The following is a 144179-nucleotide window of genomic DNA, read 5'->3' on the forward strand; positions in this document are numbered from 1 at the left end:
AACTTCTCAAAGGATTTGAACTTCCACTTTGAGTAGTAGTTGTATTAGGCTTCTAAATCCCAAACTATTTCTCCCAAGCGTAGGACTACAGAAATTTAAGATGCAATAAATGTACAGTAGTCATTTGTTTCCCAAAGTTTTCTTCATCTAGTATATGCATATGTATTTGAAGTATCAAAGCACCACTTTCTGATTTAGGCTATAATTGCAACGTACATATAGAGTAGAAGGTAAAATGTAAATTGTCTTGTCTCACTGAAAGCATAAAAGTGCCAATAAGTTGTCATGCCTCATAAGTTAATTTTCCAAATAATTGGTACTGAAGCTCAGTGTTTCTAAATAATATTCTAGTTAATTCATATCTATGTGAAATGTCTATATGATAATGAATTTTATTGAATCTGTTTAAATTGAATTTTCTAAGCATTATTTTCTTTTACATTTTGTTAAATTTCCACTTCACTGTCCTAATATTGATTAAATCAATTAATATTTAATATGTTTTTAGAGTGGCATACAATATAAAACTATGTTACTTATAAGGAATGACTTTCTAGTTGTCAAAAATTATGATGCAGACAATCCTTCAGGGCTCAACTATTTTTCCATAAGAAATTTCACAGAAGATTTCTTATGGAATCTTTTTTGCTGTGGACAACACTAACACATCTCATTCTCAAGTTTGCTCCCTTCATTCTTTCTTTTAGCCACAGTTTATTACACACTATCTGAGATATGAAGATATTCTTCCAGTGGAGGAGACATGACATGACTGTTTTTGCAAATCATAAGTGATAGAACCTTTAAGATGACTTTGGTAGCCTTAAACACTGGGAATTTACCATGGAATACTACAGGCTCTCATACCCAAGAGGCAGACAAGCTGACAGATGCCAATTTGTCCACACTAGGTTCCATGCAGCCTTCTGGAATGGAAGAAAGTAGAGATGAGATTATAACTAGCTAAAAATGTGTTCTAGTTTGTGTCATCAACATTAGATAATACATCTTTTTTTATTAAACTTTCCCCCCACTAATCAAATATAATGATAAGACCATGTAGATAAATCTCCCTGTGTGTACAGCTCATAAATGTGACTCCAAAAAGCTAGAGATCCAAGCCACTGAGAAGATAAGGTCTCCAGCAAACTCTGTGGGAACAATTAAGATGCAAAGTGGTAAAGTCCTCTTTTTACTTTGAAAAGAAATTAACAAAAATAGTAACAATTTACGACAGTTCATCTGCTCTTGAGAAGCCTTCATAATAGATAAAAAATGTACATATTTTCCCCCAAAATTAGAGGATGTGGGGTTAGAATTTGTAAGTAAATATGTTGCCACATTCAAATAGCACATATCGTTCTTAAAGAAACCTGAGAAATGATTTAGCCCAAGTCAAATAAGAGATCTCCTTAGGAAACACAGTGTCATACCCTCTCTCCTATAGCATGCTTTAAAATGCTCACCTTAATGACCCGTATTAGTTATCACCCGTGTCCATGATTTAATTCTAAAATGAAACATTCAAGTGACATTCATCTCAATTAAATTTATTTCTACCGGAATTAGGTAGAACTTTGAGTAAAACTAGTAGTAGTAATAGCAATGCTGATAGTAACAATAAAGGCCAGGAAAAAAGCTACTGTTTGTTAAGTGTCTTGTATTATATGCCAGACATCACAATAAGCAGCTTGTGATATGAGGTAGTGTAACTCAAACATTAATCCTGAGAAGAAAAGCTTTCTTATTTGTAATTCCCATTATTCTCATTGTAGAGGTAAGGAAACAGAGGTTCAGTCACACGGCTACTAGAACAAAGAAAGCATCTTTGCTCATCTCTTTCAAACCACAAATTCTCTAATAAGGCTCAGAAGCCTATGTGTACTCCAGGCTTCATTTCACAAAGAAAACTTGGGAACTCCTTCAGCAGGTAGTTGCTATTCATTTTTATGCATAATTAAGAAATTATATGCTGCTGATAACTCCAGTAAAGTGATGCCTAACCTCTCACATTCTTCCTTGATTGCGATGCAAAGGATTTGAAAAGAGATATTTTAGAATAATTACCTGTCAGTAATCTTCTCCACACAACATAAATCACATTTGATTCCCCATTAAGACAGACCAAAAGAATGAGAGGTTTCACTCCTGAAAGCTTCCTGCTGCAATCAGTTTAATTCTATGTTTCCATTCCATTGGCCTTCTGAATTTAAACATGGAACATGGAACAAATTCTACATAGGGGATAATAATATCCCCAATCATGGGTCTTGCTCCACTGGTGAAAAAGTGCTTAACTTTAGCTTTCCAAGTAGAGTACCATCCCATTCATAAGTGTCGCTTTTCAAGAAAGACTTACTAAGAAAATAGGGGTGGACATTTTATTACTGCAGGACAATTGTTTACCTTGGGTCACTTCAAAGCTCAAACCTTCATGATCACAGCCTGTCACATAAAATAATTCATACGGAAGAACAAAGAGACAAATGTCAAGACACCATAGTAAATCGATGTCATTTTGTAATACAAATCAGCAATACTCTTGATCTGTGGTGTATATCATGTTTAATTTATAAATGTAGTAACCTTTTAAGATGATCAATATATCAATGATTTTTATGTGACATGTGCTAGGATTTAGCTTTCTATCTTTTCCTTTATTGAAGTAATACTATAGTCTTATTCAGATATAATCTTGATCTGGGAGATCTTTGTTTTGCAGTGTAACCACAGATCTACTGACATCTTCATCAAGTATCATGGCCCCTTATCCCCAGATTTGATTTCCATTTCTCTTTTCCCACTATGACAGAGCATCTATCCTGCTGAGCAGGGAATGTGTATCTCCATGCATCATTCAAATAGATATCTGCTCCTCAAATCTATGACCAAGACCACTTTTATTTTTCAATCTCACTATTGACGCTCTTTCTCCATCTCTGCAGTGCCCTTCCCTTCCTTGTGCTCACAAGAAAGTATCATGTACATGAACATAGGAATTTAAGTCACATTATTACTTCACCTAGGAGCATCTTAAGTCATTTTCTTTTTTTTTTCTTTTTAGCTTGGTGATAACACAAGTGGTTTGGTGGTAACACAAATGTTTCGTTTGTAATCTACCTTATACTATGCAAATGCTTTTCTGTTTGTTGCATGCACTTTTATACTTGCACGTTACATTTCATAAAGTCCATAAAGCATACAGAAAAGTACTTGCAAAAATCTAAGGAATAATTAGCAATTAAACAGTTATGTACCTACTACACAAATCAAGAAATAAAATGTCATTTCAAAAGCCTCTTGTGTGCCCCTTGCCAGTTCTCTCCTTTTCATTAAAGGTAAAATATACCCTGATTTTTGTGATAATCGCTTTATTGAAGCCTTATCTTTCCCTATAGAAAGAAGGTTCTTGCCCCATATTAAGTAATTTTCAGCACTCAAATCAAGTAAGGGAAGTTGTTTAGAATCAAGCTCACTTCACCAGATATTTATGATATATTGGGTATGTGCCAGACATTAAACTAGGAGATGGAGAAATATAATATAAGACATTGTTTTATCCCTCCCCCAAGAAACTCATAAGATGTTGGAAGGCTTTACTGGAACTAATGAAAGCATAAGAGCAATTAATTTGGTCAGCCATAACTATAATAACCCAAGGGAGTTGGAATTAGAGAGAAAAAAAAAAGGCAAGATTTCTCATTGCTTTGTTTGTCCAAAACAACACATGGGCTGGCTACTATTTCACTGAGAGAAAAGTATGGTCAAGTCTTTCTCTAGACTATGAAGTGTGTGGAGCAAAATGGGAACTGCCTCATATATGAATCTGAGAAGTGAGCATGTTCTCTCTCTCTCTCTGGCACCATGAACAAGGTGTTTCAAGCTCATTTCTGAGGCAAGGTTCATGATGCATCAGGGAAGAAAATTTTAGAAGCAAACTGCTTTCTTAATCTTCTAAGGGCTTAACAAGTATTCCATTCCTTACATTCCTTATCTGGTAAATAAAAATAATGGACTTGAGAAAATTCTCTGAGATGACGTTTGTGGGGGATTTGGCAAAATGTTTAGAACTTGGGAGAGCTTAACATGTGCTAGCTCAGCCTTTTATAGTTGTGAGTCCCATTATCTAGGCTATATATTTATTGAATAAAGAAAAAGAAGAATTGAGTGAGACTAAAGAGGATAATTACTGGGTTGATGACAGGACATTGCCCTAAAAAAGACCAGCACTCTGGCTTTTCTACATTGCTATTTGTTGAAAGAAAGAACAATTATAATATCATCTAATTCATGATAAATATTTTGCCCGCAAATTGAAGAGTGAGAAATGATGACTCGTAAATTATTATTTCAGTAGAACACAGTAAGTTTTCTCATGACCCTGCTATCTTTTTTCTCTAGAGTCTGGCTATTGATTCTCACACCGGTCCCCATACACAGAGTGTAAGGACAGACTGAAGAAAGAAGACCCATCCAGATTGGTAGGTGTCCGATCTAATAAGCAAGGGAAACTTACCTACAAGGCTTGTGTTAGGTGACTGCAAGATAAGTAGATCTTTGTCCCTGCCCACAAGAATCTTAAGATTTATATAGAGGCCTTAATGGGGCTCAATCATGTATACCGTCCTGATGGTCTCAATGCATCACTTTCTCAGGGCTGCATTCCTGAAAATGGCTTCAGCTGGGAATGGTAGGGAAAATGTACATTCCAAGGGCTGTGGATGGGGTGAGGAGTCTTCTAGTGCCTGGGTCCAGCTCAAGGGTCAACCAATGGTCATGTCCTCTCAATGACCATCTCCAACACTGGCTCAAATATTCTCCCAAACTTTAGCAGCCCAATTACTGTCCCACATGTTTGGCATTGGGTAATTCCATTTTTTGTACTCTAGTACTATATTGATATTTATCTTCTTTACTGATGTTATTTCTATTTTTTTTTATATTTAAAAAGTTTAAATTTTTTCACATTGATATTAAAATAGTATAATGGATAAAAATTAAGATTTGGGGCTGGACAAATCTGGGTTCATATCCTGTATTCTTTACTTTCTGTGTGATGTGTGCAAATTTCTTATTTTCTGTAAACCTCAACTGTAAAAGGGGCATAATAATATAGCCTCATAGCTTTATTGGGAGGGTTAAATATAAGAATCTTGGTAGTAAATTTATAATAAATAATGACTACTATTGTTTTCTCCCCAATTTGATTCTAAGGATCTTTCCTGTGTAAACATATGACATTCTTTTTCATATCACCATTAAAGCTGAAGGAAGAGTTTACTAATAGAATCCACTCAATAGATGTTTGCTGCTTGATTGCTATGGACCCAATGCCACGATGTGTACCAATTCTGTTCTCAGCCCCAGTGGACTGCTGTTTTCTAATCTGAAACTTCCTAATTCAGAGAGTCAGCTACAAGTATGGTGTAATACTATACAGATGAGTGAAGTGGGCAAGGAGACTTAGAGACTGCGCTTATGTGTTTCAGTGATTAGGAAGCAACACCATGCTGCTCATTAAATAAACATAACTGTTGAGAAAACAGCTGTCCCTGACTTTGACAAAATGATGAATGGAACTCATTTCCTATAGGAAAATGCCCTAACAAAAGGCAAAGCCTAATCTTAATATTGTTTAGCTGACTGAGTTCTTTGTGTCCTTAACAGTTCTGTCAATTTGTGCTTTTGTTAGGAAACTCTGAATTACAACAAATAGGGTTTGCAGAGCAGTGTCACTTTGGGGCAGGGCTTTGGCAATCATACAAGTCAAATCACTAAACTGACAAATAATCATGGGTTTGAGGTGCTTTAGAGTTTGTAATCCCATCACTTTGGAGTTAATGATTAGTAATGTTCACTGGCTAATCCACTGTAAATCTCAACTCATCATCTTTCCATTGGAATCTGATGGCTTTTGTTGAAATGGAAATTGGTCTTCTCATAGCATGGACTTACAAGGTGCACTTATCAAGAAGACCGGTGTTCTTCGGTAAATGATTCTAAACTTACTGGCCCCCACGCTTCCTCATTTCTAAGTGATTCCTTTGCAAAATGATGTAAATATTCTAATTTTATTACCGTTGCCTATATAACACTTGAAACCCCTAAGGATACCCAACTGTTATAACTGAAAGTACAGGGTCTTTGACTTTGAAATCAAAGGGACTTGAGTTTGGATCTGCTTCTGCCACATCTTGGTAATGTGGTCTTACAGAATGGAAGACCACAGAAGTCGCTAAGTCTCATTGGCAAGTATATATGATATATTTTGGAAAGAATTTCCCAGAACAATATTTGGAAAATATAATGATTGGAACATACTAAGTATCCAATAAATGTTATTCTTCCCTTAGTCTGGAATTAAGTTTGGATTAAATTTGTCAGCTCCATGAGAAAAATTAAGTTTATTGTATTCCAATCACTAACTTGTTTTAATACAGCTCCAGGCACCCAGTAGGCCCTCAAATGCTTGTTGAAAGACTGGGACACAGCTGAAAATTGTATTCTGAAAGATGAAATTTTCAAAGATATTAAATGTTGGCAGCACACTAAAATATGTGTGTATTTCTCCAAGAGAGGAAGAAACCATACACTTTTGTATGGTGAAATTCTGGTGTAAATATTTTTTAAGTCGCTTTAGTTTTTAGTTATGCTTTGTCTTTAAAACCTTTCCTATAATTCAAGACAATCTTAATTCTTCACACTGAAGGAAACTTCCACAAAAGAAGGAAGAATAAAATGTGAAACTCTAGAAAAGCCATCAGGGATATTAGAGAGCCCTAATGGCAAAAGGCAATGGTTACTATTGTCACTCAATTTGGGTGTAAAAAGAGAACTACCGACACATACAACACATGAACGTTATTATTTATTTAATATAGGTAACAGCATTTTAATATCCATTTTTAAAGAAATGGAAACAGGCTCAATGAGTTAAAAATACCCAGGTTATAAAAGAGAGTGGTGGACTCCTTACTCTAAATTCCTGTCATTTCCCCTTGGCAATGCTTTTATTTCTATTTGGTCAAAGACCAGTCCTGCCACCAGAGGAGGAGGCCTATAGTATTTTTTTGATAACAATTTTTCATTGTGTTGATTTATTTTTCTTAATGGTAAGTGGTATGTCTATATATTTCTTAATACAATTTTTGAATTTATGTACCCAGGCATAGGGAGTTTTATTTCATCAAAATCATTTATATTGTAACATTTCATTGCATTAACAGTTAGAAGAAATGACAATTTCATCTCCCTCTAACTCCTGGAATGAAAGCAGAGGGCTTTTCTCATTTTCTGTATCAAAGGATTTCAAGCTTTTCAGGTTAAAGACATAAATGAAGTGTGGTATCTTGGAAAAATATTAACATAACTTAAAATGAGAGATATTTCTCCTTGGAAAGGTTATCCTGATCTCAAAGTTTCTAAAGTAATTAAGAGCGCAAACCTGGTTTGGCCTCCATTGGTTGTCTGTGACTCCACTTTTTATCACTCTCTGTCTGGAAGATACATGAGGCAGGCAATGGGCATGTGGAATTCTTGACAAATTAACTCTTGGAAAGACTTAGACTGAAGTAGAAACTGCTATTCCATTGCACTGAAGTAAGGACAAATATAGCCGGTTTTTAAGTAACATCAAAACATATGGTAAAAGGAAAAAATGCATTAGCCTTGTTATTGGGCTTAATAGACCTAGAATTCAGGTCCTTTGCTAGAATTCACTTTTATTTTCTATTTGAACACCACATCCAATTAAAATGAAGTCTGTATTGATGCCACTTTCTATCCGGTCTTATAATTGGAAGCTCCAAATGTAATACCCCTTCAAATATCAAATCGTAAATAGCAATCTTATCTGTGAGACAGTATTTGCCATTGTCAATTAACCAATGGCAGAATTTCTTCTCAACTCTGATTACTCTGAGCATAATGAGTTGTCCTTCCAATTTTTATTGATTTCCTCCTTGCTTTATAGAAAACTATTGATTTCCATTTTCTTGTTCAGTTACTAGTTAATTTCATCCTTCACTTGATTTTACTCAAAAAGAAACTTTTTTTCTGATTGTAACACAACAAAATTCTAGGGAAAAAAAAAAGAATCAGTGCCACTTACATTTATAAATGTTTTGGTGAAAGTTCAGCAATCCTCTCTCTGAATTATCTATAGTGAATAATACAGTGAATCAGTAAACTTTTTATTCCCTGCCTCTTACCCCAGCCATTCTTGTCAAACACATACAGAAACCATCTGCGTTGCAATCAACAGAGAATTTAAGTTTTGGAAATAGAATTTGACTAATGATGAGAAAACCAAGTTTGCTACCATAAAATAAAACAAACATAAAGCAAACCCCTATACATACTTGCACAAACACACACATGCAATATATTTATTCTCCAGCGGGATGTATAAGTGGTATTAGTCCTTATTCCATGAGAATTTTTGCATGTGAAATGATGATTCAGGGTGAGAGAAGACCCACTGAGTAAGACATAGAACAATTTTAAAATTACTTTTGGCAATTTTAGTACAATGCTATAATGAGACTAGGGCATGTAGAGTCCCAGGATTTATTAGGGTTTCAAATATGAGGTTGTTTTTTTTTTTTCTTAAAGGGTAGCTATACATTTACTGAGACAGTGGGCAGAACCAGACATTCTTTAAACAATGCAATAAAGCTACTCTTCCCATCACTCTATTTGTATAAGATGAATAGAAGTCTATTTGTTGGAAGGAGCCCTGTCATCCATGGAGAAAAAGCAAGGCAGAAGTATAAATCAGAATGTTCCTTCTCAATGAGAAGGAAGCTGATCTTTCTACTATTTTGTAATGGGACCTACACAAGAAGGACCTGACATGACATAAAACTTGAATAGCCCTTACTGAAGCAAATGAGAGAAAATAATGGAAAGGCATCTAGAAAGTTGTGGAGTAGAATCACAGTTTTTTTTATACATACAATTAATAGTTATTGAGTTGCCTGGCACTGGTGATATAGCAGAAAGCAAGATAGGGTCAGGAAAAACTTGCTGAAGATGAGATTTCTGACTCCATAGGTGACAGAAGGCCTTCAAGAGAAGACCATGAGGGCCTAGCTGTGAGGGTGACCCAACAGGTAGATGAAGGCCTAGTAGAAGAAGCCCAAAGGCATGTAATGTGGCAACGTGTAAAGTTACAAGGCAGGAAACATGCACTGAGGACGATTCTTGTCATATAACAGAGCTAGTTGTGGTCCCAAAACAGTGTGCTCAACTTGGGATCTGTGCACCACCTGGGTCTGTAGGTAGACTTGAGAAGGTCCTTGAATTTGAATGGGAAAAGGCTTAGATTGAATCAGATGCTAATTTGTCATAGTATGGAAACAGACCAGTAGTTTCTAAATGTTTCTACATAACTATTATTATGTTTTAAAAAAAATCCCACTTCTTTGGTTGAAGTAAGTGTCATGGTTTCAGAGGGGTTCACTCTTGGTCTCCTCTTGAAAGTCCAGTTCTTCAAGGAGCATAGTTTGAAAACCTTTGGATAAGCACTTCTCCCATTCTTCTGCAGCGAACATTGCCCTGCTCACAAGCCTGTTAGTGGAAGTACCAAGAATATCTACAGGCTTTGGCCATGGAAGATGAGGTGATGCATATTAAAGAGATGAGCAGGTCATGCAAATTGGTGTCCTCCATGATGTATGTGGAGAGTTAAATGGCAATTCTACTTGTCCTTCCACAGAGTTTTTCTAATCATACTCATTTTGTCCAGGTACCTGGTAATGATCCAGAGCAGACAGATATTGGTCAAGTCCAGATTGGCCCAACATTTCTTGAATTAAGCCCTTGTTAACAAGTGTATGTGGCTTAGAAATGCACACACAAAATTGTATGTAATGTATGTTACCACAACTTAAAAAAAAAGAAAAAAGAAATATAGACACTATTGATTGAAGCCATAGCACAGTTTACTTCACTTGAGAAAATGATTTACTCACTATCCCATAAGACTATACAATTATTTATTGACGGGAAAATCATTTCCCAAGCTCACTGTACTGTGTGTGTTTGAGAAGAGGTAACCGAGGGAAAACAAAAAGTAAAGATGTGGGGCAGCTTTTACCAATTCCTGACTGTGATTTGCTTACTTAATTTACAATGATCTGAAATAATATTTTAGAATGGTTGTCTCTAAAGTATAGATTTTTAGTAATAAATCTCATCACTAAATATTTTCTTAGGTTTTCTTAAAAGTGTTCTGTTGTCAATTTGAGGTATTTAGAGTTATCTATATTTTAAAAATATGTCAGAAAAGTTGTAAGTTCTCTTCCTCTTTAACTTTTTTCAAATGAAGAATTATCACAATGTGTTTTTGGAAAGTGCACACAAAAAGCACAAATAGCAGATCATTCAAGAGGCTGTCATGAGCTTTGCAATGGTTAATGTAAAAAGGACATGGAATTTAGCCAAAATAAGGAAAAACTTTCTGATAAATTTATAAGAAGAAAGTAAAAAATAATAATTTTAATAAGTTTCCTATTACTAGAGAGATTTTGGCCTAAATTTTTTTAAATGCAAAAGCTATATTAGACTCTACAATGTAAATTATATTAAAGGCACCCGAAAGAAGGCATTAGTTTCCTTTTCAGCTTAAAAGATAATTAAAGAAAACTGTTGATCAAGCAAAGCTAAGATTATTAGACTTATTGCATGAAAGTAGAATAGCACATTCACAGATCTAGTAGTGTCTCAGTAGCAGGGGGGACAAAGGGAGGATATATATGGAGTTTTAGGGCTGGGCAGGTCAATTTTAAGTTGGATTTCAGAAGGTAGGGAAGTGGTTGAGACTGGGCAGAGGTTATGACATGATAGTTTTGTATTGTTGAACAAAGCTGGTAAGAATCTTGAAGAATGATTGATAAGCACACTATTAGTCATGATGTTTAAGTGACTTCAGTTGTTTACAGTCTTATCTTCCCATAAGGAGTATATCTGGAAGAAGTAGCTAAGTAATTTTGCTTGTTTTCAGTACTGTTTAACATAGAGAGAAAAAAATATCCCCAGTCTCCATATTATTTAATATAGAGACAGAAAATTATGGTCATTTCAGTTCTCATTTTTGACCCTGAAATTCTGTATTTCTTTTCTTTGGTACAGCAACATTTTCAGGAAAGTGGTAATAAAATCAATCTCATTTTGGACTTCTAAAATCATCTATTAGTTACTGATCAACAATTAATATACTGAACCAAAAGTTGTCTTCCTCACAATGCATTTGATTTTATGCATTGTATGGTTACTAAAGACATTTGTTTATTTAATAAACATTTTTGAGAGCACATTATATGTCAGTTTAACAGTTAAAAAATAACCAAAAGCAATTTCGTACCCATGTTACATAAAAGAAAATACGTCTATCGTAAGATCATAAAGTCTCTGGTACTTAGTTATCAAATGCCTTTCATAGAGTTGAGTGATGTTTTTTGGATTGTTGTGTTTTGTATATGTGTGTGTGCACGTGCACATGCACATGCAGATATGTGTTTAATATGAGACTGATTGGATAATTAAAAATCAGGGAGGTGATAGCTAGGTGTTTTGAGTTATCCTGACTCCTCTACACTCTGCTTAAAATTACAATCTTGACTCCTAGTTTCAGCTTCGATGTGTAAAAAGTCTAGAAGTCAGTACTGTCATTACAAGAAAAAGCCAAATAAACTAAATAGAAGACTTCTTGGATCCATCAGAGAATTCAAGTCTTAGGGCAAACAAACACACCAAAATCTGGAGAGACAGGCAAATTCAGAAAGCCACAGCTAAGATCTAATTACCTGAAGCAGAAGCTTCTGGAGCCACAAACTGGTAGGAACACTTAAATGTAAATTTTGAAGAACTATTGGAAGCTGAATGTGGACTAGTGTGGGAATAAAAACTTCCTGGAGGCTGTAATCTTAGGGTAGACTCTATACTTTCATGGGTTTTACCTCCAGAAAACCAACAAGGTTCTCATGGTAAACATTAAGGAAAGATGTTCTCATGGTTCTGGTGTGGGGCAAGGGAGAGAGTAATCCTTGTGAAACAGATCCAGAATGTTCTCTACAAGAAGGCCTACTCTACAGAAAAAAAGACTTTGCCACAGCTATACCCCAGCTAGGTATGAAACTTTCCAACCACTCCAGTCCCCTCCAGTCTTCCTTTCTCATCTAAGAGAATAAAAGAAAAGTTAAGAAAGAATTATAAAGCTCACAGTCCAGGGACAGAGGCCCACAGAAAGACTGAAGTTTAATCATAAATTATAGAATGCTTCCCCTCTGCTACACCTTACCACAATACCAACAGCACTCTAGTATAATAATGGTAGATTACTGCGCTGAACAATGAAGACTCTCTCTGAAGAGGCACACTTATGAAAGCTCAAAGTCAACGGGAGAGATTAAAACAAAATATCTATAGCAGACATTAAACAAAGTATAACTCCTAGACCAATTAACACAAAACTTCATACTATAGGTCTATTTAATTCAGTTCTCATTACCTGATATATCATGCTTTCAACAAAAATTTGTAAGGCATGCTAAATGCTATATATATATGTATGTATGTATATATGTGTTTGTTTGTTTGTTTACTTACTTACTTACTTACTTAAATTGGAAAGTCAGAGAGTAAGGAAGTGCTCCAACAAACAAACAAATATCCACAATGATGGGGTTGTGTCAAAGGGACAAAGGACTCAATTCAAAAAGCTCCCAATGGCCAGATCTGAAACAATTTGAGTAAAAAAATAAGTAAGGAAGTATTCAATTTTAATCCAAAGTATAAGATATATTAGTTCATATTGATATAAATAAATAGTTGAATAATAAACAAACAAATAAATAGGAGACAATAGGCAAACCTTCATGCAGAAGAATTCCAAATAATATATGCAGATACTTGTCTCTCAAGGAAGTAGAGATTAATTTTTTTTCTATGTGGCTGCACGTAGTGACTCCCTTCCAAGGAATGTAGTATAGAAAAATTAAGAGTAACTTTACCATGAAGAAACTGATAACACTGTCTTGGCCCAGTGTTTAAGGTTACCAGCAATGATGATGTCATGTTACATGCACATATTTTTGATATAATGTGATGAGAATGGCAAATTACTTCTGTGGTCTTCCTCCCAAACACCCATATTCCGGTTGAATCATGAGAAAAACATCAGACAAATCTTAATGGAGGAATTCTACAAATTATTTTACCAGTACTTCTCAAACCTACTAAGGTCATCAAAATCAAAGAAAGTCTGACAAATAATCACCAGCTAGAGGAGCCCAAGAAGACATGACAAATGAATATAAGTTGGTATCCCTGATAGGATTCTTGAACAAAAAGAAAGGACATTAAATAAGAATAAATAAATATTTAAAAATTAAAAAAACTTAGAAAATATGAATAAATTATGGACTTTACTTTATAATAATATCCTGATATTGGTTTGTTATTTATAACATATGTATCATACTAACGTAAGATGTTAATAATGGAGAAAACTGGCGTAGAAGACATGAGAAGTCTTTGTATTTTTTTTCTAATTTTTTTCTGTAAATCTGTAACTATTCTAAAATACAATGTGTGTAAAAACAAACAATCTGAATCTTTTAAATTAATATTTTAGGCAAGGATAGATTGTGTCACTGGGACAGATTGACATAGTAGTGAAGTAAAACATGGCTACTACTTGCAGGAAGGCTGAGCAAATTACCACGATGTCAAATTACTTGCATGGTTCTTTTAAAGACTAGTGACCTTCTGGGTAAGGCATAAGGATGGCGCCAACCTCTGGATACTCATATCTGCACACCTGTCCTTCAGCTCTAGAAAGATGTGGCCATGTGATTATAGAGCGAAACCTTGTGATTTTTCAATTCTGAATCATCAGTCAGGAGATGGATACGAACTTCTTATAACCTTGAAGCAGCACTATCTGGCTCGTTGACAGTGGCTGTCTATTAATACTGACACTTTCCTTGGAAAGTCCATTGTCTTGCTTCGGGCAATAGACTACCAGAAAGAGAAAGAGAGAAAAGTAAAAGGTAGCTTGAGATTTACAACCTTATTGTGATTATGAAATCACAAAAAGGAGCCAGGCTTGTCCACGCCAGCCACAGACAAGTATAGCTGTAACTGAAATTTACAGTATGCATAAAAAGAATCGTATCGGCTGACTGCTATAAATCGTGGCTACCCAGTTACCCAGCAAATTCCTAGTGGATCATCATGCCCACAAGTTTAAATGGTTGTTCTTAAGAAGTAAAGATAGGTGATAGGTTAGATACATAAACAAATAGTGAAATGATTTCATTTCTTGAATTTAGAATTGGCGAGATGAGAGAAATAACCCACAGAGGGGAAAGTATGCAGAAAACTTTCGTTGAAGTTCCTATTAGCTGCTACACTTTGAACAAGGCTGTGGGGATATGAGATACAAAAACACATCCTTGGCATCAAAGAGGCAACTTTCATGGAGAGAATCTGATGATATGTGACAGCACAATGAAATGACTCTACTGGGAGGTAAGCCTGGTACTGACTGAACCAAATAGGTATTATATGGTGTCTTAAGAAATTCAGGCTTTATGTTGAAGAAATGGGAGGTTATTGAAGAATTGTAAACTTTAGAGTTAATTCTTTTTAATTTTAGAAATATTACTATGGTTGCAGTGAGGAAATGAGTTATGAGGCTGTTGTAGTTATCCAGGTAACAGACAGATAAAACCTTCAACAGTTATAAAAGATAGAAAGGAGGGATCAGTGCAACATTGACGTCCTAGTATGTGGCCTGAAATAAGGATGGGAAAGTCAAAAATATTTCCCAGTAGTCTGGTATAGGCAGCAAGATGAATATTGGTGCATTCAGTAAGACAGAGAGTAATGGAGGATCAGCAGGAGTCCAGGTTGAACTCCCTGGCAACAGGCTCTGGGATGGAGTATTTCATGCAGAAGTTGTATTGGGAAGCGCTCTCAGGAGACAGACCTGTGGTGAAATGAGGCAGTAACTAGGTAGAGATAGAGTTTGATCCGGAATGTGATTGCAGCTGAGAGAGAGCTCTGAAGCTAGAATAAGCCCTTCAGAGTTGTTCCAAACACCGACAAGGGGACTAGGTCTCTATCTTTCCACAGCCCTCTGAAGTAGCATACCTTTGGGGGGGATGGGGGGAATGAGTTTCCTGCAGCTTGTGACAACTTCCGGCAAGAGATGTAGCTGCAGATATCTCCAGCAGAGGAGGGTCGCTGTATTGATCCTGAAGAAGGGCTCTGGGGAAGTATACAATATCCACCATTAGGCTGTTTTTAGTTTGTTTGTTTTGTTTTTTGTTTTGGTGAAACTAAGCAAGAAAGTCATTAATTTTTTTGAATAAAATATTTCTAGACTCCAAATTCAAAAAAAAAAGGACACTTTGTTTCTTTTTCTTTCTTTTCTTTCTTCCCTTTCTTCCTTTTTCTTCCTTTCTTCCTTTTCTTCCTTTTCTTCCTTTCTTCCTTTCTTCCTTTCTTCCTTTCTTCCTTTCTTCCTTTCTTCCTTTCTTTCTTTCTTTCTGCTGCTTTCTTTCTTTTCTTCTTTCTTTCTTTCTTTGCTTTCTTTCTTTCTTTCTTTCTTTCTTTCTTTCTTTCTTTCTTTCTTTCTTTCTTTCTTTCTTTCACCACAACAAGTAATCACTTAAACTAATTTGGAACTGATCCCAATTGATATCAATATCCAGGCAAATGCAATAAGCAACAGCCTCACTGGAATCACCACAGTTCCATATCTTGAGTTGGGGTCACCTATGAAATATCCAGATACAGATGTCCAGTGGGTAATTGAATACTTGCACAAATGAGCGTGAGCTTAGAGTAGAGATCTGAGTTGCAAATAGGTTGTTATAGTCATCAGTTCACAAACGGTAGCTGGTACAATAAGGCAGAGATGTTTCCTGGGAGAGTTTGGAAAGTGAGGAAGACAAAAGGTCTGGAAATCTAGGAAAACACCACCGCTTTGTAATATTTATCAAACTTTAATGTGTATACGAATCCCCTGGGGGTCTTTTAGAAATACAGATTCTGCGATTTAGTAGCTATGCTGTAGGGACCTAAGAGTCTACATTGATAGACTTCCTGGTGTAATAGATGTTACTAGTCCACAGATCGCACTGTGAGTAACAAGCACGAAAAGAAGACAAGAAGACCAAAATGATAAAGAAAGAAGACACACAGAGTTCAGGAGAGAAAAGGGTTATGGTGATATTCTGAAAGCTGAGGCAACTAAAGTTCAAGAAGGTAGGACCATTTGGCATATCTACATCTGCTCAAATCTAGGATAATTTCTGTGATAATGGAAAGGCCTCGGTTATTTAGAAGGTCCTGGCTAAACCACGTACTTTTTACCTTCTTAGAGTAATATAAAGACACGTGAGCTTTTATGACATGGATCTATTTATTATATTAGTTAGTAGAGGTTATGTTACTGAGAAAGAGAACACTGGGTGGAAGGTGAAGTGAGAGGGGGTGTAATTTATGCTGACAGTGGAGGAAGGCAGAAGAATGGCATCAGGGACAGATCAGAACTAGTTAGAGGGCTACAGAGGAGACTGTGAGAACCCAAGAGTAGGACGCCAGGGAGAAGGGAAAAATTCTGTGAGTGAAGAAAAGGACAAAGGAGATAGACATTGCCCATTTCACACTGTTACCAAAGGACAGTCCTAAACTCAGGAAGCACAAGAAAGAAATGCATTTACAAGGAATGAGTGGGTTAAGGAATGGGTAAGCATCTCAAATGCAAACATACTTTTAAAGGAGTGGGTGACTTAGTTTGGGTTCCCCCTAAAGCGTCGTGAGGGCAGGTATTTTATTTGCGAAGTGATGCTATGAAGCAAAAAGAGTAAGACAGTAAAACAGGAAAAAGCCAATATTAGTGCACATGATCAAGATCACGGCTGTTGGCCATAGGGGCTTCCTTTTACCAGGACTTCTGAGAAGCTTACAGATGCCTCTCAAAACATCCATTAATATATCCGCTAGCTCCTGTTGGTAGAGCATTATCCTCTGCAAGCATTAACCCCCTACACTTCTGGCCTGACCTATCTGTGGGTTCATTGGAGGCACTAAGCAAAAGGGCAAGGAGATATATATTCATGCTGGAGATTCGATGCTGCCTGTAGAAATGAGTTTGGATCCAAATGGAAATGGCCACTGTAGCTACAGCTAAAACCAGAGGTGCGGTGGGAGGTGTGATGCAGTATACCGAAGACATTGACTAAAAGGAAATAAAACTAGTGGATTTATAGACATTTTTTGAGGCAATGCACTTTGCAATTTTCAAGCGCAGGGTGCTAATAGAAAATAGTGGTTAACTGGGCTTGTCTAGTAGGAACCAAACAGTCTAGAAGTTACAATCAGCCTTTTATGTTCACAGAAATAGGTGCTCTGTAAATTCTTTCCTGGCGATTCTGTTTTTTCCAATTAATGGGCCAGCTAAACCTTTGTAAGCAGCAGTACAAGTGGTAAACTTCAATTTGGTCACTGCCAAAATCATCACAAATCCTGAATTTGTTGGATGTGAATTAATGAGCTTTTAGCAGAGCTTGGTTTTTGTCAGACATATTGATCCTGGAGTGAAACAGCCCATTAAAGGCCATAATTAAGATGCAGTTTCTGTTTGAAGATGAAGTGCCTGGGCAGAAGCAAATTGCAAGATGCTTGTTCCTGTGAGGTTGACAGGTGATCAGGGGATGAACGAAGGTGTAGCCAGACTTTCTCTTGTTTTCCTCCTGACAGGAAATGACAACAAAGTTTTAAGTGAAACAAAAAAAGTTTACACAATTATTTAGACCCTAAAAGCGAGAAGATTACAAATTACTGGTAGAAACAGTTTTTCTACCAAGCAAAAGGAAGCTGTCTTGTATTAAATATATCCTCCCCTTTGCTTGCCTTCTTTCTTGCTATAATAAGAGGGGATTTTTTAAAATTAGAACTCTTCTCTCTAGAGGATTACATTTGTTGGAAAGACTCACTTTAATAAATGTTTGGAGTATTAGCAAAAACCTCACAAGAAGGAGCTTAATAGAGGCCAGGTGAAGACTCTGTGGTGGCTTCAGGAGGAGAGCTGCTGGCTGTGGTCAGAGGGAACTTTGAAGAACAGTCATGGGGGGAAGGGTCTGGAGCAAATTATTGGTAAGTAGGTAGAAAGAAAACGTTGACACTGCTGCATTTTCTTTTCAGAAGATTCAAGAAATGTTCTATTTCTCTATAATATGTTAGGCCTGGGTGGAATTTTATTTTCCCTTTTTTGAGGAAGATGAGGTGGTGAGGACCGTGTGAGTTTGGCACAAGGTGAAGACAGCAAACAGACATTGCAGGACAATAGCCTGGCACCAGAATTTAGCACAAATGAGATCCTTTGAAGGATGAGTGGAAAAAAGAAAAGACACAAACCCACCTTTTACACAGGAGAGAAAGAAAGAAGGAGAAAGAAGGGCAGAGATTTAAGGAGCCAGATGTTATACAAGGTGCCTTGTTTGTCTAATCACATTGAGGCCTCATTAAAGTTCTGGGGGAAAGGGGTGTGGATTGGTTTTACTCCCACTTTAAAGATAAGAAAACTGAGTCTTAATTAAGTTAAATGACTTGACCAAACTGAGCTATAAAGTAGCAGGACCAAAATATGAACACTAGTTTGATGTCTAAGTGGCTCCCCACCCCAACTCTTAAAATTGCCCCGCAACAATGTTTTCTTGCATTTGAAAAAATTATGTGATTATGTACATGGGCTAAAATTTATAGGCAAGTTTAAAAAACAAATACAAAGCATCAAGCCTGATTGTATGACTATCTCATGGGTGTAGTTGTAGTGATTATTGTCAGCCACCAAATCTGACATGAATGAAAGGCCACATGGAATTTAGATGTATCAAGTGCAGAGTCATTATTGTTTACTGTGAATATCACCTAAGGACCGTGATTGATAATGCACAATAGACTGGAGCTCCCCTTAGAGCAGATAGCAGAGAGGATGTTTCTGAACCTCAGCTACAGGGATTCCCTGAGGGCAGCCCCAGTCAGGATAGACAGGGGTGAACATTAGTCCTTATCAACTTGTCTAGACACTAATGATAATATAATCATGGGAAAATTAAGCAGGAGTCAGTATGCTAAATTTTCAGGGAAATCAAGTTTTTAGGATGCTTCACTTCCTTTCGTTGGTGCTCTAGTAACTATCAACAACATCCATGCTGACTTTGAACCTGCACTGTTTTTCCTAGGAGTAATGTGGAAGTGTCTGGATGGCAGATACCTAGATCACTATAATGGATACTGATGCTGCTCCACCAAGATCCCCTTTCTTGGGCTGGCTCACCCATTCCCTGACTGCTACTAACAGCTCCCAGATGCCCTCTTCTCCTGAGAAATGGCCTGGGCAGAACAAGAGCAGCCTTGCCTGAGAAGTGACTGCTCTATGGAGCCAAGTTCCACCCTTGCTGCACTGGGGCAGCCTATAGACAATGACTAGCTAACAAGTGGTACAAAAGCCCAACCCCCTCATCTCGAGGAGAAATAGCTCTCGTGAAGTTCAGGCAGCTGAGCTGCCTGTGAGATCTGGCTGTAATCACCAGATAAGCCCACACCTTTTCCTGGCTTCCTCCCCTGCTCTGATCTGCTCCCCTCATTTCCTTTCTGGTTTCTCCTGAGAGCGCATCCTCCATAAATCAAATACATAGGAATCTGTCTCAGGTTCTTCCTCTTGGGAATCTGGCCTACAATAACCATCCTTCTTGATCCTGATGGAACGCCCTAACAGAACTATCATTCTCAGTGTCAGCTTACTTCCTGGTGTGATTCCAGGATCCAGGCAAAAAGAAGGGTCCCCTTGACTTCTAAAATATTTCTACAACATAGCTTGTTAGTGGTTGGAATTACTTAAAGAGAAACAAGCTTTTCATTCCAAAGTTAGATTTAAGCTTGAAAAGATAAAAATTTAAGAAAAGAGAGCATTTTAAAAGGAATACATTCCCATGAAATTATAAGTGTTTAGAAAGGAGAAAAGGGAAAAGTACATGAAAGAGCTGGGTTTACATGACATTTGACATGGCAGTTTTCATGTAGCCAAATTGAAACAGCAACTTCAATGTAGTTGTTTTGTAATATGGATCGTTTTGAGTTTGGTCTAAACAAAATCCTCACTTCATCACTGAATATTATTTTATTGTTAATATCTGGGCCTGGAGTGAGGAATAATGGTTAAAGAAGGTGTTCAATATGTACCTTTTTGCCGGATCGTTACCACCACATAAAAATATCCTGATATTTTTTCAACTAAAAAAGAGTATCCTAGATCCTAAAGTTATCACAAGAAAAAAAGAATTGGTAACTAGAGTGGTGATGGTTGTTAACTAAACTTAATGTGATCATTACACAATATATGAATATATCAAATTATTATGTTTTATATCTTAATACAACATTACTTGTCCATTATATCTCAATTAAAAAAATTTGCCCAGGGTCTCCACAAACTCAAGGTACTGCCCCAAACCCTAAGTACAGGAAAGCTGCCCACTGAATAAGAACACTTACATTGGACAGTTATACTAATAAAAAATAATTTCTAATTGAGTTTAGCTACTGGTATTTTCGAGTTTATCAAGCAATTAGCATTTCCCTATTATTCCATTTTTTGGTGTCACTGCTATTCATCTTTAAAAAACTTGACCCTACACATTTCCAAAAAGTTAAACAAACAAAATCCTCTCTTGATGCCCACTTCTCCCCGCAACTCTTCATCTTTTTCTTACTCACATGTCCAGAAAAATTCCCTGCATTGTTGTCTGTCCTTGGTAATCCAAAGTATGTTTTTCTGAATTCTCTTGACCACACTCCATTCAGGTTTTCCCCACACCGTCTTTTTTAAACCTGTGCTTGTCAGGATCACTGGTGACCTCTGTGTCACTAAAGTTAAACCCAGCGGTCAATCCTTACTTAAATTGTCAGCTAACCACTCTATTCCTTGCCATTTTCTCCATTTAATTCCCAGTATAACACTCTCACCTGGTTTTCTTCTCATCCTCCTGATTCTCCTTTCCCAATTCTTCCTTTCCTCCCCTACCCCTAAATATGATATAATATCTCAGAATTTAGTCCTTGGACCTGGTCTATTTTCTTTTCAGAGTCATTCCCTGAGTGATCTCTTCAAGATTCATGCTTTACACAGGATCTGTTGCAAAACAGTCCAGATTAATATCAGCAGCCTGCTCCTCTCTGACCCCACCCTTGATTTAGACATTAATATTCAAATTTCTATTTAACACCTCCCCTTGGACGCTAAACTTAGAATGCTTAAAAAGTGGTCTGTTATTCCCTTCCCTAAGCCCCACCCACAATTTTTTTCTTCTCAGTTACTGGCAACACTATACTTACAGTTATTCAGGCCAAAACCTTTTGTGTCAACCTAACTCCTCTTTGTCGGGCAGATTACATTCAATCCATCACCAAATCCTGAAGAATGTACCATTAAAACAGATATTCCAGTTCTGACCACTTTCTACTTCTCTTGCTGCCATCGCCTGATAAACCATTGCCATTTCTCATGTGTATTAGCTAATAATTAGTCTCTCCACTCACAGCGGTCATATTGATCTGTTTAAAATTTAAATCAGATTATGTCATAACTCTGCCCAAAACCATCCAAAGGTTTCCCATCTTACTCAGAATAAAGGAAAATCTTTGCTAAACATTTAAGACCTTTTATGAACTGTCCTATCCCATTATTTGTCTGACCTCATTCCCCTGCTAGCCATGTTAATTGTCTCTCTATTTCTTCAATGCATTGCAAATGTTCCCGCCCCACAGGCTTTGCACCTGTTCTTCCTTCTGCCTGACAAGCATCTTCTGTAGATATAACTATGGCTTGCTGCTTTTATCTTTTATCTTCTTTTTGAAAAGTTATATTCTTGATAAGGTAAAAAAAAAAATACTCCTGAGTAATCCTGATATACCATATCCCTACTCCTACTTTATTAATTATTCACAATACATTTAACATAATTGAACATATGTAATTATAACACTATGCTTTTAATTACTTAGCTGGTTTATTTTCTACTTCCCCTCTTTAGAATGTAAGTCCCACAAGAGTAGGAACATTGGACTATTGTTTTCAATGCTTATGCTAGCACCTAAAACATAGTAGGTGCTCAATTAATGGTTTGTGTATGAATAAATGATGCATAAATGTGCCTGAACTACATGGATGTCAAGGCAAGATGAAGAATCAAGTGGATTGAACAGCATTTAGAATACCAGAGGCATTGATCTGACAGTCATGTGTTCATTACACTTATTTCAGTAAACAGAACATCCTCTCATTCTCTAAAAATTTACCTGTATCTGCAATTCTAATTCTCTGATTTGACTTTTTAAATCATAAAGGTTATTGTACTTCAATTAATGGATCTGAATGCCCAAAATAAAATATTTAGTTTTTCATTTTTAATTGTGATAATTAGTACAATTAACAAATTTGATTGTTTCTTAAGGTTTCTCATTGTGCTTATCTTAAGTGATTGGGTATGTTTTTAATGGTGTTGTCAAATTTTTTGACATCAGTAGACCATTTAATGATTATTCAGAATTTATATGGACCATCAATTTTTAGCAAGTTAAAAAAAAGTCTTCATAATTTTAAATAGAAATGAAATCCATTTTGTATATAATATTAAATTTAATAATGACTATTTCATATTGTTGGAAGCAGCAAAATTGTTTACAAACTTTTTTTCAGTTTTTATATCTAGCCTTATGATAGATAACCTGAAGTGTAAATTGTTATTCATCCACTTGGTTCTCTTTTTTTACTATTACATTTACTTTAAACAAAATTAGAAAGCCCTAACCTACAATTACATGTCAGGAGGGATGGTGGCCCATGTTTGGCCTGACATATAATTCTGACAATTTAATTTAAACATGGACATGTTCAGCTTATGAGGAACATATGATGGTGGGTCTCAGTGAAGATTACTTTCAATGAAGAGTGCTTTTGGGTGCTGAACCAAAAGTCACATCAACCTTCAAAACCTGAAAGATTACATATTTTGTCTTGCAATTCCTCATTCTTATGCTGATTTAATTCAGGTCTAAAAAGTATTACTTATTGTTTATTTTTATTTTCTCTTACATTGTTTGGGCCATGAAATGTTTTTATAAAAAGTAAACAAACTTATGAAGTTGGGGGAAAAGAAAAATTTTCAACAATCAAGTCAAACTGGGATTGCATTTATCATAACAGCCTACTTCTGTAAAAGGACATCCAACAATACTAATGGATAAAGGAATTTTGTCTTGTTTTGGTAATGGTTTGTTCAGCTTCCTTTCTGTGCATTATACTTATCAATTTTATGGTCAGTTTTATAAACATTTTGTCAATAATAAGATTTATATTAGTTTTTCTATAAAGAGAAAAACTGAATTATGCATTTCTCATTCCCATCTCTTCTTTGACTTTGGAGATAAAATTTTCCATTTTGTCCTGATCCATTAGTTTGCATTTGTTTTGAAATGTCAATAAAACTTCCTTTATTTATTTAAAAATGAAATGAAAACATAGATGGCTTTATAACATATTTTCAAAAGTTTCGTAGCAGGCATATATGGAGATGGAAGCCTCACTAGTCCTATAAAATTTTAATTTCGACATTAACAATTCTGTTTCCCACTTGAACTTTCAATTTTCAGTTACATGTGAAATTATCAGTACATATATATTCACATTCTGCATTTACACTGAAGACCTGTTTACTCTTTATAATTTTATCTTTTGTTTTTAATAGCACTTTTGTCTTTAATGAAGTATTTCTGAGTTATCCATCCATTTTTACCAATTAGGAGTAAAAGAGTACTGGTGAGAATAAAAGATAATTTAACAAACAAAAGCAATACACAAACAAGTGATTTTATTGTTTGAATGTTGAAAACACCATTGCAAAGACAAACCACTCTTATGAATATGATATTAGTTAAGATGAACTGACCAACCCAGTTCTTTATGCACATGTAAAATCTTTGATAAAAATATTAAATACATAAAGAATTTCTGTAAAAATTAAAAATAATCTAACATTTTAAACTTGTAAACTGAATGAACCACATAATCACATTATTTTTTCTCGTGAACTCGCTAAACTTCCTGTGGACAATTTAACAGAACCATGTGGCCCACCTGGCATTCTATGACCATACTCTTGAGACACACTGCATTAAACAAACCTCCGTTTGCATATCCAACCTCACCAAGGTGCTGGATTGGCTTCTACTAAACCAGGCACTCATCCTTTAGAAGCTGAGAAGAATATTAACACTGGTGAGTTCAAGGTTTTCTTCTCCCACAAATACAATAAGTAGAAGAAAGCAGGAAAGCAATTAAATGTCATATCAATCATAATCATTCAACATCCCTATCCCATCACACTCCAGGGCAGAAGCAAGCAACCCAACCAAATATAGGTATGTATATGTATATAATACTCACATACATACACATATATGTATTCGGTTTGCTAGTATCTTATTTAGGATTTTTGTATCTGTGTTCATGAGAGATATTGGTCTGTACTTTTATTTTTTGTGTGTTATCTTTATCAGGTTTTGGTAACAGGGTAATATTGGCCTCATAAAATGAGTTGGGAAGTATTGCTTCCTCTTCGATTTTTTGCAAGAGTATGAGGATAATAGATATTAAATCTTTGAATGTTTGGTAGAATTCACTGGTGAAGCCATTTGGTCCTGGACTTTTACTTTTTGGTAGGTTTTTGATGACTGTTTCAATTTCCATACTGTTGATCAGTCTACTTAGATTTTCCTGTTCTTCTTGATTCAGTCTAAGAAGGTTATATTTTTCTAAATGCTGGTCCATTTCTTCTAGGTTACTAAACTTGGTATTATATACTTTTTCGTAGTATTGTATGATCCTTTGTATTTCTATGATGTCTGTCATAATCTCCCCTCTTTCATCCCTGATTTTATTTGTGTCCTTTCTCTTTTTTCTTTATTGAGTCTAGCTAGGAGTTTGTCAATTTTATTAACCTTCTCAAAGAACCAGCTCTTTGCTGCATTTATGTTTTCTATTGTTTTGTTGTTGTTGTTGTTGTTGTTGTTGTTTTGTTTTCAATTTCATTTATTTCTACTCTAATTTTGATTATTTCTTTCAATTCCTTTTTTTTTAGCCCAAATTCCAATTGTTTGATCTGAAATCGTTTTCCACTTGAAGGGGGCTGACTAGTGAACTCCACTGCCAGGAATTCTACTTAACCCCATCTGAGGATGCCTTTAAAGCAAACACAGCCAGTAAGACTGAGGCCCTCATAAGCCAATAACAGTAGGACCCAGTAATTTTATTGGCCTAGTTCATTGAGGTTTCTTAATGTCATATAAAATTAAGTTTCTTCAAGGGTATTAGGATATTTCTCAAGGATATTAGGCATCATTATGATAATGTATAAAATAAGAGAATAATTTCTAGTGCTTTTAGAACATACTATATCATCGCAAAGCCCTGATAATACAACTTATATTTTTGTTGTTAACATGTCTAAATAATTATATCCATCATTAGGATGAATGGATGGATAACTTTAAAGATTTAGTTCCCCAAAATTTAGGATAAAAAGTATTATGTAAGAATTTTGCTTTATCTTCTCTCTTTTCCTTTTTCTCTTTTCTGATAGAATAGAAATGGCCAACACAAATCATTACCCCTGCCTTGCAAAACTGAATTTATATATCACTCTTCTCCTTTCAATGAAAAGTACTTTTTACTCTTTATTAATTTGATTTTCTTTCTTGACCAGCAGAAACTTCCTCTTGAAGCCTATGGGAATCATATCTCATCCTGACCTTCGGTAAACCCAGTTATAAGTACATCTCAGGAGGCTTCAAATTTATGTCTCAGGTCTTCTCCCTTCTTACATTATTCTAAATAAAACTCTATAAGGGTTGTTGGAGGGAGTCACCAATAGCACTGTCATTTTAATGAGCCTTTTACTTTGTGTCTAACAGTTCTTCTTCCTCTGAATTAGAGAAACAAAGATGATATAATTCACTTTCTTAATAATAAAAAATAAATTAAGCTTCTGTAAAACACATTTGCATGTTCTCAGTCAAATTCACCATAAATCAACATAGGGCCTCTCCTCTTGTTTCTCCAATGTGGCTTTTCTTCATCTTTTACCTGAGGACATTGGAGTTTGTCATAAATAGGATCTGCAGGAAGTTCACACAGGCTTTCATTCCAAACACATCACAGTGGGCAAATAATGACTGTTTCATAAGAAAATGGCTTCATTAAAGGGCTTCATGCATCAAGAGAGCCAGCTTTTAAATTCCGGACCCCAAGCCTCCCAACCCTGCAGTCTGCTGGCCATGGAGCTGGGTGGGCTCCGCTGTCTGCCTCAAGCTGCTCCTCCCACAAAGCATAGGGCAGAGCTTCCCAAAAGCTGCAGGATCTGGATACTGGATGCTCCCCTGCTGGATCAAGGGCTCTGCTGAAGATGCCCATTCCTTGCCTTTTCTATAGAAAGAGCACTCATATACTGAGTCTTTATTTTGCAGTAGGCCATCCTAGGCTGCTGGACATATTATTTCACTACTTCCTCTCAATCAATAATAACGTCCCCTTTTTACTGGGCGGGGAAGGGGAGATGCTTAGAGTGGTGAAATAACTTGCCAAAAAGTACACCATAGAGACAGAATTTGAACTTATGTCTTTTGATACCAAATCCAGGGCTTTTTCCCCTATAACAGGTTGCTGCAGGTCAACAAAAATAACCAAACATGATGCATTCATTACTTTTAAAGATGTGTTTTACACTTATCATGTTTTCTATAGTAATAGACTATAATTAGATTGTCTCAATCTATTATCATTGGACTTAATTCCTTAAGATCTTGGATGCTCTGAGCACCTAAGAACACCTATTTAAAGGTAGTTCTTTTGGGAACAAGATATACTGTATATTATTAAAAGTGTTTGGTTCTAAGGGCATACTTAGTAAAATATGTTCCATGATAGCAGAAATTGGGTCTGTTTTATTCACCAAAACAACCCCAGTGCTCTAAAGAGTTCTTGGTATATAGTAGTTAGACACTTAATGTTTGTTGAATGAGTGAACAGTTACCAGAGATCAAGATCTCAAAGGATGAAATCAATTTTGGTTGAGTGTGCTGATAGCAAGGCACCATAAGCAACTTGTTTCTACTATTCAGTGTTGCCATTGGTAGATGTAAATGAACACTAAAGTGATGAAGAGAAGAAACTTCCTGCAGAAAACAGAACAGAACAGAAAGTAGTGTGATGGAAGGATACTTTAGAATTAGTGACAGATCCTATAAGGCCCTGCCTGGGCTATAGAAATTGGCAGGGCAAATGGAAGCCAAGGATCTGGGGTCAGTCATGAACCTGAGATTCTTGGCAGAACTTTAGTGAAATATTCACTCTTGACAGCATCCGTGACTTGTCTTCTTTGAGGGTCACTCAGATGGGTGCCGAATTTCAGGGGCAGGCTACCCGATGCCTCTGCACATGGTCTGTACTCTTGGTAGCATCTGCTTAAGGAAAGTGGCATATAGAAGATTGGCCTAGATGAGGAGTGGTCCGCACCAAAGTGCCTCAAATGCAGTACATGTGAGCTTGATCCAAACTGTCCAACCTGAATATATAAGCTCAAGTCACCTTCCTTTGACAAACACTTTTTGAGAATGATGGCTCAGCCTCCTAACTCACGTTTGCCAAGAAAACACTTAAGGTTTATGAAAGAAACAGGTCATTTCTGAGGTCCATTAGTCAAAGTAAAAATTACCAATTAAAGATAACTGAAAGATTACCCTTTAGATTGCTGCATGGTAGGCTAAAGGGACCCAAGATTGTCATGTAAGACACAAGTAGCATAACTATAGATGAGAAAAAGTCCAGATACATTAAAATCCTTCATCAAAGTCCCATTATGCAATAAATATCATAAGGATGGGGAGTCACATTGGTTAGTAGAACTCATTACTGGAACTCTAAATTATGCATTAAAGAACTACTATAGAATGCATAGGGACATTAAGTTGCCTGATGGAACCTGAATTTTCTATCTGGGCCTATGATGATATTTAAGGATATTCCTTTTATTGATGCTGTATGAGCATTATAAATGTATTGGTCAAAGGTCAAAGTGCTTATCTAATGATTTTCCTTCCTCCTTCTCCTCTTCCCCATTATTATTAATAATAATAGCATTATAAAAGTAATATATACATAAAATAAGAGTTAAATAGTACCAAAGGATATAAAATGAAAAATTAAAGACTCATCTTCCCCATCTCCTATTCTAATAAGATTTCACCCTTATTAGTTTCCTGTCTTTTTCTTTAATTATAAAGCATTAAAAAAGCTCAAAAATTCTACATTTAATTTATTCGGATTGATAAGGGAAAGCATGACATCCAGGAAATAGGAATAGAATGCCACATTTAAAAAATCATAAAGCAATGTAGAATCCTTGAAAATTAAAAATAAATTAGCAGAAATTAAAGAATTTATTCAAAGGATAGAAGAGAAAGTTCAAAATAATTCCAGAAGTTAGAACCAGAAGAAAAAGATAAAAACTGTTTTTTAAATGACAAAGAAATTAGAGAATTAATTCAGGAGATTCAGATATAATAGTTCCCAAAAAGAGAGAAAAAAGAAAACTGAAGAAATAAAAAATTTAAATAAATAATTCTTTACTTCAATAAATATAGTGACAATTTACCATATTCCCAACACTATTTCTAGATTTTGGAATACATCAGCAATCAATACAGATATATAAGAAAGAAAACTTCTTAAAGCTGACTGTTAGATGAGGCAGTTAGCCTCCAGTTGATCTTCAATGATTCCCATCTCCTGACATTCAAACCCCTATGTCACTTCTTTCAACATTTTACAAGAGCTGGTCTGTGTAGCCTATAGAATATGGCAAAGATATGATATGTGACTTCTGAGGCTAGATCAGGAAATACCTTGTGGCTTCTGATTTTTGCTTAGTTCCTATTCTTCTAATTTGAAGCATGTTTACTTCCCTCCCCCGTACCCGATTTGTGTACATTAGTATTTTTTATATCTAACTAATTTATTTAAAGGAACAGTCCTTGAATACATAATTTTGCACATTTTATATTTCTTAACGCATTAAGTTCTGTGCTTGTCTTTGCTTCCTCCTGATTTTTCAGTTTCGCTAGGTAGCATCCATCACATGATGGTTAAAAGCACAGACTTTGAAGTCAGGCATCCTGGAATCTAATATTGATTTTCTCACTAGTAATCATGTTGCTTCTTCAAAAGCATAAATATAAATAAATATTTATTTTAAATGTTCTGCAAAGCACATTAATTGCTTCTTTCTCCTGTAACAGTTCTTTTTATTTCAATTTTTTTTTCACTTTATTTCCAATTGACTATTTTATTTCTTTTATTGTGGGTTCATTTATTCATAGATGTCCTCTCGAAATTTTTCTCAGTTATACATGTTTCTGTGGATCCCTAGAAGTGCAGGTAATGGTCAGCCTATCAATCTGCAGTTTTTTAATCTATACAACTGAAGCTCCTAAATCCCCATTTAGTGGCAGATTTTCACCTCCAACAGAACTGAATCCTGTTCCTAGACAAGACTATCATTTGTTGAGATAAGCACATGGCACTCCTAATAGATGTACCATTTTCCATTCCCCCAGGTCTTCAAAGAACTGTTTACCTGGTTCATCACTATACCCTTGACCCCACACCCCTTATGCAGGAGGGAGAAAGAAAGCAAGGCTGAAGCCACAATGTATTTCCTGATCTAGCCTCAGAAGTCACATATCATATCTTTGCCATATTCTATGGGCTACACAGACCAACTCTTGTAAAATGTTGGAAGAGATGACATAGGGGTTTGAATGTCAGGAAATGGGACTCATTGAAAATCAATTGGAGGCTAACTGCCTCATCTAACAGTCCAGTTTTAAGAAGTTTTCTTTCTTATATATTTGTATTGATTGCTGTATAAGAAACTATTCCAAAACGTAATAGCTTAAAAGAACAACCATTTATTTCTTGTCATATATCTATAGGCAGAAAATTTGATGAGGCTCGGTTGGAATGGCTCATCTCTGCTCCATAAAGCGTTAGGTGGGCTACCGAGTTTAGATAATCCAAGATGATCCCACTCACATGTTTACAGGTTGGTGTTGCCTATTGACTATGCATTTCTTTATGTGGTCCCTCATGATTCAATAGTCTAGCTTAGGGTTCTTTACATGGCAAAGGCTATATTCCAGAAGAATGAAGGCAGAAGCTGCACTGAGGCTCTGAGACTCACCTCATGTCACTTCTACTACATCTTATTGGCCAAAATAAGTCACAAGGCCAGCCCAGATTCAACGAGTGGGGAAATGGACTTTACCTCTTAAGGTGATCATGATTTTCAGTCAGCCACATTCTTCAATACTACTGTTACTTTTCCAGCTGTATCTTATTTCCTCACCCTAGTCTTTGGTTTATTGGTTTTTTCTTGAAAGCAGTGGTGTCCAGCTTTGTTTACCCACTGGAATCACCTGGGCAAATTTTCAAACCCTGGTGTCTAGATTACACTCCAGAGAATGGGATAGACCTGGGCAAACGAGTTTTTTAAAAGTTCTCTTGGTGACGCCAATGGACAGTCAGAGTAGGAACTGCCTTAAAAGGGGACCAGCTCATCTTGAGCATTTTTAATGTTTCACAAACCAGAACCGAAGGGAAACACACTACTTATTGGTTTTGTTCACTTTTCCTCACAATTCACTAGCAGTGAATGTTATCAGTGAAAAAAAAAAAAAACAACTGACTAGCAAGACTTTCAGAGCAGAAAGCTTTACCAGCCATTTTCTGCACTGGTGATTGTCCATTGTTTTTACTCAATAGATCAATGAGGAAATACAATCACTAAACAATTTTGCCTTTGGGACTTCTTAAATATATATTTCTTCCTTGTAGAAATTTGACCATCTTGTGATTTTTCTAAGACAGTAATTCTACTCTTTAAACTGCAAAATAATTTAAATAATAAGAAGTGATCTTAACATATGAACCGAAGAATCAACTGTCTCCTCCTATTTCTTTATTTCCTGTCCAAGACAAGAATGATTGCCTTCACTTTCTTTGGTCATAGGAAGAAAATTCCCTTTTAGATGAATTCAAATATATCATTGGTTGGCTGTAATAGTGGGTCGAATTTTTCTTATGTTCCCCCAGAATTCAACCAGTCACTCACCTCAATTAATTCTATCACAAAACTACCCTAAATTTAGGCACACCATCCAGGCCAATATCCTTGACCTTAACCCAGTCTTTGGACTTTTACCACTGTTCATATCTGATGCTTTTACGAAGATTTTAAAAATAGAATCCAGTCTAAACAGATTCCCTTACCTGTTTTTCTTCTCCATTTTTCATTTATGTCACATATGCTAATGTTGTTCATGTTTATTTTCATTCTCAGATACACACATCTGTATCTTCATACGTTTCCTCCTGAGTCACAATGCCCTCAAGGTCATATCCACCAGGTGTGCATTTTTCTACTTTACCACCAACCACTGCTAGCAGAGCAGGAAGCCATAACTGTGAAACAAAGAGATAAAGCACATTTTTTAATGTAATTTGTATAAGTATTCTCATTCTTTTATGGCCACACATTTTAAATGTTAGAATTTAATCTCCAGAAAGATTCCATATGTTCTTTTTATTGGTGAATGAAAATTATATAATTTTCTGTATTTCCATATTCCCTCTGGGCACCAGGAAGTTTAGGGCTAACTTAATGCTTAAACATAATTAATATAAACAAGGTGACATCTGGATTTTGAGAAGGGAGTTTTCCACATAAGTCTCTTTCTGAGGCCTCAGTTTGGGGCCCAGTTATGAATACTCCTAGCTCTATGATAAGTCACAAACTTGACCATCTTCTTTGATCATCTGGATGAATAAAAGCCTTCTGTTTAGCACATTTTGTGTGTTTAATCATCAATTCCCCACTCACCACAACTAGTAGTGCCACAAACTTTATCCTGGGGACTTTAAAATATCTCACGAGGATCTGATAAAACTTTTAAGTGTTTCTTTTTAGGAAAACGTGGGCCATAGGAGTGAAGAAGCAGTAATAAGAAAGTAATAACCTATCTGAACACCTATTAAGTGTGAGGAGTTTTATATATACTATATGTCATTTTCCAAACACTTTAAGCATCTGGCACAGACATCCTGATGAAGTTTAGGCTCACAGAGGTTGTTAACCTATTGGCCCCAATCCCACAGCTAGGAACAGGCAAAAATAAGAGAGCTTGAACTCAGGTTGTCTGAAACAAGGCTTAGGTTCCTTCCTCTCTACCAAATCTCTTGTCACATTTTTTCACTTATAAACACACAACTTTTTATATGTTTTGATCATTAGACAATTAACTAGTTACTGTTTTGTAATTACTCTTTTATTTTCTTTTTAATTTTTTCAAGAAAGTATGCTTGTTATTCTCTAGTAGATTGTACACTGTGGAAGATATAAATTTCTAATAGATTTTTCTTTTATCTTTCATAGCACATACATACTACTGGTCAAATGATGAGTACACTATTCATAGTTATAGAATGAACAAAATTTTTTAAATGTTATTGAATATGAAACTTCCTCTCCAAAATTGTTAGACTTCCCACGTTGGTTCTGTTCAGAAAATATAAAACCTGTATTCAATCCTGACATATCTCTAAGTCATTCTGCCAACTGCAGAGTATTTCCACTAGTTTTAAGGAAGATTTCTTTCCCATACAACCGAGACATCAGGATGTGGTAAAATCATTCATCTGTGTTATTGTTCTCATCAATGAATTCTAAGGATATAGATTATACTAAGCATTTGAAATAAATCATATTAATGGAGGCAATTTGGAGCATATTTAGAAACATCATACTTTACTGCTGCCTTTCACCAGAGCCTGGCAAATGGGAGAAGGCTGGACTCTGTGCCTCCAAAGGTAACTCAAACTGGGTCATCTGTCTGATCTCATAGTCCACTGCCTTTATAAACCCCAAAGAAGCCTTGGGGTTCTGCAAGAGCCAGAAGTAGAATCGAACTGTGCTCCAGAAAAATGACAGAGGAAGTAAAATCTCTCGTTTTATTGCTTGTAACTATTTATAGCAGTGGGCAGGATGCGTCCTTACACCAAGAACATTGCTCATTCTGGACATGGAGTTCAAAGTGAGGAGAGCAAGAATGAACAGCTCTTTAGGATTCAGTGTCACTGGTTTGGCATATTTTGTTTTCATGAAATAGCGTCTACAACTTGATGAATGTTTCTCTCAGTGTCTTCGCATGTTCCCAACCATCTTGTTTTATTACTGAGGAGTGAGAGGAACTCTTTTTTTCTGGCAAATTTGAGGCTGAATTACTGCAAGACAACAGCCTTTCATCAGTATTTGAAGAAATAAACAACTGCTCCCCACAGTTGGCCTGTACTGTTCTCTGGCAATGCAAAAAATTTATGGCGGCTCAAGTGCCAGAGAGCTCCAAGGTCGCTCTCTTTTCAGCATAAAGGGAGTAGCACATTCACACAGCATCCTTGTGCTGATTAAACAGTCTGAGATGAACTAGGCACTGGGGTGAGAAATTGAGTTTTGTACATAAGGACATCTCTGTGATAGAAGAGAAGAACATCTACAGGAAAAATGGGTGGGTATAAACTGGCCTTATTTAATTTCTTGATTTGCTGTCAGACCCTCGCAAATATGATTATTGTCATCTAACTAAACAGCTCCCAAAAAAGTCAGTTCTTTTCTTCTAACAGAGAAAGTTGGTTGCCCTTGTTTTGCTTGAGATGTCACATGAATGCTAGAAATAGGGCAATTTCTATAATAGAAAATTTTATCACTTAGCTCCATTCTCAAACTGACCTGATCAAATCACATCGATTTGACCCTTTCTGAGCATAGGATACATATTCTGGGACATCATTTAATCACTACTTTTAAGGAAATTACAACCCGTAACGACTATTATTTTCCTAGGGCTGCTGTTACAAATTATCACAAAGTTGGTAGCTTAAAACAACAGAAATCTATTATCTCACAATTCTGGAGGCTAGAAGTTCAAAATCAAGATGTCAGGAGAGGCTCTAGGGGAGATCCATTACTTGCCTCTTCCAACTTCTGGTAGGTGTTGGCATTCCTGGATTTCTGGCCACCACACTCCAGGCTCTGCCTCTGTAGTCACATGGCCTCTTCTTCTTTGTGTGTCTCTTATATGATATTTTCATTGAATTTAGGGCCCAAGATTATTTCATCTTAAAATACTCAGTTTAATTACATCTGCAAAGATTTTTTTTTTTTTTTTCAAATAAGGTCACAGTCACAGTCACAGGTTCTTTGGTTTAGGACATGTGTATAACTGGTGATGTCACCGTTCAATCCACTACAATGATCAATGTGCTCATAAGATCAAGTGAAACAGGGCTGTAAATGTTCCTTAGATTCACAACTTTTCTGCTTATTTCTTTGGATGAGAGTTGAAGAGTAGATCAAAGTTGAAATGACACTCAGTAATGTAGATGCAAAGTGCAGGCAATGAACTTGCTTGAGGATATTTCTGCAGAACACATTACGGGCAAGAAAAATATATGAAGAGTGGAGTAGGAAAACTTTAAGGTAATTAATTCCCTTCAATTGCCTGAGAGGGGGAAAGCCTAGCACAGCAGGGAGATATTATCAAGAGGTAGATAAAAGGGTAGATGTTTCAGGATTGGATCATTCCGTTTACAAATGCATCAAAAATGACTTTTTCCTAGCTCTTGAGTTGAAAGCCTTTGATGATTAGAAATAGGCAATGCTCTTCTAATTTTTATATTTTCTGAAGAAAACTCTTTTCAAATCATTTTAAACTAGTTTAAATGTGATTGTAAAATGGGGTGAGCCTTTATGTCCTTAGTCTCTAAGTTTCAAGAGCACCCTCCCCAAGTACCACCAACTCTGCATTCTTGTGGCATCTGCCAGGTGAGAGAGAAGATATGAAAAGATAGGATTAGATGCCAAAGAAATGGTGAAAATGCTTTTCCTAATGGAATAAGACCATGCCTTGCATTATTCCTTTCTAAAATTTCTTCTAGGCCGTGCTGGCAGAATATAAAGTATCCTGTTCTTGGGACCATTAAACGCTTGGATTCAATGTGAGACACTCTCTGGGGAGCTGCTTTTAAAGTCTGAAATCATCATGGCCCTCATATTCTCTTGTTGCATGTATTGGATTATGTGTTTATCATTTGACCACATGGGAAGGGAACTTTATTTGTATTGCTCACTACTAAATTTCCCAGTATCCAGAACAGAGTTTGACACAAATTCACATTTGATAAGTGAATGATTGTCCCAGGTGTGTTGGACAGAAATCTGGGTCTATATATTGACACTTTTCAGATGTCATTGTTTAAATTAGAAGCTAAAGTAAAAGAAATAAATTGACTTTGTAAATTCTACTTTAAAAATAGTTTGAATATATATCCCCTTCATGATTCTCTTAGTCAATAAATATCTTCCACATAAAAGAGAAGAACTGGTGTGAAAAGACATCTTCTTTCCACTATTTTTACAGTGGATCTTCCTTTATGCTCTTGCTGCTGTTTTTGCATGCCAATACCAGATAATCAGATGGTTGTCCAAATCTACAAGTTGTAATAAACCAGGAGAAAGAACTTGGATGTGAAGTTGTGGTGGAAGTTCTGCCTTCCCTCTGCGGGTAGTGACAGTGCCAGGGATGTATTGGAGGGTGGAACACCAGCTGGAGGCATGACTCAAAAATGAGTGGGTGATATCCTGTTTCCGAAGGGTGTCTCATGCGATTCTTCTCTCTTAATGAGAAAAAATAGACTTCTTGTAAAAGAATTTAGTTTTGCTAAAATAAACATCAACTCTCATTCAATTATTAAATTGGTGGGATCCCATATCTAATGACACATCTCAAGTTAAAATACTTTGAGATAACTCAAAAATATTTAATAGGATGGCCATAGCTCAAGTGCCTCTACATTGTCAGGTCTCCCTGATGTAAGCAGAAAACTTATCTCAGGAGTTATGCCAAATATTATTCAATATTAAAATGTTAGACCAGGGCAAAGATATACAGATGTCTGTCTCTGCAGCTGACATTCCACCAAATCTTCTTGGTTACAGCCAGCTGGTCTTAGCGCATCTGTTATCCAAACTCTTTTCTAATTTCTGTCAAAGCAGCCCAGGCTGGACTGAAGTTAAAAGCCTAACATATTTACCGTTTAAATTCAGACAAAACCACCCCAGATTCTATTTCAGGAAGTCACTGCATGGCATGCAGGTCATACGGCTCCTTTAAAAATACATGAGGGAAGCTCTGCCTCTTCAGGCACCTACAGCAGTGGGATATCTGGTTGAGGTGGGGCAGAGGGCTACAAGGTGGAGTGGAAGAGTAGAAAGAGGGTACAGCATAATCTCATAGATAGATGGAATTATCTTGCTAAAGATGGTGAGACAGTGACTAGCTGCACAAAACAGAGAAGCCTAAGGGGCCCATGAAGTTATTTGGCACTTGTGAGAACTCAGAAGAAGTGGCTCTGAATAAAAGTACAGCCCTAATAAACTCTGTGGAATATTGGGCTCCAAGCAGGAGAATCAACCCAAAGAAGGGAAGAATGATTTACCAAACCCGTTCACAAAAGAAATGGGCTGTAAGCAGGTTGGAGTAGAGCCATGTCATTGGTAAATATTGATGAACAGTCAGTGGTTTATTACAGAGCACGAGCGGAGAGGGGGATGTGAGCAGCAGTTTAGTGAAGTAAAGATTGTGAGCCAAGGCCTATTCCATGAGCATTTTTGAGGTACTCCATAGTGCCCCCAATACTTGTGGAAAGAGGGGTAATATTCTGCCTCAATTTAATCAAAGATATACCAGTTAGCAAAATTTGGCTGTGTTTATTAATATGACATTATATGTGCTTATTTATAGTTTGGGGACATTCAGATTATTTATTAAATTCACTTAGCAGACATTATAAAATAATTTTTTCAACTTTGAACAGGTAAATACATATCAATCTCCTTAATGGAAACTGACCTAAATGTAAATATACAAACAAACAAACAAAAATGACCTAAAGAGTTTAAGGCAATGATGTTATTTGAAAAAAAAAAAAATGGCATACAAGATGAAAATAATGAGGAAAAATAAATTAAGCTTTTCTTAAACCTAATGAAATTTTGCTTCTCTATTCATCATTTTTAAATTTGCTTGTTTCAAAAAAGAGTTTTTAATTAACTGAATTTCAACTGAATTATTGTGTTATTAAAAATAAGCTTTACGGGTTTTAAGACCCAAATAAAATGTTATCAATATATATAGCTTGATATTATCCATCAATTTAGCTGCAAAAGAATTTTAACATTAATCATTGGAAAGTTTAGTCCTGGAGAAAATTAAACCCTTACTGCTCTGAATTTCTCATCACTGGACATTCTTAAAATATGTGTAATGATATATGTAATCCAAAATAAAGATCAAGAATTATACACCCCAATATAATGCCCTTGTTGTTTTGAAAAGTAAATAGCTAGAAAAATTAAATTGTGTTATGTTCCTAACTCTGTGGCTATACTAAAACTACTGACTGGTATACTTTAAATAGGTGAATTTTATGGCATGTAAATTATATTTCAATAAAGCTGTTTTTTTTAAAAAAAGTTGAAATCTTAATTTAAAACTTGACAATGTTACTAAACGACTATAAGACATATAGTCATTATTAAAAATTCAGTTATTTTGAATCACTGATCATTAACTTTTAAAAATAATATTAACTTAATGGAATGTTATATAATGTCAGAAGAACACTTAGAGAGGGGATCATCTTTATACTTGCTTTTTAATTTTTAGTGTGACCTCTAGTATTTGAGTTACTAGCTGTACGATGCTAAGTTAGTTTTTAAATTGTTTGATTAGAGGATATCAAAAGATAATATTTAATTAAATATTACCCCTAGAACCAAAGTATACACACCTCATATAAAGTCCTTTGCTTACGCATTGAGAATTTAAGGTATTTGGTATTTTTTTCACTGATTTAATTACTGTATAAATTGTTTCTATAGTGGTTTCATCCATCTATTTTAACATTTCTTATTTTGTGACTTTTTTAAGGAACAAATGAAAACCTCAAAAATATGAATATATGATTATGAACCTATCTACTAGGATGGGGTAGGAAGGGAGTGACACCACAAAGTGCTAACAAGAATATAAAGCAACTAAAATTCTCATTCATTGATAATGGGTGATGTAAAATAGTAGAGCCACTTTGGACAACAGTTTGGGAATTTCTTATAAAGTTAAAAATACATTTGCCATATTACCCAGCAACCCAAGTGAAGTGATAATCTAAGTTTATGTGCACACACACACACACACACACACAAATGCATACAAATGTTTATAGTATCTTCATTTGTAATTGTCCCAAACTAGAAACACAAGTGTCCCTCCACTGAAGAATGATTAAACACAATGTGGAACACCCATTCAGTATAAGACCAACTGTTCAATAAGAAAAAGGAATCTACTATTGATATACTTCCAAATAAGAAATAATCTAAAATCCGTTATGCTATGTGAAAGAAGTCAAATTCAAAAGGCCGTAATTTTATTAATATTACATTCTATAAAAGACAAAAATTACAGAAATAGAAAAAATTATCAGTGGTTTCCAGGGGCTGCAGGTGGGAACAAGAATTAACTATAAAGGGCATGAGGAAATTTGGAGAGTGTTGGTGTTATTCTGTATATTTATTGCGGTACTCAACTCTAGCATTTGTCAAACTCACAGAACTCTACACAGAAAATAGTGACTTCTACTCTATGTAAATTACACCTAGATTTTTTAAAATGAAAAATAGGACTATCAATGAAATATTGGCTATTTCTTTAAAATGATGTCTGAGTTAAGAAAGAACTCAAAACAAACAAAAACAAGTAACAACCTATCAGAAATTACATCTTTTATAAAATTTCTTAGGGGATACTTTCACACGGCAGACTGAGGACCGCAATGACAATGCCAAAGACATGCTAAGAGCACAGGGGACCCAGTGAAAGTCCTGCAGCCTTTTCTCATGTGGTTCTGGGAGACAGTCAAGCTTTAGTGCTCAGTGCTAGTGTTGTGTATGTCTATTACCTTCCTTCTTATGCATTTATATGGACCACACCATGAAAAATTGAAAAAAAATGCCACTCAAATCATTTCTGTGCTCTGGGGTTGAGATTAAAGACACTGTCCAGGGGACACCCTTTTTCTAAGCTCCTCCCCATTCCTAGGAGGGATCTTTAGGAGACATAGCTTCTAATTTGCCCTGGTGAACATGTTTGGAATTCTGCTTTCTAACATTGGCTCATGAACTCCCAGAAGAGGAGGAAGGGATCCATAACATAGAGAGATGCTGGACATTGCCCACCACTGGTACCATATTGATCAAACCAACAAAACGTGTACCTCTTGATTAAAAAAAAAAAAAAAGTGGAGGGTAAAGAGGTTGAGGACAGCAGAACATTGTTAAAATAATACTCAAGGTGGTGTCACTATTCTGGTTAAGGAAGTCAAGGAAATTCAAAGCTTCATTTGCATGTATGCCTCCTATCATTCATTTGCTTGGTGAGATACACACACACACACACACACACACACACACACACACTGTAGTATATATATTCTTTTGGAAGACATTTCGTAGACATAAGTATATACATACATTGAGGCTTGGGGATAACATTTTCTCATACCTTTTAGTGAGCATCTATCTGCTCTGCCTTCTGACATTGTAGTAAATCCTTTGTATTCATTCACTCTTTTTTTTCAACTTCCAGTATCATTTATTTTTTCCTAGAATCTGGATGCAATAAACTTTTTAATCTTTAGAGCAGCTGTTCTCAAAATGTAGTGCCAGAACCCTTGGAGGTTGTCTTTCACAGGATCCAGGAGGTCCTCACTTTTCCAACTACAAATCTATGTGAAACTGGGTTTTCTTTATATACTTCCACCAAAACAATGTATCACAACAGATTGAATGCAGAAGCAGGTAAGAGCATTTGGCTGTTTTATATTAAGCCAGACATTAAAACAATGACACTCTTCTCACTAAGTTTTTTGGAACAAATAGTTGTTGCTCTTAAGAAATATATATTATTTATGTTAGCATGCAATAGATGTGTTATAATTTTTAATAAAATAATAAATGTTTTATATGTCTTGGTTTCAATTTCTAATACGGTTATTATCAATAGCTATAACTCATATCTAACAGAGTAAAAGCTCTTTCGGGTTCCCAACAAATTTTTAAGTGTAAAAAAGACCCTGAGACCAAAAAAAAAAGAGAAAAAGAAAAAGAAAAAGGCGGAGGTGGGTGAGGGGGAGGGAAGAGATTAAGAATTGCCAATTCAGAACAATTCTACAAAATAGGTATAATTTAGCCCCATTTTCAGATGTCCAATATCTCACAAATATTAATTGACAGAGCTGCCGGAACCTCAAAACCATACTCTCTCTCCTATAACATTCTATGTCTATTCGGGGTCATTTGCAAATGGTACTTCTCTTCAAAAGAGCATTTATGCCTTTTAGATTCTCACCACAACAACCCGTTCATTTGGGTGTGGAGGGCAGGGAAATGGTAGGCATGAGAAAGTATTCCCAGACCATTCACTCCCACTCTTTCTCGATGTTTCCTCAGGACAATTAAGGATGTAGCTTCATTAATATGTTAGAGGAAGGCTCACAGAAAAGAACAGGATATAATGTCTGAGAAGCTGTGGACAGGTGAGTTCCTGTCCCTACCTAGAACCCTTTGCTTTCCTGATTCCCATAAAATTACTCTCTGCCTGATTCCTTATGGACAATTGTGTATCATTGTGAAAGAAGTACAACTTTGAAGTCAGCCGGCTTGGCTTTGAGTCTATTCTTCTGCCTCTTAGCAACCTTTCCCACTTGGAACAAGCTATATTTCCTCTGTGTGCCTTAATCTCTTCTTTTGTAAAAGAGGGTAATGATATCCACGTGACAGAAGAGTTGGGAGGATTTAAGAAGCTAATATAATTAAAATGCTTGCAGCAGAGTAGACAGGGAGGGAAAGCAGGCATCCTTGCTTCTCATTCCCCTTCATTTCTTCTTTTCTATATGTTCTTCTCTCTTCTCCATGGTGACCTAGATGACCCTGAGGTTTTGTGATTATCATTTTTGTATTTTCTTTTTTCTTTGAGGGTGAGGGGGAAGTTTATAGTTACTTCACAAGTGTTTTTATAGATGTCTCAGATGTGTCCTGTTTCTTTGATGTGTAAAGTATAAAATACTTCTCTATTATCCTATTTTCTATCAAGAGACCTCTTTAAAGTAGGAAGAACTTATCCTCATTTCATTATTGAAAGGCAGTGCCTGAGGCTGGCTGAATCTCAAGAGTAAACCACCCTCTCCTCTCCTTTGTTTTTCTTCCTCATTATCCCTCAGCCTGAAGCAGGATCAAGGTGAGGTAAGCAGTGCGTAATGTCAGGAACCTCTTGCCACTTCTATAGACTGTCTTGATGATATTCCTTTCTATCTCTTACCTATTTCCTTTGTACATGAACAGAAAATAAAATGGCAAAAAGCAGGTGTTTTATATTAGGCAGTCTTTTAAATTCTCTAGCCATACCAAATAAAATTTGAACCAAGTGAGATTTCTGATATTCAACCATTTTTGACCTACAAAAATGGTAATTTCAACCTAATAATCTTGAGGCACAAGATCTTTAATGTATTATGGAGAGACCAGCAACCTTAAGATAGCTGTCCATCCTAGTGAGGAAAAGTATAGATGAAATGGTCTCCAGGAAAATAATTTAGCGGAATATAAGACACAGGAGAAATATTGAAAGAACTGTGTGTATCCATCAATAGTACTAAGTACATAATAGCACTAATAGAGTAGACTGAGTCATCTCAATAACTGTTTTAAACAAAGTAAAAATGAAGAGAACTGACTTTCCTTGGGTCTGTCAATTTTTCCAAAAATCTTGGAGTCAAAAATGAGATATATAAAGAAGGACTTGTAAATTAGTGTGCCCATCTCTCTGTAAGGACTTCACGAAAATTAATGAGAATAGAGCCCCACTCCAGCTCATACATTTTCATTTTTATCAGGAATAAAAAGTGCTGATGGAAGCCTCATCGTTACTCCTTCAGCTTCCATGAGACATTAGCAGAATATTTCAGTTTTATCTTCCTTCCCACTTCGTGACTCAATAGCTACTTAATTCAAAAACATCATGCTTTAGGAGACTGAATCCACTTCAAAGGAAAGTAGAGTTCCTTGCTCTAGGAGAAAAACATAAAACTAGTGTTATGTTTATTATTAATGGAACTTCCATGGTAGAAGAGAGGATGAAATATTATAATTACATTTTTAAAGTTCTTTATTCTACCAAATAATTTATGAGGCACCACACAAAATCAAACCCTTCTCTAACCCTTACAATTTGAAAAGGGTTTCTGGAAATATGGTCACTTAAATATTAAATATTTATGTATATTACAACAGGGTTGCTTTACTCAATCAAGTTCCACTTTTTATGAAATTAAAAGTATAGAATTATTAAAATAATTCACTTCTTTTGGTAAGCTTAAGAAATAGGTAAGAATCAAGCCTGAGCTATAAAAGAAGTAGATAATTTTACTCCATGCAGGTAAATGTTGTTCATTTGGGTTTATAGAAACCTGGACTTGGCACTTGTCTTTTGGAACCTCAGTATTTCTAAGAGGAGATTTGTACTTATGAAACTGATAGCACGCCCAGGCCTCTTTGAATCAACCACTCATATCAAGGTTATTCCTATAGGTCATTATCAGAGTGGAGATGAGTAAATGTGAGTAGCCAAGAGAAATTAGTATATACCAATTAATCAAGGTATTCTTTTCTTTTGACAATCAGAAGTAGAGATCCCAAGAAAGCCTTTGCTAAGCCTGATTTCGATTATATTGTATGGCTCCTCTTCATCAATTAGAGGACCTCAGGAAGCATATACTTGTCTGTTACTGATAGGTCAACACCTGAACCCTCCAGCTCATGACTTTCTAAATGGCAATCCATCTCACAAAATAGCTAAGAGCTCCCACCAAGAGCAATCAAGACAAATGCCCAGGAAACAAAGAAACAGTGGCTCTAAAGGACCTCATTCTAGAGACTTTGAACATGAAGCTTATTTCAATAAAGGTAGGCGAGGTTTTGCTGCAGTAACAATAACCTCTAACATTCAAGGACTTAGCACAAAGTTATTTCTTACTAATCCTAAATAGGCCATGAGTCAGAACCACTGACATTTTAGGCTGCATTAGTCCTGTGGCCTCTCCATGCCAACTTTTGTTTCCACAGGACACAGGGAAAAGAGACAACTCAAGGGTCAAGCATCACCAATTAAGTGCTACAGCCTGGAAGTCACACACAGCATTTCCACTCACATTTTATTGGCCAGACAAGTCTCATGGGCATGCCTAACTCAAAGGGGAAAGAAAAGGAGATCGTCTCATGTGTCCAGACAGGGAGAAGAACTTAAAATATTGGTGAGCCATACTAATGACAAAGGCAATGTATGAATTGAATAAATAAAGACTTCACCTGCATTTAAAGTCTAGGATTGGAAATTACTAGAACAAATCCATCATCAGAGAAGAGAAGCTCAGAGGTGATTTACTTTGATAAATTTAAGCCCTTCTTTAATAAAACAATTTTTATGCTACTCCTCATGTAACTCCCGTATATGAAGTAGACTTGGGGATTCATTTGATTTGCTGATTCTGTTGAGGCCACATCCCTATGACTAGAAATCCTCTGGGAAGGGGCTGGGTATTCCTAGTCTCCTGGGATGAACACTATCTCTTAACCTCAATTATGGTACCTCACTCATTACACAAAAATAAAACACAGTTAAAAATTAGGCTTTTCTCCAAGGACATAACACACTGTTAATAGTTAACATGCTACTTTATTAAAAGCAATACAAGGTCTCTTCCCCAATTCTGCTCAAGTAAAGATCTGTCAAAATTGGCCTTGGAGCACTCAGCAAATTTTGTCACTCTCGTAATTTCTTTTTTTAGTGATACCTGAACATCCCATGTTACCTTAGTTCAAGGACAAGCAGCTAATAGGCATAAGTTGATCCAATTTATTTAAAATAAGCTGCATGAGTGACCCAAATGTGATGTCCTATTTATTGAAGGAGAAATTTGCTGCATTTTCCTGCTCATAGCACTGTACAGAAGAGAGCTGTTGTCGGCAGGCAGGGGACAGAACAGAAGACGGTAGAGTGAAAATGAGTTAATGCCATAGCCAATGATTCTGAAAAAGCCTCCTGGTCTGAAACTGATGACATGGGGTGAGATAAGTTGAAGGATTTTAGTACATTGTATAAGGGGGCAGTAAAAAAATGTCAGGTCAAAGCAATCAGTAGAATTTACTCAAACATCTGTAGCTTCTTAGGGCTTTTAATGAGAATTTCCATATTAACATTTGGTTTTACCAGGGTACTGCATAATTTTCTACTCAATTTACCCCTGACAGGTTACAGACATAACAGCATTTTTATCAAATTGACTTTCCATAATGTAGAAAGACAGGAAAGTTTTATGATATCCTTTGTAGAGTAAAGGAGAAAGGATGAGAGAGAGAATAACTTTAAAGCAAGGAAACGAAACCAGGCTCCTTTGAATATTTATCGTACTTTTTATTTTTTCATGAATTTTTAATATTCATCAAAAATACATTAACAGTTCTGTTTCACTTCAGCCCTGAGATCATTTACAAAATAGACAGTGATGTTCAGATCTAAACTATGAGTCTCTACCTCAGCAACAGAAATTAGTTAGGCTTAAGAAATAAATCCATTAGCTCATTTATGAACTGAGCATGTGAATTTATTTTCTAGTTTTCTTACCAAAAGAAATTCAGAAGAAATTCAGGAATCTTCTGAAGAATGGAACATCGTAGCATTGAATCAAAATGGAGGAACCTGAGTTCTTAGATTCTGTAGCCTAAACACCATTAATAGTTGAATACCAAATAATTTATTTTTAAATATGAAGAAACCTTTGCAGTGGGTCCAAGAATTTTCATCTATGCTGCTTCCTAAAGGAAGATGAAACGATGTTCACAGGCTAGGTCTGAATCACATGCTCTACTGCTATTACTAGGGATAGAAACTCCGCCCTCAACATCTGAATGGAAAATGTTTAGGTGTACTTCCCCAAGGAACCATTCCATTGGACTCTTTATTCCTAGACTGGGAAATAATATATCTTAGGTAGAATCTATACCTCTAATTGTTGTTCTTCCTCTCTCAAATCAATCTGGTTCAATTTTGTCTCTATATAGGAACATTTTGATTTGAAATTAGCTTATGCTAGAGTTCCATCCTCCGAAATTCTGATTCATTGGTCTTGGGAGGGTGTGCAAAACTGAGAACTAAAGTCATGTTATTCTTTTGTCAAGAAGACCAAAAAAAAAAAAAAAAAACCTCCACATATAATGCTTATAAAAATGTTAAACAAAAATTATACATTATTTTAATCATTCAATAGCATAAACAATATGGAAATTATTTGACCTTGATGATTGGCACTTTCTTCTTCAAGTGGTCTAGGAGGTCAGCAGATTAGACCTGCAGTCCTAGCTACCACTCGGCCCTGCATAGAACAATATTTTGATAGTCAAAGTTAGATTAAAGCTCTTTGCTAATTTCCTACTTTAAAATTAATCTATGGGAAAAAGTATAGAAGACACAATTTTGGCTTAAGAGAGAATAAATGATGCTAAACTCAATAATATGAAAGCAATATACATATCTGGAGAAAAATGAAATACAGAAAAAAAGAAGGAAGAGTAGGCAGATATGGTGCTAAAGTTGATATAAATAGAAATATAACAGAGGCAAGCCGTAGAGCTAAAACAATAAAACTACCATGTATGGGAAATGGGGAATAAAGTGAGTTAAATCCTCATCTTTCACAATGGTGAGTCAACAGACTTCATGTATAGTTAATAAGTCAAGAAATAATAGATATGTTATGTAAAGTTAAGGAAGAAACCAACAGAGCAAAAAAAAAAAAATAGAAACAGGAGGTAGGACAATTGAGGGAAAGAATGTATCTTAAGCTCTTAAGTACTCTTTAGATTTTAACGCCATGTGCTTTTAATTTTTTAAAAGAAAAGAATAAAGAAAGGAGCAAAGAAATAATTGGGAAACATATTACATTGATTTACAGCGCAGGCAAGAGCAGAGAACATCCATTTATAACTCTGACAGTGCAGAGAGCAGTAGGCGGAAAGCAGGTTTCACAAGCACACACTTTTGGCCTCCACTGAGACTGCAGGAAAAAGGGAGCAGAGATGGACAGGTGTAGACTAGAGAACGGTCACAGCCTGGAACCTTGGCTTTGCCATTCCAGTTACGAGCTTTGGCCTCCCCAAGGAAGGCATTTGCAACACAGACTTTAGAAACTCAGACAGATATACCCAGAGTTCATCTTGGTGCAGCTGTGTTCTTTTAAAGTTTACTCTGCATAATCAAATAGACATGAATCACACATTCAAGTCAAGTAATTCATGTAATTAAAGAAAAATGATCTAAGGATAAACAAGGGGGCTTCCTCCTGAGGGTGTGAACAAGAGTCCGATGGTTCTACTGGATAGAACCCACTGGGGAGTGCTCAGAAAAGTGAAGCCAGCTCAGAGAATACAGAGATCAAAAGAAGCCCAAGAATTTTCTCGACGAGGGTTCTTAACCTGGATAGAATGCTGGGGTCCATATACTGCAATGGAAAAAAAAAATCTTTGTGTTCACTAACCTCTATCTGAAATTTAATTCCTTAAACTGAGAATGAAAGCAACCAACTGTAAGAGTGCTAGCAGTCTTGATATCTTGACACCCATAAAAATGGCAGTTAATTTTATATTACATTGTTGTTGCTACAGATATCTCTAAATACGGTTTGCATTCATTATTTCTTCACTATTACAGTAGTTCACATATCTGCTAATGGATCTTATTATTTACTGCGTTAACAAATAAGTGCATATGTTACTCTGTCCCAGTTATGTTTTTAGTATTTTATTATTCTATTTCAGTAAAAGCCACTTCTTTTGTAACTTTATATATTTTATTGTAAAAAAATTAATTCTGAGCAGAAGTCTATAGACTTTACTAGATTTCCCCTGGGGTCCATGACACACAAAAGTTAAGAATCTCTGGAGTTACACTGTATTAGTTTTCTATATCTGTGCCAAAAAAAAAAAAATTACCACAAACTTAGATCCTCAAAAACCACAATTTATTATCTACCAGTTCCTATGGGGCAGGAGTCAGGGCACAGTGTAACTAGATCTTCTGCTAGGAGTCTCACAGATTAAAATGAAAATGTTGGCCGAGCTGGTGTTCTCTTTGGAGTTTAGCTCATCATCCAATCTTCTTTAGGCTGTTGGCAGAATTTAGTGACTATTGTAGGTCTGAAAATATCAGCTCTTCAAGGCTGCACGCTGTTCCTCATCATGTGTGATTCTCTTCACAACATGGAATTTTGCTTCCTTCTACATCAGAAGAAGCTGACATTTTCCCTAACTTCTTCTATTTCTGATTTATAAACCCTCTGTTAGTAGCTCAGTTGATTAGGTCAGGCCCGCCCAAAATAATCTTTCTTCTGATTAACTCAAAGCCAACTGAGGGAAAGAGGCTGGCAAGGAGAGTTTCTAGGCTTCATCACCTAGTTTCTGTTAAGAACTGTGTCCCTTGAAAATACTTGCCCTACCTAGCTGACAACCATCCCCTGATGAAGGGCACTTTGCCTTGCTAATACAGCAAGGCCTCGAACAACATCCTTTTGTTTGTTCAACATCTTTTCACTGTAACATTGATGAGACACCATAGGAACTTAACTCTTGTTTATGTCAATTAGCTTATGGTAAAATCGGTTTTTTATATGTTGCTTTACTTAAAGTCTCAGACCTCATTGACAATGTTAAGTGAGGACTGACTGTATCACACTGTGAACAAGTACAGCAGCCACTGGGGAGGGCTACAACAGCATGCAGGCGCAAAATGCTTGAGAAAGGGGGAAGCCGAAGGGTTAGGGAAACCTTGAAAAGCAGAAGTTAGGTTTGTAGTCCCAGATGTCATCTGTTTGTTGGTTTTGCCAAAGGCCCATACTTGGCTCTGATCTGCTTCCCAAAATATACAAGGTAAATATTGAAGGCTCCAGAGGCTGATTTTCACTGGATATGTCTCCTCTGCACTGTGGTGACTCAGCAACTGAGGGAGCTGGTTTCAGAGGGCACGGGCAGAGCTACAAGAGAATTAGACACTCACCTGACAGTTGGTGGGCATCCAAGAGAATTTCCATGTTTTTCCCTTTAACAAATCTTAGACTAAACTTTGATTTGCTGCAGTAATAAGCTGATTTCAGACTGAAAAAATAAAGAGTATGAACACATTTAACCTCCACTAATGAACTAAGCCAGTGTACTGAATATCTCTATTTGTTAGATCCCCACTCTAGGCAGAACGAAGCCCCTTCGGCGTTGGGCCAAATGCTCCCTGGCCTCGGCTTTCTCCCAGCAAGGAGCAAACCGAGAAGTTCAGAATGATTCCAATTTATGCTTCCTCAGTAAATAACATACTGTTTAAACTGCTTTTCTGTGGTGAAAGGTGATTCTATACTTAGAATCTGTCCTAAGGATTTGGGATTGATGAGCGCCCAATTAGAAGGGAGCTTGTTTTAGAAGACTATGGAGTGATCAGACTTTCGGTTATATATGTTTTAAAAATATCACCCTCATTCTAAAGTATGACTCTTTTTTCAGAGCATCAAGCCATGCCTGAGTGAGCTCTCCCCTCTTCAAAAATAGTTCGCTGAGTTTCAAGTATCATCAGGCATATTGGGAAAAGGCGAATTTGCTATTCAGTAAATAACTGATGTTGCCAGGAGGGTTCGCATTAAAGAGAGAGAGAGAGAAGCTTTGGACACTGGTTAAACAAGAGATACATACGCACAAAAGGGAAGTAGGGGTACTGACAGATAAATAGGTAAATTTCACGGTCTTAGCCTTTTCTGTTTCTCAGATCCTGCTGGCACTCTGATAAACTAAAGGACCCTTCCCTAAATTAAAATTTGTAAATGTATAAAGTGAATTGCACAGTGGTACAAAGTAAAAACTGAATTACACTAAAATTTAGTAACCTAAATATTAAAAACCAAATTTGTGATATATCAATGTTTGCACTTCTTTATTGGCATATTAAATAACAAGAACTAGTGAAAAGTCTAATAATACAATTGAAAGTAATGATTAAAGTAAATGACATTTTATTATTTTTTTAATTTATTTTTTATGGTGACATTGGTTAACGAAATCCAGTAAGTTTCAAGTGTACAATTTAACAGTAAGACATATATATGTGTGTATGTGTGTGTGTGTGTGTGTGCATATGCATTGTGTGTTCATCTCCCATAGTTAGATTTCTTTTGTCATCACATATTTGACCCCTTTTAAGGAAATGACATTTTAAGATATATAGAACAATTGTATTGTGATTTTAAAATATCTGTGATTTCTATTGATGTCAAAAACCCACATACTGCAAATTATATTGAAATTGGTTGCCTATAAATATAATTGAAGAGAATGCTGAATTTCAGTGAAATAAAGGTGTTTTACTTTTTTTCTTAGACACTCATGGGCCTTCTTCCCAACTACCCAATTTGGGATGTAAACTCCAAGTCAAGAACCAATGAAAATAACCTGGTCATTAGATTAAACCATTCATGTGAAGAAAGTCCGATCTTCTCTTACATTTACTAGATTAAGCTGATAATTGTTAAACCCTATTATCTTTTCTGCAGTTTCAAAGAGTTTAATAATAATGAAGAAAAATATTTTAAAACCATACTGGATAAGTAAAAGTAGAAAACCCTATTTAATTTTAATTCTGCCTCTATGGAGTCAACAATATGCACAATATGCAAATGTATGCAATTAGTTTTTGAATTAGCATATTGACCCAGAAGCATTGGCACTGGAAACAAAATAAAAATAAAAATCAGAACATAGTTTTTAAGCATCAGGAGATATGAGGACGTTGGCTTGCTGCCTAGAGCTCAGAGTGTGCCTTCTACAATTTTGTCTATGACAAGAGAGCAGAATTTTTGCCCCTGACCTACCATTGCTTTCCAAAGTCCCTTTTCTCTAGAGAGAAATTCACAGCCAACCTCCATATGGAAAAGATCCAGGTTATATTTCTGTCTGAGTAATTAAGTTCATTTCATCTTATCATACTTAAGGAAATTCTCAAATACAAAAACACACATTTATAATCACATTTGAAGTAGAGCTTATCATTCCCATTAAAGATATTTTGCTTTATGAAATAATTCCCTGTAGTGTTATTAATTCAATCAACTCAATGAATGTCCACCTGGTGCCAGAAACTCTGCTAGATAACAAGGGTATAAGAAAAAGAAAAATACCTTGTCCTGCTATTTAGTGGAAATTCTCTGAAATAAGAGTTCACTTGTGCTCATTATTGTTTTAAAACTCATTACGCTTGATAGAGACACTGTGTTCAGGGGGCAGGAGAACTTGAAGGCAGAACTTTAGAAGCCATGTTTCACTGAAGACAGTGATTGGACATAAACATCAACTTCAAGGTGGGCATACGGCTAAGACTATGCCCCTAGGATCACTTCTTGGGAACAGCGATTTATGGAAGGGACACATTGCCACAAGAAATTCTAAGAGAAAAAGATGGAATGAGAATGAAGCCAGGAAGATAGTGAGCCTGCCTTCCCTCCTCATGGGACAGTGAGTGTATACCTTCAATGCATTTGGTGTGACTAGATTTCTCCTAGAAACTGGAGAAGGAATGGTATGTTGCACTCAGACAAGGAAGGGCCAAACAGATATGCTTAAAAAGCCACAGGGTGAGAGGTGCAGGGGATCTTGTCAATATGAGAATGCAAAAAAATATATATATATGGGTGGAGTGGGGGTCTTGGAAAGCTCATTTCCTGCACACTCTTGGAGGCAGAGAAGATTTAGAGAACATTAGGGTCACATGAGAAGTCAATGCATGTGCACTTGTTCAGGAACACCACTCTTGTGTAACATGAAACGCACCTTGAATGAAGATGTTAAATACGTGATTCCAGAAATAGACTCTTGACGAAATGATTGAAACCATAGAATTGACAGTTGTGCAACAGACTGTGAAAGACTGAAAATGGTGTGTGACTGTGTGTCTTATATCCTCACACTGTGGGGATGTTTGGCTCATCATGTGCTGGGAGTCAGCAAATTTCTTTTTCAGTAACATGAATCACTTTCCCAAGTTCTATCCCCAAAGAAATGGCTTGGCTGGTTCTCCTCAAGACAAAACTGCCTATAGATTTTATGTCCCTAGCAATTTGTGGTAGAAGATAGGATCTTGGTCTTTGGTCAGGGTCCCATGTCTCTAGAACTTTAAAGAAAAATGCACTATTTGAGAGATGCCCATGGATTGAGAGTGTCAAGGTCATAGCCAAGGGCACCTGGGCCAGAAATACTGGGATGATTCATGTGGAGAGAGACAGTAAGCCTGACCATATTACAAATTTCATCTGCCTAATGCTCTGAGCTCCATGTTCCAAAAAGACAGGAGATCTGCTATATAATATTGAGACACACACACACACACACACACACACACACACACACACACACTTCTGACTTTTCCTTAACATAAGAAACCCCAGTTAGGCAAGGGAAATAAAAAAAAAAAAAAAAACTTGTGAGAGAAGAAAATGATGAAGTGTGTTATAGGCCTTAGCAAAGAAGAGAAATCTATTTTAAGACCTTAAATCTGCATTAACAGAAGACAAATAAGGAGGAATATAAGAGCCGCAGCAGCAGACATGAAAACCATGGGGTGGGGGTGAGAGCTGGTTCACATCCCCTGCTGTTCCTCTCTCTGGATCTCTCCTGATTCTTATGTGAGGGAATGTCTGTATAGAAAGTCTAGGGAGCAGTGGTTTGGGCCTGGAAATGGGGGCTTTCGAAATTACCTTGAAATTGCATGTTACTGACACAAATGTTTTATTTAGATTTTATGTTTCAGATTGTTCACATTCCCCTGAGATTCTGAGGGAAACAGATTCTAAGTCAGAGAGTCGCACTCAAAGGATTTTCTAGGGCATGCTCTTGGGAGGTACCTATAAAGAAGTGAGAAAGCTGGGAGTGCACAGAGAGAAAATCTGACCTCCTTGTGCATTTACAACATAGGCTTTGTCCACCCTGCAGGAAGCTCTGGAGCTGGCATGCCCTACTCAGTTGTCCCAGTTGAAACAAAGGGGTGAGGTCCTTGTCCCATTAATTGCTCAGTCCTTGCCTCTCCTGCCTAGCCTTAAGGAAGGCAGTCCCCTAAAGCCAAGGGCAATTTCCAGGGAGGGCCTCTTTGTGAACAGTCAACCACTGAAATTCCTTAGAGCTGGAGGTGAGAATATTGCCCTAAAGAAGGGATCTGGGTGGTGCTCCATAATATCCATCAGAATAAAAATAAGAGCATACTGGAAATTGTGGAAGCTGAAAGGCTCTCCTCACAACCCTCCACCTCTTCGGACTCACAAGCAGGGTTCCAGAGACAGCCAGGCTGGAAATAGTCAGTGCCTGGCTTACTTTAGTTAAAGAACAAAATTCAACTGAGTAAATTTGAAGATCTAATTGGTTTTATTGTCCAACTCATGAATTGAGTAGCATCCCATCTAGCAACTAGAAGGGTGCATAAAGGGTTTGTACAAAATGGAAGATTTTTATAGGAAGAAGTATGAAGCAGACAAGCTATTAACAAAAGAAAAAAAATGTATTTTGTGAGGGTCTGGACACTTTCTCTTTAGGGGAAGAGAATGGGAAGGTTTTTTGTTTTGTTTTGTTTTGTTTTGTTTTTATCATGCTGATTGCCTCTTCTTTCTGTGGGGGACTCATGTGACAGAATACATTACTGGTGCTTGACTAAACATTTCTTATTGGTTGATTAGAATTGTGTTTCTGGGAGAGGTTGAAACTGCAATTAGATCAGGTATTAAATCTAGGTTTGGTATCATGGACTTTTAGAATCCATGGTCAAAATGGTATCATGGGTCACACCATTTTGAACCTGTGGTTTTCTCTTTAATACACTGAGGTCTTAGCCTTTAATATGATCCACCATCATTATTTCAATTGGCAATTAGTGGTCTTTCGTGTTGGAGCAAAAACTGCTCATTTGTACCCTGTATCCCCAGCTAAATGATTCTGATCACAATTTTCAACATTTCGGGTGAGGTTTTTCCATATTAACAAGGAATTCTCACATACCAGCTGGGCTCCCTACGATTTAACTCAATTCTGATAATATCTACCTAGAGATAAATAACATCAGATTCCACACATTGAGAATTCAGTCCTACAAGCCTGCCCACTTCTCCATTTCAGACACTAATGTTCAGTTCAAGTTGTCTCCTTGCTTCTGACCAATCAGCTATAGATGGGAGGTTCCAACAACCCTGGGTTTGATTAATTTGCTAGAGTGGCTTACAAAACTCATAGAAACATTTGCCTACTAGATTACCAGTTTATTGTAAAAGGATATAACTCAGGAATAGCTAGATGGAAGAGATGCATAGGACAAAGTGTAAGGAAAGGGCGTGGAGCTTCCATGCCTTCTCCAGGAGCACCAGTCCCCCCCGAAACTCCATATGTTTGCCACCCTGGTAGATCTTCTAATTCTATGAATTTGGGGGTTTATGGAGGCTCCATTACATATGCACAATGATTAAATCCTTGGCCATTGACAAATGATCTAACCACCAGCCTCTCTGCCCTCCCAAAAGGTTGGGGAGTGACTGTAAGTCTCAACCATCTAATGACATGGTTGGTTCTCCTGGCAACCAGCCCACATCCTCAGGTTGTGGTCAAAAAGTCATCTCATCAATATAATAAGAGACACCTTTATCTCTGTCATCACAGGAAATTCCAAGGGTTTTAGTATTAGGAGCCTTGTGCCAGGAACTAGTGACAAAGATCAAATATACATTTCATATTATAAATCATAATATAACTCCAGCTCTTAAGAGTATACCTAGATTCTGTTTTCCTCCAACTAGTCTCCGAGTCTTCTTGTATGACAATGTTTATACTGGAAGTGTTCAGAAATCTGCTACATACTTCTAGTTTTTCAGCTGAGAGAGCTGAAGGGAATCAGTAAAGGCCATGTGGTAGGTATTAATGTCAGCTTCCCACTATTGTGGGGAATGAAAGAGAAGAAAAAGCAAGAAAGAACCTTGAATGAGGACTGAAACTTAGACCCTTTAGAGACTAAATAGTCTGAGGGGCTGAGGAGGGATGGAGCTCAGTTACTACCTACAAAAGTTACAAACTGTGCCCCTAATTCTCATCTCCTTTACCCCAACTTTGTGGCTTATGCCCTAGTAGGGAGAATTTTAAAACATTTTTTATTATCCACATGGTATGAATCAGCTATTTCCTGATTACTGTGAGTCAGCTACACCTAAGATGATCCTACATTCCTATTTGCCTGAAACAGTCTCATTTCACCCCTGAGATTCTGGCTTAATTACTAAAACCATATCTTTTCACTTCCCAAAGAGGCCTTGTTTGTTCAATATGGTTACCTGAGCTATAGCTAAGTGGTGTCTTTAAGAACCTACAGCTTCCTAGCTCTGTTTCCCCATACCACCTCTCTTATATGTAGGCCTGGGAGGCCTCCTCCATGTTCTCTTCTCTTGCTTGGACTTAGAGCCACACCACGTTTGCCAGTCTCCCTTGCACATGCATCAGAGTTCTGCTTATTAATGGATGTACATGGAAGTGAGGTCACTGCTTCCAGAATAGGTCCTTCAAATCTGGCTTAGTACAAGCCTCACTGTCTTTTCCTGGAGCAGAATGGGTAATGAGAACCTAGAGAAGGGAGGAGCCACAAGAGAGAAGGAACCTGGGCCTTTGAATGACTGTTTGATGCCTACTGAATTACATAGAATTAAATGATCTTTTATTGTTTTAAGACACTGACATCTGAGGTCACTTGCTACAGCAATCAGAGTTCACAACTGAATACTTCTCTCCAAGATCCCAATCTGTAGCCTTGGCCTGGCTTTCCTAGAAGCAGAGCCTGAGCCAGAGATTCAGGTACAAGTAGCTTACTAAGGAAAGATTCTCAGAAGAGCAGCGAGGGAAGCAGAAGAGGGCAGGAGAAGGAGCTAAGCAAGAACATGGTCTCCACTGGAGTCTAGCCTCGGCCTGATCCATGAGAGCTTCTGAAGCACACGGAATTTTGCCCCCTTGAGGCATGGGAGTTGGGTTTTCTACCCAATTATATCAGTTCATCATTGGCTATGAAGTATCTCTCAGGGAGCCTGGAAGAAGAGGAGACATTAGTGGCTCTGAGTGCTCTAGGTAATTCTTCAGTTGAGGGATGAGACATGAGGAGGGAAGCTGTTAGACCTCGGTAGCCAATACTTAAAGCATCTGGGGATGGGTGCATCTGCCTGGTAAAGGGGATCTGAGAAGGGCACTACTACTTTTCATTTACCTGCCAGTGTGATTTAATTCCCAGCTCTATCTCCCCAAAATAAATATTTTTATTAAGAATTAATAAAGCCAAAGGAAAATTAAAGGAAAACATTTAAAAATCAATAGAATTCTTAGTTGCAAACAAATAAAATATTTCTGGTTAACAGTAGAGGGATTTATTAGTAACAGATTATTGGCAACAGAGATTTTTTGTTACCAAGCAGCTCCAAAACTTGCTGGAAAGTATGGAGAATTTAGCCTGCAAACATGACAGGAACCAAGAAAGGTTGGGTGAAAAGAAACACAGCCCAAGTTCACAACATCTAAATGAGATGATACTGTGGTACCAATAGCACTAGACACCATACTGCCATCATCTCCAATGTTACCCTCTATTTAATCTATATGGGAAAAGTCTTGTACAACATTCTATCCATCTACTCATATGAATTCAGGATTCATAATGAGACAGTTCAATTCTTAAGATAAAAGGAGCAGAAGTATTAGCCATGAGTTAGGTAGAGTGTTCTGTTAAAATGCCTTTCCTTCCACTTCATTTGACTGTTGAAGTTTTTGGAAGGTTAACAAACCCCTCTAACAATGTAAATAACCTTAACATTTTTTCTTAACACTTTAGCCACCAGCTTGCATCAAAAGTATGACTATGTTAAAGTTAGCTGAAGACAAAGCAGTGATGATTTGGAGTATTACATTTCCAAAGGAAAAAGAAATGCTGATGGAGGAAATCATCTTTGATTCCACTCTGAGATTTTGGAGCATTTATCGACCATGTTGTTTTTTCCTGCTAGAGCCCTGCTATTACCTCTTACGTGGTAACAAATTTCAATAGAAATACCTCCCATTTCAGAAGTCATAGCCCATCATTCATCTTCAGGAAGCAGTATGTTCACTTGGCATAGCAAAACTGGGCCCTACTTCTTACCCAGTACAAAATTCACAGCCATTTAGGGTTCTCAACACCAGGAGACTCAGCTAATGGGCTTATTTTGCTCATGTAGATTTTTTAATACCACACACACACACACACACACACACAGTATGGGTTTTTTTTTCTTAAGCTGGTTGGTAGATTGCAAAAAATGGCCTCCCTGTATCCAGACCCTTTGCCTGAATATAATTTTCCAGCTTCTCTCATCAAGAAGTGAAATCTATTTCTTCTCCCTCTGACTAAGACTTGCTTTCATCAATAGGATGTGGCAGAAATGACAGCATGCCAGTTATGAGTCTTGGCCTTAACAGGATTTGCATGCTTCTAGCAAGCTGCCCTAGCTAGCCTGCTGAGATAAAAGACATGTGAAGCAAAAATGAGCTGTCTCAGTGGAGGTCATTTTGAAATAGCTGGCCTCAGCCAAGACCGGAAGACCCACCCAGCTGATCCCAACCCAAATTGCCAACCTGTGGAATCATGAGCTAATAAAATGGTATTGTTTAAGCCACTAAGCAAAGGGGTGCTTTGTTGATCCATAAAAACTAACTACTACAGAGAGTAAATTAGCTCTTGCCAGATTGGCACAGGCAGGAAATAAAGATATTCAAAGCCTGGGTGATCGCACTCGTGTGTCTGCCCAGAGAATTTATCCCATGTTTAATATTCCTTAGAATAACTAAAGTTTTGAAGAGGCATGTGAGTCTCAGTCATTTGGCACTAATTATTTGACCATGTATCATTGCCATTTCCAAGAGAACTTGATAATATCCAACACTCCTCACTTCCAGTTCCAAGAGATATAAGAGAAGAAGAAGAAATGAGCCTCAACACATTTGTAGTAATCACTCGCTGCATAATTAAAATGGAAATCTGTCAACTACAGCCGAGGGTAAAGCAGGTAAAATTCAACATAAACCATCACAAAAATAATTAAAAACTAGACTTTTAAATTAAAACATGTCTTTTAAATAATTAGTTACATTTGCTATTATTCTAAACAGACTTACTGCTAACCTTTAACAATTTGCTCATGCAGTCTCTTCTTAACCAAATTTTAATTATGCTTGAAGGAAGTTAAAAGTTATCTGTTCATTAGGTTATTAAGTGTCTATTCTATATAAAGTGGACCTTCACAGTATGTATGCCTTAAAGAATGAGACAGTCTCTGCTCTCAAAGATATGATAATACAGAAGGGCAGAAGAGGAGATAAATCCTTCTAAGTATCACTTAATTGTTGGTTTTTAATTAATTGGCATAAGAAAAAGGCATTGTCAAAAAGATGGCGTCCGAACTACTTGAAGGTACAGGGCAAGAAGTTGGTATTTAGAACACAAGAGGCCATACAAAGCTACAGCAAAGCAACTGATAGAGATCTTCGGAACTATACTTTCAATAGTGGATTAAGTTTTAACTCTCAGGAAGGGAATTCTCAACAATCTTGGTTTGGAAAGCAACCCATATTCACTCCTAGAGGTCCAATGCAGTTTACTTAACCAAATAAACTTCCTTCTTAGAGTCATAAACTCTAGCAGCAGAGGAATGAGAATCTAAGCACCAAGCAACTCCGGTATGAAAGGGCTTCTGCAAGAAGACAATCTGATTTTTTATAATACTAGCTGTCCTAAGTCAGAAAAACATCTGCAGGTCACTTTTTCTATAGATGTCTTTGGTTACCTCTTTGGGACACATACTGTGTCCCTGTGTTGAGTATTTCTAACACATTGGGGTTTTTTTGTTTGTTCGTTTGTTTGTATGACTTGAAGAAGGTACTTGATTGAGGCTACCTCAGTTGGAGGTAAGAGAACTGATTTTGGACAATGCACAAACATTTCCCTCCTCACTGAGAAAAGAAGCACCCAGCTCCTAGTACCATGTCTTCCACTTACCTGCCTCTGTTCCCAGTGACTCTGCCTTCCCTCTATATCCTGTGGATGAAAAGTCCATGCTCTTAAATAAAGGCACACTTCTCCCTTTCTGCGCAAAACCTGTCCTTTTCACCACTCAGGGCCATCAATTCAGCAACTTTTCCCGTTTTTTGTGATTATCTTTATTTTTTTATTGTTCTAATAGGTCTCATGCTTACTTCTCACATTTATTTAAAAAAATAAATAAATAAATGATGTTCCCTTGATCCCCTAATAGCCTTAGCAAACAAAATATTTTATTCTCTCCTTTCATAGAACTCCTGAAGTAGTTGTCTATACTGACTGTCACCAATTTCTCCTGTCCCATTCTCTATTAAATTCATTTTGACCAAGCTTTGGTCCCCTCATTCTAACTAATCTATTTCATAAGGTCATCAATGACATGCATGCCGCTCAACCTAACAGGGAGGGATCTATCCTTACCTTACCTGACATATGAGTAACATTGGACAAAGCTGAAAACTCTCTCCTTGAAAAAAGTTTTTTCACTTAATTATCACAACATCACACGCTCGTTGTCTCTCCTATACTCTAGCCATTTATTCTAAGCCTCTGTTGCTCTTTCCTTGCCATCTTCTTGGCATTGGAAATTAGAAGCGCCCCAGAGTTCAGGCCTTGACTTTTGTCAATATTTTACCTAAATTCATTTCTTTGGGGGACCTCATTCAGTTTCACAGCCTTGAATTGCTTCAGACATTTATACAAGCATACAAGAGCAGCTCTAAAATTCACCTCTCCAGTCTGGACGGCTCCTCTTTATCTCACTAGCTGACCGCCTGCCTGACTTTTCCACTTGGATGAATAACAGGCCCCAAACTGAACTCCGATTATCCTTTCTCATGTGCTCCTCATAGAGCCTTTCCAATCTCAAGAAACTGAAATTCCTTTTTTTCCAGTTGATTGAGCCAAAATCCTTGTCATCAATCTTAATACCACTCTTTCCTTTTCTGTAAATTTGATCTGTCAGCAAATCTGACTGACTCAACTTCAAAATATTTTCAGAATCCAGCCAATTCAGTGACTTGTTATCACATCTACTGCTAAGACCTTTGTCTAAGCCACCATTGTCTATCACCTGTAATACTGCGATGACCTCTTAGCTTATCTCTGTACTTTTACCCTGCATCAGTCCATTCCCACCCAGCAGGTTAGTCAGAGTAATCCAATAAAATTTGGAAGCATATCATATCACACTTTTTCTGCAAATTCTCTGACGGTCACTTCATTCAGAATTAAAAGATAAAATGTTTCACTGGCCTCAATCAATTCGTGCTCACTTTTTTGGTCTTCTCTTCATTCACTTGGCTCAATCACATAGACCTTCTTTTTGCTCTTCAAACATGCCAGGTAGACCCCACCATTAGCTTCTGTAGTTCCTTTTTTCTTCTGGTTTTGCTCAGCTATCTTCATGGATGTCTCTCTCACTTCCTTTAAGTAATTTACTCAGTTATCATCTTGTTTTGTAAGGTTTTCTTTCTTGGCCATTCTAAAAGTTTTACCACTATTCCCACCATCATTCTTTCTAACCCCTTCTTTGCTTTGTTTTCTTGTCCTTAGCACTTATAGTCACCCAAAGTTTTACATATTTTAGTTATCAATTCTTTTTTTATAGAATATAAACTATACAGAGTTAAAGATTTCAGTCTGATCCCTATCTGCATTAATGAATTATTGTTACCAGTCAGTTGTCTTTTTCTCAATCTATGCCCTTTGCCATACACTTTGCAGTTTATCCTAAAAAAGGCTGATTATACTTCTCTACTCCATTGCTGTTGGGCTTAGCCAAGAGACTTGCTTTGATCCAAGAAATATAGGCAGAAGTAATAGTGTGGCAGTTCGAAGCCTAGGCTTTAAGAGACATTGTATGTTTCTACTCTTCCTTCTTGTACTTCTGCCATTGCTGAGATACACTCATGCCTCATGTAGCCACTGGTTCCAGGAGGATAGGGGCTATATCTAGAAGTCATATAACCTGTACAACCTGTAGGTTGGAGTCTTGCTCAGCTGAGCCCAAGCTGGATCAGCCAGACCCTAGCCACCTGCTATATGCTCAAAAGAGAAATAAATACATCTTGCATATGTCACTGAGGTTTTATGATTGTTATGCACTAATACCCAATTAATGTACTTTTATGCCCACAGATCATGGTAAATAATAAGTAGTCAATAAAGAATAGATGAATAAATAACCACAAAATAAAATATAAATCATTTTATCTGTGGGAGTCATTAGTGTATGCCAAATATTTTGTCTTTACATCTACCAGAGAGCATAGGGCCATATGGCTAGTTCAGTTCAGTTATGAACTGAAATGACATTATGCCACTTTCAGGTTAGTGCATTTAATTTCAAGATATTATAAAGCTCTATTTTCCCTTTTTCATAATGAGAAGCAATGTTTGCAATGATGGCTGCTCCATGTGTACTAGCAATGAGCAGAACCTCCAGTTGACCTTCAATAGACATGTAATATGCGTGAGAAATAAACTTGGTCCTTTAAACCACTGAGATTTGGGGTTTGTTTGTTACTGTAGCATAACCTAACTTATGTCTTATCTCTACAAATTACATACAAATAAGACACGGATTTAGTCATCTTAAATTATTTCAAGTGGTATGAAGTATTGTCCTTATATCCTTGTTTTATATCCTTATTTTAGATAGTAAGTTTATAACATAAGTTTTCACTCTAAAGGAATTTGGGTTGAGATCTGGAAATAGTCTGGTATTGGATCTGTGGCACTAGATAAGTCACTAAACCACTCTGCTCCTATTTTCTTATTTGTCAGGTAAGACTAATAATATCCCACTCAGTGGTTATTGTTGTCCTTCATTCATAGATATGGCATTTATTGAAAAAAGTACTGAACTCAGATTTTGAGCTCAAGGAGCTTGATGTCCAGGAAGAGACAAGCCATAGACCCATATTGCTATGTTACCAGGCACTGCAGGTAAATGCCAGGGGAGCCTCAGAATAAGGGTATAAGAAGGATGAAGAAGAGAGTTGACATCTGGCAGTGAAGTAGGAAAACACCATGCATTACTCAGAAGCAACTATCTAGGCCATAGAAAATCATAACTCGCAGTCTCATTTCCATTTGCTCTCAGTACTTAACTCTTCATCCTATTAAGCTGCTTTGGTAGCTTCTCTGCAAAAGTGTTTGTTTTATTGTTCAGAACTATCTGACCCTTTAAACATGAGTTTGCTGTCCTGGATAGCATCATAGCCCTAGAAAAGTTTATTTTGGTGACCTTCTATTCCTATAGAATCTTTTCAGGCCATCGTAACTCCTTGCGACTCTCCTTCATTGAAGTCACTACAATCTCCAGTTATTAATTTAATTCTGTGATAATTTAAATGTCAGTCACCCGACTCACCAAATTGTGTGTTCTATGAGGACAAGTATATATTATATACCATGTGTATCATTGTGTCTGACATGTAGTAAGAGCTCAATAAACAATTAGTGAATGAATGAATAAATGTGTCAGGTCTCCCATTTTTACTATCATTTCACCCAAAGTTGGGTTTGATAATGTTGTTGAATCTGAATGCTTAGACAGGAAAATGATCCAAATAAAATGAATTTACTTCATACATAACCCAAATGTTTTTACTCAGAAGATTTAACATTTAAAATAGGACCTATAAAGGGAAGTCTATTTAAGCTGAACGAAAGACTATCTAATGGTGGAATTTGTGTATAGAGGGATGGATATTTAATGGAAAAAAGATAGGGAAGTATTTTGAAGCATTTTTACATGCATTATCATGCTGTTCTTCAAATTACATCATCTGTGTAATTGTTAGCTCATAAAGTTGACCAGGAGGAAGAGAATAGAGTCAAGTAATCATTTGAAAACAAACAAACAAACATAATTTTCCTAAATCAGGATAATTTTTATTCACTCTATCCTCATTAAAAGTAAGAAACTAATTGAATTAAGTGTGTGCTAGAAATTATAATAACTACCCTTTGAAATGTAAATGCTTGGGTACATGAAGAGCAATTAAAAACTATGGCCAGAAACAGAGTCCTTAACGCATTCTAATGTAGCCAAACATTTTAGGTTGTTCTTTTCATGTCACTTTATTTGGAAATACTTAACCATAATATGAAATACCAAAATAACTTAGGCAAGAATATCTTTTTTTTTTCCTTAGCAAGAATAAACTGTAAAACATTATGTGCTTAGATATAAAACTGAAATCATAGGACTCAAGAAATAATTCCTCATCATAAATGCTAACTCTATAAACAGTAAAAGAGTAACAAGTCTGTAAAGATGGTGGGTTTCCATCTGAATGTTGGGATGCTAAACCAAATTATATAAATACTTGGTTTGGATTGAAAATCAGCTCATTTAGCACTGTGTCAATTACTCTAAAAACTGCATGTTTCTTATTTTATATATGTCATCTGCTCAATTTGCCTTTAATTTACTGTATAAGTGGTGTGACCTCATTTCAGGGAGATGAAGACAACCTCAGACTCATTCAGAGCAATAATTATGGATTGCAGAGGATAACTTAATGAGAAGATCCTGTTTGCATAAAATTGCTATTTGAATGTTGGATACCAGTGTTGGCTTTATCAGGATTTGACACATCTGCCAGGCTCAGCTGTGGCTCCAATGAAAAACACAAATTTAATGTGAGTGCTGAAAATGTTGAAGCCTATAAGATGCATAGGGATGGGCACCTCAGCTGATATAGCATGTTATCTTTCTACGTAATAGCATTATCATGGGCCTGCCAACTTGCTAAGCATTTATGAGGATTATTTCAATTCAGACTTAAAAACAACCCCATGAGGTCAGTATTATTAATATTCTCACTTGACAGATGAAGAAAGTAACTTGCCCAAAGCCTTGCAGTGGCAGAACCAAAACACTAGATCTGAATACAGAGCTCAAATATATGTAATATTATTTCTTCTCTCTTTAATTATCTACCTTTCATCCATGCATTTATCTATCCATCTATTAATTTTTTGCACTCATCTCCATCTGTCCATCCATCTATGTTCTATCTCTGTTTTTTTCTGTGTGCTCCTCCTATGTCTGTCTTTGTCTCTGGCTCAGCCATTGTGAGTTTCTACCTGCCTCTCTATTATTACCTGTCTCTCTATCATTTCCTTTTAATCTCTCATTTTTCCAGTCTCTTTACTTATATAATTACTTATCTATGTATCACCCATATATATATATTCATGTATATATTTGTCTTTATTTCTCCATCCACCCACCCACCCATCCATCCATCCATCCATCCACCCATCCACTCATGCTTTCCATATCTCCAAATTCTTTTCTGAATTTGTCATATACTTTCAAATGTTCCTTCTGAGTCTCTCTCCCTGTGTCTGAGTCTATCTCTGTCTCTCATTTTCTCTCTATTCTTTCACTCCCATCCCTTTCCTCTCTCTCTCTCTCTGTCTCTGTCTCTGTCTCTTCAAAGTTGTATTTCATCCAGGTATTTTAGACATGTCTTTACCCTCTGCCTTATCCAAGGTCAAGAAATATATCCTTGTATGTTGAAGATATATGCCTTGTTAAGGCAATAAAACATCTATCTATATATGGCTCAATCAAATGTCAACCCTGCTGCCACTTGAAAAACAAAGTATTGAAAGAAAATTATTCATGGTTCTCTCACATTTCTACACATTTTATGAGTGAGGCACTAACTGCCCTTTGTTCCAGATTAGTGTTTCAAGGATGTTTATATACAACCTTAGAAGACAAAGATAGTGCCTCTCTCTGAAGCTAAGGATAGGTTTGATTACATTCTTGTACGATAGAGATAGCATCTCCTTCTGGAAGAAAGGGCGGGCATCCTTACTATACAGGATAAATAAGAAAATGTTGCCTGTGAACAAGGGGGGGTCTTACCTGCCCAATATGCAATCCAGGTTCCTGAAGCTTAAGGTTCTTCTCCTGTAATGCAACCTACTACATGTACAGGCAACTATTTGGGCTCATCCATGTAGCCCCTATTGTATTTGAGAGTAAGAAGAACTGACAAAATTATGATAATGCTTATGCTGCTTACTGTGCCCTGAGTAAGAAAGTCTCCTGTGTCTGATACTGGAATCTTCCGTATTCTGTAGGCATCCACGAAAGTGTGGCAGGCTAACTCATTAGTGTGCAACTGCCTAAAAAATCTCAGCCCCTTCACAGTCTTGTCTCAAAACTATGTCTTTATTCATCCTGTCTTATAGCAGCACAATACTGGTCATCCAAAATTTTATTGTTTTTGTTATTGTTTTCTCATATATTGAAAAGGAGAATGTTTAACCAAATTATTCCATTCCATTAGAAATTGGCATTTATTTCAACAGCAAACTCAGGTATCCCTTGCTCTGCCATTTTAATGAGGAAGAAAACCCTTTCTATCCATGCATTTCATAATGACTCTCTTCACTCACACTTAATTTGGTGGGGTGGTTTGTTATTTGGGGTGACTGGGCACATTCAAGCTTTACCACCTTTTGAAAGCCAATGCAACAGAAGGATTACATATCAGTGTGGCTTGGAAAGGCTGAATCTGGGAAACTAGGACTATATCAGATGCCCTCAGTGATCCAGCTCACATTCTCTCAACCTCACCTCTGATCCCAGCTGTGGCTACAGCAGGCAGGTCTTATAGGCTTCAACTTACTTAACACTCACCATGTCTTGTCTCAGTTATGCCCTGTGAGTCGTTACCTTTCTCTTCTGGGTCTTCTCTGATGTCCCAAAAGCAAGCAACAGTTCTCTCATCAGGCATTGATGCACTTTATAGAAGTGTAGTGTCCCCAAGGACAGCCCTCAAACATGGGGGCCTGGGAACTGATGGATAACTATTTTTCCCAATTGATTCTTAGGTGGAAAATTCAGAGAGGCATCTATAAGCTGTTTAGAAAGCCCTTGAAATGATCAAATCCAAGTGGCCCATAGCAATGACCTAAACAAAATGCACCCTCATATTGATTGGCTTCTTCTCCTTTCCTCAGTCCCCTTTGTCCCTCTTCTAACCTCTGGGATCACCTCATAGATAAACTTCCTATATACAAGTCTTTGCCTCAGGTTCTACTTCTGGGGGAAATATAAGCTAATCCAATGGAAGAGTGAAAAGACTAATACCTCTAGGACCAGGCAGACTGGATCTATACTTTCTACTTCAGAGATCTCAACAAGCTATTTAACCTCTTTGAGCATCAGCTTCTTCATTTGCAAGATGGAGGAAATAATACTTACCTTGTGCAAGGCGGGATATTGATTATGGATAAAAAAAACAAAACCATGTAGTCTTTAGCACACAGTCTGTCACAGTATGTGTCCAACAAATAGCAGCAATTATTGTTATTATAGCCTGAGCAAATCCCAGAGGCACCCTGAAAACTAGAGATGCAGAAATCTTGACATTCTGACTTCAGTGACTATCTGGGGATTGCTATATTGCAGGACTTTACCACTTTAAGGACCCAAACGACATGAATTATTGATAAATTACTGTTTATAAAAATGGTTGCATCATAAATAGCTTCTGGATTCCATAAAATTACTTATGCATATGTAGAGAAAAAATACATTTAAGGAATTAAACCATTTTGTTGCTTTACTTCTCCTTCTCCTTCTTCTCCTTCTCCTTCTCTTTCTTCTTCTTCTTTCTTCTTCTCAATTCTTTCTACCCTTTGTACTTTCCTCTGTACAGTCAGTCAGCCAAACATTGTACACTTGTGGCCTCAGAGAAGCAAAATGTAGATGTTTAAATTAAAAGATTCAATAATTGTTCCTTTATTTATCTTTTTAAATCTCATAAATCCAGAGACCATGGCTTTAGGAGTCTTTATTCTTCCTTAAATAGTAAGAAATTCTCAGAGCATAAAGAAAGTTAGAGAGAATGGGGATTCAGACGGAACATATGACAAACCCACACAGGTAAGAATGGATCCAGAGATGGCCCGGCTGCCCCCTCAGTGCCACTCAGGAAGCCCCATCTTTTGCCTCCCTAGGGGCTGTGTGGAATATAAACAGTCCAATGCATTGCAGTGAGCACTGTGCATTTCCTATGATGGGGAAATATGTTAGTTGTTCTTCCTGGTGTCATCCACTGAACACCTCCCTTCAATAGCAGTTGGATTTCCAGATGGACTCCTGAAATTTTGCAGAGTCAACATTCAACTTACTCCACATGGAACATTCCCTTTTCATAATTCTAAGATGCCTGGAAGACCCTAAATAAAGAATGGGAGAGGGTTATATCTTTGATATGACTATCAGAGTAGATGTCCACCCTCAGGCCAGGACAATAATAAGTCAAACCCCATGACGTGCATTATTTATCAAAAAATATAACATATTAAAGGAGTTCAGACTATGCCACTTTAAAATATGCTGCTCTGGCATATTGACTATTTTGAGCTAAACACACTTGTAAAACAGAAAATACAAAAAAAAAAATGCTCTGACAGTTCTTTTTCTCAAAAACAGGAGATGAAATTCCCATGTGAAAGATGTCCTTTCTATACCAGAAGGAAAGTAGCATAGCATCCTTATCAAGGATGCGAAGCTGAGATGGAAAGAATTCCATAAAAACAGATCTTGTTCAAATATTTCTTGTCTTCCTTCAGCCACCCTCCCCCCACCCCGCATAGTTCAGTTATTTATCCATAATTGCCTCTCTTTGTTAAACCTAATACATAGTCGTGTCGGTTTCACAATCTCTGTTTCTTCATTCCTTATAAAGGTTCCAGTGTTATGTAAAACTTGCATTAAATAAATGTGCATGCTTTTCTCCTTTTGACCTGCCTTATGTCAATATATTTCTCAGACCCAGCTGTAATAAAAACAGAGAAAATAAAAGTAAAATTTTGCCTACCCTACAATTTCCTACATATTCATATGGTTTATGCTATGCACATCCTATAGTCTCTGGAAATCTTGGAAAATAAAAGTCCATCATTTATGGAGCCAGTCCCAGAGAAGGCCATTCCTATAAGATGTGAGTCATGAACTGATCTTCAAATATATCCTCTCACTTGACTCCAATGTGCCATCTCTGGAAGATCTCTGCACTACAGTCATTAATGAATTAGACCAATAGTTATCTGGGGACAGTCAGGCTGGGAGGCTCATCTGGCTAAAAGTGGTCCCCAACAGTGGCTGAGTAGTAAGATGCCTTGACTGTGAATGGCAGCCTGAAGACTTCTGAGATTATTACACTCAGCATGCAATGGGGTCTTTACATGGCAGACAGGATAAAAGCTGATAGCAGCAGTCTTTTCTTCCACAATTTCAGTGAGGATCGATGCCCTCTAACTACATACATGTCCCTTTACCAGAAAAGTCATGGTGAGTTATACAGGAAAGGGCAGTGTACATGTTGATAACATTAAAAATTTATCTTTACTCTGCCCCCCACTGCTTGATCCCTAGCTCTAGGAAAATATGTTTGTTTTAGCCCACTGATGGTGAATGTATTAGTTATTTATGCTGAGTAACAGATTTCTTCAAAACCTAGCAGCTTAAGATAACAAATGTTATCTCACAGTTTCTGTGGGTCAAGAATCTGGGTGCTGCTGGCTCAAGTCTCTCAGGAAGTTGCAGGCAAGCTATCAGCTGGGGCTGCCATCTCATCAGAAGAGGACTCCTTTACTACATATACCTCTGCATGGAGCTGCCTCACAACACGGCATCTGGCAGCGGTGTTAAATTGCTCTAACGTCTCCCATATGTTGTACTTGCGCCCTGCATTTACTCTGTGGAGGGATAACCAGCAGTTCATGAGTCAGCACCAGTGCTCGGCACACTTTGAGATGCCTTGATCAATTAACTTCTTCCTTCCACATGATTCTGTTCCCCAAGTCTTCCCCTCAAAGGAGATATTCTTCTAGTAATATCAACTCAAGGAAAAAAGAGTCTTGCAATGTATTATTGAATTGTACATTTGAAACCTATATGGTTTTATTAACCAATATCATGCTAATAAATTTAATTTTTAAAAAAGAGTCCTGCAATTTCCTGGCCCTCTAAATCATTTTATTTTAATTTTCATATACATGTGAGTCCACCCTGGATCTCTGTCTCCCACACATGTTCAAATCCAAATCTCCTCATCAAGTTTGCTCTTTCGCTGAAGCCATCAAATCTACAAACAGAATTATTATTTCAGTCAATGATGGGAAACCACAGGCTCATCTACACATCTTCTGTCCTTTTGTCCCGGCACATCCATTTGCTGCTCAGGACCGAGTGATTCAAGTCCTGCCATATTGTCTTTCCTCTTTTCTTTTCTTAAAAGCCGCATAGACACACTCCTAACTCAAGCCCAGATTATCTCCCAACCAAAATATTGCAGTTGTGTCTAAATTGCCTTCTTCTCTCTTACTTTCCTCATTCCTCAACCTATTATACGTAGTGAGTCTAGAAATATATTTCTAAACCAGAGATCTGACAATTGTCTCACACTTTCTCAAAAGCCTTTTTAGTACTTACACAGGGCCCACAATATAAAAGCCTGTGGTCCTTAGATGTGCCTCAAAGTCCTCCATAGTAGACCATGGTAGTGCCTTTCCTATAGGTCTTGGCTTACCCCAGGAGCATGCTAGGAGTGCCAGAGAGTTAACACCCACAGGAAGATCCCCAACCCAATGGGAGGCATCTCAGCTTTCTAACTCCTCAGTGGGACAATTCTCAGAAGACCTAAGCAGGATGAAGCCCACAGTGGTAACTGGTGCCATACTAAGCCATACTGGAACCTTAGCAAAAGAAATATGTGTGTTCCTACATGCAATTTTTATGTATTGTTAATAGTAATGATTTTCATAAAATATTATTGATGAGTCTGTTTTCCTTGAAACCAGTAAAGTAAAATTACAATAAAATTTGGTTTTGATGTAAATAAAATGTTTACATTTAAAATAATGGTGTGTTTTGATACACCTACTTTTTGATTTTTCAATATTTTTTCAGTTACTTTAATGTTCTGAAGAAAATAACCATTTAAAAATACATAAAAATTTTACTTTTACATATTTTTTCATTTGTCTCAGGCTCAAATATGGCTCAACAGCACTGTCAGATCCTGTCTTTATTTAAAATTTTGATAATTTTTATCATGGATTTTTTGTGTTAATTTTGAAATTTTAAAAATATTTCATTAAACTATTGCTTATCTTGATTACTGAGTGTCTGGCACCACTTAAATTCTGTATCCTAGGTGAGTGCTCCCCTCACTTCACTCTAGTCCTAGTCCTGATGGTTGTTTACTCACTCACTCATGCTCTTTTTAATGGCTTTCCTCCCTTTCTTATCTCATTCTCCACTTCTCTCACCCTACTTCCTGGGATTCCTTCCCAATCAGACTACTTAAAGTCTTTATTTTAGGATCTGCTTTTGGAAGAATTCAAATTAAGAATTTGTGTTCTAGCAACAATTGACTGTCACAGAAACACTCCCACCTTTGTCCTTCAAACCAATGCTTAGCGACCTCAAGGTGTTTTCTACTCCTACTTTGATTAACGGTAATAAAATATGATGTGTGGAATCCCTTTATTAAAAAGCACTATAGTCTCAATATTAATTATAACCAAAATGAGTCTCACAGGAATCAAGTGAGAATGGCTGACAGTCATAATAAAAGGCAGCCAGAGCCAGTAGAAAGTACTGCTTTAAGAATTATGATCATAAGATACAATGGTTTTATGAATTTGTCAAACTGAAAAATCTCCTTTGATAACCATCAGTAGAATAAAAACATAAGTCTTTTGTAAATGTTTTTTAAAATATTTGTCTTTAGTAATAATTCTTTTGCTGACACCAAATAGTTAAGATGTTATTGAAATGTTTAAATAGTTTTAATTTTTATAAAAAGCATTATATGATCACAAACAATTATTATTAGCTTCTTGTTTGTCTAAAAAACTTCCTCTCCCTAAATTGCCTTTATTCTATGTTCATCAGTTGAAAAATGGGTCATGCCACTCCCCGCATGAAGGCATTATGCTCACATCTCACTCAGATTTATTCCTTTTCTGTCTGTCTTCATATCACAGTGGTAATCCATATTATGGCCTCTATCCCATGTACCTTATGTCTTGGGAATTTTAATACTCTTATTACTCTATTAGACTATCAATCTGGAAAAAAAAATGGGGATACAATTGCATTCTGCTTTACAGTGGGCAATTACACATTAAATGTCTGGTGAATTAAATTAAATGAAGAATTCAATAAATTTAGAACCAAATGCATTTAACAACAGAACCTTCACTTGGGCGAACAGAGCAGGTGGAGATATATACAAATATATTCAAAGCAGAGCTGTCAGGGAACACAGCATACCAGATCAGTTGGCTTGATTTGCTGCCCGGGTAGGTTCAGGAACATGCCCGCCTAACAAGCTGGAGGTAGATTTGGCAACTGATAGTATACAGAAACTCTCGGCCTCCCCCAACAACTAAAGGTTCTACATTTGCTATTATCAAACTCCCCCTGACAGTGTTGCTTGCCTCAATCTGCATCAGGTGACAATATTCCTAACAGGTGTCCTCAATCAGGTCCAGAAATGGAGCCTGAGAAAAAGAGCTGGCATCTACTCTGATCCTGATGATAGGGTTGATCTAAACTCTGGCAAATTATTTTCAAAACCACTTGGCAACAGATCACAAAACACCCAGAAATGTCATTCAATTAGCATTTTATAGGACTTTTGTAAATCTTCAGGTTCTTTAAACTTTTCTGTGGACAGCTGACTTTTCCTTGGCCATGTTTAAACTGTTCATGTCATCTTCTCCCACACCTTACCAACAAGTCAGAAAGTGAAGTGTCAAAAAAATTAATAATAATAATAATAATAACAATGATGATAACATTCTATATTTCTACTCCATAGTCTTTCTCTACAATTAAGTCATATCAAATTATTGATCACACTATCATTTATTATAGTGGAGAATTAAGAAACTTAAATCACAGAGTAATGATTAAGCAAATTATTTCATTTCCATAAGATTGTATGTAGAAAAAAATTAAACTACTAGTAATACAGTACTTATAATATTACTAATTGTAATCATTTAGATTACATAAATATGAAAGATTATTTTCTCCCTTCTAGTCATAATCCATTTGAATGCATTATGAATATGTATTGCTTTAATAATTATGAAATAATTATACATAGTATACATTTTTAAAAGATTAACTGCATCAACATTCTAAATTTTAAAAAAATCACAAAAATAAAGCATTTGGGAGAGGGAAGTTCTATTCCTACTCTTTGCCTTGACAAAGATATTTACAAATTCTGAATGTAGGCGGTATTATATTTGTGTTTCGGTATGTGTATGTATATATATATATATGTGTGTGTGTGTGTGTGTGTGTGTGTGTGTGTAATATCCAGTTTTAATGCCCACAAATGTATAACACCTAGCTCCAATAAATACTCCAATTTGTAGCATTTGCTGATTTTTATGGTATAAATCACTATAGCAAAGATTGGGTAAAGATTCACAGGACCGATCTCAGAAGACTGATCTCAGAAGATTGTGCCGAGCCAGTCCAGCACACTGGTTTTCATCTTCCCATTGCTTGTCTCCATGAGCCACTGGCTAACCACCTCAAAATGGTTTAGAAAACAATTATCAGTGGTCAGTTTGAAGCTCCTCTCCAAAGATCCCAGCTCCCTGAAAAGACAAACCTACCAAGATACAAGATGGAAGGAGCAGATGCATATTGCCTTAGTTTATTTGTCCACTCTTCTCAAGTTCCTCTTCTGTCTCATCAAAGCCCAAACATCAAATAGGAAACTCTGTGTGAGCTTTTTAAAGACAAATAGCCAAGTTATGAAAAATATTAAATGTAGAAAACATGCATGAAGAAGAGCAGAGTGAAGTTTGGGATTTATAAGTAAACATGAAAAAAACAAAATCTCATTGGGAATTAATCAAGGAATTGCAGGGATGATGGGGAGCTTGGTGAATATCTAAACTAGCAGTTTAGATAGATAAGTTTGTATAGATAAGAAAACTGAAACCCAGAGAGTTTAAGTGACTGATTCAAAGTCAGATTTTAAATCAATGTATTCCGATTCCAAATAAATAGTTTTTGCCATAAATTTGGCGTCATTTAAAAATTCATGTGAGCTCGAATTTTAGAGGATTATTATGATATGATATTTCAAGACAACAAGGACTCTACGAATTTTTAATATTTTGCCTAGGGAGTTTAGATAAGAAGTTCTTTTTTTTTAAAAGTTATCTTCAATACGTTTATATTCTAAACAGAAACTTTTTTAACACCTAACAGGAAAGTATTAATGTTCATTATCAATGAAATTCTCTCTCATAATTTACTATCCCCTGATACAAAATAGAGGCTTGGCTGCCCCTGTTCACCTGTTTCCATTTCATCAGAGTGTGTCCTCTACATGCACTGCAAGAAAACCACATCTTTGACTTTGCTGCTAATGTTAGTCTCTGAAGAATGACAACTTCCTCAGGAGAACCAACAGCCTGTTTTTGCTATTACTGCCAGTAGGCTGCATCTAGTCACAAATGACTACACTTTTGAGAGAAAACCTGATCACTCTGAAACGTCATAAAACAGTCTAGTAAAATTACAACAATGGAAAGTCAAATTTATATCTATGCTTATATTCTCACCATTGTATTCGTTAATTTTATATGCATGTCTCGAGGTGTACAAACCAACCCACACACACAAGACACACTACATAGAATTCTTGATTTGTCCACATAACAGGTTAGAACTTCAACTGAGCATTTCTCATCATTGGTATGCAAATATCTGTTGATAACCCGTGTCACTCACTGGAATAAAGATCCAGTCTCAGGATGAAAATTAGTAACTCATATTACAATACAAACAATTTAAAAGAAATTAATTGGTTTGACAATTCATGTATCAAAAATTTTACAAAAACCTAATAGTCTCGCTGCTATACAAATCAGTAAGTTTTTAATACTATAAGTTTCTTCAAGGTTATTTTGGAGGGGGTTAAGAAGATATCTGATAGGCAAAGAATAATATTTTGGGAAAAACAGTAGGATCATTACTTCAAAAGCTCTTACTTTTGTAATTGACATTTTTCCTGCAATGGAGGTGTGAAACTGTAGAGAATCCACTCAGATGTTACTATACATTCATATGATGATTTATAGATTTGGACTTGAGCATCATACTCAATAAAGGTTTTCAAAATGGCTTAAGAGTTATTTATTTATGTATATATTTACTTCCAGAGCTGGAAGTTAAGTTGGGGAGAATCATCTGGCCACTGGCTACTCAGACTATGGTTTCAGATTTACATCATGGGCATCACCTCGGAGATGTTAGAAGTGCAGGATCCTAGACCTACTGAATCAGAATTTGCATTTTACCAACATCCCAAGGGATTCAAATGTACATTAAAGTTCAAAAGGCACTGATCTAGGCCCATTTCACACTTGGAGCAACTAAGAAATTGTCTCAAGTTGTCATAGCTGATTTACTGATCAAAACTCAAGCCTGGATTTCTTGAATTCCAGAAATGTATCTTTCTCTGTCTTTCCTTTCTTCTTTTGACACATTTTTAGGCAAAGTGGCAGCTCTTTCCATACAACTGCTTAATGCTAATCAAAATGCTATCAATGCCAATTATTGCTAATGCTGGGTTTAACTGTATCTATTCTTCCCAATAATTAAGTTTTGATATCTTTTTATGTTAATATAGTCTCAACTTTGACATGGGTGCAATGGTTGGCAAAGTCAGGAAAAACGTTTTTGTGTCTGTTGGCAAAGATCAATCTACTCAGGAGGGCTGAACAAGGGCCTTTGGAGTATTTGTCAGTTTACCACTAAATTGAAGACATTTATCCCCTCTGCCCCTGCTACTCCTTATCCCCGGTTCCAATCAGAAAGAAGTAGAAATGGGCCTTGAAACAGGCCCATTGAAATTTTCCTGGAACCAACAATACAAAATGAAATTCATTACTAAAAGATTGCTAAATACAAAAAACCAACTGGGAGAAAAAGCTTCAACTGATAACTTTCTGAGAACAGGAAAGTCATAGCCGTGAAAGTGATTTGGAAGTAGATCACATAAAACATAGTTTATTTTCTATCATCCTAAGAGGAATGAGTTGGAGAATAGGTTTACTTTTTTCCGTCTCTTATACCAATGAACAACAGCCATTACACAGCAGGAAAGCAGGGAGGGAGGAGACAGCACTGAAGCTTTGTCATTGCAAAAAGGCAAGGATCCACTTGCCTTTTTCAGTTGAAAGTTTGAAAATTAACACAAGAGACTTGTGGTCGACTGTGATCACATAAAATTCTCTAGATTCCCATTTTCTACTAAGACCCTTTTACATTCTTAAAATCAAAAGAAAACATAAGAAGTCAATATCATTTGACAGTTAAGAAAACTGAGGCTCAGAATAGTTAAACAACTTTCTTAAGGTCAAAGACAAGGTGCAAAACCAGGATGAGAATCCTGTGTTTCTGATTCTCTACCCAATGCTCTGATTTGTCTTTATACCCACATTTTCTGCTTAAATTTCAAGATGGATTTCCCAAATGAAAGGGATATTATCTTTCGTTGAACACATTTCTATAAAAAACTTTAATAAAAAAGTTCAAGATCTTGGGGAAATAACAAAAGAATGTGTATTAGTTTTGGAGAAATCTATTCTCTGGAATTTAAAATGTTGACATCCTTTTATGTTAAGACCATCCAGACTTAAAGGTCTGAATCAAGTGTGAAGAAGATCAAGAGAAATATCTTTGTATCAGTTGGCAAAGGATAATGCATTTAAGATACCAGACAGGGGTCCTTGAAGTGTTTGGAGCTTAATTAATATCTCAGTAGTACATGTAGCTTTTGGTAGTGCTCCTACTTCTGTTTCCTAACTTTAGGGAATGAGAATTTGGCCTCAAAGCTACAGACAGCTGTGAAATTGAATGCTCTATTGGAGCATTTTAAATAGCACATTTGGCCCTTTGGAAGTAACTAAATGGGTTTTACTTCTACAGATTTATAGAACTTGCTCTTTTGCCCAAATTTCTACCTCTTCCGGCTGACTCACTCTGAACTGAGCCCTTCATTACTCATACTCCCTATAGTACGTAAGGTAAGCTGGGATTGACTTCGCACAAGGCTAGCAAAGTTTGTTTCCTTTCAGATGCTACAATTTTTATTCATCTCTTTTCCTTCCACAGCAACGTACTAAAAAGTACAAATTGCAGATAGTCTAGTCTTGCAACCTAGAAATGAAAATATGGTTTAAGAAATGGTTTTCAACCTTGGCTGCACATTAGAATCACCCAGGGAACTTCAACTAATCCCCATGTCAGGCTTTTTCCCAGTCCAATTTCAAAAGAACAAGCTGGGTGAGTCTCAGGCATTGACATTCTTTAAGTAACTCATCTGGTGGCTCCAATGTTTAGTTATGGCTGAGAACAAGTGGTTTAAAATAACTTTTCTCAGACTTTGGGGAGCCTAGTTATCATCTGGACACTTGTTAAAACACAGGCTTCTGGGCTGAACCAGTAGTCAGCCTCAGTGCTTCTCAAGTTGTGGCCCTCAGCAGAAAAAAGGCTACACTGGAGAGCTTGTTAGAAATGCAGATTCTCAGGTCATAACCAAGACTGAGTCTCCATGGGTGAAGCTCCTAAATCTTTAGGATTATAAGCTCTCCAAGTGCTATCAATGTTTACTAAAGTTGAGCACTATTGGTCCAAAGAAGATAGTAAGTTAGAACTCTAAAACAATGGTAACAGCAGAAAATAATATTACATCAATAATATTTCAGACAATGCTAATATTCCAATCACCAATTAACTGCCTGATTTATCATTTGTACCATAAAATCCTGATAACTGTAGCAGGCCTGGTTTAATCTATCTGGAGCTTATTTCTCATCCTACCTTATCCACCTGAACCTTCCTGATTCTCTCATAGACAGTACCCATCAAGGTTGAGGTCATCTTGTAAAGAGAGAACCCCTTATTGCTAAGTCAAGTCTCCATGAAAGTTAATGCAATAGTATGTCTGCCAAGGGCGCAGATTTGCATTTTTCATCAAGACTAGAAGAAGAAAGTTTAATTTGAAAGCAAAGCCCATGTCATCTCTGGGGGAATATACAGGATAAAAATGTATGCAAGAACCCTAGCATATTTGCACTTGTTTTAATCAGGAATGATGTTGTCACTCAAGTCTCTAGCCTGTCTCATGGGGCCCAGGCCAAGGCTCCTAACACAAAGCATACAGAAGAAAGAGCTTCTACCAGGACCCAAAGTTTAATTTCATTTTCTAGCCCCTCTTCCTCCAACACATTTCCTTGGATATAACTTCTTGTTCACCTCTCTTGACTCCTATTATCTGCCAGGTCCTCTGAGGTTACCTGAGCCCCAGCATTTTTTTTTTTTTTTTTTTTCTGTTCAGCCATTGTCTCTCACCGAGTAAAAATTGTCCTAGAGCTGAAACAGAATGTCAAAATCACTAACAATTTAGGTTTATCTTTCAGTATTACCTTTGGTCACAAGCAGTGTGACAATGCTCTTGTGAACTAACTAGCTCCTTTTAATCAGTGAAATTCCAGAGAAGGGTTTTGATGCCCTGATCATTGATAAACAAATTATGACTTCTTCTATAAATTTTAAGCTCAATGTCAAATGCTGTGACTCACACAAGTCAAAAATTTTCCCCTAATTAAAATGCTACCTCACTTCCCAATTCAAGGTAAAAATAATAATAATAATAAAATAAAATCTCTAGTGTTTCAGACATTTAGTTGACATCAAGGAAATACACTTGAAAATTAGACTAAATATTTTCACTTTGAGATTTTGGGTGTCAGGACCAGCAATTTGCCTTTTCCTAACAAAAGAAAATAAGATATATCTAAAAACGGTGGGATGAAGCTATCCTAATTCACAACTCCCCAGAGAGCAGCAAGCTTCTTATGTTGGATGTGGGTTGTGCAAAATATTTTATTATTTTCCATCCATTTTGGCTTGTAGAAGCCCAAAGAAGCAGAATGACTGAAATCTGGAAAAATATGCAGATTAAATATTTGCAAAAAAGGCTTAGACAATTGCTAGTCTCCAGTTGGGGTTGTCCTCTTTGTTGTGAGTTTTAATATAATAGACTCCTCTCTTAAAATTATATTTTAAAACTGGGTTCACTTTACACATTGATGAAAGTCCTCCTTAGGAAGGTGCTTTGTAACCAGGAAGCTGAATACTAATGCAGGGTTGCTATGGTAAGCAATCTTTTCTATTGAGCAGGAGAATAAATAGTTCTATGAATTTCTAAATCAATAGCCAGGACTAAACAGGATGCAACCAGATATTTTAGCTCCTAAGTATAGGTTTGAAGCTAGAAGATAGGGTCTTGTCTGTAAAATCTTGATGTAATTATAGATGCTTCAGGATATTTTGTGTTCACTTTTCGAAGCTGATTGTTGATAATTTTTTCAAAGTTTTTATATAACCCTCTAACATTCATTTATTTTTTTCCCCCTTTTAGACATATAAAGGCAGCTGAGAAAAAGAAAACTGATTTTCATAGCTGGGAAAAGGAGTTTGCAGAATTAGACTCTAATTAATGAATGCTTTAATTAGTTAGAAGTGTTTAATGAACATTAAATAATAACAGTAAAACAGATTTTTTAATAAAAAAAAAAAGAATGTGATCTAACAAAGGACTTAGTTTCATTTCTTGAGAAATGGAACTGTATATTCTCCCCTTGGCTCTCTGGCCCTTTTCCACCTGGGGGTCAGTGGAACTTACTTTCTTGGCCCTCTGGCCCTTTTCCACCTAGAGGCAAGTGAGACTTATATTGATGGACCAATCAATGGGCTCTTTGCCCCTGGCCTTCCAGTTGTATTAATCTAATGAGAGATACCAGTAGGAGATAGGAGAGAGGGAGGAAAGTGAGGTTTGACTCTCTCCTGCCAGGTTGCTGCAAATTGGTGAGATTCTCCACTTACAGCCACAGCTCTTGGGTGCTAGCTGCTGTTCCCTCGAACTGCCATTCCACTCTAAGTGTGATAAGGAGTCCCTCACTATTGCTGGCCCCAGGGGCTTCACAATTCCTATAGATTCCCCTTAATCCTAGCCACAGTTCTGTAAATGTATTCCTTTTAACTTTCCTCAAATTTCCCATCTGACAGAGTATGTGATTTCTTTTGGAGCCCTGCCTGCTACTTTATGAGAGTTCATATTTCATTAGAATAAAAAATATATATATTCAAAAGCATAACTAAAATTTTGTTTAAACACATATTGTTAAGCATACATTTTAGGATATAACTATGACATCAGGTTATTTCAATGCCAAATTAGCTATCTCTCTGTTCATATAATTTCTAAGGTCAAATATATTCTCTCTCTCATATTCATATGAATAACTTGATCCATAATTTGTCTTATTTTTATACTATTTCCTGTATGTTTTCCATGTTTTCTCCACCAAAGTGGGAACTCTGTGAAGGTTTTTCAAAGGGCTTTTGTACTCACCAATGGGTAAAGACATAAAAGTTCAACCTGTTGTTAAGGAAGATGCTATGATGAAGTTTTCCTCTGTGGATTTTGTCTTTTATTACCATTGCTTACTGCTATCTGAGAGGTATGCCCTTTGGAGGAAGGCCTCCAACTCAACATTTTTTCTCTTTTCTAGGATCTATTGGTTAAATTTATCAGTTGTGACCAAAATACACCAAGCTAAAAACTCTTTTTGACCTTCTCAGTGGGCAGGTACTTTACTTTGGAGCCATAAGGAATATGAGGGTATAGCTTTAAACAGAAGTGTGGTTGTCTTTTTTCTTTCTCTACATTTCTCTCTGTCTTTCTATTTTCTCTAAGGGCTCTGTCTTCTTTCAAATCCTAAGATTCTGCCTTCCACAGAGAGGCAGACATGCAAACATAAGAAGGAAGGCAGTGCCACCTCTTGCCCTGGCAGAGCACTTATCCCTTTTAGTATAGCTCTTGAACAAGGCCTGTTCCTCAATGTGGGACTCTAAGTGATAAATGACTCTGTTACTGGGACTCAAAGGAATATCATTTTCCCGCATTATCCGCTCTCAGCAGAATATGGGTTGATAGTACGTTAAGACATTTTCCCCGTGCGAGACAGTGTAGGTGGCAAGAACCTCCATCTCTTACCAATCTATGAATAATACACTGGATACAGCTTAGATAGATAAAGAAGTTAGTGAAACTTTCTAAACTGCCTAATTTGCAACCAAAGAACATCTTAGGCCCAGAGAGAAACACACTTAAGTTTTAAGTGGAAAAACACAAGGTTAGTCGTATATATATGTATCACTCTCCAATCAAACTCTTAAAATAAAAACTAAAGGGTCTACTAAACATGAACATATAAAAATCCTATGACCCAGCAATTCCACTCATAAGTGTATACCTAAAATAAATGTATACATAGGTTTAACAAAAGTCATGTAGCATAATGTTCATTGCACCTTTATTTCTAATGGCCAAAATCTAGAAGCTTCTAAATTGTTAGTGAACAGGAGAGATAAAAAAAATAAATACTACACAGCAGTAAAAAGTAACAATCTATAGCTACATGTAAAATATGGATGAATCTCACATAGTGTTGAATGAAGTAAGACGCAAGATTACGGGTACTACATGATTCCATTTATCTAAAGGACAGAAACAAGCAAAACTAAACTATGTTAATCAAAGTGAAGATAGTGATTACCCTTGGGTAACCATCATGTTAATAATATTCTGTTTCTTGACTGGGTTAAGTTAATAGTTCAATAAATTTTTCTAAAATTAATACACCTCATAGAAAGAAAGGGTAGCCAGGAGTCAACTAATTTAAAGCAGAATCGTTAATCTATTGGCAAGAAACCTTTATCTTCCCTTAGAAAAGAGACAGAGCTGAATTAATGGGAGGGTCATCCAGACAGCTGTCCCAGGTGCCATTTTATGAGGAATGCTAATGCCTTCTGGGGGATAGAAGATAAAGAAAATCGTACTCACCGGGATTCCTTCCAGAGATGGCATTGCTTGTGTTTAAAAAAGGATCCTTTGGCAATCAGTTAAATGTCGGGTTAGGATTCCCCAGAAATTAACTGCAAAGATTTTTGGCATACCTTATTTAAGAACAGTATGTGGTTAAATAAAATGGCCATAATTCACTAATAATTCTGAGATAATTTGGTTTATCATTCAGCAACTATCTCTGTCTTCTGTTTTTCTCTGTGGACAGAGAATGCATCCAGGCACACTTCAGGACTAAAACATTCATTCTCCCAGGAAAATAGGGAAGATCAAAGAAGTTTCTGGATATATAAGTATCCAGGGCCTTGAATAAGCTTCACTAGAAACCAAGCCTGAAATGTACAGGTAATTTATTGAGATGGTACTTTTAGGAAAAACTTGGAAGGAAGTCAGCAAAGCTGGTAGAGTGGGGCCTTTAGTGTAAGGAGGAAAAAGCACTTCCTATGCATTAAGCTTGGCAGTACTCTTGGTCCATCAGCTTTTATCCTCCTGGCCCCTAACTGCCATGCCCACTACACAACAGGCCCTTCTTACAAGCTTGCTCTATTGATATAAGTTAGAAATGGAGGGAATCAGCAGTTGGAAAGTGCACATTCAAATGGGTAAGTAAGTAAGTATAATCCCCAACCGAAAGTCCAATGAAAGTTTAATACTAGGTGCCTGTGGCCTAGTTTTGGCCTTGGTTCAAATCAGTCCAAGAAGTGTTTATGAGGTCTTACTCTTAATTCAGTTATGACACTCATAACTGGGAGATAAACACTAACATACAACATACCACCAATCCTAGTATCAAAAAATTTATAATCTCATATTAAAACCAGACTCCATTCTATCCTCTTCCATCCTCTGGCAACCACAATCTTCTTTGTATAATTATAGATTTGCCTGTATTTCATTTAAAAGGAATCAGACAATGTGTGACCTTTTGTGTCTCTATTCTTTTACTTAGCATAATGTTTTTAAAGTTCATCCAATTTGTGGCATGTATCAGTACTTTGTTTCTTTTTATGGGTGGATAATATTTTTATATATGTACACATATACATATATATGTACATATGGGTCTATATGTACACCACAATTCATTTATCTGTTCATCTATTAATGGGCATTTGGGTTATTGCTATGAATAATGCTGCTATAAACATTCACATTCATGTACAAGTTTTTACATGGACACATGTATTCATTTCTCTTGGGTATATAGCTAGAAATAGAATTTCTGAGTCATATGGAAATTCCATGTTTAACTTTCTGAGGAAGCACCATTTTTTATAGCAGTTACACCATTATACATTCCTACCAGTAACATGAAGATTTCTAATTCTCCATATTCTCACCAACACTTAATTTCCTTTTATTATTATTATTATTATTTAGTAGTAGTTGTAATAGTGGTAGTAGTAGTAGTAGCAGCAGCAGCAGTATCCTAGTACATATTGAAGGGTGTCTCATTGCAGTTTTTATTTGTATTTTCTTTATAACCAATGAGGTTGCACATCTTTTCATGTGCTTGCAGGCCATTTGTATATCTTCTTTGGAGAAATGTTTATTCAAGTCCATTTCTCATTTTTAATTGTATTCTCTGTTGTTTTTATTGTTGAGTTGCAAGAGTTCTTTATATACTAACCCCTTATCAGATATAAATGTGAAAATATTATCTTTCGTTCTATATGTGACATGTCACTTCTTGCTGCTTTCAAAACTTTGTTTTTGTCTTCTAGCAGTTTAATTATAATGTGTCTTTGTATATATCTCTTTGCATTTATCTTGCTTGGAGTTCATTGAACTTCTTAGATGTAGAGGTTCATGTGTTTCATCAAATTTGGGAAGTTTTAGGTCATTATTTCTTTAAATATTCTTTCTGCTCTTTCTCTCTTCTCCTTTTGGAAATATCGTAATATTTATGTGGATATGGTTTACGGTGTAACGTAAGTCCTTTAGGCTCCTTTCATTTTTCTTTATTATTTTCTTTTTCTACTCCTCCGCCTGGGGAATTTCAATTGCCTTATCTTTGAGTTCACTGATTCTTTTGTCTGCCTGTTGAAATCTGTTGTTGAACTCCTCTAGTGAGTTTTTCTTTCCAGTTATTGTGTTTTTCAATCCAGAATTTTTACTTAATTCTATTTTATAATTTCTATTTTTAAATTGATATTCCTCACTTGTTCATACATTGTTCTCCTGGTTGCTTTCAGTTCTTTGCCCATGATTTCAATCAGTTCTTTAAACATGTTTAAAACAGTTATTCTAAAGTATTTGTCTAGTAAATCTAACATCTGGGTTTCTTGAATTGTTTCCGTTGATTAGCTTTTTCTCCTGAGAATTTTTCTGTCTTTTGTCTGTTTTGTAATTTTTTTTTTTTTGAGAACTAGGTATTTTTATTATTGTAGTGGGGTAACTCTGGAAATCAAATTCTTTCCCCTCCTCATGGATACTGCTGTTTCTTGTTGAGGGCTTCAGTCATCTGTAGAGTTATTTTTTCAAATTATTTTTCAAAGGCTATATTTCTTGTCTGTGTGGACACTGAATTTTTTGTTCTTTCATCTTGTGGTCAGCCAGTGACCTGACAGGATTACCTTAGTGCCTGAATCCAAAAAGAAATGGGGGAGGGTGTAGGGAGCTAAAGCTCCCCAAATTCAAAAGAGTGCATGGTTTATCTCGGGAGGTCTGCTTGCATAAAAAGGAAAAGGCTGGTTCTGTGGAATTCCAGGAAGAAGAAGATTAAGTATAGATAAAGGGAGTGTCAAAGGAAGTGTCGATTGTACCTTGATCTTCAGGATGTTACTTTAATTATGTTATCTTGGGAGACTCAAAGGAACAGATTATGTATAAGAAGAAGCATAAGAAATAAACTCGGAGAGACAGTTGTGAGATCTGTTCTCCCTCCTGCACCCTGTCTGTCTTCTCTTTTTTCTCAGTGCCCGCTCCCCCATTCAGGTACCCGGTTTGACTTGGTCGGCTGGCTTCCAACAAGTGGCACCCGAACAGGGACCTGAAAACGGGGGGAACAAGCAAGGACCCACCGCAAGACGAGTGCACTCGAGATTGGCCAAAGAAGCCGTGGGCGGTGAAGGTGAGTACGCAGGAGTTTTTGTAAATATAGAAACTGTAAGAGAAAATATAATGGGCCAAGGAAATAGTCGACTGCTATTTGTACATATGCTTAAGAATATGCTTAGAGTTAGAGGAGCTAAAGTAGCTCAGCAACAGTTAAAGAAGTTTTTGCAATTTATAGAAGTTGTTTGTCCCTGGTTCCCTGAGGAAGGGACAATTGATTTAGAGACATGGTTAAGAGTGGGTAAAAAGTTACAGGATTACTATGATGACCACGGACCTACTAAGGTTCCGGCAGATACTTTTGGGCTTTGGACTTTGATTAGAGATTCTTTAGACCCTAGCCATGAAAGAGATCAGATTAAAGAACAAATGTCACCTGTACTTAAAACAGAACGTGTTCATGAGTATGACGAATCTGAGGCTGCTAGGGTTGTGCCTTCCGCCCCTCCGATAGCTTTGCTGGATAAAGTATTCTTGGTTGTAGAACCTGTGTCTTCATCATGTCGAATATTTTGTGCCAGGTTCTGTCCTGCATAGTTTCTTTTGAGAAATCACCTGCCAGTCATGTGGGTGCTCCTTTGTAGGTAACTATCTGCTTTTCTCTTGCTGTTTTTCAATATTCTTTCTTTATATTTAACCTTCGTCATTTTGATTATGATGTGTCTTGATGTGGGCCTCTTTAGGTCCCTGATTTGGGGGATTCTCTGAGCTTCCTGGGGTTTTATGTCCATTTCCTTCACCAGGTTAGGGAAGTTTTCCATCATTATTTCTTCAAACAGCTGTTCATCATCTTGATTTTCTTCAGGTACGCCAATCAGACAGATATTTGGACTCTTAATAGTGTCTCATATGCTCTTTAAATTATTTTTATAGTTTTGACATTTTTTTCCTGCCATTCTGAGTGTCCTTGGCTTTCCTATCCTCTAGATAGGTCATTTGATCCTTTTCTTTATTCACTTTGTTTATTCCATTTAATATACTTCTCATCTCAGATAATGTGTTCTTTATTTCAAACTGGTTCCCTTTTATAATTTCTATTTCCATTTTTATGATTTTTATCGCTTTGTGAAGTTCTCACTGTATTTATCTACACTTCCCAAAGTTCATTGAGTATCTTTATAACCAATGTTTTGAACTCTGCATCTGTTAGATTACTTGATTCCATTATTTCTGGGTCTCTGTCCTGTTCTCTCATATTGTTCCTGCTTCTTTGTCTTCCCATTTTGGCTGCCTTTCCATGTCTGTTTCTATGTACTAAACAAAGCTCCTAAGTCTCCCAGTCTTATTAGTGTGAATTTGTGAAGTAGATGTCCAGTGGCACAGTCCTGAGAGGGGTTCAGCTACAGGCCAAATTTAGCACAAGCCTCTACCCCTTCAGGGCCGCGTGTTAAGGTCCAGCAAGCAATCCATAGATGCTGTGCTTATAGTTGACTCAAAAGGCCACACCTGAAGCCAAGGCCAGCTGCCTCCAGTGTGAGTCTAGGCACTGCTCAGCAAGGAGCACCTGACTTGCTGAGGATATACTTGGATGTGGCTTGGATGGGGTTGTGAGTTTGGGGAGGCAGGGTTTCAGGGAATCCTCTGGGCAGAATGACCTCTGTTATCCAGTTTGATGACATCTTGGCTATGGTGGGGCTGTGTCCGCGCACTGGGAGGAGTAGGGCTCAACAGAGAACAATGGATACCACCGGCACTTCTCTACACGGTGAGTCTCGCCTAAGCCCTCACTCTGACATTCTCCTCCTGTAAGTCTCTGATGCCCCCTGCATGCAGCCAAATCAGCACTGGTGCTCAGAGCAAGCAGGTCCATCACCATGAAAATCCGCTTCCTCGCCCCGTCCTACCTTCTGCCTTTGCAGGGTGATTTCTTGGAGTCCTCAGATTTCTCCTAAGTTGTATGGCTTGCTCATCTAGATCCCAGGCAATTTTTCCTTGCTGCGGTTCCTTGTTTCTGTCACAACTTTGATTTGGTTGCCAGAGGAATGAACGGAGCCTCTATCATCTATGCCATTTTTTTTCCTCTTTTATTGTCAATTATATATTTTTTTGTAAATTGATTTGAATGTATTGGTTAATTTTAGGAAAATTAGCTTATTTTTGATATTATGTCTCTATCCACATAAGATAAATTCTCCATTTATTCAAGTCTTCCTCTAAAGTTCTTGTATAAGTTTTATATTTTTTTATATAATTCATGTTCATTTATTGTGATATTTGTTCTTTGTTATCTTATATTTGTGAAATAATATTAGTATTTACAATATTACTATTGTGAATGTAATTGTTTTCTGTAATAGAACCTCTAAAGAGATAGTATTATGTAAGAAACTATTTTTAGTTCTTTATTTTGTGATTTACTACACTACTGAATTCTTCCACTAATTCTAATTGTTGTTGCTTTTCTTAAAGTTTCCTGAATGTATAATTACATAATTTGCAAATAATAATTATTATTTCCTTTCTACTTTCAGTATTTATTATACACTTTATTTTTCCAACAATTATAAAGAATGATGATTGCAACTGTCCTACTTTTGTTCCTAGTTTAAATGGGAAAGTGCCTAGTGTTTCGACATTAATTGTGTTACTGGCTATTATTGTGTTCTATAAATGCGTACATAAAATTACCTATATATACACATATAAATATGTGGAAATTACATTTTAATAAATTAATTCTATTGCTATATGATTAAAACTATTTATGCCTTAGATATTATTTGAATTGCCTTATATGCCTTTTTAAAATGTGTTGAAATAATTGTAACTTTTTTGTTTTTTACACTAACTTATTAATATACTAAATCTGTTAGTAGGTTTCTGAAATTTTAGATTTTCGGCATTTTTAGAATTAACTTCACTTGATCACTGTAACTGATAATATTTCCTATGTATATTTCATACTGTTGTTGACTATAATTTAAATTAATTGGTCTTTATCCCATCTGCTACTTTGTCATGATTTAGTTTCAAATAATTGCATGTATATAGTTCAATGGAAAATGTTTTCCCATTATTTATTCTAAAAGTTTTAAAATAAAGATAGTAAGTTTACATTTTTGCTGCTTGAAAGTATTCATGATGAAATCATATTTTTTTCTTTTGTATAGGTAGATGTTTAACTATTTACTGAATTTTCCATATGATTACTTCGTATTTAGACTTTAAATTTAGTAATTTAAATTTTTCTTATAAATCATCAACTCCATCAAAGTTTTCAAATTTAATAGCATAAAGCTATGCAAATTAATAAATCTCTAAATTTTCTCTACAATTTAATATTTTTCTTTAGTCATGATGAATCTGATAAATTTATTTTGTGGTTTTATATATATATGTATACATAGGAACATTATAATTTTACATATATTTATATATTATACAGATATATACTAGTATTATGTTTTATTCATCTTTTACAAAATACCTTTCATAATAATCTTTTGTTTTGTAATTTATTACTATTTTTAATTTATTAAAAATATTCATACATGTCACTAAAAGTACATCTATTTTAAAAAATCAATAAATAAAACTATAAAAAATAAAAAATTTTGCTTTGCAAAATACCCTACGATGATTAAAAAAAAGACAAGCCATGGACTGGGAGAAATTATTTACAAATAACATATCTGACAAAAGTCTTAGATTCAGAATATATTAATAATTTTGTAAACTCAACAGTAAAAAGTAAACAATCCAATTAGAAATGAGCAAAAGCTTGGACGTTTCATCAAAGAGAATATGAACATGACAAATATCATATGAAAAAATGTTTAACATCACTAGACATTAGTGAAATGCAAACTAAGGATAGGATAAGATGCCACTACACATCAATTAGATGACTAAAATAAAAGCATAGTGTTAATTCCAAGTGCTGGCAAGGCTGTGGAACAACTGGATCTCATGTTCATGGCTAGTGGAAATATAAAATAGTATCATTACTGTAGAGGGTTCTTGTAAAGTTAAACACACATATCATTTGACCCAGCAATCACATTACTGGAATTTATCCTAAAATCATGAAAATGTATGTTCACACAAAACCTGTATATGAATGTTCATAGCAGCTTTCCCTGTACTCACCAATCCAAATGTCCTTTAACAGTTAAATGGACAGCGGCGCATTCATACAGTGGAATACTTCTCAGCAATAAAAAGTAATGAACTACTGTATGCAACACCTTGGGTGGATCTCAAAGATATTATACTGAATTGGAAAAAAATAAATAAAAAACTAATCTTGAAGGGTTATATGTTGTGTGATTATATGTATCTACCAAAAGAACAAAATTATAGTAATAGGATTGGATCAGTGCTTGGTAAGGGGTAACACGAGGGAGTTTCTTTATAGTAACTGGGCAATTCTGTATCCTGATTGTGTGATAGTTACTCAAATGAAAGCATTTAACAAAATTTCATAATACACACAAAAGAATGCATATAAAAACTTGTGAATTCCAAATAAGGTCTGTACCAGACTTAATAGTGTTATATAAATGCCAATTTATTATTTTTATCATGTTCTGTGACTATGTGAGGTATCTTCTTTTTTTTAAAGAGTAATCTGGTTGCATGAAACCACATATACACACACACAAATGCAAACAGTTCTAGTGAAATCCGATTAAGCTCTATGAACTACAATGCCAGCTTCCTGGATTTCATGTTGTACTATAGGTATGCAGATGTTTCCATTGGGGACAACTGGCTGAAGAACAAATGTTACCTCCCTATGAATTTTTTAAAACTCTCATGAATCTATAATTATTTCAAAATAGAAGGTATAAAATATCACTTTCATTCTGTTATTGTGAAAACTACTGCTTAAAGAACACATTTGTTTCAGCTCCCACACATAAAGAGCTTGGAAATTATCACTCCTATTCTAACAAGAAAAGGCTGGACAAACAGTGGTAGAGCCATACAGTGAAATACTTCTCAGCAATAAAAAGTAAGTAATGAACTATTGTTTAATGGCTTTTCTTAAACTCACCAGAAAACTAAGGTTGCAGGATGAACATTCACTCTGAAATTTGGAGAGCCAAACCAACCCAGAGAGTCATAGCTGAGATCTGCTTACCTGCAGTGAAGCCACTGGAGCCATACATGAGTATGAACTGTTAAAAGTTAATTTTCATGAATTCCTGGAGACTGAATATGAACAAGCACTATGAAGGCTGTAGTGTTAGGAGGTCCCCAAACGTTGTGGGCTTTAGTTCTAGGAATCCTACTAAGTTCTCGCAATGAAAATCTGAGGCAGATCCCCTCATGGCTTTGGCTGGAAGGGAAAGAATAATCATTTTGAAATATGCCCAGAACCTTCTCCATAATAAAGGTCTGTGTGTTCCAAGGAAAAAGATTTCGCCAGAGTGTTCAGTCTCGTCTAGACTTCCTGTCTCACCTAAGAGGGGAAAAACATTGTCAGCAAGGGATGGAGCTTCAAGAAAATCAAATAAGAATGCTATAGCCAAGTAAGGAAGTAGGAGGCAAGGAGGAAAAGGAAAAAAAAGTGTTCCACTGGGGAAACATTTGTGAAAGGCATAGCCCAGGGACACAGGCCAACTAAAAGACTGGGATTTAACTGTAATGTGAAAAGAAAATTTCCCCTCTGCCACACTTTACCACCACATCAATATTGCTCCAGAATAACAGTGGGATACAGCTGAGGGAGATACAGCTGAGGGAGGCTTTCGCTGAAGAGAAATACTTAGGGAAACCCAAGGTCAAAGGATACAAACACAAGGACACTAGAGGAATTTAGGGTCTTTAGTACCTTTGGATAGAGCAAACGTTACGGATAGCCCAACTCTTAGCCAGATTAATATAACATCTAACACTAAATGCCTATTTACTTCAGTTTCTATTACCTGTACAACATGTCCATCTTTCAACAAAAAATTATAAGGCATGCAACAGGTAATACACAGATTTTGAGGTTGTTGATTATGCAATAGTTTATAGTGGCAAGCTGACTAATAAAGAAATAATCTTCTTTAAATATCATCTAAATTATTCTATATCTTGTTTATGGCATATGAAGATATTTATTGAAATCCCAGGGCCGTAGTTACTGAGCTCTATAATCCATCACTGAGTTGGCTCTGAGGCCACACCTCCCATGGGCTACTCCCGGTCAATGACTGAGCTTATTCTAAGGCAGGTCCCTGTCTAGGAGACAACTGACTCTTCTGGTGACTAACTGACTTAAGGATGCCCTGATGGTACTGATGAAACTTTGACTTCAAAATGGTCTAGGAAGCCTTCATCCCATCTTCCACCGTGTGTGTGTGTGTGTGTGTGTGTGTGTGTGTGTGTGTGTGTGTGTGTGTGTGTGTGTTTAATCCTTTCTTGGCATCTGTTTCTCAGAGGTTGTGGACTAACGGTCTCTTATCCATTCACTACTCCAGACTTATAAACAGCGTTCCCTGGTGGACATTTTTAAATCACAGATATTCATAGATAGAAGTTGTCTGTATTTTTAGATTTTTTTTTTCAGGAGCAAAGAGAAATTCAGGAAACCTTTTCAAATGCACTGTCAGGATTTGTCTTTTAATATCTTGAGTTTTAAGTTGGAATATCTTTTTTGAAAGCAATGCCGCATTCATTACTGCAAATTGGCACCATAATAAAAAGGAAAGGTTAAATTTAGGAAATATAGAGTCTATCTATAAGATTTTGTGTGATAACAGCCCACTTCATGGATCTTTAAACAAGGCAGACAAAATGAAATTAAATTAAAAACTTAAACATACTGAGGTTTTGTGGATACATGGCCCCTGAATTTGCTCATGAAGTGACTGGGTTAATAGGACACAGTTGGATCTTTGCAATTATATAGCTATGGTTTTGGTTTTATTTCCCTAAGGTGTGAAAATTTAGAGGCTAGGAACAGATTTTAAATGGATTAAGTAGTATGCATGTTTTGTGTGTGTGTATTTGTAAAGTAGGCCAGTTGTGGATTCTTAACTTTCACAACAGTGCGTATATGTGGTTTAAGAACTGTCTCTTTTATGTACTGAGTTTTGAACACTGTACCCCATTTAAAACACACAAAGGAGATGGAACTGTAATTTCCTTAAAACTATTATGTACGTATGGAAAATGACTGATGCGCTGAAGCCAGTTTTCAATTTGAGACACATTGGGAATTTGGCATTCTCAGGGGAGTGAAGTTTCTTTTTAGGGTCATATGTCCAAAAATACCCTTGAGGAAAAAGCTCCTTGACATTGTTCTTGGCAATGAATCTTTAGGTATGACACCAAAAGCATAGACAACAAAAATAAACACTAAGATTACGTTAAAATAAAAATCTTCTTCACAGCAAAGGAAACAACTGCCAAAACGAGAAGGCAACCTATGAGATGGGAGAAAATGTTTGCAAACCATATATCTGATATAGGGTTAATTTCCAAAGTATATAAGGAACTCATCATACAATTCAATATCAAAAATAAATAAATAAATAACCTGATTTAAAAATTGGCAAAGGACCTGAATAGATATTTTTCCAACGAAGACATATAAATGGCCAACAAGTATATGAAAAAGTGCTCGGCATTACTAATCAGGGAAATGCAAATCAAAACCACAGTGAGATAAGACATCACGCTTGTTAGGATGGCTATTATTTAAAAAACAGAAGGTAACAAGTATTGGTGAGGATATGGAGAAAAGGGAACCCTGGTATAGTGTTGATGGGAATATAAATTGGTTCAGCCTTTATGGAAAGCAGTATAGAGGTTTCTCAAAGTGTTAAAAATATAATTACCATGTGACCCAGCAATCCTACTTCTGAGTATACACCCAAAGGAAATGAAATCAGTATCTCAAAGAGATAACTGCACTCCTATGTTCATTGCAGCATTATTTACAATAGCCAAGATATGGAAACAACCTAATGTTCATTGATGGACAAATGGAAAAGGAAATGTGGTTTATACAAACAATGGAATATTATTCAGCCTTAAAAAGGAAGAACAATCTGTTATTTGTGACAACATGGCAAACCTGGAGGACACTGCTAATTGAAATAAGCCAGACACAGAAATATGAATACTGTGCAATCTCACATATGTGGAATCTAAAATAGTCAAACTCATAGAACGAGAAAGTAGAATGGTAGTTACCAACGCCTAGAAGAAGAGGAAACATGGGGAGATGTTGGTCAAGTTTTAGTTTTGCAAGACCAAGAAGTTCTGGAGATCTAATGCATAGCTTGGTGATAACAATACTGTACTGTGTACTTGACATTTACAAAGATGATCTTAAGTGTTCTTACCACTAAGAAAAAAAGGTAACTACATGAGGTGATGAATATGTTAATTAGCTTTATTGTGGTGATTATCGCACAATATACACACTTAAATATATATATAGTGCAAAAAAAAAAAAAATACCCTTGAAGCCAAACTTGCTTCACTTAAGATAGAGGTGGGGTAAAAAGATACAAAATTCCTAAACACATAAATAACCCAAAAGTCATTTGATTTTTCTGTAGGTAAATAAATCAAAGAAGTTCTCTGTGTCACCACTTAGCCACCTGGCTGAGAAGCCATCAGTCCATACTCGTTCTCATGGGCAAAAATGATCTGCTGGAGACTTTTTATATTGAGCTTTGGACAACTGCTATTTATCAATATATAGAAAGAAACTTAACTGGAAAGGTAGAAAACAATTTTGAAAAGAAGATATTTGAAATTTAAGTATTTTATAAGGATAATAAAAATGAAAAGATCTTCATTAAAATGAGTCTTTGCTCCACACCAGAACACATGGAATACATGCTTTTCTCATAAAGAGGGGGACTACCTCTTTAGTCAGAACTCAATTTTACATTTTCTTGATTTACAGGTGAAAAAAATTTTAATTCCCTATTTATTTATAATACCTGGCATGTGATCTTCTAGCTGGCTCAAGTATTTCTGATGAAATGCAGGACAATGACACCCTGAAATGTGGTGACAGTGTAGCCACTTGAAAAGTAATTGCTCCTGTTTTCACACACAGTAACTTCAAGATGGAAAATACATTCAGAATAGCAAAAGCCAAGAATGCTTCTAATCCAACTTGAGTCCCTTCCTTACCATTTTAGGGAAGCAGGTGGGATAAAAAATGCCAAAAAGCATGACTTATCATGTCAAAATTTAGTGTTTACTAAATTTTCTATTCTCTCTCTCTCTCTCATTCTCTTTCTCTATTTTTGTAATGCTTTTCTTCTTTTCTTATATAGACCTTCCATCCAAAACTATTAACTAAATTCATTTTCAAAAGACTAACCTTTTAAAATGTAAAACTCTGAAGACGTTTTGTCTTTTTTTATTGTTGTGAATTTAACTGGTTTTGATAGGTTGCAAAGAAAGTTGACTCAATTGGACTTATTTTATTTTTTTAATATGTAATGTTTGATACATATGAAAAAAATATATGTAAGGCATAGCATAGCAATAACAATCCATGAAACTCCCATTTTATTTAAGCTATTATTAATATTGATGTGTTCTTTTGTTTCTCCTTTCTCTGCTCTATAGCCCTGTCTTCCCCTCAACCCTTGAAGTAACTATCGTTCTAAATTTTACTTTTATCATTCACTGCTATTTTAAACTTAATTTGTCTCCTATGTACATAGTCCTAAGCAATGCATCGTTTAGTTTTCTTTTTATTAAAAGCTTTTCATATTGTACATACTTTTTCTGGTTGTACTGGCTTTTTTCACTTGATAGTATTCTTATTTTTTAATTCATTCTTTTTTGTAAGATATGGGCTTTATTCATTTTTACTACTATCTATCATTCCACTATACAAATATATAACAATTCATTGTGCTGTACCTTGATGGAAGACTGGATGTGATATGTGTTACAAATGTCTTCTTCCAGTTTGTAGCATGTCTTTTTATTTTCCCTATGGCATCTTTGATAAGCATTCCTTAATTTTAATTTCTTCGAATGTATCTTTTGTTGTTGTTATTCTTTAATATTTTGTGACTTATTTAAGACAGCCTTCCTTCTCTAAAGTTATAGACATATTCTTCCAAACATTTTAGTTTGCCTTTTAAATTTGTCTTCAATATATCAGAAATATATTTTGTTTGGATTGGGTTAAATTTAAGTCTTCGGTCTATTAGAAATACATTTTTGAGGGCTATTTTTTTAAATGTATACAAGTTTAAAATTTTATAATTTCCTGTTTTAAAATTTTTATTATTTTTATTATTATACTAGCCCAACTTTGTTTTTTTATCTTAAAGTCTTTTTTTTTTACTTTTTTAAATGTAATTATACCAGATTTCTTTTGGTTCATATTTGCTGTGTATATTTTCCCCATGGTTTTACGCTCAAATTTTCCATGCCCTTGTATTTTGAGTGTATCTCATAAAAAGCATGCCCATGGATTTGTTTTACTATAATCTGATTATATTTCAAGGATTGGAACTTACCACTGAAATTTAACCTTCCAGTTAGAACTTTTTTTTTTCATACAACTAAGATACACAGGGTGCTATCTTATAAAAATAACAGATTCTATTCTGTCACACGATTGACTATTACCATAAAGATGAACCAGCAAATTTAAAAGAAGCTCATTTTTTTCTCCAATCTGATTCTTTTAGAACACCTCGTGGGAGCACAGACCTAAATATACTATGTTTCTTGCATCATCTCAATTCTTATGAAGAAAAATTCTCCAAAGAGAAATAAAAGTGGCTCTATCAAACCTTATAATAACACATTTAACAATATGTCCAAGTGGGGACTAATCTAAGCAGGATGAATACCTAATTATTTAATCATATTTATTTTTTATTGCATTTAACAATTTAGCTAAGAAAATGCTGAGATGTGAGTAAAGAGAGCTTTGGGAGATTTTTCTTACACTCTCCTCCCTCACCAAAAGAATATTTTCTCCTATTAGGAAGATTATTCAAGTCACAATTATGATTCTAGAGGACCAGGCTGATGGCCGAAAGAGATTATTTACAGTGAAACATACTTGTAGGTTGTAAAAGAAGTTTTTTGATCTTGGTTGGGCTCATCACATAAATGAGTGTCACTGGCTATTGGCTGATTTAGGATAGGCTTGACTGGATTGACTCAGTTGTACCCTACATGTCTTTCATTTTCCAGTAGACTTGCTAGATGTGTTCACATCGACATCACAGAGAGAAAGAGAAACAACCCCAATATGTCAGTGTTAGGTAGCTAGTCAGACATGAGCAACAGCAGAGACAAAGAGGCCCAGCCTAGAGATCACCCAAAGAACACCCCAATGGTAGTAGAATTCTAGGTAAGCACATGCACACTAGGCAAAGAGTTATATAGCAGCCAAGTGTCAATCAAAATGACCTCACTTGCCAATCACTTGCCCATCACGGCCCAAATATAATGCAGACATTGGAACTGCCCATCACGGCCCAAATATAATGCAGACACTCCCACTTCTGAAGGTCTTTGTGGTCTTTGTTGGTGTTTGTTGTTGTTATTGATTGGTTGTTGTTACAGGGCTCAGTTACGGCTCTTCCATGAAATCATGTGCCTCCTTGGAGGTGCTTTGTCTTTCTAAAATATACTTTTAATACATTTTTTCCAAATCTCACTGACCTGTGATTCTTCATGGCATTAATGAGGAAGAACAGAGGGAAAATGCTGACTACACTTCTGTGCCGTTATCCCTGCCCTCCTGCCATTGAGTCATCACCGAAGTTCAAACCAACCCAACAGTAACATCAGCCCTCTTCTTGCATCACACATGTTAATATCCAATTAGTCAAAATAAGTCATGTAATATAATTAAATTTAAAATTAGACTCAGATGGCACTATAAGCTACCAGGCAGAGTGAGGACACTGGTAGGGGCCAAGTAGTGGGGCCATTAATGCAATTAGTCTACCACAGAGACCAATTTCCTTCCCTAACCAAGAAATATAGAATATGAGCCAACAATAAGCCTTTTTTTGAGAGGACTGACAGGGAACCATTGTCCCCAGGGAAAGGCAAATTTCTGCTGAGACATGACCTCTTTGAAGGACAAGCTTATCTTTTAGCCTGGACCCCTCAACAATCTTTTCTTTTCTTTTCTTTTTCTTTCTTTCTTCCTTTCTTTCTTTCTTTTCTTTTCTTTTCTTTCTTTTTTTTTTTTAATAACTGGAGCATCTAATTGCCTTGAATTAATTTTTATAAGGAAAAAGAAGCAACCAAGAAGCAGCAGAGTCCTTTAACTTTGCATCTATAGTAGGAAGAAAGATGAGAAAGTGACAATGCCCATAAAGTCATGGTATATTTCTTCTCAGGGTCAGAGAGAGCTTTTGGGAAAAAGACAAGTCCTTTGCAACTGCTGTTAGGGAAGTGTGGATTCTTATTTGCATGAACTGTGGGCATCTCCTTTGAATTTCAGAAAAATTGCAAATTGAGAAGTGCAGAAACATTGATAAGGAACAGCTAGATTTCTAAGGCACAACAACAAAGTACTAAAGAGCCTTGATTTAGGATAATGAAATATATACATGATTTCCATATTTTACATTTTGGTACAGTCCCTTTGTATGCATGTATGTGTGTGTTTGTGATAGTCTCACTACAAACTTGATATGTAATTTTAGTTTGTTTGGGTAGATTTCACAGTGTTATAATAATGCATGTTTTTGCTTTCATTGCTAGAAAACAGGGCAATAAATCTTAGAAGATTCAGACCTAATCTGTGTTGCTAAACCAGAAAGAAAAGCTAGAATTTCTGCATATATTTTAAGCTGCTTCCTTCCCTAATGCATTGTGTCATGTTCTTAGCAGTTTCTCCATAGAAGATAGGCTTTCGATGTGCCTGTCAGCTTGGGGAAAATCTTGCTCCCATGTATTAGCTGCTGACTCCTTTAATCCTGTTAGAATTTAATTTTCCTTGATTGAATGTGGTGTTATCACCAGGTGCTGAGTGGCCTTTTCCTATCAGTACATATAAATCCTATTAGTCCTTCCCAGACTCTGGATGTTCCTGCATCTTCTGAGGTCAGCCTCTTCTCAAGGGCATTTGCTCTAAGGTTTGCCCAACACAGAGGGAAAGTCAAACTTTTGGACACAGCTGTATCGTTTATTTGTGTCTGGCTAAATTGTGAAACTGAGGCATCTCTGTGGACGGCCTGTAGAGTACCGGCAATTTTCAATCACTTTTGCATTTTTTAAGAACTTAAAAAAGCCTTAAATTAAATTGTAAGGTGTTCATTGATTAGTAAGATACTGACCCACAAAAATCTCTATGGTTTCCAATTCTTCCAATTTTACTTGAAAAGAATTTCCTTTCTTATATGCGTGACCTGCTTTAACTGCTCATCCCAGGAAACTCTTCTGAGCAATTGCTGGGATTTGTAATGAAATCAATTCTCACTGATCCCAATGTCTTTGGTTCCCTATGAGAGATTCTTCCTGCTCCCAGCTTCTTCTTTCTTCATCTCATCTGTTGGTCATTTCCTGCTAATTACCTTCCTTTACCAAACAAAAGAAAGCTAATTCTGTTCACAGTAAGTTTTGATACTTGTTAGCACCTCTAATTATTTTTTCAAGTTTGATTTAAAAAGAAATTATTAGATAAATTGAGGTGTTTGTGGCTTCTGTGATTTTCAGGCATTAATTAAAATAAAATAAAAATTTTATTACTAACAATTAAGTTTGGTGTATATACTGATAATTTTTAAAGTTTTAATTTAACTATTTCACTGACACTTATCTGGTCACCAAAAGTGGTTTAAATATTCTGCAGCATGCTGTGATTTAAAGGCAATTCAGATAAAGTACATGTCTTTAAGACAATGAGAATTTATTATCAAATTTTTTTTTAAGGATCTGAAACTCAAAAGCATTCAGGTTAGCTTTACAAAAGAATTGAGCCAGGTAGCAATGTGAAGATCACAGACTCCATCTAAAAACAGGGAAACTAGCTTTATTAAGCACAGCCATTTTTCTATGTAAGAATGTTGATCTACTGCTGTCAGTACTTCTGATTTTTCAAGAGGAACTAGAATTTGGGATTTTTATTCAATATCTTGTAATTTATAAATGTTAGTAAACATTTCAATTAAAAAGACATTTTGAAGTGATGGACCAGGTTTATCTTTCTGTTATACCATTTTGCAAACAAGAGTTGTAGATCCAATAATCACTGATAGTTGACAAGTATTTCTTATTGCCTCCTGCAAGATTGATTGTCAACTCCTCACTGGGCTATAGCCTATATGTACACCATAGTATGTATTATACTAAAGATGTTTCTCATTAATTGATCAGAAAGCTAATATTTTACACCTAAATTAAGTAAAATATGCTAGATTACTATAGGATATTAAAAAGCGAATACAGAAAGCCTGAGCCAGTTCATGTAAGAGATGGATATGAAAGCCATGCTGGGCTCTAAATAAGATGAGAAACTTGAAAGAGAGAATTATAGAAGTAGTGGGCAGAGCAAAGCAGCAATAAGGAAATATGAGCCCTAGGAGAGGATGACCCTCAAATCCCAATAATTTTCTAGTTCTTGGATTATTTTCCACTGAAGCTCAGATATATTTCCTGCACAAAGGTTTTATCATTTTTTCATGTCATTTAATAACATGCACCTTTTATACAACAAAGATATGAGGAAAATGTATAAGGAAAATATTAACTCAAAGAAGACTGGTATAATTATATTAAAAAGAGTCTCCCCCCAAAAAAAATTATTTTAAGACAAAACCAAGGTTAGAGTTAGAGAGGGCCTTTGAATAATTATTTTAAAATTTAAAACAGAAAAACATATTAAAAATTAAATACTAAATTAAAGCTGTAGTCTTCTCTGGGTCCAGAAGACAAAGGATCAAATATATCTTATGCAGGAAAAGAGAGATTCAAATTCAGAGAGGCTGACTTTTATTTTTTCATTTAGTTGCAAACGTTCATTATGACGCAATGTATTATAGTTTTACATATTCATGGTTGCACTGATTTATAGATTACATTCTCTGAAAGAGTTGAAATTTTATAATGCTAATAAAACTTTGTACTGAATGGGATGGTACCAGATACCTAATAATACAGCTTCAAAATACATAAAGCAAAATTTGACAGAAGAAAAAGAAAATAGATTGATATATACTCATAATGAGATTTTAATAAAACTGTCAGAACAAGCAGACAATAAATTAGTAAAGATATGAAAAATGTAAACAGTTTGATTAAAAATCAGACTGAATTGGCCTCTCTAGAATACTGTACCCAACAACAGCTTAATTAATATTATTTCCAATGCACATAAAACAGTTACCAAAATGGATTATATGGTTGGCTGTATAACTAATCAAATTTTATGGGATTGGAATCACATATAGTTTGTTCTCTGCTCAGAGCAGAATTCAGCTGAAACTCAATAATAGCAACAACAACAAAAATTAGGAGATTTCTTTATGTGTAGAAATTAAATAATGAACTCCTAAGTTATCAATTGATAAGTAAAAAACAGAAAATATTTGGAAATGAATAATAATAAAAATGAGAAAAAATCAAAACTTGTGAAACATAGTTCAATCTATGACTAGAGAGAACTTTATAACCATATGTACACAGAAGAATAGAAAAATAGAAAATCAATTATCTGAGCATCTATGTCAAAAGAAAGGAACAGCAAATTAAATCTAAAAGAGAGGAGGAGATAATAAAGATTAAGAAAAAAATTAATAAATCTACTTTAGATGTACTTTTTTAGAAGGGATCAACCAGTTGTCAGAGAGCTCAGAGCTCCAGTGACCAGGTTCTTGCCTTATGCCCTGAGAAAGAATTTCAAGGCAAGATGAACAGCAAGCAGGAAAGTGCAAGGCTTATTAAAGTGAATGTACACACTCAAGAGGGGAGTATGGGTGAACGAGAGAGAGAGAGTTAGTTGTGTGAGAATGTCTCAATTCTGGGCTTTTGTTTTTGGAGGTAGAGCTCAGAAATGTGGTACTGATGTAGTCTCCTTGTCTCCTCCCAGTAGGCAGGGAGCTGGGTTTCCTGCTCTCTCTTCCTTGTATAGGGTTTCCAGAACTCTCATGGCATCAGGTACATGATGGGAGCCACGATATTTACAGTGAGGATGAGATTATAATTATATGATAATTAGCCAAAGATCGTGCCTTAGCCAAAGATAGCATATAAACTGGAAAAGACTGGTTTGGGCTTATCTTCCCTTGCCAGGGCTAAAACAGGGGATGGTCTGAAGAAAAGAAAATTTTCCAGAGCCATATCTTAGAGTGAGGGATTGGGGAGATCCCTATGCTATCTATTCTGCCTCAAACCCAAGTCAGGAGTTGTTTTTTGGGGAAGAATGTGAAGTTGATAAAACCCTAGCAAGATAGATCAAGAAACTAAGAAGCACAAAATACAAAATGATGACTGAGAAAATTTTCAAAGTAAAAGATAATAGAAGAATAGTATGAAAACCTTTGTGGTAAAATTTTTGAAAATTTAGATACAACGAGTAAACTATTAGAAAACTAAATCTTGCCTAATCTGGTACAACAAAAAAACAGAAAATCCAATGAGTCTGATAGTTATTTAAAAGTATGTAAGCAAAATCCTTTCTAATAAAATAACTTCAGACTTCCAATTTGTTGCCAATGATGTCTACCGAGTATTTAAGAAAGAAATGACACATTTTACAAAAATTACTCCAGATAATAGAAAGAAAGGGAATCACCTGGCTTCTTTTAATACAGCCAGCATAACTTTAATACCAAACCAAATGAGGACATTATAAAATATATATATCTATACATATATATGTATATATGTGTGTGTGTATATATATATATATAGGCAACTTTCCCATCTGAACATTGATGCAAATCTAAGCAAAATATAACAGAATAATACATCATGAGAAAGTAGAGGTTGATTGGAGAATGTATAATGGTATACATTCAAAGCTCAAAACATAATTCACCACATGAAAAGAATAAAGAATAAATATTTGTTAAAACTCAATGTTCACAATAAAAATTTATAGCCGGAGGAGGAAAAACAATGGCGTAGATAATAGAGGCTCTGTTCATCCCTCTGGCGACCTAATCAAAGTTGTGAAAGAAACAAAGAGTAGCAGCAAGAAAAAATCGCATGGGATCTAGAGGAACAAGACAAACAACTAGGGAGAAATCCAAGAAAGCACCCTGCAACGGCAGAGGGTAGAACAGGGCAAGGACATGAGGCTGCCTGGTCTCCAGCAGTTGAGTGGGATGGAGGCTGCGGCAGTGGCATGGCAGTGGCAGATGCTTCTTAGAGGGCCATGCCAATGAGCGGACTTCCAAGTTGATGGACCTGCTCTCTCTGAGCACCAGTGCCAATTGCAGGGGGCACCAGGGACTTATGGGGAGACATTATCAGAGTGAGGGCTGAGGCAAGACTCATAATACAGAAGTGCCGGCAGTATCCATTGTTCCCTGTTGAGCGCTTCCCTCTCCCAATGCACTGACACAGCCCCACCATAGCCAAGACTTAATCAAACTGGATAACAGAAGTCGCTCCGCCTAGAAGATTCCCTGAAACCTCACTCCCCCAACTCGTGGCCCCACCTAAGCCACATTCAGGTGTGTCCTCACTTAATCAGGTGCTCTTTGCTGAGCAACACCTAGACTCACAATGGAGGCAGCTGACCTTGGTTTCAAGTGTGGCATTTTGAGGTAACTATAAGCACAGCTTCTGTATATTACTTGCTGAATCTTAACAGGTGGCCCTGAGGGGCAGAGCCTTGGGCTAAATTTGGCCTGCAGCTGACCCCCTCTCAGGACTGTGCCACTGGACATCTACTTCACAAATTCACACGAATAAGACTGGGAGACTTAGGAGCTTTGTTTAGTACATAGAATCAGACACAGAAAGGCAGCCAAAATGGGAAGACAAAGAAGCAGGAACAATATGAGAGAACAGAACAGAAATCCAGAAATAATGGAGTCAAGTAATCTAACAGATGTAGAGTTCAAAACACTGGTTATAAAGATACTCAATGAACTTTGGGAAGTATAGATAAATTCAGTGAGAACTTCAACTAAGATATAAAAAACATAAAAATAGAAATGGAAGTTATAAAAGGGAATCCATATGAAATGAAGAACACATTATCTGAGATGAGAAGTATATTAAATGGAATAAACTAAGTGTCCTGCATAGTTTCTTTTGAGAAATCAGCTGCCAGTCTTACAAGTAACTATCTGCTTTTCTCTTGCTGCTTTTAAGATTCTCTCTATGTATTTAACCTTTGGCATTTTAATTATAATGTATCTTAGTGTGGGCCTCTTTGGGTTCCTCTTTTTTGGGATTGAGCTTCCTGGGGTTGTATGTCTATTTCTCTCACCAAATTAGGGAAGTTTTCTATCATTATTTCTTCAAATAGCTATTCAACATCTTGTTTTCTTTCAGGTACCCCTATGACATGGATATTTTGACTTTTAATAGTGTCCCGTAGGCTCCTTAAATTATTATTATAGTCTTGACTTCTTTTTTCTTGCCATTTGATTGAGTGTCCTTGGCTTCTGCATCATCTTTATTGGTGGTTTGATACTCTTTATCCACTCCGTTGATTCCCTCTAATATGCTCTTCATCTCAGATAATGTGTTCTTCATTTCTGACTGGTTTCCTTTTTTAACTTCCATTTCCATTTTTGTTTTTTATCTCTTTGTTAAAGTTCTCACTGAGTTCATCTATACTTCCCAAAGTTCATTGAGCATCTTTATAACCAGTGTTTTGAACTCTGCATCTGTTAGATTACTTGACTCCATTATATCTGGAACTCTGTTCTGTTCTCTCATATGGTTTCTGCTTCTTTGTCTTCCCATTTTGGCTGCCTTTCTGTGTCTGATTCTATGTACTAAACAAAGCTCCTAAGTCTCCCAGGCTTATTAGTGCAACTTTGTGTAGTAGGTGGTCCAATGGCACAGTCCTGAGAGGGGTTCAGCTGTAGGCCAAGTTTAGCCCCAGCCTTTGCCCCTCCGGGCTACCTGTTAAGATTCAGCACACAATCCACAGATTCTGTGCTTATAGTTGCCTCAAGAGGCTATGCCAGAAATCGAGGTCAGCTGCCACTAGTGTGAGTCTTGGGACTGCTCAACAAGGATCACCGGACTTGCAAAGGACACAACTAGATGTGGCTTGGGTGGGGCACCAACTTGGGGAAGGCAAAGTTTCAAGGAATCCTCTGGACGGATTAACCTTTGTTATTCAGTTTGATGATGTCTCAGCTACGGCAGCTCTGAGTCCACCCACTGGGAGCGGGGAGGGCTTGATAGAGGAACAATGGATACCACTAGCACTTCTGCCTGGGACAGAACCTAGCCTTTAGCCCTCACTCCAACAACTCAGTTTTCCCCCTATAAGTCCTTCTTGCCCCCCGTGCATCTGACCTGGCGCTGGTGCTCTGAGTGAGCAGGTTCTTTGCTTTGAAAATCTGCTCTCGGACCAGGTTCTTTTAAGACAGCCGACTGCTGCTGTAGCCTCTGTCCCCACTCAGCCGCTAGGGACCGGGCAGCCTCATGTCTTCGCCCTCTCCTACCTTCTACCATTGCAGGTCGATTAATTATTTCTCTCCCTAGTTGTTCTGTTCATCTAGATCCCAGGCAACTTTGCTTGCTGTTTGCTCTGTGTCTCTGTCACAACTTTGATTTGGTCACAGAGGGATAAACAAAGCCTCTATCATCAATGCCATTTTTTCCCACCCCCAGAAAGAAACTTTCTTAATCTGATTAATGGCATGTAAATAAGCATTCAGTATGATCTTGGAAAGGAGACAAAAATGCCTGCTATCATAGCTTCCAAACATTCTCATACTATAGGCCTAGCCAGTGCAGTAAAGGAAGAATAAAAAAATAAAAGATGAAATAACATGAAATGAAGAAATAAGTGTCATTATTTGCAGATGAAATAATTGTATATGTAGAAAATCCATAATAAACTATTTGTATTAATAAAAAACATCAAGGTCACTGGATACAAGGCCAATTTAGAGAATCATTTCAATCCTATAGTTAGTCTATTAAAAAACAATTAGAAAATGCTTTGTTTTTAATTGATACCTTTCACTTAGATATTGAAAACTCTGCAAAATTCCTACTATATTAGCTTTCTCTTTGTAATAAAGGGGATCATAAAACTGATACTGTGAATACTGTTCATACTCCTTGATGTACTTAAGGTTTTATTCATGTAGCATATAGTTTTCTGTTGTTGCTATTCAAAAACACAAGTATTTTTACCAAAGTGCTAATAAATGCTGAAAATTAATCAGTTAAAAAAGATACAATTCATAATAGCATAAAAAATTAAACTTCAATTAAAAATATAATGAGAGTTTTAAAATCTCTACAGAGAAAAAATCTAAAAAAACCAATGAAATTCTTTAAAAATGGATTTATTATTTTTATGTCTAAAGACAGCATATTTTAGATGTTATTACTCCTCAAATTAATCTACAAGTCTAATAAAATCTCTTTAAAAACTGCCATAACTTTGGTAAAAATCAACAAGCCAATACTAAACTTTATATGCCAATAGGGACAAGTGAATAAGGACGAGAGGGCCAACAGTCTGGGAGATCAAACTCCGGGGCATGACGACTTATACTACCTGTTATCAAGGTAAAACGTCAGTAAATAAATCAGTGAGATTATCTGAAGAATAGATAAATAGATCAAGAACGGAATAAAGAGTCCAAAAACATACCACATACATCAGACTATTGATTTATGACAATAAGTGACACTGTAGAGTAGTAGATAAAGACGTTTTTTAGTTAGTGGTTCTGGGTCAATTGAATATCCATATTGATATAGAAAAAGGCAAACTTTCCCTTATTATCACCTATGAAAAATAAATTCCAGGATGATCATAATGCTAGAACAAAATATAAATAGAAAAAATAAAGTTTCTGGTATATAATATAGGAAAATGCCTTTATGTGACTGGGGTCAGAAATGATTTCTTAAGCAAAATGCACTAACTGAAGAAGCAGAGGACTAAGTAGAACTTAATTATCACTAACTACAAAGAAAGAGATGGATAAAATGGGAACTAATTAAAATTAGAAACTTCTGTTCATCAAAACACACAGGAGAATGAAAGTGCAAGCCAATATATGGGTAAATATATTTAAAAAATAAATAACTTCTATCAATAAAGGATTTGTATGTAGAGAATATAAATATTCCTATGAATCAATAAGAAAAAGACAAATAACCCAATAGGAAAATGAGCAAACTTCCTGTATGATTATTTCGCAAAAAGACTATCCGAAAGACTATTAAACAAATGAAAGAGCACAACTTCATTACTCATCGTGGAACTCCAAATTAAAACCACATTGAGATAGCTATTATTACATACCCACCAGACTATCTAAAATTATACAGAATAAACAATACCAAATGTAGGTACATCTATGGAGCAACTGGATTGCTCGCACATTGCCGGTAGAAATGTAAAATGGCACAATCACTTAAAAATCTGTTTACCAGTTTTTCATAAAATTAAACATACATTTTTCATATGACCCAGTAATTATAATTATACTCCTAGAATATACTTAATAGAGATATAGACATATCAGCAACAAAAGATTTTTTGAAATTCTTATAGCAGCATTACTTGTAGATCTCTAAGTTTGAGGCAAGCCAATCGATATTAAAATGAATAATTTGAGTTATATCCATACAAGCAAACTGCTTATCAATTGAAAATAAATGAACTACCATTATTTGCAACAAATCGGATAGTCTGACAAACATAACTTTGAACAACAGCAACAAAAAACATTCACAAGAAAATATGCTGCGTTATCCCTTTATGTAAAGATTGAAACTCTATTAGAAGAGATTGCTTAGGGAATCAGAAAAGAGGCTTATGGGATGTAGGATTGTTCTGTGAGGATCAGAAAAGAAGCTTATGGGATGTAGGATTGTTCTGTGTTTTTTGCTTGGGTAAGTTCACTTTGTGAAAATTCATTGAATTATATATATACAATTTGTTCATTTTCCTTAATGTATGGTGTACTTCAAAAAGTATTCAAAATATTATTTCTATAAATAAAATTATATATAAATTGAGGCTAAAATTCTAAAATTGTGCTATTACAAGTTTTAAGACAAGATTTTCACAAATAATGAGGAATAGTCAGTCTCATTACTAAAATAATTTATGTGTGTTCTGTTCATAGATAAAATAGATAATATATAATGATAATAACAGGAATATATAATACAACAGCACAGAAAATAAACATAATGTAACAACTTAAAATATTTATATTGTCTTTTCTCAGTTTTTACATTTCCATTTTGTTTGAGCCTATAATGTACAATGTACCTTATTGTAGCAGGTCACATATTTAATTTATAAATACATAAGTTTATATACAGTATACATACATAGGTATGCATACATGATAAAATTTGACTAATAGGGTTACATAATTAAAAACACAAAAATCAGTGATTTAACTGATTAACAATGATACCAGAGTGATAACAGAGAGCTGAGAGTAATGAAGTTTACACAGGTTTATCACTTTGAGGAGTTTGCAGGAGAGCACTGAAAAAATAATTGTAAGGAACCAACCTTCTTAAATTAAAATTTTATTCACTTACTCATCTGTAAGTGCTCTATTGGTTTCAGAGGTAATATCATATTATTGAAAGAGTCAATGAAGTCAGAAAGACTCAAATTTAAATCCTGATCCTGTATTTACTGGTTATCTGAACTTGTTCAAATTTTTTTTATCTCTCTTTTCCTTGTATCTTGATCTATAAAAATATATAGTGATTATCCATAATTATTGATATTGAGAGAAGTAAATTAAATATCATATCTAACAGTTTTTAACACATGCCTGGCACATAATAGCTGATTAATAAATGCTCTTTTGTCCAACTTTTCCCTTGTTATTCTGAATTATCATTACCCAGGTTGGATAGGGGATGCTTGCATGAACTCTATCATGAGTGGAAGTATAATTCTTAACATCCAGAACATGCAATGCAGTTTCCCATCACTACCTTGTCCAAATATAAATAACATTCCCTGGCCATTTACATATTACAGCACATGTTGATTTGGACAACTTTTAATAGAAGCATCAGTTTTAGGATTCTTATACTCCTGGGTTAACTCAGCAACATAGATTTACCATATGCAATGTATCTTCAAATTTCCCTCTATTCACAATATAAATAGTGTCCATGAGATATGTGACTGAAAGTGCTGTCTTCTAACTGCTTGTGACATTTTGGAGATGAAAAATATTGACATATCCTATTGCCAACTTGCATGACTATGTCTTCCATTATGATATACAAACTTGAAAAATAACCTCATGTTAATATTTGAACAAAGGACCCCATTATCTTGTGCTTTACATCCACTTTCTGTCTATTTCTTATCAATTGCATGTTATCTGCCTATAAATTCCATGCCAAGAAGAAACCAATACACTTCGCCAAACTATTTACTAGGGTCAATTCTGTATTTGAATTCCCTTTGCATCTTTCTTACGTTTTTCAAAAGGAGTTTGGCTTCTTTCTGTTTCATTTTTCCCCGTAGTATTACCATTCAATTTTTGCATTTCACAGCCCTGCAGTAGGTCTGGATTAATAGCCAGCACGAAGTGCCTATGTTCTCTGAGCCTACTGCTCTCAATTGCAAAATTATCTTTTTTTTTCTGCAAAAGAAATAGAATGTATATAGTTGATTCAGTGATACATAACAAAATCACATAGATAAATAAAAAATTAAGCTTTAAAATCATAAGCCTCCATTCTTTGGTAATAGTATTAATACTTTGATGTATTCAAAATATTTTAGTTGACGTGAAGCAAAGGTAAAATTTCTCATGTATAGGAAGTCATCACTTTATCCACATATAGTAATATTTCTTATGCTTATTCTATGAACCATAATTCAATGGCCTATGAGGAAAGCCATGAGAATCATTATGGCCTGAGCCCATCAGTCTATCGGGGTGTTGTTGAAAAGTGACTATACTCTACCTCTCTTAAAATGCCCCTAGCTACTTTTTGGAGTTTTCCATGACACTGTCTCATGGGCACTCAAAGTCTTTATGTTCCTGAGCCCTGCTTTCCTCGTTTAGCCATTTAGTAGTTTTCTCTTTTCTCAGAATTCCTCATAGAATAACCCCTATACTCTAATCAGCTACCTCTGCTGGCTGAGATTACCTATGACATCTGAGACATCACCACTCCCAGATCTCTTTGATCCAAATGTGGGCACTTTGATTGGGCACTCAAAGCCCAATCCTAATTCCTTGGAACACCAGATGTCAGGTTGTAATTTTTAACAGGCATTCCTAAAGTTTGGAGATAATGAAAAAGGATCATAACTGACAGCAACAACACAAGCACAGCTCCATCCAAAATCTCAACTTGACTGGCTACAGGTTTATTATAGTCTATACTCACCAGGTCCATTTCAAGCTTCTCTAAGTTCTAGAGTCAGGGACAAACAAACAAAATTTGATTTTTAGAGAGAGTAAGATTTTTATATACCTTTCTTTAAACCCTGTGTAATGGGCTAAATGACATTCACCAAAAAGGATATGTCTACTTCCTAATACCCAAGAACCTGTGATTACATGGCAAAAGATATGATTACACTAAAAATCTTCAGAGGGGGAACTAATCTTGCATTCATCTGGGTAAATCCTAAATATAATCACATGCATCTTTATAAGAGAGAGGCAGAGGGAATTTTGAGACAGATAAACAAAGAAGACACACAAAAGAGGAGACAGTGTGATCATAGAGGCAGAGATTACAATGATGTGGCCTCAAACCAAGGAATGCCAACACCAGAAGCTGGGAAAGACAAGGAACGAAAACTCCCCTTAGAACCTCTGAAGGGAGACAGCCCTGCCAACACCTTGATCTCATACATATGGCCTCCAGAACTGTGAGAGAATACATTTCTATTATTTTAAGCCACCAAGGTATTTTGTTATAAAGGTCCTAGGAAATAATACAATCTGTCTCCCCAGATTTTCATTCTTTCTCCAAGATTAACCCCTTCTGTTTCAGGAGCAGAATTCAACACACTCTGGATAAGGGGCTGGACTCTTTCTTGTGAATTGAAACTATTTAATTGGACCCTGAATTACTGTGGCCAGGGCCCAGTTAGTCAGAGTATTTCAATATAGTAAAAGCTTAAGCATTATTTTCTTTACTTAGGAAATAACAAAATAAGGTCTATGTACGCAGTGATGAGAGTTCCTCTGCCTCAATTATGTGCAGGAACAAGGAGCTAGGCTGCCGGCATTTTGTTGATGCTTACTCTGTCTGGCACCTTCAGAGAAACCAAAGGCCAACTTCTGTGAAAGACTAAAAGGTCTGGGGAGTTTCCTAAAGCTTTGTCTGCCCGTCCAGGGGTTGGTTTGTTTTAAATGAAACTTGACTCTCATCTTATTCCTTCCTTGATTCCAGGCTCCACAATATCACTCAAGCTGTCCCAATGTTTACATCAGAGGGAGAGAAGATCAGAGATATCATTGCTACTCGAATCAAAATGATCTGACTGCATGTAGTAAAGAAAAATTATACAAAGCAAGAACAAAATGCCAAGACATAGATTAATTTTTTCATGACTCTATGACTAAAAGAGACTTTGATCTTATGAGTGAAAGACTTTACATGGGTGATTCATTACCAGGATAATTGATTAAGGAAACATCAATTTCCTTTGAGGAGAAACCCAACCCCAATGGCTCTGACAAGAGACTCAGAAAATAGCTCACCTGTGCTGTATTTCCTCGAGTCTTGGTTTCACAGTACTATCTGCTACACTTTATTGCATATAACCTGGTATTAGCACTTAGACAGAATGTCTATATTCATCTCACTCTAGATCTAAGGTTTTATACTTTGCAAATATGAATCAGAAGTTCCATGTTGTACTGGAAAGAGGTTGGGGTGAGACAGATGTGAGCTCAAATTTAGATTTAGCTATTTAGACATGAGGGCTTAGGAAAGTTATTGGTTATTTACCTTCTCTAATATACATTTACTTAATCTGCTAAGAGAGGAAACTAGCATTTGTGTCACAGAACTGCTATAAGAAATAAATACAAGGTTATTTGTGAGCCTGCTTCCTCCCACCCCCTTGGGTGCTTACAACATGATGCGGGCATAATATATTGTGCTTTATTATGGGTTTCCAATGAGAATTATAGAGGGTGCTAATTATGGGTGGTCCTTCTTATAAACCAGGGTCAGCAACCTTTTTCAACAAAGGACCAGATAGTAATTATTTTAAGCTTTTCAGGTTGTGTTCTCTGTCACAGCCACTCAACATGGCTCTTGTAGTGTGGGAGTTACCAAAGATAATACAAAACAATAAGTGGTGTCTGTTCAGGCTACTATAACAAAATACCACAGACTGAGTAGCCTATAAACAACAAATATTTATTTCTCACAGTTCTGGAGGTTAGAAGTCCGAGATCAAGGTGCCAGCATGGTTGTATTCTGGTGAGGGGCTTTCTTCTTGGTTTATAGCTGGCACTTCTCAATGTGTCCTCATGTAGTGGAAGGGGTAAGGGATCTGTCTGAAACTTCTGCTTTCATTACCTGGTCACTTCTCAAAGGCCTCAGCTCTTGATACTATTACTTTTGGGGGCTAGATTTCAATTTATGAATTTTGGGGCAACACACAGGTGGCATCTCAGATTTGGTTTGTGGGGCATAGTTTGCCGGGCCTGGCTATAATGGACTCACTTTGATCATGGCAATAGGGATATTTAGTTGGAAAACATAACTGTCCCATATGATATCAACTTCAAACATTAAGCAGTAATTCCTGAATCACAGGTTCTCTTTAAAGATTCTCTATGAGAGTGAATTTACTCATAATTTGGCTAAGTGTGTAAACAAGGCTCGCTCTCTGTTGTTACCAAGGTCATTCTCTTGGAAAGGCATTTCATGGCTGGAAGACATGCTGTCAGGACTCCAGTTCACAATCCAACACGTACAATCAGCCCAGGGATTTCACATTTTTGCCAAGAGATTCTCAATTTTGCCCTTGAACTACTGCAGCTTTTAAAAAAATATATCTCTGTGTAATTTGTGCAAATTAAATTTTCTATCTTCTTAAAATAAAGTATTTATAACAAAACCTGGATGTAATCTTTTAAAGCAAAGAAACTGTAGTCGGAAGGCAAGAATTCAATGGCAAATCTTTATGAAAAATGAGAAAATTCTAAAGTAATTCTTTAATTATTGATACTCTCATATTTCCAATTTATTTTTAAGAAAACTGCATGTATAATATTGAGGGTAATAAATCATCTTCAGAATCTCTACACATCATTTTAAAAGAGAATTAGTTTTTGTTAGGAGAAGCACTTGAAATTTTACTCAAGGTGGTGAAACTTAACCACTCTATTAAAGATTTAGAATTTAATCAAAAGAATTAGTGTGGCTGTTGAATTACCTGGACAGACATATTTAATGATGGCTATCTATTTTTAAATATATTTAAATATATTAATCACTTAGCTACTGATGCTTAATGAACTACCCCAGAACATGGTATCATAAAATAAATATCAATTAATTTATAAGTTTGTAGGTCAACTGCTTATTTCTGCTGATTTGGCAGGACTTGGCTGATTGTAGCTGGGCTGGCCCATGCATCTATACTCAGCCTGAGTCTAGCTAAATATTCCCTGAAATAGGAAGCCTCAGCTGGCATGGTTTATCTCTGCTTCACATAGTCTTTGATCATTCAGTAAGCCAATTTAGGCTCCTCTCTCCTTCAGGATTCCTAGAGAACAAAATTGTGCAAGGTTTCTTGAGGCCTAGGTGCAGAATTGACCTCAATGTCACCTTTGCCACATTTTATTGTTAGTGAGAAAAAGAAAATGTTAAAGGCAGCCAGGAAAAAAATATATACATTACATATAGAAGACCAAAGATAAGGATTACATAAATATACAAAAAGGATAATACATAATGGCCAAGTAAGGTTGATATCAGGAATGCAAGGTTGGTTTAACAAAGGAAAATCAATGTATATTACCATTTAGAGAACTAAGTAAAAGAAAAAAAGGAAAAGCATATGATCATCTTAATAGACAAAGAAGAAAATATTTGATAAAATCTAACATCCATTCCTGATAAAGAATTCCAATGAAGTAGGAATAGAACTTCTTTAACCAAATAAAGAGCTTGTATCAAAAATCTACAACTAACATCATGCAAAATATTTAAATACTAAATCCATTTCTCCTTACATCTAAAAAAAAATAAGTATATGTGCTCTCATCGTTTCTATTCGACATTGCATTTAGAAATTTTGATGAAATCTTTTTAAAAACAACTAGAGCTAATGTTTACTAAAATTTCAGAATACAAAATCAATATCCAAAAGTAAGGGTGGGAATGAGGAATTACCAAAAGATATGATGAAATTTTTGGAAATGATGGATGTTTTTCTTATCTTGAAGCTGGTAATGGTTTAATGAACTTATACATATATCAAAACATCATATTCCAACATGTACAGTTTATTGTCTGGCAATCATAACTCAATAAAGCTGCATAAAAATGATGTACTCCTGAGATACTTAACATACTCTCTTTTGGAATTTCGCCTTCAACTGCACTGCCGAACAAAATCTATATGAAATGAGTGCTTATACTCTGAATTGTAAAATAGTGACCAAAAATATTCATTATTGTTATAATTCAGAGAAGCACTCAAAGTAATTTTTTATGAGGATAATAATCACTTGAAGAAGTTCTACCTTCTTTTTGTGATTGTTCATAAAATGTGTTTCTCTAAGAGAATCCCTGGGGATTCATCCAATTCCACCAGTGTAATATGGTCTCTGAAATGTTTTTGTGACTACATTCAACTACAGAGGATGACACTACATGTATTTTTACATTGTGTCCTGTTACGTAACTACTACTCTGTGTTGCTTGAGTTTGCAGTAGGTCAACCATAGATCTACTATTCTATGAGGTCCTGAATAAAAATACGAATAACCACTACTCAATTAAAACATAGATTCAAAGGGTCAGAGAATTAGAAGGGTTGCCTAGATCAGTAGTTTTCAACTTCTCTAAATATTTTAGAATTCTGTAGAGATATTTGGGGGCTTCTCAATTTTCTATTTCAAATTTTCCTTTTCAAATATTTTGAATTCTTTTCAAAAATGGTTAAAGAAAACCATATATATTAAAATACACTAAATATACTGAGGATTACTGATGTTTTAATTTATGCTTGTGAGTAATTCATTTTTGTGTAATTTAAATAGAAGCCTTCTTGCTGTCTCAGTTTAATTAAAGTGTATTCTGAGTTTGCAAAGTCTCCTCATGTATTTGGACTTGGTGTAAATGTGTTGTGGATCTGATAGGTTGCTGTTCTGCACTGATCTTTTGTGATTTCAGGTCTGTGCTTGTCCTTCTACTTAAAACTGTACAGTTTTAAGAACACAATGCTCTATTAATTATAAGTAAGACCCAGGCATATTGGTTTAGCATACCTTCCCATTGTGCAATCTCAGCTGGCTGTTTAATAACAAAAGAATGCATATTATGCTCCATCATATTAGAAACACATTATGCAAAATTGTATATTAATTATATGTTTAATGTAGTTCTTATCTAATTTTATTTTTAATACTTTTTTTCTATTGGGGTAAGACAATTATTATTTAATCCAGAAATGGATCACTAATTAAAAATAGAATATTTGAAGTGAAAATTTGATGATGCAAGTGGCACGATCGGAAATGCTCAAGATGAAACTACAAATCACGTTCTATTAGCACCAACTGAATTCTTGAGCTGGTGCTAATCGCACTGAAAACAATCTATAAAGTAAACATGTTGAAAAAAATGTTCACACAGTTACCTGCCAATAAAAAATAATAAAAAAACATAACGTAGGGAAGTATGAATTTACTCCTACATATGGCAGCAAAAGAACTATCACATTTTTAAATTTTTTTTAAATAAATTTGACTCCAAGCCATGGTTGGTGAGGTTTGCTGTATTTCTTATTGTTCTTTTGGCTATACACTACTGCCCAAGTGATGGTCTGTATCTCGATCTGAGCAATGATGATGACGAAGAGAGGAGTTGTGTGCAAGCTCATCTACACACAGCTTTGTTTCAAAAGGACCCCTAGATTCTGGCCCCCAGAATTTGAAGCTTTGTGATTGTGGACCAGGCAAGTTCTTGGCAGTCCTGGAAGTCCTGCCACCTCACTGTGTGAGAGCACTGCGTGAGAGTGAATGTATGTTCTTATGAGGCCAGCCCCAGCTTTCCTTGTCCTTATCCTGGAGTATCTCAGGGCAATCTACCTCTAGAACACACAAGAGCTCAACTTTTAAAAATAGAAACTGTTATTTCTTCTCTGGAGTCTGAGAAACTCAGACAGTAGGACATAAAGTCTTTCTAGCTACTTCTAGGACCCATGTCCCCCAGGTTAGCTGTGTGATGGGTGTGTTTGGTGAGGGAACTGGAGGGGCTGCAGTGACTGGATGCAGAGAGGGAAAATCTCATTCTTTCTCAGATGCCTATGGGAAAAAGCCAGACAATATTTTTCGTCTAGGTCTTTTTGTAACAATACTTATTTGTTGTCATATCTCACCTTTAGAAGTTTAGAATGATCTTATAGTCATTTTTGCAAAATAATTCTATAACCATTCCTGTGAGATAACAGTGTAATTTTTAAACAAAATAAATTCGACCTACAAATAAATATTTCAGCTTTATTTATCATAATCAAACCATTAAACATCATAAATGTTATGAAAAAAGACAATAAAATAGGCTTATAGCATCACTCAATGTTAGTTAATGCCTTTTAATTTTTATACATTTCATGTATATAAATATATATGTATATCTATATGTAATTTGCTTTGTTGTTTAGTAAAAGTATAGGACTGGTATTTCCCTTCATAAATTGTACCTTTTATACATTGCATACTATCTCTTTTTGTCCTCTTTGACTTCTCTATCTCTCTCTCTCTCTCTCTTTTTTTTTTTTTGCTAGTAATGTTTCTGACCTCATTTTGTATACCCTTTAAGTAATGTAAGACTGTATTTCATAAATGAATTTAATCATATCTATTTTTCATAGGAGAATTTAGCCTGGTCTTATCTAAGATAACAACTGAAGAATTGATTTTATTCTGTTCACCTTTATTTCCTTTTTTTTAAAATTTTGTTTTCTCAACTTTTCATCCTCATTTCTTTGAATATTGAAGTGTACTTTCTAATTCCTCTAGTGATTATCTTCAAAATGCCAGCAGTCATTATCAAACAAAAATTTCTCTATTATGTGAAAGCAAGTTACCACTTATTTCGCCTCACAAAGAAATTATCTTTACCCACAAATCACATTCCAATAAAATGAGAGCTTTAGACATTTTAATTAACTTTTATAGGTTTGTTTTATCAAGGAATAATTCACTTATAGCAAAATACACAAATCTTAAGCATACAGTTACAGGAATTTTACCTATGTACGAATCTGGTAACCACCACCCAAGTCAAGTTACAGAATATTTCCAGCAGTAGCAAAAGTTCCCCAGCCCCTTCTTAGTCAATACCTGCATACTCAGGATAGCCACTATTCTGATGATTCTTGAACTTTTAATAAAAGAAACCATGTGGCATGTGCTCTTTTGCGGCTGGCTACTTTTATTCAACACTGTTTTGAGATTCATAAAAACATCTGTCAGTAAGTCATTCTTTTTTATTGTTGATTATAGTTTATTAAATAAATAAACCACAATTTATTTACATATTTCCCACTGATGGACATTTGGGTTGTGTCCAGTTTGGAGCCATTATTAATCATGCTGTCATGGACATTTGCATATATGGCTTAGATAGACACATGACTTCATTTTTCTTAGTTTTACATCTATGAGTGAAATTGCTGGGGCATAGAGTAGGTGCATGTTTAATTTTGTTAAAAACCATCAAATAATTTTCCAAAATAGTTTTACCAATTTGCATTCTGATTAGCAATATATTAAAAAAAAGCCACTGTTCTTAATCTGTTCCAATACTTGGTATTGATGATATTTTTAATTTTAGATATTCCTGTGGGTTTATAGTTGCATCCCAATGTGTTTTAATTTGAATTTCCCTAGTAACTAATAATAAAAAACACCTTTTCATGCTTTTATTAGCCATTCGTATATGTTCTTTTGTGACTTATATATTTAAATCTTTTGCCATTTTTTTAAATTAGCGTTTCTTATTGGTATTTTAGGAAAATAAAATATCAACTGTATGCGCATCTCTAAGAATTAGTAAGGAAGACACAGAAAAACTCACTTAAAATAAATAATAAAAAGATTACACGCAAAATAAAAAGAAGCAAAATATTTGAACATGCGATTTATAGAGATGTTCCACCTCATTGAAAATTTAGAAACTGCAAATTAAAACATTAATGAATCATCAATAATTTTAATCAATTGTGTATAAAACCAGTGTGTGACATAACTGGGTTTTGGTGAGGATGAAGGAAATCGAGAACCCTTTATAAGCTACTGATGGTCATGCACACTGAACCAGTGCCTTGTAGACCCATATCTATAAAATTAGAAAGTGTTCATTGCTGATATTTAATCATTTTGCTTTTTGAATATATATACTAGGAGACAGACATAAAAGTGTTCAGTGTAGATTTGTTTATATAGCAAAAATTTAGAAAAACATGCATAACCAACAATAGAGAATATACAATTTTTCTAGAGTATTTAATACAAATGAATTGTACATAGATATATTTCATGTGTATAGACCATGGAAACACAATTTTGAATTAAAATGAGTGACACATTATCATTTATAGAGTGTTTTGTGTTTTGTTTTGTTTTTTTAAGAAAAAGATAAATTATAGAGATTATTTGAAGAGTAAGAAATTATATATAATCAAAATCTGGAGCCTGGACCAACATCATCATTTCCTGGGAATGTTAGAAATGCAAATTTTTGAGCCTAATGTCAGAGCTATTGAATCAGAATCTCTTGGGGGTAGGATCCAGCCATCCGTTTTTTCAAGCCCCACAGTGGATTCTGATGTCTGCTAAAGCTTGGGAACTCTGTTATAGTTCTACACATTACATAGATATGTATTTACAGAAAATATAATATAGATAACTGGAGGAATACAAAGAAATTTCCTGACAGTGGTTTCCTTTGGGGTTGGAATTGGAGAAAAAGCTTCAAATATTTATGTCATGCCTGTAAATATAAATAAATGTCATGCTAAAATACTAATATTGTAAATTCTTAGCAATAAGAATGAGGGACTTTGTTAAATTATTGTCTGCATCCTTCTGAATTTTTTATACCTTTATACTTTTAAAAATAAAATAAAAAATTATTTAAAAATAAGAATTAAGAATAAATAAAGATAAAAATAAAGCTTCAGAGAGCATGATGTAAGTGGTTATTGAACAGTGTAGGGGTTTAATGTGGTACTGAAAACATCTTAGTTCTTTCTCAAGTCATCAGGTTTGATTAAGAATATCTCGAGAATGCAAGGCAATCTCTTTAAAAACCAAACAACAGATCCCATGATTTTGTAATCACTTACAATTGTCAAATTCACTGTATGAAACTTTTCATGATTTTGCAGCTCAAAACAACATAGAGAAATAAATCAGAGAGCAGCATGGAATTAAACTGTAACTGGCATCTATAATCTCAGTTTTATCTATTTAATTTGATCGGATGCTATTATTGAGTGCATAGTAAGAAAAGCTAAATTAGAAAATATACTTATTTAAAATAAAATGTCACTTATATTTGTTTATACATTGGGATTGGGTGAGATTACATATAAATGAGGCATCTTGTTGCTTTACAAATGCTTTGCTTTGTGAGGATATGCCTTACTTCTCTCCCCACTGGCAGGGCTATCCTTCAATCCCCAGATGTAGCTATTGTGTTATCCGGTACCTCCAGATTTCCCAGCTACTTTTAGTAAGGACTTTTCAAGTCTCACAATCCAGTCTTAGAATGTCTCACCTAAACATATTGCCTTCTGCTACATATGTCTAAAAAAATAGCCACTTTTTATTACTTAGAAAATATTCTCCCAGATAACTAAGCTCATGATTAAGTCTATGTCACCCATCAGTAGTGAAGGCCCAGCCAGTGCAGTCAGTCTGGACTTGGCTCTCTTCCATTCAATAGTGACTCTCTCTGTGTAACACAAAAGAAGTACAATACAAACATAAACAGACTCTGAAACGGAGAACAAAGGGATGGTTAGTAGAATGGAGAAAGCGGATGGGTGAAAGGGGAAGGAGAATATAGTCAATAATATTGTGATAAGTTTGCACAGTGACAGATGATTACTAGAAATAGTGGGGTGATCACATTGTAAGGTATAAAAATGTCAAATCACTATATCGTACACCTGAAACTAATATAACTGACATGAGACCACACACCAACTGTATATTTTAAATAAAAATAAATAAATAATTTTTAAAGAGAAGTATAATAATAGTTCTTGACCATGAAGGCTTAAATTTTAGTTAAGAATATAAGAAGTATCCATTTGCAGCACTGTACAGAAATACACCACCATAAAGTAGTATCTTACATGGTCATCATAAAGTGCTATATCATTTAGAACAAAACTGTACACAGAAAAATTTTAAAAAGAGAAATCAGGCAGGAAGGTTTTGTGAAAGAAATGAGGCTTAAATATTAGGCAACATTGAAGAAAACTGCGAGCGATAGGAATAATGTAGGAAGTGTCACCGGGCTATCATCTAAAAGACTTTAGCATTTCTCAGTAACCAAACTATATGTGCTTACAGGAACTGAAAGGATTGCCGAGCGCAGAAACCAAGATGAGGTGGGGCATCGTGTGCGAAAAGTACTGTGGGCAAAAGGGCCAAATGCAACAGAACAACTACGCATGCCTAAAAGAATTTAATCACTCCACAACACAGCCTATAAACACGGAAGGCTCTTCCCGGTCGGGGAGAAGCTGCCCTTAGAGTGTGAGCTCACCCTTCTCCATTTCTTTATCAAAGAATAGATTTTCTGCTCTGATTTACAAAACTCAGTCTCATTCTACTGGCATGAACAGCACTGGATAGAAGGACCTTAATTTGGGTTGGTAACAGAAACAGGAGGATAGTGTGGTTGAGGGGATGAGGGCTATAAGGTCAACAGAGCCAACGTGAGTAGTGAAGATGTGAAGGCATGAGAGAGAAAGTAGAAGTTATGGAGCTCTGAAAAATGTCAAAAGTACACAGACTCGACATACAGAACATCATATGTTCCCTGATTAGTAAGGAGTTCATTTATAAGTGTATTCAACCCATATCACAAACTATGTGCAAAATTGTGCAGAAAAATAAGATAGTTCCTGGTTTATCATCATCATCATGAACTAGTATTAATATTTTCTTGTCTACCTTTTATTTCACAATATCTATTTCCTTCTCATTTAAAAAATATTAAAAAGCATGCTCATTGTAGGAGGTTTTCAAAAATGACCAAAAAAAAAAATGTGGAAAATATCAGTTGATATTTACTGAATGCCATTCTAAGTGTTTTGCATTTTTAACTCACATGGGCTTTATTTTACAAAAGAATAAATGTAGCACAAAGATTTTAAGTAACCAGTCTAAAGTCACAGAGCACATAGATAGTGTTCTCAGGATTTGACCCCATTGATTATAATATCAGAGCCCATGTACTTAGCCACTCTATCGGAATATACTGCCTGTCTCTCTTACAAAAATATGAATTTCACCTCTGCATTTGAGAACAGGGTATATACATACCACAATCCTTTAAATAGTTCTTAATTATTAGACATTGTGTCTGAAGGTTTTATTTTTTTACTTATAAATAATGCAACATTGAACATATTTACACAGAAATCTTTACAAGAGTGTTCGATTATCTCAAGATGCATTTTTATAAGAAGAATTGCTAAGGCATATATAGAAAAAAATGTAAGGCTTTTGTGTTGCTAAAATGTTTCTAAAAATTCACCCATATTTGATAATGAAACCACTTCCAATGTGTAGGCAAGAGGAAACCTTATTACATCTTTTCTATCTCTCAGAATCATATTTTAATTAAACATTTTTATTTTGAGATAATTATGGATTCACACACAGTTGTAAGAAATAACACAGAGAAATCCTATGTAAATTTTAGCCATTATGTTCCACTAACAGCCTGCAAAACTTATACAATGTCACAATCAGGATATTGACATTGATACAGTCAAGATATAGAATGTTTCCATCACCACAAGGATTCCTCATGTTGCACTTTAACAGCCACACCCACCCTCCCCCAGTCCCCAAACCTTCCTTATTTTCGGGCGACCACTAAACTGTTCTTCATTTTTATATCTTTGTCATTTCAGGAATGCTATGTAAATGGAATCAAACAGTATGTAACCTTTTGGGTTTGGCTCTTTTCAATGAGCATTATTCTTTGGAGAGTCATCCAATTTGTTGCATGCATCAGTAGTTTGTTCCTTTGTATTGTTGAGTAATAAGCCATTGTAATAATATACCACACTTTAACTACTCACTCCCTGAAAGATATCTGGGTTGTTTGGAATTTGGAATAAAACCACTAAGAACATGTGTGTTCATGTTTTTGTGTGAGCATACAGTTTCAGTTACCTGAAATAACGGCCCAGAAGAGTACAATTTCTGGGTCACATAACAGCTATATATTTATTTTTATGAAAAATTGCCAAACTATTTTCCAGAGAGGCTGTACCATTTTACCTTCTCATCAACAATGTATGAGTGAATCAGTTTCTTCTCATCCTCACCAGCATTTTTTAAAACTATTTAAGTATTTTTTACTCTAGCCATCCTGATAGGTATACAGTGCTACTATCTCACTGTGGTTTTAATAAATCTTATTTTTAATCTTTACTAATTTAATACAACAAAGTGATTTCTCATTTTAATTTGGAGGGTACCTTTAATCTCAATTTTTTTGATCATTTGCATTTTGTCTGTAAATTATAGTTCAGGTGGCATTTCCGATTTCTTAAAAGTATTTTAGTGCTTTTAAAATATATTTTGTGTGTTTATATACTAATAATATTAATCTTTAATTTTTAAATTCCTTCCTTTTCCTGATTTCACTGGAATTACTTGAGCAAGTAAATATTTCAATTTTCTTATAAAGCTTTGTTACAAGTCTTGAATGACCACTACTACACTTCAATAAGCGCTTTCTAACTGCTTCAACTCTTGGTCAGTTCAGTTGGTTGAAGTGAACCGAACTCAAGGACTTTTAAATTCTGCATAGAACCTTAACTGCATATTATACAAAAATTTACTCTATTTCTATTATTATTATGCATGGTGTCTTATTCACTTACAGTACCACATGATTGCTGCCAAAGCATTATCGGTCCTCTCTGGAGCAAGGTTTGATCGTTTTTTTTCTTTCTAGTTAGTATTTCATAGTCCTTGGCCCATTTCATGGTCTTGGAATGCAAGCACTATACCTGGACACGAAGCCATTTAAGTTCACAGCATGTAAAGAGATTTCTGAACAGGATAGGGATTACATATGTAGTCAAAGGACTGAGAAAACTTAAGAATTTTCTACCTGTGCATGTTCTTTCTGGCTCAGCCACAGCCTTGTTCAGTGACCTTAGGAAAATTACTCAACCCTTTGCCCTTCTCATTTCTTCTTCTATAAACAGAGATCAAACCATTTTCTGCCTCCTTGGTCTGATCCAGGAAACTTCACTGATTAAATGAAGGTAGTAGAAAGGTTAAGACAAAAGACTGTCTTCGGTTAGGAATGGATTAATTTTAATTATTCACCTAGGGAATATTTGTGTTTGCAGTAACCCCTACTATTGATTATCAGATAGGGGGATGTATTGATGTCTGCAGCAGAAAGCACAAAGGCGGTGTTGCAGGATGCTGACCCAAGAACCAAGGTGCACATCAACAGCCGGTCACAATAACGCAAAGCACCATGAAGGTCAGCTTCAGAAAGTCTTAGCACAGCCAGGAATTATTCTAAGGGTTGCTGTCCACAGGCACAATCAGCCTGCTCTCTGGAAACCAGATGAAAGAACTCACAGCAACGTACAAAGGTGAAGCTATCTGAAACGGGAATGCAAGTTGAGAGCTGAATGTACAGCTTAGAGTCTGAGAAAGGCCATCTTTGTCAGCCCAGACCTAATTCCCACTGAAAGAAGTGAACACTTCCTGCAGGGTGAGAGTCAATGAAGCATCCATCTGTCTCTGAAATATATTTACCTGCAGAAGGCAAGGGTTTACCTATGGAAGGCAAGCCCTTTTTTCTTGACTAGAGGAAGCCACCTCCCAGAGTATTTGAAACAAAGCAGAATCCTTGCACCCCCAGACTCCTGACATTTTGAGGTTCATTTAGGTCAGAGTCGGTGAGCCAAATGCAGCATGCCACCATGTTTTTGTACAGCTTGTGAGCTAGAATGATTTTCATATTTTTAACTGGTAGAAAAAGATCAAAAGATGAATGATAGCTCATGACACATGAAAACTGTAGGAAATTCAAATTCCAGTGCTCATAAATAACATTTTATTGGAACATAGACATACTTATTCACTTATGTATTGTCTATGGCTGTTTTGGGGTTATAACAGCAGAGTTGAGTATTTGTGACAGAGGCTGTATAGCCAAAAGCCTAAAATACTTATTATCCGGCCCTTTATAGAAAAAAAAAAATTACCTGACTCCTGATCTAGGCCATTCTTCTGTGCAATCCTTTTATAGACCTAACAGACCATCATCTTGCTTTGTGCTTCACACCTGTCATGGTTCATCACCTCTCAAGCCAGCCTGTAACTCTGGCAACAACAATCATCAAAATTTTCTTTATTCTGAACTTAAATCTCCAACTCACTCTGCCTAATTATGTTCTATTAGAATGGCCTAGAAAAGTCTACCCCTTTCCATGCATGAAGGCAAAGGGAAATGAGAATCTTCCTTTGTCAATACTGTACACATGAAGAGCTGTCAGCTACTCAACACCACTGAGCCTAATAGAGGAATCTAGTCCATTACTCACTGCTATCTCTCCTCTCAGCATCATTAGGAAAGTTAGGGTGTGCAAGAGCTGGGTACCACAGAGACCCAAAAATCCCACTAATCATGCTTTCAGCCATGGCTGCCCACAGGGGCCAAGGCTGTGGTCCTAGAGGAGTTATATGCAGTTCCTGTTTGGCAGTCTTAGATGAGCCCACGTGGAGGAGAGACTGGCTAACACTCTGGCCCTTCACTTCTCTTAATGGCATATCTCGAGTCATTGAATTTCTGTCATTTAACCTTCTATCCCCAGCACTTTCACCTCTCAGCCTACAAGATTATCTAAAGGAGACAAGGAAAAGTATTTTAAGTTACAAGGGCATCTCAAGTATCATCTTGCTCATCGTTGCTCAAAAACAAGTCCACGGACCCACAGCATCAGCATCCCCGAGGAGCTTATAAGAAATACAGTCACAGGACCCACCAGACATTCTGAATTAGAGTTTGTATTTTCACGCGATCACTAGGTGATTCATGTGCATGTTAAAAATGGAAAAATACAGAGCTAACCTATTGTCATTCTATAAATCGGCAGCCTGAGTTTTAACTTTAGTGCCTCAAATCTGGGAACTGGTTTTGATTTCATTCTTTTAAGCAGCATCCACAAGCATCCAGGAGTCATGATCACTCCTTTTAATAGGAAGTAACCCAGAGGGCTTCCTCATCCTGATTCTCTCTCTTCATTCCAAACCAATTCTCCTGGAGATCAGATCCTATTACATAATCAGTCAGCTCTGAGCTTACTCTCTTCATGTTTAACGCTAGTGAACCACGCAGCTAAAATGCAGACACAGATATTCCTAAATAAATATTTTTCAGTGTCTCTCAATGGGTGGATGGTTAAACAAACTGTGGTGCAGCCATACCATTCATATCACTTAGTAATAAAAAGAAACAAATTATTAATTATTAAATTATTAATACACATGACTTAGATAAACCTCAAGGAAATTATGCTGAATGAAAATGGCCAATCTCAAAGGTATATAGATTGCATGATTCCATTTATAACACATAACTGAAATAACACAATTAGAGCAATAAAGAACAGGTTAGTGGTTGGTAGGAACTAGGCTTGGGGGAAGAGAGTAGGTATAGTTATAAACGGGTAGCATGAAGGAGTCTCGGGGTGACAAAAGAGTTCTGCTGCATTTTGGTTGTGATGGTTACACAGAAATACACTACCAATAAAATTGCATAGAGCTACACACACATACACACACATACAAGTGCATGCATGACTGGTGAAATCTGAATAAACTTTGTGAATTATACCAACATTTATTTCCTAATGTCGATATTGATATCGTACTATAGTTGTAAAAAATATAAACATCAGGAGAGACTTGTGAAAGGAGCACAGAACTTTCTGGTACATTTCTTTGTAACTTCTGAATCTGTAATTATTTCAAAATAAAAATTTTAAAAAAGAAAATTAAAAATAGATGCATTAATTTATGGATACATGAATGAGCAAATCAACAAACCAAACATTATCTACAACAGCAGTGGGAGAAGTAAGTCTCTTTAAATTGAGACTTTTTTCCTCAATTTTTTATTACCGAATGTTACTAAGATTCCATCAGTTATATATCTGTCCTCTAGTCTGGTTGTTTCTAAGTAGAAGTTATAGTCCTGTTGTCATTTAGGGGATGAAAGGTCATGTTTAAGCTTCTGATAAATATACCTAAGATAAAGGTATATAATAAATCAAAATGTCACAAATCTAGAAACATTTATTAGAGAAAAGTCTTCGACTTTCTGCAAAGCCATGCAAATTCATCACGTTTCACACATAATACTTTTATCTAAGACATCTATTCGGGGCTGAAAGAATTAAAAACACATTCAAGAAGATTCAAAATCAAGATCTTAATATAAAGGCCTTTCTCCACCTCCTGCATCAAAGATCTTCTTTTTAACATCTATCTTAAGTAAAATCAAAAATGAACCATGTATTTTAATACAATAGCCAGTTTTGCCCTTGTACATGTAATTGCTTGAATTTTAGTTTTAATTCTCCCTCTCTCTTGCTGTAATTATAAGAATAATATGTGTCAGGGTTCAGAGCTTCTCAAGTTTAAGAAGAGAGGAACAGCCAAAATGAACTTTTTCCTGCCTTGAAATACCAATTGCAAAAACATCAACAACTAACATTTTCTTAGTACTTTACAACTTAGTACTTTATAACATACCTTCCTTACAGAGATTCATTTAGGGGTCAACTCAGACAATATGAAAAATGGTATTAAAATTATTAAACTAGAAAAAGAGAATCGCATGAAGAGATTTTCCCACCAATCAACAAAGACCTGTCTATGTACAACTAAGCTCATTAATTCAAAGAAAACTGGGACCCCCCTTACCCCCAGAAAAAATCTCTTATCCCCATTACTCTCCAGGAGAATTTGCAAATGTCCTTAGCTTGGGGGAAGGAAACAAATCTAAAGGTATGAATCAGGACTTGAATCTCCCAAACATTAGTAAAAGGTAATAGTTTAAAGTTGGTGAGCTAGAGTTAACCTGCTGAGTGATGGCCTCCCATTAATTAGTTGTAAAACCTACCAATGAACTACCTTCTTGGTTCTGTGTAACTCCCAGATAATAAACAGGGCACTCATGTAGAGCAAACAGGGTAGAATATTCCCATGGGCTCCAGAACACACATAGCTATTGAAACCCCGATAGATATGTGCTTTGGGAAAGCAACTCTCAACCAAGGCTGCAGGAGATATTGAAATGAGTTTAATCCAGAGCCAAACTAGAAATCCAATGCCTAAGTTCAAAAGGACAAGTAATAATGGTCACTCAATAAGAAATGGGCAAGAAGCAGGAAAAAGCAAGGGTAGGACACAAAGCCTGGAATTCGTGCAGCAGAGTGTGGTATGTACATGAGGAATGATTGCGATACTGCCTATGGCAGACAGTGTGTTCTGCAGCTGTCCTTTATGGACCATGCAAAATGTAGGCAAGATAGCTGAGCTGAAAAGATCAGAAGGGCAGACTGAAAAGATGTGGATAGAGGGGCATTAGATACAGTTATTTTCCTCAAGCACCTTATAGTACAGTGGAGAAGTTTAGATGTATTCACTGGCAATAAAAAGAAAAGTGGAATACAGGAAGTGCCTTGCTAGATAAACAAATAAAGGCCTGAGGGAATATGGGAAAAAGAGAAATTGGTTTTGATTCAAGGAGTCTTGGAAGGCTTCATGGAGGAAGAAGTATTTGAACTGGATTTTCATAGATGGTATTTCAATAAGCAGAGGTGGTAGAGAGAAAACATTCTGAGTGAAGGAAAAGCAAGTTCAAAGGCAAGAAAGGTGAGACTACACAGGGCATCCTTGGCATGTATTATTGAATATATGGAGAGCAACTGGTGCCTTGAAGGCCAGTGGGCTTATAAAGATGATGAAAAGTCCATTTAGACCAGTGTGGACCTTGGCTGAGGGGAGAGTGACCTGCATGGTAGATGTTGTTGGGAATGAAAGAGGGAAAAATAGAGGCAAAAATATCAATGAGGAGAACATGTCAGAGGGAGGTGATGAGGTTCTTGACTGGAAGTGTTAAAGGTGAGAGAAATCTGTAAGGGAGGAAAGGAAGCAGGTGAGACAAGGGAACTACCTAAGCAAGAGTGTGGGCTCCTCTGGAGTCCAGGCTCAGCCTGATCCCACAGAGCTCTCTATAGCAAAAATTGCACTACAGACTTGGTCCCAATTTGAGGCAAAGAGATCAGCCTTCTGTATGCTGAATTCATCAGTCTTTGGCTTCAGGCTGTCTCAGGACCAAGGAGATGAGCCTAGCTTCTGGGGGCATGGAGCCTCCCATTGGTTTAGGGTGATTCTTCGAAGAAGGAAGCAATTCCCTAGAGCAGGGAGCAGCTGTAAGCCTTTAGTTGCCAATATTCACAGGAGCTGAGCATGGGTATATCCTCCTTATACGGCGATCTGAATGACGTATCAACAGTCCTCACTATATGGATTTAGATAACCAAATCCTAGAGTATCGCAAATAAAGGATAATTTGATGACTCAGCATGTCTTTCACTTTCCCTTGTCTCCCCTGACTGAGGATAACTTAGAAGAGAATATGCTCCAATTCATATCTCTAATGCGGACACCTTGGACCAAGTATTTAGAGATAGCAAGAAAGTTGCCTAGGTAGTATTGAGCTCTCTGAATCTTCTTCCATTTCTAACCCCAGCTTCAATTTTCCCCACAGAGTGTCATGGTCAGAATATATTCTTGTCTGAGTTTGTGTCTTGTTCTAATCTTGTGATGATCTTCATTGCCTGGTAACAGTTAATTTAACCATCTATTGATCTCAAATTGCAGATAACACCTAAGCCCAGAAGTAGTGTAAGCACTGAGTAAGAATACAAATAAGTAGGCAGGCTTTAGTGCTGAAATTATGATGCAACCAAGGCCATTTCTAGGGACTTTTTGATGAGCAATGAGGGTTCATAAGCAAGAATGAATGATTTTCAGGATAAGTTGGGGTCAATAGGCTAGTTGATTATAGCAGAGAATTAAAGAAGGTGGTAGTTACAGATGTTATCACTTCATGAGATTGTACATTTCTATCATGTGATTATAAAAAGTAGTCTGTCCACAGGTTTTTTGTTAAACCAGAAAGTTTTTAAAAAGTAGTCAAAGAAAATATTTTTTGGTTTTGTCACAAAGATATGAGCGCTAGTTTGAAGGAGCTCTTGCTGGCCAAATCTAGGACAATTTGAGCACCAAAATATTTAAGGATAGTAATCCATGACTCTATACCAAAAATAGACAAATCAATAATTAAACAGGGAAGAAAGGGTTCTTGCTTAAACTGAATGTTGATTACTGGCTGGTAGATGCAACAGATGAAATAGATTTGGAAGAACATTATTTTGCACCCATCATAGCAAAAATAGAATTAGGCAAGAATAGTCTATAGCCATGTTTCCAATCTCGGAAGCTAAGCAGGTTTGGGCCTGATTAGTACTTGGATGGGAGACCACCAAGGAATACCAGGTACTGTAGGTGTTAAAATAAAAAAAAAAAAATTAAAAAGAAAAAACATTTAGAATTAGGCTAGAATAATCAAAGGATAATAAATTCATGGAGAATTTTTATGAGAAACAAAATAGGTGTGTGGTGTTAAGTGTCTTTGACAAACTATTTTATTGACTATACTGTGGAAAAATTGGAAAACCCCTTAATGGGGAAGAACTTTGTGTGATAAAAATCAACATCACTACTGAAGGGCTTATGGACATTGTATATCTCTGAATGTGAAATCTTGACAAGAGTACAGTATCCCCTGCGCAGTATTCCAGCCAGTCTCAGTCTAGCCATGAGAAACCCTCATAAATCCCAAATGAAGAACATTTCTTGAACATTTAACATTAAAAGGAGGGGTTGTATTATTCCAAAATGTCAATGTTATAACTGAAAAAGACAAACTGAGGAACAGTTCCAGGTTAAAGAAAACTAAAGTGACACGACAATGAAATAAAACGTGTGATCCTAGACAGGATCCTATACTGGAAGGAAAATAATGCTATAAATGTCCTGAAATTCACAAGTGACTGTGGTTACTTACAGGGTACCCTTATTCTTAGGAAATATAGATTTAATAATCTAGGGTTGGAGAGACATAATGTATGCAAACTACTCCCTAATGGTTTATAAAAGATTATATTTAATGTATACGTGTACATATGTATGTATACATGTATATGTGTGTATGTATGTATACATAAGGCAAGTAAACAAATGTCAAAATGTTAACAATAGATAAACTCAGGTATTCCTGTGGCTTTTCTGTAAGTTTCCAAATAAAAAGTTATTTATAATTAAGACAATTTTTTAAATGTAGAGGCAAACCAGTACAAGTATATCAACAAAATTATCTCAAAATTATTCCCTATTGGCTGAACAAAAAGGATCAATTCCTTCTACCTTGACTCCAACACACAGGCATTGATCTAGCACCTAGACCACTACTGATGCTTCTGAAGTGATTTCCCAGTTCTCAAACACTCCCTCTCCAATCACTAAGCCCAGCACACATAAAATGCGTTACCGTACACAACCATGGTTAGGGTGGTGTCCCTCCTCTGCAAAACCTTCTTAGGGCCCCTAGTTGACCATCAAATACATACCAAACTCATTCATTTGACCTGCAAGACCCTCCGAATATGAACAGAAATTTGTATTCCTTCCTTTCTTTCTATTAATATCCATAACAAAAGGTGATGTGATAGAAAGCTTTGGGGTCAGAAAGACCCTGAGTTCCCATCTAACTCCAAAATGAGTTGTGTGAGATTAGGGAAGTTCCTTAACCTCTCTGAGGTGCAATTCCTTCATTTGTTTAAAAAAGAAAAAAATATATATATATATATTATATATATATATATATAAAAATATATATATATAAAAATATCTATATATACATAGAGAGAGAGAGAGAGAGAGAGAGAATTATCACATATATATATGATAGAGAATATGTGTAATGATGACAAAGATTATTATACTATTAAGCCTCATAATAATATGTCCTAGTCAGTATGCTATTCCTCAATTTTCTACAGAGGTTCCGTCTGGCCAGAATTCTCTTGTCCTTGACTTTTTTTTCTCTGTGAGAGCATTCTTTGATTCAACCTCAATCTCATCTCTTCTGTGGACAGTCTCTATTTGTCATGGCTCTCCCTTCCACATTTTCACAACTCTGTTCATAAAACTCACATTTAAATCCCTACCCTTACCTTCATATCAAACCTAATGAGCTCACAATAAGTGTGGGGTCAGTGCATGTGGGCCCTCCTGCTCTGCTGAGCATTGGAAGCTGTCTTATGTAGTAAGTTCTTATACAGCATTATCTCTCATTTTGGATTACACATTCATTTAGGGCAGTGGCCATATCCTATATTCATCTGACTTTCCCACAGGATATTCAGCAGAGTGCAATGGGGTTCGGTGCCCTCGATTTTGGCGAAATAATAATAACAATAAGGATAATAATAGCTAACACTTACTGAGTACTTACTAAGTTCCTGGTCCTATAGTATGTATGATATATACATTAAAACATTTAATCTGCACACTGATTTTATGAGGCAGACTCTTTTACTAGTCCATTTTCCAGATAAAGAAACTGAGACACAAAAAAGCTAAATAACTTGACAAAGTTAGTAAAATGGCAGAGCCAAGAATGAAACTCAGACAGCTGGGCTCCAAAACTCATTCTCTTAACCATGACAAGGTACTATTTATGGTCCATAGAACATATAGGAATTTTTATGTCTGAAAGACAGCACGGTTTGCCAGCACAGAGAATGTCTGCAAATAGGGAAGATTGTCAGAGAGGTGTCAATAACATAGGGCAGCTACACCCCTGGCCATTCTAAAGAGACGGTGTTCTTTTACTGTCTGGTGTCTTTCCAGCAAGGACACTGCTTTTTTTCTGTCTTCCCTATTACTTCCCCTAACCCAGCAACTACTCCTTTACTCTCATTTTATCTTTGAAGACTCCATGTCCTGGATGCCTCACCACCCATCTCTCTCTATTAGATTGCTACTGTGATAAGGCTGTATAACAGCAACACCCCAAATCTCAGTGGCTTACAAAAACAAATACTTATTTTTTTTGGCTCTCCTCTAAAGATCCTCTGAGGTTTGGCTAATCTTGATTGGGCTTACCCAGTTTAGGTGAGCTCAGCTGGACTCACTTCATATCACATTCAAATAAGCTCCAGTTGTTTTTGTAATTTTGAAACCAAATTTTGTTATTCCAAAGACAAGTTCTTCATAAGACAAACAGTAGAGCAAAAGAGGCTAAACTAACTATAAAGCATATTTAAGGCACCTGCATCTGATACGTCTACTAATTCTCCATTGGCCAAAGCATATTGTATGAACTCAAAATGCACAGGATAGGGATGCTACTCTGTCTACTTTACTGGAAGGAAGAATCACATGGCAAAGGAGTATGGAAATATAACTATAAAATACAATATATTTTTTAATAAGGACTGAAAAATTGGAAATTTAATCCATTCTACAGACTTCTTTAATGTTCCAGAGGCAGCAATGCAGTAGAGTCCTAACACAAATAGGGGCGGAAACAGCACAATGTAGGTTTTACCTTTAGGCTCCAATATGAACTCAGCCCAGGCAGTCATTTAGAAGTGGATGGATGAGACTACACCATCAGGGATAGACAGAGAGTGTACTCATGTATAATGCACATGCCTGAGAGCTATCACATTACCCCAGCTTGAATAAGTGGGGCATCGTTATGCAATCAACCAACAAATAGCTACTCAGCACCCAAATTGTAGCATCAACTTATTGTTACCGAGTCCAAAAGAGAAATGGTGTATCAAGGACCAATTGACCTCTCTGGGAAGACATGACTAACACACTTGCAACACATTGAAGAAGTCAGAATGTGATTAAGTTCTCAACCACATAGAGGAGCTCCTGAGAAAAGGACGCTATTTTTTAAAGTGTTAATTGTGCAGCATGGAGCACATGCAGAGAAAGCCTTGGGGAGTTGAGAGCTTTGAAAGAGGACCTTGAATGTCCTATAGATAGAAAGAGCAGATAGAAAATGTTAGATACATGTTTCCAGAGAGGATAATGAGATGAGTCAGGAGAGACAGGAGACAGTAATAGCACAGGATATTATAGGATTGTCATTTAATAGAGTTTTAGAAAATTATATTCCAGGAGCAAGAGAGGAATAAAGGAAAATGGCCTGTGCTGACCAATATTTTGGCTGTCCTGGTCTGAGAGAAATTCCTAAACTGTCTTTTTCAGTTAAAGTTCTGTTTTCTGGTTTTTTGTTTTTTGGTGGTTTTTTTTTTTTTTTTTTCCTGCTTCAAACCCATTTACTTTCTGACTAAACTCTGTGGAAAGAAACAAAATTTAAATGACTCAACATATGTCACCCAGAACTACTGGGCCCTGTCATTCTTTTTTAAAGACAACCCCCATGAGAGTTCTATTTTTGGTTTGAGCAGATTTCCATTTCAACCAGAGCTGCTGGGATGATACTTTCCCTTCTCTCCATTTCAGCGTGGGAGAGGGTTGGGATTCTTTAAAGGGCTTGCTGTGTTGCTGAGAGTCCTGGAAGAATGCATCATTGCAGTAGTTCCAGCTGAACCAATAAATCAGGACCTGGAAACCCCAGCCACTGTGCCCTCCTGTTTATCACAAACAAAAGGAAATGCTGTGCCTTTTCTTTTTTCCTCTGAGGCAGTATAGTATCCAAAGATTATAATATGAAGAGGGAGAATTAAAAGCTGAAAGCTAGATATTTTTCTAGCATGAGTTAAAATATTACTCCAGGATTTTAAATGCTGTTACAGAGACTTCTAGTACTTACCCAGATCTGGTTCCAGGAAAACGGGAAGATTAAACATCCCTTGGCTGTGGGGTGGAGATATTTGATTGGTTCTGGTAGTGGACAGAGATGTTTGTGAAGCAGGGAAAAGCCAGTGCTCATTTCTTCAGTGTTTCTTCCCTTGCCTGTTGAGCAAGGAGATTGTTAGTGGCACCCCACCATCTTGGACCACCGTGTTATCGTATAGAAGACAATTGTCCCTAAGGATTTTCTGGATACTCAGTGGACATTGCATAAGCAAGATATACACTTTGCTGGGTTCAGGTGCTAAAATTCCAGAATTGTTTGTTATCACAGTTTAACCTTCCTACGTGGACTAATAAAGGCTAACCAATAACTACAAGGATCTAAAATACAGTAACCTTAGTTTAGGCTAGAATAATTGTGACTAAACGAAACGGCTCAAAGAGAAAAGGTGCCTAAATTGATCCTACAAGCTCCACTGTGGTTTTTACCCACAGGTGAATCCCTTAGAATGTCATTTAGCACCTAATAGTTCTGACTTTAGACATGATTCAAGCACATTTCTTCTTTCTCTATTAAAGCAGAAAGTTAGAAGGGAGAGTGTTCAGAGTGATTCTTGCAGCAAAAAACAAAGACAGCTGACATCTTATCAGCTTGGGTGTTTTTCTGCGTAATCTTGGTTCTGAATTGGATGAATTTAAAAGTTTTCTTGTTTGGTCTGATGTTCTGAACTATCATTTAATTTGTATTTTGACAATGACTGTTTAACATCTCTGTGCCCTTGACTGCCCTGAAACACCAAACATTTTCGAGAGAGGATATGGTGCAAAGAACATCAGGATCATGGTATTGTCAAGAAGCCAATGTAAGCACATGAGTTTGAACATGAACCCTGGCTTCTTACCACTTGCATGCAGAATTGGCTCTGAGTGTAGACACAAACACCTAAGAGGGTATAAGGCATCACGTTCTTATTATCAAAGAACAGCATGATTTACAGTAGGAAATTTATTATACAAATGCAAACATACAGCAGCCCTGTCTAACATTGCAAGCTACACTTATATTGACCACAATCTCTTGAAGACTCTTTTCTAAGGCTAACTCTACTTGCAATTAGTAACCCCGGGTGTACAGAACTATAGATCTTTGATTGCTGTTTTCGCCTGCACACTTGACCACTGTTCTTGAAGAGCAGAATTGACAGGTGGTACCTGAGGGAGATTTGGTGGAAGCTATTAGGTCGCAATGTGTTATAACCAATAGATGTTTATAACCCACCTCTTGATGTTCATAATCCATCTCTACAAGCTAACCAAATCCTATGCTTTACTATGCATCATCAATTACTTCTCTGCATCTGAAGACAAGCAAAGAGGAGTGACTAACAGAGAAACTATGGTGAATTTAATTTTCTAACCAGTTATGTATCTGAATGGATACATTTCTTATGAAAAGTGCCTTGGAATTTAAGAGTTTTTGGTCAACCAATTTTCCATAATTGCATCTGAAAATTCCTTGCCTGTGAACACTGACTAGTGTTTATGCTAAGCAATCGGAAGTTTGAAGTGATGTTGAAAAAAGGATAAATGAGGGTGATCCATACCAGGTAACTAGGTATAACCTCTAGGAGGTCCCCATCTTTCAGTGGCATAAGATCAACTATCCTTGGTAAAGAATCCATATTCAACTGAGAAACTTTTACAGAAGGTATTATTTCAACATCGTGTTTTTCTTTCAGGAGACCAGAGCAATTGAGAGGCAGGTAAGCATAGAGGAATGGTTGGTGTTTCAACAATGGAATGTGGCTAAAGATCTACTGATTCTTTCCTGCTTAAGTGATTCTGATATAACACTCATGGAAGAAAGGTGGTTGAATGAGTGTGTGTTTGTGTGTGATGGGGGTGGAAAAAAGGTTTGAATACTTCCCAAAATCATTCTATGTGAGTACTAGGTCTGTCAACTTAAAACTCATCCTTACCCACACTTATATATGTATCCTTTTTAACAAGTAGCACTGCAACTTATATCAGAGTTTTTAAATATTTCCATGAGACTCTATATGTCCATTTCAAACCTCATTGTTACCCAAAATTTGTATTCTATATGAGACTGTTATAAATAAGAGACCCCAGACCATCGTTTTATATGATTTCATGCCTCCTATCATACCGGAATTCTGGCCTTGAGCTCTTCTGAATGTTTGGCTGTTTCCCTGATCTTGGGGCCCATAAATGGACACGAGGGATCTATGAAGAGTCAAAATTCTATGAAATTGTGTGTGGGCTTGTGTATCTATGCGCGCATACATGTTTCTGACAAGAGGTGCGATAGCTTTCACCGGGGTCTCAGAGTAGGTCTGTAACTCTCACCCCCAAAAAGAGCAAGAAACACTGCCTTCAGAAAAAAAAAATGCCTTCTGTAGCATGCATCCAGCTCAATATTTGCTCTTTCCATCCTCTCAAAGTCTCTAAGGAGACGTAAACAAAGATCATGTTGGTTCTTCTCCCTGTTCTCCTCCATTTCTTATCTTGCCTTTCCTTTCTCCTCCTCCTTGAAGCATCCTTGGCCCTCTATTAATCATGTCCAGGTGCTCTTTGATGAAATTATTCTCTCAGAGGTGTTAACTGCAGAATATAGTATCTCTCCCAGTACTTTTTTGCTCTACGCTTAAAAAACAAACAACCAAGAATGAGAGTTTACACCAAAGAAATAATCTGACTTAATGTCAGACACAGTCTCTAGACTAAAACTACTTAAAGGTCTCCCCAGAACCTTTCCAATCCCACCAGCAAATGATGATATTATGCTGCTTATAGGTGTGGCTGATTTTAGTCAAGCTATTTCCTTAAACTACAAGAAGTCACCAGAAGAATACAATTCTAGTTCAACAGGAGAAAAAATCAGCCAAACTCTTTGAGAGAGTAAATAAGGGTTTGCAAATTTTCATGTTAATTTGTATTCTGATAATATAGCCTTATCTCTAAGTTATGTAAGTATGTCTCTTTAATAACCTCAGATCGTACAAGAACCTATATCAGTGCCCTCTCTACAAAGAGAAAAGGGTAGGATATGACCAGAATTGCTTATCTTGCTTTTCCTAAAACAGAAGAGCATCTTCTAGAAGCAAGTGCAGGCAGGGGAATGATGGACACTTTCTTAGCTCACACTGAACTTCTCCAGCACAGAGCAGCTGTTAGAGTCTGTGTTAGCTCTTCTTATACTGGGGGAAAAGGCAAAAAAGCCCCCACACTGTCTTTTTCTTTATCTCCCTGCTGCTGACCCACCTCCAGCACCCTCTCCTCTTTTTTTCTTCATAAATACACCCCATATTCCAAAGATTATTCTCCAATATGTATAGATGTCAGCTTCTTCCTCCTAGAGAGGAGGATGTAGCCAATTACCTGATGATGGTTCTGAGAAAAATGAATATGTATAATGAAACTGCTTAAATAAGCCTGGAAAGAGGAATCATTTTAGACCATCCCTGCAGTTTCTGCAAATCTCCTGTGACACTCCTGAAATCTAATCATCTTCCATATTTTGCCCAGTTTTCTGAGCGATAATGTGTGTGTGTGTGTGTGTGTGTGTGTGTGTGTGTGTGTCTGTTCCATTATCATTAATGGGAATTGGGAGCACTTAAGAGGAGGCAAGCCTTTCCCTAGAGATGTAATTTCATGCATTAAGATATCAAAACATGAGAGAATATACATTGATATGTGGTGGATTCATAAGATTGGCTCCATTAACACTAATGGGAATGAGGCTCATGTCTCCCCACCACACTGTCGGGGCAAATACATAAACCCTGGCGCCTCAGGAGGCCCAGACTTGCAGGCTGACCTCACCCCTGCATGTAGTTTCCTTTGTTTTCAAATGCAGCTGGATAAATACAGCAGAGGCCCCTATTAAATATAGATGCCAGGTCCTCACCCTGGCAGCAGGCAGTCTATGAGGTATATCTTTAAATAAGAGCATGAGACTGGTTCCATAAGCCACACATAAACATCAGTCCAACCCATTTATGGCCACACCTTTTAAAGAACAGAGAAAGTAAATTAACAATATCAGTTTTCCTAGAAAGGAGATGCAAAATCTTGAAACTAAAAGACCTAATATGCTGCAGACTCAAGCAACCTAAGAGACCAGACATCTATTGATGGATTCACTGTCCACTTCATTCCACTCTAAGCCTCACTTGCCTTCCCTCCCTTAGGGTAAATTTACTCTTAACTGCTTTTCCTTTGATGTCTCTTCTCTGTCATACATTCTGATATTCTCTCCCCACTGAATGTTTTGCATATTTAATATTTACTTGATTAAAAAATTCTAACCCCCTTAAAACATAAAGTTAAGAAGAGGTATAGCATCTCAAGGAGGATGACAACATGGTCAAATTATTCACTAAGAGCCATTAGTCAGCAAAGAATAAAAATCAAAGATCCAAAGAAAATTAAGCATTAAGCATTAAATTATAGCAGGTAAAACCATGGAATTTGATATTCTCGGTTTCCAGTCAAGTGGTTAATGTACGATCTTGACTAAGTCATTTACTCTCTCCTGTTTCCACATCTGTTTTTTTTAAAAAATCATGTTTTCAATGTAGGATTGTTGGTAAGCTTTAGATTAGTAATCTATGGCCATAATAATGCTGCATAAAAAACATGCACAAACCTCAGTGACTTACAACAATAAACGGGTATTTTTTGCTTATGAATCTATGGGTTGCCTGCAAGACTGAGTAGACCTGCTTTGGGCTTGGCTGACTTTGGCTGGCTTGTTTATGCATGTTTGAATAGTTGGTTGGTCAGTTGTATCTGGATGGTCTAGGATGGCCTCAGTTGGGATGGCTCATTTATGCTCCGTGTGGTCTCTCATTGTCCAGCTATACCCCACATTGTTCTCCTGATGGCAGGGGTCCAAGAGAGAGAACAGCACTGAACATGGCCTTCCAAGCCTTGGAGTTGTATAAAATCATTTCCATTCCATTTTATTGATCCAAGCAAATCACATGGCCGAACTCAAACTCAGGAGTTGAGGAGATAGATTACACTCCTTGATAGGCATTGCTACAAAATCATGTAGGGTGTTGTAAGAGAAGAATAGAGGACTGTGGCCATTTTCTAATCAGTGTTCCACAAAGCTGAATGAAATTATTTATGTAAAGGTCTTAGCACAGCAAATTGCTCAATAAAATATGTCTTTTGTTAAAAGCATTACCAGCACACTGTAATTGCTAATGATTAATTATATAATATTATATCTGACATATTTTATGTATCTCTTCAGATTCCCTTGGTACCAACATTTCCTAGTTTCATAGGTACTTGGTCGTCTTAGTTACTACACAAATGACCAACTCTCTTTGGACCTCTGTGGCCCAACCACAAATTTCTTTCCACAGGAATATCAGGCCTTCCACACAGCTGAGCTTTTGGTTTGTCCCATGACATCTGAACTAATGTAAAATGCCACACTGTGGGGCCCAGGGTCAGTTATCTTGAAGAGCTGCTAAAGCAGTTGGATAAACTTGGAAGTGTGAAAAACCCAGTCACCTATGGGGTCACCTTTGACCAGTGGAAAATAAGACACAGGAAGGAGCAGACAAGTAAATGTCTTTTCCTTATTCCCTCCCATGAACTATTTCATTAGCATAATCTTTATAAATCCTGTCCAGAGACATTGCATGGGGCTGAGAAAGCACACCTCCTAGGCAATATACTGTATCTATTCACAGTGACTAGTATAGTATCCTCTCATCTGATTTTCTATCCTTGCCTGTCTTACTTTCTTTTGTCCTCAATCTCAATGCCCTGGGTTTGTGCCTTCCAAATCAAGCTTTGGTACTTAATCCTTGCCTCAGGCTCTTTTTCCAGGCAACTTTAAGATAAGTACATTTATTATATATCTTGTGCATATATCACATTTATAAGTTGTGAGTCAATTTAAGATAAATAACAATGTATCAATATTTGTCTAATGACTGAAGCTTATAAAGTAATAACTTCTGTTCATGTAACATGTGTGTTCCATCTCCACAAATGAGAACTTAAATCTTTCGTATGCATGTTATTAAGTAATACAGTCGCTCCTGGAAACACTTGGAAAACAGGCATTGAAGTAGGGATTGGGAAGAAAAATAAATCTCTTTAGTGCCAAAGTTGGTGCTGGTTTTAAGTTGGATCTGAGTCATGTAGCTAGAGATGTTTTGCAGAGCAAGTTGGATGGGAAGAATGAGTGCCAAGACTGGCCAGCAAAGCTATGCACTTCCCATGTACAAAGTACAGAGTCCACAGAATGAACAAGTATATCTCACAGAGTTTGCATTTCCCAAATAGAACTCAATTGCACTCCTTCCATACCTGCCTTTAATCTATGATTCTCCTTTCCCTTTATTGTGACAGAATACCTAAAGCTTTTCCCCATGTAGAGAGATTTAAAATAGAAAAAAAGGTTAAACTAGTTGTGTTATTGACCTTCCTCGATCTTATGATTGGTAACAACATCCCTTTGGACTGGTGGCTTAGAACAGCTTCCCACGAGATGAGAATTAATGTGCAAGTGATTTCTTAAGAAATTGCTCTCATGAAAGGCTCACAGAAATTTCCCTCAGAAGGACTGAGGGAAGCTGGTAGAAGGGAAAGAAACCAAGTGAGGAATGAGAATATTCAGGTAAAGTTTGAACTTTAGCCTGATCCCAGGGAGAGCCCTGGAGTATAAATTACACCTCAGAGTTTATCCTACCTCAAAGCAAATAAGCTGAGCTTTTATATTTTCATACCAATCAGTAAGGCTCGCCTCCTCATTTATAAAATGGGAATCATATCTACATTATTGGGCTATTGGAATTCTAAATTCTATGTGTGGAAAACACTTAGCAAATTACCTAGAGCAAAGTAAGAATGTGACATGTCATGGTTTATATAATGATTGTCATTATTATTGAAGAAATTGAGCAAATTGCTTAAGTGTCACACATCTATCCAGAGCAGAGCCTTGAAAGAGAACATGTGTTTGATTCTTTCCCTGTAGTCTACCTGAGGAGTCACAGAACCTCTAAACTGCATGCTTATACTCTGGGTCATATGATACCCAAGTCTTCTTCTGAATGGTTCTAATTTTAAAATCAATTAGAATTAAAGTGAGGAGTTAGTAATGAAAATGATTCTGTCATGTGATTGTTAGAATTGTTCTGAAAATTTGAATATAAAAGGTCAGACAATTCAAAACATATTCATCCATTTGGGCACATTCATATGGAAACATTGTTGAACTGGAAATATTTCACATTGACCAGTGTCAAATTTTTGTTTGATAGTAGAGTGTTGTCATCTCTCATTAAGCTTCTAAATCACACCTAGTACATAATAAAAAGAAAATATATCATGTAATGAGCCCATATTCTTTCTTGAAAATATTCAGCACTTTTTCATCTTTCTTCTTCCTCATTTTGTGTACTTCAATTGTAACAAAGAGGCACTCCTGTTCTTCTTCTTGGAAGAAGAATATTCTCAAGCTTCTAGAGTTATTTTACCTCTACACACAGAGCTAGAAAGGCTGGGCGTTGTTATCTGTCAGAATGAACTTTAACTGATGACTGTTTGGTGCTGAATTATGAAATTTCATTCCCTTGTCATGAGGTAGGACAAACTATAGAGCTCCCTTTGGGGTCAGGATGGCTGGGAATATCCCTAAAATTTCTCCATCTTCAGTTGGCTTCTTTCTGTTTCCTCCTTAGCTTCCTTCACTCTTTCACCAGTCTTTTCTGGGAGCAAACCATAATAAATCACTTCTAAGTGGATTCATCTAAGGGTTGGCTTCCAGAGTTCTGATCAAAGACACTAGTACAAAAGGATTTTCTTAACAATTCTAGGACCAAGACAAGCTAGTATCACTACATTGAAAAATTAATTTTGTGTATGACTATTATTTATCAGGAAATGTGTAAAGCAATCTAAATAAAGGTTAAATAATCTGATCATAATCATACAGCTAGTTAGTGATTAAGCATATTTTGATTCAAACTGTTTGATGATAAATCTTAGACTCTTGACCAGCCACCACCTTTGAACCTTGAACTTGAAATTGAGAAAGTATGAAAGGAGATCCTTTAGTTCTTTTGGAATAAGAGGTGTCCATTTCAACCTCTAGATTAATAATACAAGTAAATTCTGTCTTTGTTTTCAGATTTGCTTCTAGGTCAGCTTTGTAAATGTTCCTGGATTTTGCATCATACTCCATGGAGATATGTGTGAACTGACATTTCTATTTCATTTTTATGTTTATCTTGTTTAGATTTTTTTAGAGACCCTGTTGAGTTCTAATGCTAGCTGCCAATGACTCTCCACCAGGGAGTGGGTTTTAAAATTATCATCTATAATAAAGGCTCACCCACCAGAAATGTAATATCCCTGAAACCTGACCTTCTTGAAGTTCAAAAGATAGTATCACTAATTTGAAAGGAAATCCTTATGTGCAGGGTTGATCTTCTTAACTTTTAAGAGAATGAGTTTAAAGTTGCCTCCCAAGTGTGTTGTAATGAAGAGAGAAAGAAAGAAAAACAAGAAAGTGGAGATGAGGTTAATTCAATGGAATTCAGTACTCCAAATGTCCTCAAAGTATTGTGTATTTACTCAGTTTGTTATACTGGGCAGCACCTCTGCCATCCTTTTTTTGAATTTCACCCTAAGTTCTATAACCACAATCAGCACAGTAATATTTTGCAATGATTCTAAGGGTAATACCCGCTTTGTACTTCTCCACTATTCATAAAATCTAGTTGGAAACTACAAAGCTTATGGTCATGAACACAGTTACATAGCCAAAGAGAGAACAGCCATAGGATTAGAAACTTTTGTTGTTTCCTTATTCTTTCTCTCCTGCCATATATTAACTTAAAGAACAGTAGATAATAGATCTTTGAGACACCTACATTTTGGGGTATATCCTCACACATTTTGAACCAGGTAAAAGATACCATACTAGGTACAGGCATCTTCTTTCCTGAAAGAAGTTGACAGTCTAGATAGGAAATGAGACTTAGATTTATTGATATAGTATGAAATAATTCAATTATTTTTTAATTGCATAGGTTAGTGAATGAAGGAGTCATTTAGAGCCAGGCTGATCAAGGCCAACATTGGAAAAGAGGTTGATTTTGAATAGCAGCTTGCTGTGAGCAGGCTGAGAGGACCAGAAAAGTCATCCCATGCTCAGGGTCTGCATAAGCAAAGATGTAGCAGTAGGAAATTTGCAAGACATATCTGACACACATTGGGCCTACGTGCAACAAAAAAATTATAATAAAATTTGAGCTTTTTCAACTAGGGCTAAATAGCCTTTCAAATATTTTTGAAATGTCAAAGCTTTTCCTTATTAAACAGTCATTAGCTGTTGCTTAACGAACTCTATTACTAATTCCTTTCCATATAACAAATTCAGTAACATGGACAATAACCATTTTATTTATTCATAATTCAGTAGATAAGCAATTTTGGCTGGGCTTACCTGAGTGGTTCTTTTGTTAGTCTAGTTTGGGTCCTTCACTTAAGTTTGGTCATCTATGCTCAACCCACCACTCTTTCTCCTCCCTGTCCCCCCACTCTTCCACTTCTTCTCCTATGCAGCAGGTGGAATCTGGCTCATGGACTCTGCCTTTCCAACAGTGTCGTGGTGAAGACCAATAAGTGATACGAAGAGAGATAAAAGTAATGAATCTGAACCAAAATGTTTATCATTCTTTTATAATACAGAAGAAATTCCAAGTGAGATTTCAAATTTGAAGATACTTTTATGCTATTTATGCAACCTAGTACTGTGTTCTGTAATGGTTGGATTGAGAAATGGTCAGCACATCTTGTTCAGTGCTCTACAATAGGACGTGGAAAGAGTCCGTGGTCTTAGGAAAACGAAGCTGTGATGACATTCTTTACTCAGTGGGAAGAAAACAAATCTGAGTGCTGTTGGTGTATGCCTGCAAGCTTTGGCATAGATATGAAAAGGACATCATTCTCCCTTGGGGCTTGGACAGGAGATGCACAGCATACCAGCAACACATTTTCTCCTTAATACCTACATAGGGATTTGTCAATATCTGAAAGTAATATTTATTTTCATTTACTTTCAGTATTAAAAATCTTGCTCTTTAACCTCCTGATATTTGAGGAGGAAAAAAAAAAGTTAATTTAGTGACCTGAAACAAAATCATACTAAATGGGGCCCAAATAGATTGAAAAAAATATTTTCTGTTCCCTAAAAGAATCCAAGAGAGCCTTTTAGACAGGGAGAAGAGTTTATTGCTATACTCTGCCTATGGCAGCTTTCTCAAAGGGTGGGGAGGGGTCTCCAAGTACTTTGGAAATGTTAATTCATTTTATTCCTCATATATCCTTAATTAATGTATAAAGAGGAAGAATTTATACTGCCATTTTAAAAAAAGAGCTACATTAGCATCTGTCCATATCCCCTTTGGCCCTAACTCTGTGGTGCACATTGACCTGACATCCAAATGTCAACATTTGCATCTCTTTTGCCTGAGGGCTTCTCTTGCCTACTTCCTTTGCCCTTATCACAGCAGATTGAAAGGACTAGATAATTAACAGTCAGGGAGAGCAGCGTCAACTAATGACTGACAAAAATGGAATATCAGTATATAATGCCTCCCACTGCAGCAACTTTTCCCCTCTAGTGGGATAACTCTGAAGCCCACGTTCTTCACTGGCTCCAGGGGTCCCCAGCAGGACTGAGCTTCAGTTACCCACTAGTTCAGTAACACTAAACTTAAGAATCTACCCTGAATCATCTGCCTTATTGAGTCGCCTGCTTCCTAGAGTACCCTCCTACATAAATCACTGGCACTCAAATCCTTTTCTCAAATTCTCCTTCTGAGGGAAATAAAACTAAGACAAACAATGGTGTGAAGAATAAAATAATTTGCCTTTAATTAAATCAAATCTAGTCTTCAGTTTTGGAACCTGGAACTCTTTCCATAAGACCATGCTCTTCTTTCTATATTTAGGATTGTGGGGTTTATAAATTAGAAAAGATTATAGAGAGTTTTATTCCAAACCCATCGTTTCTACAGACAAGGAAACAGAAGCAGAGAGGTGAAAATCTTGTTTCTTGCGGGTAAGGCACAGCCTCTTCTTGTTCTCACTGCCCACACTAAGCCACACCATATTGATTTTTTTGAGATCCTCTAAATGTCTTCCTTTATTGAAAATAATGCAATCAACATAATATACTTCAAAAAGTGAGAGAAAGAAAGTTGAAGAGAGCCAGAAAAATGAGCTAGAAGAAGAAATTGGGAAGGAGTGAAGGAAGAAAAAAATAGGTTAGCCTAGCAATGGAAAGTTAAATTGAATGCAGTGGTTCCGTTTTGGTACACACTGGAATTAATTAGTTGGGCAGCTTTTAAAAATGCTGAAGGCTGGATCCAGTCTCTAGAGATCCTGATTTAATTGATTTGTTGAGCAGTCTTGGCATTGGGGCTTTAAAAAATCCTTAGTTGGTTCCAATGTGTAGCCAAGGTTGAAAACCACTTGTTTGGTATACCAAACTGTGCAATTCTTACATTACTGATATAAGAAGAAATCAGTCACATTGCTTCAAGGAGGGCCTCTCAGAAGTCAAAAGAGGCTCCAAGGATATTGAAAAGTGAAAAGGTTCCATAAAGTTGGTATATTTTAAAGGTTTGCTTTTAATTAGTTAAGACTTTCAAAGAACAATGTGCAATATAATTACTTATTAATTCATAGTGCTTGTTATAGACCAAAAAAAAAAGCCAAATAATGGACCCCAAAATATCTATGTCCTAATCTGCAAAACCTGTGAATATGGTACCTTACTGATGAGTGGGATTTTGAAATATGATTAAGAATCCAGAGATGGGAAAATTAGCCTAGGTTACCTGAATGAGCCCAATGAAATCACAAGAAGCAAGAGGGTCAAAGTCAGAGCAGCGAGGCTAGTAACAGAGGTTGAAATGATGCCATGAACCAAGGGGACCATGCACCAAGGAATGAGGGTTGCCTCTAGAAGTTGGAAAAGGTAAGAGTT

Source organism: Pteropus medius, unplaced genomic scaffold, assembly GCF_902729225.1.
Source record: "Pteropus medius unplaced genomic scaffold, Ma_sr-lr_union100, whole genome shotgun sequence".
Lineage (NCBI taxonomy): Eukaryota > Metazoa > Chordata > Mammalia > Chiroptera > Pteropodidae > Pteropus > Pteropus medius.